We start from the raw sequence: 137,795 nt of genomic DNA on the forward strand, positions 1-137,795 counted from the left end.
GAGCCTATCCAGGGGCAGCGAGAGGTCGTACTTGTACACGTAGCCGTCCCGGCTCAGGGCCTCGGTGATCCTCTCCCTCAGGGCCCACAGCATCTGGAAGTGAGGGGACGGGCATGGTCACCTGCGGCGGGCAGGGCAGCGATGCTGCGTTGCTGCGGGGTGACCGCGGGGTCGCGAGGCGAGGAAACCCTCCGGGTGACAGAAACGTTCTGCGTTGTGACAGGTGTGTGGCTTCTGTCCCAGAGTCCACATGGGACAAGGTCCCCGAATGAGGCCACGGGCTGGCCCCCGGGACCCAGGCACCCAGGGCCCCTCTCGGGACAATCAGAACAGATCCTGTGATCCCCATGACAGGGCCCCAAGCGAGGGTCGGGGGAGAGCAGGTGCGGGAGGACCATGGCAGACAGGGGGACATCCCAGGCCTGGGCTGGGGGACACGGGGAAGGACTGAGGGAGCAGAGAGGCAGGGCGGCCTCATCATGGTCATGCTGTCCTTCGCGAGAACGCCTTCCCTGTCGCGTGAGAGAACAGAGGGCCTGGGAATGCCCGTCCCACTTGGGCCTCATCCCTGCCCCGCCCTAAACCCCCTACTCCCCATTTCAGGAAACCTCCTGGCAAACCAACCTCCTCGGCAAGGCAAAAACTCCTTTCTCTTGCTTTTTTAACATACCCCCAGTGCAATGATCACCCCTGAAAAAATAACAATAATTCCTCGCCACCGCGGAATATCCAGGCAGCGTCCGGATCTCCCCAGCTCTCTCACAGACTTCTACAGCAGAGGGCCACTCAGCACCCGCCGCCCGCACACACCCGGAGTCCAGCCACATCCCTGCACGGCCGGTCCCGCCTGTCCCCTGTGCCCAGAGGCTCCTCGAGCCCCACTCACGTCCACCACGCCCTGGTGCAGCCCCAGGTCCTGCTGCCCCCTTGTCTGCCCCCCCCTCACCGTGCTCCAATCCCACCCTCTCCAGAAAGTTCTGTCTGGAACACGGCAGGCACCAGCCCCTCAGTGCCTTTGTGCACCTGCACAGGTAACTCACTCCCCACCCCACATCCATCTGTGCTCAAAATGTCCCTTCAGGGACGTCCTCCTGACCCCTCACCCACCCAGGAAGGATGCTGGCCCAGCCCCCTCCTGTGTCACCCAGCTGGGCCCCTGGCACTGACGTTTGAGAACGGGGCTGTGGAGCCAGCAGCCCAGACAGGGCAGGACCAGAAGGGGCACCGAGACAGGTGGCACCACCCCCCAGGGATGGGGCACCCAGCCCAGACAGATGGCCCAGCTGGGGACACATGCTCACGCTCAGCCACAACCCACAATCTAACTTCAGACGTCATGGGAAGGACGAGGGCCACAGCCTTCACACACCTTGATCCTCCTCTGATCGGTGGCCAGGGTCCCGTCGGTCACCAGCCCCGAGCCCAGCACCTGCTCCAGGAAGCCGCTCAGCTTCTCCGCGTCGTGCCCCGCCCCAGAGCCCGAGGTCTCGATGAGGATGTAGAACGGACTTTCTGGAGGGGGCAGAGGGAAAGCGGAGGGGAAGGCGGTCGGCCAAGAGCTAGGACAGGTCTAGGCCAGCCGCAGCTCTGGTACCCCTGACGGCGCTCATGTTGCCCACAGAGCAGCCGCTGGCTACTCGGGTTGAATTTCAGACAATTTAAAAATAGGTCTTTCACTGTAAGAGAAGCCAGGCCCCCTGGAGACAGCACAAAGCTGTACTTTTGGTGCCTGGATGGGGTGGGGGCGCCCCAGGGACCCCTCTTACCAAACTGTGTGCTAAAGGGGAGGCCCAGCGCTTTGCAATGGCCGATAACACCCCAGGGGCCCTCCAACCATCCAGGGATCTTCTGTCCCTCCAGGGACCCTTCGCTCCCCGCCCCCAGGGACCCTCCGTCTTTCCAACGGTCGTACATGTCTTATTTCTCTACCCTGGACAGGTGGTTTCCTATTTTATACGAAAACAAATGCCTCAGTAAAAACTTAAAGCATAAAGTTCCTTCCACACTTATGACTATTATGGACTGAACTGTGTAACCGCCCACCCCAAATTCCCACGGTGAAGCCCTAATCCACCCCTTATGCGACTGTATTTGGAAATTAGGCCTTTAGGGATGTAATTCAGGTTAAATGAGGTCCTAAGAGTGGGGCCCTGATCTTTCAGGGTTGGTGCCCTCATGGGAATAGGAAGACACTCCAGCGGTCTCTCCCACACACACACAGAAGACGCCCCGTAAGGACTTTCACCAGAACCCAACCCCGATGGAACCCTGGTCTTGGACTTGCAGCCTCCAGAACCAGGGGAAATAAATTTCCTTCTTTAAGGCTGTAGTGTTCTGTTAGGGCAGCCTGGGGTAAGACAACGATCATTTCTTCCGGGTCGATTCCAGAAGTGAAAATACCAAGGTGTACAGCTGCACGGACTTAGCTTTACACAGAGCGCGGACTAAAGACCTGGGCATGACGAGCTCACTGGCAAAGCAGAATGAGCTGGCTGAGCTCCGAGGGCCAGCACTTCATGCAATGACACGTCTCTCAGTGCAGGAGCCGGGGGGGCACCCCTGAGTGTGCATCTGGCTGTTCCAAAGACCCCAGGGCTACGGCACGACCGACAGCATTTGACTGAGCTCCGGGGGCGCACGTAAAACGAACTTCAGGGAGAATTCCGCTCTCAACAGCTACAGGGATGCCGGAACCGTAGCGACGCTCCCTGCCACCTCCTACTTCACGGACAGGACGGAGGCTCCGATCGGCCCACACATCAAACGACACAATAGGGGCGGTGGGCGCTGCCAGTGGGCGGGGACAGTACCTTGCACGGGGCAGGCGAGATGGAGGTGGAGCCCGACCAGCTTCATGCACTCGGCGTCCATGAATTCGAATGCGGACAGGATCTCGCCCAGCATGCCCCTGCAGGTGCAGAAGGTCTGCAAAACCTCAGCAAAGCCAGGACAGCCTGCAACAGACATGGAAAAAGGACAGGCGAGCTGGTCATGCAGAGGCAGGGCCTCACCTACGGGCCCACCTGAGCCCCCTTTCAAGCAGCAAAACCAACCCGTCTCCTGGCAACGGTGCTGCTGAGCTGGGCAGCCTCGTGGAGCGGGACAAGCCACCCGGGTCAGCCACCACGTCGTAGGTCACAGGAATCGAAGAGGAAGAGAAAAGGCTGCCTGAGAGCCCCGACGCTCAGGAAAGCCACTTGGAAAGTCCACAAACACAGGGCCAACAACGGGCCGCCCCGGAAAATGGCTTAGCTGTGCGTCTCTGACAACACCCAGGGCCCAGCAAGTCATTCAAGGCACATGTACTGACCCCCGAGCTCCCCGTGGTGTCCCGGTGCCTGGAGCTGACCACCAAGCGGCCCAAGGCAGAGAGGGGACGTGGATATGTCAGCAGGCGGGGAGGGGTGGGCACACTTGGCCTTTCAGGGCAGGGATGGGAAGGCACTGAGAGGTCGTGTGGAGGTCAGGGAGGAGGGTCTGGAGAGAAGATCCCGCGAGTGAAGCTCAGGGGCTGAGGCCCAAGGAACACGTGCAGGACCCCCGGCTGGACGCAGGGCTGGACATGGCGGGTTTGGCGATACATGAACCCCAGCCGCAGGGAGCGTTAGTGAACTGGATACAGATCAGAAGAAACCTTCCAGAATGCATCACAGAGTGAGACAGGATGGAAACTCGGGTGCAGGTAAGACACAGGGAGGGTGGACAGATTGATAGGCTCTATCGTGCGTCTAATCGCAGTCCTGAGAGGGGAGCAAAACGGGGGCAACCGCTGACGACGGGGGGTGGCAGGAAACTTATGGAAGTGGGAGAACCAAGCCATGGGTTTAAGAAGTTCAGGAAACCCAGAGAGAAAAAGAAACGTACTCTCACACACGACACACCGAGACCCATAAAACGCCAAAGGTAAAGAGAAAATCTTTAAATCGGCCAAAGAAAAAGAGAAAGAGTCCCTCAGAGCAGCGGCAGCAGAGGACGGCTGGCTGGCGTCACCAACAGCCACGGAGCCACGCGGAGTGGCGCCCTCAACAGGACGAAAGGGCACAGATGCCAGCCTGTGCTCGCCAGAGTGTCTTCCAAGAATGGGGTGAAATGGAGATGGTTTTGGACAGACTCAAAGCGAGAACTCAGCAGCAGGCATCCACGACAGGAAATGACGGAGGACGTGTTCACGAGGCACGTGGCCTCTGGAGGAAGGCCTGACGCAGGGGACGAAGAAAATGGCACATGTGGAAAATAACAGTAAAAGGACCACCAGAGACCGGAGACTGATGGGCTCAAGACGAGAGCCCGCGTGTGGTGGGAGCCACTGGGGGCCCTGCGTCCCGCCGCCAGGCAAGGTGCCGGGACCTCCCAGAGATGGGCCTCTGGACCAGCAGAGGAGCGGAGGCTGCAGTTAACCTAACGCAGCTGAACGACGGCGGGAAAGGAGATGCAAACAGGTGATGGAGGGATCGGAACAAAGTAGACGTGAGCCCGTTTTTCAAGCCTGCTCTGAAGGGAAGCAGAGAACGTGAATGGCCGGCGAGGGAAATGTCCCAACGCGTTCGCAGAGACAGGTGGTCTAAGACAGGGGAGGCCAGCGGCTGGCTTACAGAGGGGACTAATTACTGCCCCCCCAACCCTGTGATGAACAGACTCATGCCCTTGATCTCGCGCCAAACCACATCATTTCCCTGTGAATCTTACTGCATAAGCTGCCTAAACAACAAACGCCGGGTGGATAAAACGGGCGAAGCCCCAGTTTTGTTACAGAATAGAGTGTGTGCTCTGCCCAAAGCCCACTGTGGACACCAACAAGGCCAGGTCCCAGACCCTTTGGAAACAGCGAGAAGCCCAGAGAAACAGGAGGGACCGCACACGGCAGCTCAGCCTGAGAACCCGCTCGAGAGGCAGACGGAGGGCACCTACCGAGGAAAGCCACGTTCACAGCGCTGGGCTTGGGCGGACACAAGATGGACACGGCGGTGATGACCCCCAGGGTGCCCTCCGACCCGATGAAAAGCTGCTTCAGGTCATAGCCCGTGTTGTCCTTCCGCAGGGATGTGAGGCAGTTAAGGATGGTGCCGTCGGCCAGCACCTGGGAGGGAGCAGAGACGGGCACTCTTGCAACAGCCCACGGCCCCAACAGACGCCCTGGGGAGGCCGACCCAGCCCAGGGCACCCTGAGAAAGCTGAGCCAGTCATCAGCCCCCCGCCCCACTTTGGTCCAGGAACACAGGGGTCCCTAGGCACCAGGCCTGAAGTCACCCCAACAGGCTGAAAGAGGGGCTTCTCTTCCCCGGATGCAGTGACGATCCCCACCACCGCCACGATCAGGAACCTCAGGGCCCAGTTCTCAAGGGAAGCTGGCCCAAAGCAGGGCACACCTGGGGTGCAGGAGGGCGCACCCGGGGAGGAGTAGAGCAGAGAATGGCAGTGCATCAGGCCCCCCACCCCTGCACTCCTCATCCACAGGCCCCACAGTCATGCTCTGTAAGCCCATCCTGAGTCTTGCTTGGTTCATTTAGTCAGAAGCTTAGCGAAACAGCTTGTGAAAATGAGAAAGTGAGTTACAATAAAAAATAACCGGCGTCCAGAGGACAAAGCTACAGGAACCTCGTGATTTAGCAGATGCAAGTCGTTCCCTCCTTGGGTAAACGGAGGGCCCTTGCTTTAGAAAGCCCTGAGGTGTGCTTCACAGACTCAACAGCCCTAGGGGTGGTGACAGTGGCGCCACGGGGCTCCTCTGAGCAGGAGCTACCAGGAAGCTGGAGGGCGGAATGCTGCTGGTCCGGGAAGCTGCTCGAGCTTCTCACGGCAGCTCCTCACAGGGACAGGAGGGCAGCGGACACGCCATCACCTCGTGGGAAGCCAGAAAGCGGGGTGCTTCGTGTAACCCCCAAGGCCCTGGTGGAACCGAGAGGAGACCGGGGCTGGTACAGTGGGAACCTGGATCTCCAGGCTGGGATGAGGCCCCATCCCCGAGGTGGCCTCGTGCACCTGCGCCACCCGGGGCCCAAGAGGGCAGCCCCCATGCTGGGCCTGCACCACCCCAGGTGTCTGCAGGGAGCAAGGGTGGACCTGACAGGGGGTCTCACCCAGAGACCTCACATGCTGACCACTGGGAAAGCCAGCCACCCTGGGACCGACCTGGGGACCAGAGCGAGCCCAGCCAGGTGTCCCTGGAAGCAGGGCCAGCGCTGAGCCGCGACAGTGTCCCCAGCTCACCACTTCCAGGCCCAGGACCGTCCCTCGCAGCGAGCCGTATCGCAGAAACCGCAGGCCGCCTGCGTTGGTCGCCACGTTCCCCCCGATGTGGCAGCTGCCCTTCGCCCCGAGGTCCAGCGGCACGACAAAGCCCCGTTCCTCCACATACCGGCTCAGCTCCTCCAGGACGCAGCCCGCCTGGCAAACCAGGACCCCTGCCAAGCAACCAGAGTGCCCGCGGGGACTCTCAGCTCAGGACCAGCCGGACCACGCAGGGGGGCCCTGCAGGCGAAAACCCCCAGAAGGGGTGTCCACCCGGAACCCGGGCGAGGAGGAAAAGGGGCGTGTCCCCCATCCCTCCCCAGAAGATGCCTTCATGAGAAAAGAAAAACAACAGTGAGGCAAAATGGAGGAAAAACACCTCACATACACCACACACACCCACACACACACGCTTATTATGCCAGGGAGCCGTAAACGGAGGGCTGCTACAAGGCTGTGGCCCTCAACCGTGGGGGTGATTCTGCCCCTGGGGACACGTGACAATTCTGGAGGCGATCTGGGCTGGAGGGGCCGCTGGCATCGAGTGGGTGGAGGCCAGGGTGCTGCTCGACACCGCCCAGTGTCCAGGTGCCCCTGCCAGACAGCACGATCCACCCGTATGTCCTGCCCGAGGCACCAACTCGCCGTTGCTGAGCCCCGAGCTTCATGAGCACGGAGCCCCTTAGACGCCTTGCACGCCCTGGGAAGGGCCGGCACGGCCAGGAAATGTCAATCTGAAGGGGCCGCAGGAACAGGTCAAGCCCAGGGGGTGAGTCACCCCAGTAACCAACTAACTAACAACCCCCCTCCAGACGCACCCGGGGGCCCGGCTCGGGTGGAGTGGTGGTGGCCTCTGGGCCCTCCCCGGGCCCGGGTTCCCCACGGCCCAGCCCCGCAGCTGAGAGGGATGGTCCTGATGGACAGCTGGCCTTACCAGACACGTTGTGGAAGCTGACGATCTGGTTCATGAGGGCGGTGGACACGATGATCTCATCAAAGACGGGGGTACTGCCCCCCACCATGCCCGTGTTGCCCCCCTGTGGGCTCACGGCCAGGTTCCTCTCGTGACAGTACCTGGGACACGCACAGGACCAGCGTCAGGGCCCCTTTCCCACACCACCAGCCCAGAGGGACATTCTTGGGGCCGTGAGACCCCAAGGCCCTCCTGCCACAGCCTCGAGGGGGTGCCTCCTCGGCCCCCACGCACAATGGGAGTCTGACAGGACAAACGTCCATCGCACAGCCACCCGGGGAGCTGGCGACCAGCATCTTCCCAGATCATGGCTGAGGCCCCGGCTGCCCTGAGACGCCAGTCCTTCAAGTACAGACAGTCCAAGCAACAGCTGCAGCCCTCCCTGTTACCTGAAGAACCGCAGCCCCCAGGCACTCGGGGCTCCCTCCCACCTCCACGCCCCACGTCTCCTCTCTCCTTTAACCTTGGCCGCATGCCCTTCCCTCGCCCACCGCTCTCCAGACCTACGTCAGACGCATCAGTAGCACGTCGTCCCCAGCCAGGCTCCCACTGTGCAAAGGCCTGAAGCGACAAGCGCCCCATTGGGTCAGGATTTGGGCAGCAGGGCACGTGCCCCGAGAGGCAGGCTGCCCACGTGCGTCAAAAAAGCCGCCTGCCGGGCTCCCCTGGTGGCACAGTGGTTGAGAGTCCGCCTGCCGATGCAGGGTACACGGGTTCATGCCCCGGACCGGGAAGATCCCACATGCCATGGAGCGGCTGGGCCCGTGAGCCATGGCCGCTGAGCCTGCGCATCCAGAGCCTGTGCTCCGCAACGGGAGAGGCCACAACAGTGAGAGGCCCGTGTACCGCAAAAAAAAAAAAAAAAAGCCGCCTGCCGCGCAGTCAGCCTCCAGCCGTGGCTCTGACAGAGAAGGCTGGGGTGCCCGCCCACCTGCCAGCTATTCTGAAGCCCTGGACACACCTCAACGTGCCACCGTGGGGGCAAAGCACTCACAGGGCGCACACCTTCCATGCAATGACAGAGGCGTGGAAGAATAATTAGCAACAAGAAATGGGCACGGATATTGCCAAACGGAAGGGAAAAAAGACTCTGACACTGTAGATACAACGTGGTAACATTTAAAAACCCTCACCCCCGCAAGAAAGATGCTGAGCTAACACACCAAAATGTCATCGGTGGTTTTCTTTGGAGGGGAAATTACTGGTTGCTTTTGCATTTTTTTTCTTTATGGTTTTGTACGTTTTCCAATTTTTCTATAATAAACAGGAGAACGTATTGATATAAAACATCAAAGAACACATTTCTCAAGAAAAGGTCCGTCTCCTTCCCTGCCCTGCCCTTCGAGTCTGCAGCCGCTCCCCACCCAAGGCCCAGCTGGTACCCCAAGGGTCCAAGATTCCGGGCTCAGCCCTGCTCAGGCTGGCACTGCCCCCGCCACCTCCCCGGCCCCGGTCACTGTCCACTTCACGGGGTCTGCCTGTTCTGTGTCCTGTGCCTGTGAGGAAACCATGGGTGAGCAACGCAGGAGAGAGAGTGGGCAGGGCGTGTACCTGAGGATGTGCGCCACCTCCTGGGACGTCCGGGGCCTCAGCAGCACCTTGCTGGAGCCTGCAAGACAGAAGCCGCGCGGTCACTCCGCGGCAGGGATGCGTCCCACCTCCTGGCGGAGCTGGCCCACAAACCTCAAGGACCAAAACCCGATGGCAGGAGCGGCCCGTCTCCAGCTGGAGGGGGCAGAGGGCCAGCGGGTGGTGGTCTGTGGTCCTGAGCTGGGCCCTGGGAAGCAGGCTGGCAGGGCCCCAGGGTAGGGGCGTCTGCCCGCCTTCCCCACTGAAGTTTACTGGGTTTCCCTTGTAATTTAATATGGGTCTCGTGCAGAGACACTTGAGGCTACGTCGATACCCTGTCGCCCCGCAAACGGTCGCCTGTGAATCATCCTTACCTGAATCTGTTCTCAGGACAGGCACCAGAGGTGATGTTTCTAAATGCATCCATCCACCCGCACTCGAGGCAACCTTCTGCTGTAAGAAGGGGCCTCCCCTTCCCTCTCATGTATTTGTGTCCTTGGCTATTTAATCACAGCCATGCGGGCTCATGGGTTCTTAGGTTGTTCATTGGTTACAAGTCTTTGCTGCCACGATTTATTCGATGTCCAGCGTGGCCTCGTCTGTCGGCATTGCTGACCCCTGTCTCCAAGACAATCAAGTATCTTCCCACCCTTTCAATTTTGTGGAAAGTATCAGTACTTTAATTGGCTAAGAGGCTGCAGGAGGACAGCAGGACATCCAGCGATTTCATGGAGCTCTGAGACCGGGCTGTGGTTGCGACCTTACCCTTTTTTATTCTGAAAGCCATTTCTCACTTGCTGTTCGTCAAATGGACTGTGCCTGCCCAGGTAGCTGGCTGTTTGGCACCCAGATCCTTCAGGACAGCACAGTCCAGGGACCCTGGTCACCCCCAAGGCTCTGTTGGTTTCACTCACACAGTTTCTCAGCAACACCTGAGCACCCACCCTCTGTGCCCTGTGATGGGCACAGAGAATAAAAACAGACGAGTTCTCCCGCCCCTGGGAAGTTTACTTTCTCATGGGGGAAAGGATAAGAAAACGGTCCAACGTGTTAATAAGGGGAGCCTACAAAGAGAACGGAGCACAGAGCAGAGAATCATCAAAGGCAACTCGGGGGAACCGCCCAGGACTGGAGGGAAGGAGCGTCCAGCCCGGACAGGCCGGGACGCGCAGGCCAGTGAGGGGACAGGTGGAAAGCCCGGCTGCACAGGCTCCGGACACCACCCCGCTGCGGCCTTCCTCCCTCTCAGCACCCTCACAGTGCTCTGGGGGCTGTCCCTGCAGGGGGACCGCCCTGGATCCAGGCTCGCTCACCACCCCGCCCACCACCTGCCAGCAGCATCCCAGCGTTTCCAGGTGCCTCACCCCCAGGAAGCCATCCGCTCTCCTGGCCTCCTGAGCGCCCCGGCCTCCTGGCGCAGCTGCTCCGGCACTCCCGCCTCTTGTCTCTGCTTCCCCTGCAGCCCTAGGGCACTGACCCCTCTCCCTCCCTCAGGATGCCTCCGGGCTTGGGGTGCCAGAGGAGCCCTCCTCCCCTGGGGCCTCGTCCAGGCGCCCTCCTCACGCACACAAACCTGGCGGCGCCCCCGGTTCTCGGTCTCCCAGCCGAGCCCTGGGGATGTCAGTGCCCACCGACCTCAGGGTCAGCACAGCATGCCCGGCTGCCGCCCCCTGCATATGTCGTATGTCGGGGCTGCTTGCACACGGCGGGGCAGAGCTGAGGCCCAGGACCTCCTGCCCGCGCTCTGCAGGAGCCTGCTGGCCGGGCCATGGAGACTGTCAACAGCAGGACTGAGACCTGGCCTCCTGGCGTCCAGTGGCCCGCAGCCCCCTGCTCCAGCATCTGCACAACCCATGGGACTGTGGCCCCCCGACGCTTCCTCGAGGACGTCCCTCCTGCCCCTGTGTCATCCACGTTTCCCTCTCCACCTGGTCATCCCTGATGACACCACAAACCTGCTGAGACGGCGCTCTCATCCTAGAACTAAAGACGAAAAGTCCCTTCGCTTGACCCCCGAGCCCTGCAAGCCTCACCCACTTCTCTGACCCTCCTGGCCCCTCACACCCCAGGACCGGCTCCAGGGGCAGATGCATCCCCTTCACACCACGGAGAACCTCCCACGTGTCCCCAGGGACGCCGACGTGGCCCGTCTCGGCTTGTCCGTGCGGCCGCATCTGACCCCACGACCCCACCTCCCTGCCTTTCTTCCCCCGGCCCCTGGTGCCCCGCCCCTTCGGCGGGCCCCTCGCCCCTCCACTGGACACAGCGGTCATCAGCCTCCTCGGAAGGCCGTTGCTGCCCCGCCCTAGACCTCAGACTAGCTTTGCTCCACGGCCCGACAGGCCCCCTCGCGTGGCCACAGGAGCACGTCCAAACCCAGACTCCTGGCTCTCCCTGCACAGATCCACCCTCCTCCGGTCACTCTCCGCATCAGCTCAGCAGACGGGTCCAGTTTTTGCTACTGCTCAGGCCAAATGTCCCTGCGCGCCTGCCGTCGTTCCCTCACACCCTCATCCAGCCGTCAGCCAACCTCCCTTCCAGACACACCCGAGCCAACAGTTACTCAGCGGCCAGCCCCCCGCCCGGGCACCCGGCCCCTCGCACACCCACTGCGGCCCCCTCCACCGTGGCCCTCCAGCCGCACTCCCCATCAGCGGGCAGGAAAGGTCAGGACACACAGGGCCCTCGAGGCCTCGCTGACCCGCCCCTCCCCGACCTCCCCCCGCCAGCCATCCACTTCGGCCGCTCATGCGGTCTCAGGTCTCATGGCTCCTCCAAGGAGCCCAGTGCAGCCCTGCTCTGAGGCTTTGGCTGGCTGTCCCTGCTCTAGGCACGCCCTTCCAGAGGCCTTCCCAGGTCGGAGAAAACGGCCTGTGCTGGGGGGGCCTCCAGGGCGCTCACGGCCATGTGGAGCGCAGCCCAGCCCCTGCTCCTGCTGCCACCCCCAGGTCAGCCTCCTATCCCTCTGCACATCCAGGGCCCCAGCCTTTCACTCGGTGCAGGCGCAAAGTTTGTGGGGTTCACCCATGAGCAAGTGGTCTAAGTTTTGAAGGAAGAAAGGTTCAATAAGCTTCCATTTCAAATAAAATCTCACTTTTTAAGAAAAATTAAAAGACCCTAATCAGCTTTTGCTAGCTTACATTTTCTACGTAACTCTGAGATTAAAATGATCAAAAATTTAGACAGGCTTTCTCTCCAAAAGAAAGCCACATAAAGGGGTATTTCGACAAAAATTCACCAGGTACCCCAACAGACGCCCACTGAGCAGCCACTGGGCCCTGAGCCCTTGGACTCACAGCTGAGCAGGCCCAGCGCAGCCCCCCGAACTCAAGGAGACAGGAAGCCCGCAGGGGTCCTCCACACGGGCACGCAGGGCAGGCTGCCCGCTGCCCAGCCCCCAGGTAGGTGGCTGACGGGGAGGAGGGCCCCCAGGAAACTGCAGCCGCCGCCCGCTCAGGGCACCCCAGAGCATGGGCACGCGGGCCTCGGGGACGAGCAGGTGGGGCGCCCTGCGTGGGGCTGGGCACTGAGGTCTGTCCGCCCAGACAGTAGCACCAAGGCGGGACCGCGACCGGCCTGGCGGAGCCGGGGCGGGCATCACCCTCTCCGGCCTCCAGGATCACTGCCTGCTGGGCGGGGCCTCTCAGCAGGGCAGTGCCGCCCTTGTGGGCAGGGCGGGGCTGGACGCCCTTCCACTCGAGGGCGCCCCAGCAGAGAAGTAGAGCCGAAGGTTGTCCAGTGTCTCGGGCCTCCCACAGGGGCAGGACCGCCCCGTTATCTGCGCCTCTGCCGCAGTTCCACTCGCTCAAGACTCTGCACTGTGGTTTGGAACCTCACTCGGAGGGTTTCCCGCCAGCCTCACAGCCCTCAGAGTGTCCGAGTCAACAGCACAGCACACCCTCCACTACTCTTTTTCAGTCCCGAGTGCGCTGGATCCAGGCCCAGCCTGAGGACCTGGCCGCCCAGCGTGTCCTGGAATTACAGGTTTAAATATGTCCCCACGTTGTAAATTGCCTGACTTCTAGCTCTCCTTAATATTGTAGCAAGAACATCACGGAAGTAGGTCACGCAATCTCTGAAATCATTTCAGAAGAGAACACAGGGTATTAGGAAATCTCTGTTATCAAGAGGGTGTGCTGGGTCCAGGAGGAGAACCGCTGGTACAGTGGAGGAGAGGAAGCTGCACTGGGGAGAACAGGCCTCCCAGAAGATGCGTCCACCTCCCACCCCTCAGAACCCGCGAATGTGACCGTATTTGGATAAAGCGTCTTTACAGGTGTAATTAAGTTAAGGATCTTTGAGATGAGATCATCCTGATTAGGGTAGGACCTCAATCCAAGGACAGGCATCCTCACAGGAGAATGGAGAGGGGACACAGGGGAGAGGCCATGTGAGGACAGAGGCAGAGACTGGAGTGATGCTGTCACGAGCCGAGGTCTCCTGGAGCCCCCGAGAGCTGGAAGAGGCAGCCTGCACACCCACCGCGGCCAGTCACAGCGCAGGCCCCCTGGAGGGAGCCCTGCCCACGCCTGGATCTCAGACTCTGGCCTTGAGAACAGAGAGGATAAATGTGTCGTTTTGAGCCTGGTTTGTGGTTCTTTGTTACACAGGTGGCCCCGGGAGACTAATGCAGGCACTGAGGGGAAGTGAGCAGTAGTTAACACACACACCCACCTCTGAGCAGCTGGGGGGGGGGCGGGGGGAGGCGCTGTTTCATCTTTTAATGTGTAGACGTCGTGCATGAGAAAAGCGTTATGTGCCGCCACCCAGAGCTCCTCACCGGCCTCACCTCATCTCACGCTGTTTCTCAAGCCCACCCACCCCGCAAAGTGTGAAGCATGAACAGACCCTTACTCACCCCGGACCGTCCTCAGCCAGTCCACATTGGGGGCCTCCAGCTCCTCTGGGTCTGTGATGACCCTGCCAGGGACGATGCGCTCCAGGGCAGCCAGGTCGTCCTCAGACACCACAGAGAAGGGCAGCCGCCGCACGGAGTAGCGCTCCCGGGTCAGCACCACCTCGGGAGCACAGGAGGATGCCGAGGAGCTGCCTCTTCGAACGAGGGGGCTGGTGCCCGTGGCCCCCCAAGGGCCGCCTGGCCCAGGGATCCTGGACGCCCCTGCCCATGTCCTCTGCTGTGCGGAGACTCCCTGAGGGCAGGCCGCCTGCCACCAGAAGAGCCACGCAGGCCACCTGGGCGCCAGACGGGACATCATTGCTCCTGCCCTGAAAAGCAAGTGACTGGACCTGGAACTCTGGAATACTACGGAGCAACGGAAAGGGAAGCACCTGCTGGGGAGAGACCTCGGCAGAGCCCAGGCCCAGGAAAGGTCCAGAAACAGACAACACTTTCCACAGTGGTGGTGGCGGAGTGAGATTGGACCACCCGGGAGATGTGGGCTCGGGGGGGGACAAGGGACACGAGGCCTTCACCCTGACCCAGTGTGGAGTCACCTCCTGACAAGTCACTGAGATGTACGCCCTTGGCTGAGGCCACCCCTGGGTGTCAGCTTTTAACACCTGCAACAACCGTATCTCCCTTTCACCCCCCTTCCTTCAGAACAAACCAGGAGTTAAGGTGCTAAAAGGAAAGGGACAGATACCACTGAATTGTACACTTAAAAATGGTTAATATGATAAATCTTATGTTTCGTGGATATGTTACAAGTTTAAGAACCACGGAATCAAAGAAAGTGGGGGCGGGGGGAAGCTCCTCTGGCTGCCCACGGTGGGAGAGCTGGGATTCGCACAAACGCCACGCAGCCCTGCAGCCCCCTGGAGAGGCGGGAGGGGTGCAGCACCCGTTTTCTGGATACTTCCACGTCACCTGATGCTCAGACAACCTGAGTCGGCACCGGGGGCAGCGTTCGCGCGTGGGTTCACACCCGCTGTGTGACCCTGAGAAAACGAACGAGCCTCTCTGTGCCTTGATGCAGCATGTGCCTCACCGGTGGGGATGAGGATTAAATGAACCACGGACGGTGACCCTCACCGTTAGGGGGTACGCAGTACAGGTGGGCGAAAGGAACTCTCTGGGACCCCCGGCCGAGACCAGGAGCTTGGGGCCACGGCCGTCGGGCCAGCCCACAGGTGACCACCCGGGGCCAGGGGGGGCCGCCCCGGCTGGGAAGCAACGGCTAATCGCGGTGGCCCCGGCGCACCCGGGGTCGCTGAGTCACCCCGGCTCTTCCGGAGGGCCCGGAGCGCGCGGCCTGCGCGATCACATGATGGGACCAGCCCGGGCGGTCGGGCCCAAGGACCCCGCGGGCGCCCGCCGCGCCGCAATTGCGCGCGCCCGCCGCCCCGGACCCGCGCCCCGCAGCCCCGCAGCCCCTCAGCCCGGACCCCGAGCGGCCGCGCGCACGCACTCACGTCCGCGTCCCCGCCGCAGGCCTCGCGCCGCCACAGCCAGAGTGGGCTGGACGGGCGGGACTGCGCCTGCGCCGGAGGCCTCCCGCCCCGCCCCCGCCCCCGGACCCCGTCCCCGCCCCCGGGCCCCGCCCCTGATGCCTCCAGCCCCCTGCGCCCCGGTGCGCGGCTTGATCCAGCTTCCACGTGGGGTCAGCTGGCCTTGACCCGCGTTGGCACCGGCTAGTGGGGGTCCCAGCGCACCCTCCCACCCCTTCCACGAGGACTGGCCCCGGGTGAGAGCGTAACTGCTCACTCCTTCGTCCTACGGGCGGTCCCCAGGGGACTCTGGCTCACCCCCCCCTCCTCTGCCCCAGGGACGCCCTGGCCCCCACTCTGGCAGAAGGGCAGACATCTCTGCAGGTCAGGTACGCACTGCAGGCAGGCCGAACCCGAGGAGCTCCAGAAGCTGCCTGCCCAAGCATTGTTTAGTGATGGGGCCTCAGAGGAGCTGGGCTGGGTTGGTGACCCGGCCGCAGGAAGGCCTGAACCACACCAGGAGGGAAGAAGCCTCTCCGGCCTGCTGCCTCCTCCGGCCCCTTCAGGTTTGCACCTGCCCGGTGCTGGGCTGCCGACTGCAGCTCCAGTGCATCCACCCAAGGGGGACAAAGGGAGGGGGGAAGCTTCCGGGCTGAGGGATGTTCCTCACCCCAGCAGCACGGGTGCCAGTTCCCAGCCGCATCACGTTCCCTCAGGGGTGCCCCAGCTCCATGGGGCACCCCTTCCCGGGGCTCCTGAGGCCCAGGGCCACCCAAGTAACACCTGCTCTAGGTGGCCGTGAGGCCGGCCCTCCTCCGAGCTCTGAATCCTAATCAGCGACCCTCCTCCAAGCAGCCAAACCCAGACTCCAACTTCCTCCCCCTACCCTGCCCCCGCCCCTCGCCGACTTAGGGATGGCAGCTGCTTCCTCCAGTGACTGTTACCTCAGTGCTCCCTTTTTGCTCTTTCAGCCCTGGAATACCCTCAATTACATTGTTACAATAACTAACACAGTCCCTAGTACCCAGAGTAGAGTTCTCTTCCCACCCTCTGGCCCCCACGTGTCCTACCAAGGCATCTCCAGTACGTGTCTGGCTCATCAGTCCCAGAGTTCTTGGTGAGGCACACAGGAGGGATGTTCTGTGGGATGCTAGGATGACAACCCGTGGCCCGGGGACTGCAGAGAGCAAGCGTGTGTACATGGCCGAAGGCAGGGCCGCGACGGTGTGCTGCCAGCTCGACCAAGTATCAACAGAACAAAGATTCCGGTGGTCCCTGCATATTGGCACTGGCCAGATCAACACCTACCTGCCACCTGCCAAGAGCATACGTTCTGCTCTGGTAACCATGCCCTGCCAGGAATAGCAGCTGCAGCGGGGTCTCACCCACATCTTCAGTAAACCATACTCCTTAAGAGCCACCCACTTCTTCCCAGGTAAGTTAATGGGGTGTGCTAGGAACATCACCCCTGACCTTCCCGCGAGGAGACATCCTGCCTTTGGATTATGCCCTGGCAGGGAGAGGACACTCCAGGCCTTCCACCTGGCCCTTCCTACCGTGACGACCCTCACTCCACAGGTCAACGTGGCCATCCTGCCAGCCATTACGTCTATTTCAATGACACACTCAGGCACTGGGAAGGTAACCACAGAGGGGCCTGTGGACCCATCCAGACAAACGTTACCTAACCACCTGATTGCCGTGGGCCCTCACTTTGACCAGACCAATGGCATCCTGGACCTCTGGGAATCAGCAACAGTGCAGATTAGCACCCCACCCCCAAAACAAAGAGCTGGTGCCTCCTTTTCCCAGGCAGGCAGCCCTGGTGTGCGTGGAGCAAGATGGTGCAGGGAGAGGAGTCACAGGCCTTCCTCCAGAGCCGAAGGCTCCCCTCCAGCCAAGGACCCGAGTCTGTGAACCAGGCTTCATCTGGAAAATGGTTGCCTGGCGGTGCTCTCCCAACCCACTGTGACCAGGCTGGGTTTCTGGACCCTGACTGTTAGCACTCGTCAAGGGAACATCCTAAGAGTTGTTTAGTTCCCACAGGGCCTTGGAGCCCAAGCAGGCCTAGAGGGTGAAACTTCTGTTCCAAAGGAAGCGCCTTAAGCCTCTAGAAAGCAACCCACAGCACTCTAACCACTTATCTTTCCTGTGAGCTTGGGGACCAACTTGTGACGCCACAACACAGCTGAGGCCCAAGGCTGTCCACCAAGGTGCGGCCGGGGGTCCTGCCCAGGCCCGTGGCAGTGACACACCCCCTCTGGTCCACTGCACATCCCCTTCAAAATGCCACACAGGATGTACTTCTCATCTCCGGACACGATGAAGTTTTATCGTTTCCCGAAAGGATGCATTCTCAAATGTTCCAAAAAATACTTTATTCATTAAACAATATATCCATAATCTATAACATGATCCAAAAATACAGATATACATCTTTACATTATTTAATAAAAAGATTTACAATATTATCTTTCCTTTACAAAGAGAACATCAATAATAATTCCTTGAAAATACAATGTAACATTCATGTTAAAGCTGCATCATTTTGGATGAGATGTGGTATGATGAACACCACAAATACACACTAGGAAGGAACTTCACAGAACTCTCTCCTGAACGGGAACACTTTTCTTAGATGTCCTATTTTAAAATTCCTCTCGACACAGGTAATGAAGACCAACCACTGTTCACTGAAACTTGAGGAAAACCTGAAACCTTCCACGCCGTGACAAGTGTCCCAGCCCCGCACCAGGGCAGGCCCTGGCTGTGGCTACACGGGGAAGCTGCTCTTCAGACAGCGTTATTGCTCGAAGCGGTCCTCGCCAAGGGCTGCCAGCGATGGGTCAGGAGGCAGGACTGACACGCAGTTCGCCACTGTCCCCACACACCCCTGCAACTCCCTCACATCCACCCCGTCACTGCTGCCTGGGGCTGCGTCCGGCGTCTGCTGCCCTGGGCAGACGGGAAGCCACCCGGCTCACGTGGCCCTGCCAGCACCAGGTTCATGTCCACCTGCTCGGGGGCCCAGCCTCCAGTGGGGACAGTCACACAGGCCTCGGTGTATGCGTCCCAGCCACGAGCCCCACGAGCTTGGCCACAGGGGCGGGGGGCTCAGTTTAACACCTGCTTTTATTGGTGCAGCACGTGTTCTCCTGCAGGAAAACAAGAGGATGTTTCTCCAACTGCCGGCAGATAAGACAGCACTGGAAACAAGGGAACGACTCTGCTTCTCCTCTGCATGAGAAACCTCTTCCCTCACAAGTAAGCCCCACGGCCACAGAGGGCCGGCACTCTCGCTCGCTCAGAAATGCTGCGACGGCCCAGGGCAGCCTCCACCTAGGTGATGGTCGGGTGGGGCTCCAGAGCAGCCTCCAGCATCAGCCCCGGAGCCCGGCGAGCATCCTGATGAAGGCGGCAGGCCTCAGACGACACCGCAAGCGGCGTGGGCTCCAGCCGACCCCTCGGGCCAGGACGTTCCCGACCACATGGCCACCAAGTGTCTTCTGTCATGGGTAGCACTGGTGTTCGGGGAGGCCAGACAATGCTCCAGGGACTCTTTCTACTCTGCTCCTGTTTTCCGTTTTCTCCTAAGCTACGTGCATATTATTTTGGTGATATTATTGTAACCAGCAAAAAGTAAACACTAGAAACATATAAGCACAGAAACTTTAAAAAAAAAAAAAAAGGTCCTCACGTGGGATGTTACACAGTGACAAGCAGGATGGTACCATCGGACTTTAAACAAAAGCTTAAGACAGAGAAGTTGGTCATCCTGCCTGGGAAACGACCGCGGCCTCAGGAAACCAGGTGAGAATCCCAACTGAATCAGCCAGCAACCCACATCCACAAACACCATCGCTTTCCCGCAATAACAGCGGGTGTGAAGTGTTCACAGATGAAGTGCAAATATTAAATTAGCTTCTAAAGAATCACCACAAGCTTACTGTACTTACCTATCTTCTCCACAAAAACTGGTAAAAGGGTGAAGAAAATTTTTTTTTCCACATTTATTCCCCACAATCCTTAAACACCTGTATTAACAAAACCCTAAGTTATTAAATACCAACGCCCCTGGGTTTCCAGCCAATGCTGAGACTGAGGGTGCTGACAGCACTCGTCCGGACACGGCCCCCCTTCTCTGGGGCAGCAGAATGGCATCGGGTCTAGAAAGCCATGTGGCTCCGGGATCCCCCAGGGACAAGCTGCAGCAGCGGCCGACCCCCTACCCCACCCCCGGCCCGAGACTGGACAGGCCACACGTGCTGAACCGACCTGCCCACGGTCATCTTGGATCAAGTGCCACTCCGTCAGCTCCCTCCAGAAAGGACAGAGTCGGACACGGGGCGCAGGCAAAGCCCCACTGGGAAGCTCAGATGCAGACCCCAGCCAGACCCTGCTTTCATCTGCTGAATATTAACTAACTCTGCGGGATGGCCCCGTCTACGACACAGCCTCACAGGTTCCCTTCTGCTTTCTTTCCTCTCCTTGGTGAATATTAGAAAATAGGAGGAGCATCTATAGTAACAAGGCCTCAGGAGGAAGCGGGTGTATCATTCCAGATGGCCTTCCTTATAAAGAAAACAAGGTTCTTCGAAATTGGGAATCTCAGCCCCAAGTCTGTCTCATGGACTTCTGGCCTGAACACAGAAGCAGGTCTCCCCTTCCATAAATGCACGCCGGAGGCTCTCAAGTCCGAGGACACCTGCAGAAGTCACGCTTTCTGGACCATCATGACACACGGAATCAACACACCAAAGGTACGCAACCTCCCCCAACTGTTACCAAAAAGACGGTTCAAAGTCGGTTTGGTGAATGCTGTTTAAAGAGAAAGGACACTCTAGTTTCCTAGCTTCATCCAGAATTGCTATTGTGGCACAAGAAATTCACAAATCACATCACATAATTGTCTCCTTGATCTAAGCTGCTCATCTGCTGTGCAAATGAACAGGTTTCAAATCAGCCCCTAGCGGCTTGGACTCACTCCATATTCACACAGACCACTATCTTCATGCTACCACGATAATTCATCTTCACAGTAAAAATGCCAGGAATTCCCAGGGAAACAGAACATCAGCCCGTCTGCTGGGCCGTCTCTTATCGTTCGCTAATGGAGAGCCGTTTACTCCAGAAAGTAAACCCCTCATGGAGGGAAGTGGGAGTCCAGATGAAAAGGCAGTGCACAGCGAAGCTGAGACCCCTGCCCGCCCCGGGGAGAGCCGGCCCCTCCCAGGCTCGTCACCAGGCTCCACATGCACCGCTCTCAGTGAGGGTCAGAGGCGCCTGCAGTGGTGCCGGGCTCTCGGGGAGCAGCCCCGGGAAACCACAGACAGATGACCAGGGCTCACACCTCCAGCTGCAAAGCGATGGCAGTGTACCAGGCACGCACACCCCTCGAAGTCCTGGGGCCACTCGCTGTGACCGCCATGCTTGGGGCCAGGGGTCTGTACGAAAAGTCATGAGAATGGAGTCACTGTGGTAAGTCCCCTAGGGGCACTCCTCTGGGCAACAGGGCTCAGGTGGCTTCTTGTTTGTTTTAGGAAATATCCAGAATTACAACTGGCCATTGAGTTATTAAATATCATTGGAAACAAGGTCGTTTTAAAATGAAGATAAAATATTGCGACGTGAATGAAGGGATGTATTAACGTGCTCTTCGGGTCCGGGCGTCCGCCTCTTCCTTACTTCTTCTTCCTCCTTTCCTGAACACACCGTGGACAGAACCTGTGATGAGAAAGGCACAGTGAGGGGCCCTTTGCACGTGGGCAGCCAGACCCCATTTCCAGGATGGCTGGACGCTGCTGAAACGGCACCAGGACAGAGACCCACAAACGCAGAGAGCGCAGCCTTCCCATCGGGGAAAAGCCCCCACACGGGCCATTCCATCCAGCATGTCTGTTCTAAAGTCGGTGGATAAGATTCGGGTCGGCGAGCAGCATGGTGCTTACACACGGGCATTCCTCTGGATCAAGCTCACGGGTCCTCCCTGTGCGATGACAGCGCCACTGGGACCAAACTGGAGGCGGGCAGTCGGGCGGGGCCCCTTAACCTGGCAGAGTAGCAGAGCCCCGCCCGCCCCACGGGGCTGAGCGGGCCCTGGTGGCCCTGGGCGAGCAGGTTCCAGAGCCAGAGACACAGGGGGCTGCTCTGGGTCCCTCCTGGGCCCTGGCAGCCCCGTAACAGAAGGGAGGCAGCTGATCCTGTGTGATGCAGCTGCCCCGGCCCCGGCCACCAGCACCTGGTCCAGGCCAGCGAGTGAGCCTGGCCCTGCCGGGCCCTGGGGTGGAGGGCAACGCTGCACCAGCGAGCACGGGGTGCAGACTCCCAGACACGGGCTCAGGTCTCAGACCTAGGCGGGAAGCAGCCTGCTCTCTGCCATCTCCCAGGGGAGCCCAGGGAAGTCGGGAGTTAGACAGCAGCGGGCTGGGGCCGCGGCGCCCTGGCTTCCCGGCCGGCTCTGCGCGTCCCGCCCTGTTCCCAGCAAGTGGTGGGCAGACCCCCTCCTCCCAGAAGGAAATGATTTTCCAGTGCCTACTAGACTCTTCCACCCAGAAGTCCCACAAACAATTCGAACCCACCACGTCCCAGTCAAACTCAAATCGCCCTCCCTGCCTCCTGTTCCCGGGACCTCGCTTCAGCGCAGGTCAGCAAAACCAGATTTCTATGCACACTAAAGCTGCCGCTGCCCACTGAACACAGGACAGGATAGACGGCGCCATGACCCAGGGCACGTCTTCTCGACGGAACGGAAAGCCCGCGGCACTGAGGGTGCCTGGCCTGCGCCCGGCCAAGACCTAGTTAACGTTCTTCGTGTTTCATCAAAGCTCCCCGGGGAAGAACTCCTCATTCTCTGTTTGCATCTGTAATCATCTCTGCCTCACTCAACAGTCAGAATGGCCGTGGCTTGGGGGAACAGGAAGTGCAGGTCACCTTCGATCAAGGCAGGGGTTGAAGCACCGACTCTTTGCACAGTCGACTTACAGTCGGCCGTCCATACCCGCGGTTCCTCCACACCGCAGATCCAACCCACTGGGAATCACGGAGCACAGCAGTATTTACCATTGAAAAATAACTGCATCTAAGCAGTTCAAACCCATGTTGCTCACAGGTCCCTACATTATGCAAACGTAATAAAAGCCGCGACCCCGTGTGAGGCGGGTGGGTGTACCCTGCAGCTCGGCCCCAGGGACCACGACCAGTGGCAGCAGGCAGGCCCCCAGCCCAGCCGCTCACCCAGTTCTTCAGGAAAGCCGGCGCCCATACTGACCATTTTCCTTTGGGCTTCGTGGTCAGGTCCACACAGGCGAAGTGAAACCACTCGATGGGGCACTGCAAGGCGAAGGAGGTGGTGGTCAGCCCCGCGCTCCGGGTGCCACCCGGGCGCCACCCGCCCCGAGGGCGCCACCCCAGGCCTCAGCGAGGCCCCACTCACATCCGGGTTGTCACAGCCAATCATCTCCCCATAGGACACCTGGTGGCACAGGCAGTAGGTAGGCTCGTTTGGGTCCACGGGCATGTCCAGCACGTCAGAGGGATGCACCGACAGGATGGTATCGGTGAACTCCGACCTGCGGGGAAACGACAGCGGTGAGTGGGGGGGTAGAGGGACGAGCTGCCCCGGATGGCGCCAGACAAGGCCGTGCACGAAGGCGTGGGAGGGTGTCGGGGGGAGGCGCTCACCACTCAGCGTCCAGACCAGTCCCCCCAGGGACAGGAACCATGCCCAGCCCGCCCCCCGCCCAATGGGGCCTGCTCCCCAAGCTCCTCCCCCAGCCTGGGTCAGCCCCCGCAGCCTCCCGCGGCCTCTCCCCGGCCGGGGCAGGCACACGCCACCACCACCAGTGGACACCTGGCAATATCCGAGAACCCACCTGAGCCCATCCAGGCAGCCCAGGTGTCTGAGCAGCCCTGGCTCCGCCAGCTCGCCCTGCACCTCCCCTACAAGAAGGGCCACCGCCTCGCCGCGAGAGCCACAGGAGCCCCTGCCCCCCTCGCCCTGCCCTGGCCCTGACCCCCAGGAGCCCACCACCACCCACCTAGCTGCCCACTGTCAGCAGGGCCGCCCTCACCTACCCACGCCAGGGAAGCGGCCTGTCGCCCTGCACTCCCCAGCTGCCCTCTGGGCTCCACCCACAGCCCAGCCAGACCCCTGCACTGTCCACACCGCCCTCCGATCTGCTGCCTGCGGCTCTGCAGCGCACACAGGGAAGGGCTCGTGGAATCGACTCTCATGTGTTTCGTTATTTAAAACAAAAACCGTGACCTCAGGCTGGTGTAGACAAACAGTACGTTCCCACCAGTACAGAAAGAAAACCCTCCCTCCCCCACCCCCACCATCAAAATAAAAAGTACAGGTGCAGATTCAAATGTGTACTTGCTAACCAAACACAGCAAGTCACACGAGGAACACGGCAAAAGGAAAGCTAAGACATGGCGGCCGCCGGGCCATCTGAATATACTGACCGGAGTGAAACGAAGAAAATCTGGTCCCCAAAGGGATTCACTGCTCACGTGCTCCCTGTGCACCAGAGTCTAGAAACGCTGTGCCTTTGCGACCTGCCTCCGGCCCAGCGAGGCGCCCCGGCCGCACACCGTCCCTGACACAAGTATGCTCGGTGCCCGTGCAGCTGCCACCCAGGGCCCTCCCTCTGTGTGGGCTCTGCTCTCCGTCTCTGGGAACGTCATGGAAACGCGTCCCGGCCCCTGTGCTTTCAAACTGCTTCAGGCACAGCCACGAGCAGGCCTTCGGGCTGGGGCGCTGTGTCACCGCCCGCAGGGTCCTGTCCTGCCGCCAGGGGCCTCCCTCCCAGGCGCCCCCCGGGGAATCAGTGCAAACCCCCGCGGCAGCCACCCACCAGCAGACTCAGGCCTCTCCTGCGGTGCTTCCCGCCTCCGGCACAGACCTCGCCTCGTCTGCTTCCGTGCGTTCTGCTTGAGGCTCGACCACGCTGCACAGTTCCAGCTGCCGCGCAACCTGCGCCCATCACCCCGGGTTCAAGGGCACTGGCCGGGTGCGTGGCAGTAGGAGAGGCTGCAGGGCTTGTGGGGACCCCCCAGCGAGGACACCTCCAGCCAGCAAGCAGGCCTGGGACCCCACACCACCGCTCCTCCAGTCTGACCTGGAGGGGGCTCCGGGGTGGGAGGGTGGAGGGAAGCGGCCGGGAGGTCACGGGGGCTGAGCCCACGAGGGCCCTTCTTGCTGGCCGAGCCCATCCCTGGGGCAGGCCAGGGCGACCCCTCAGGCAGCAGTGCTGCCCCTCGCTCCGGACCCCAGGACGTGGTGGGCACCCTTCAGCAGCCACCCCAGGGAGCCCCACACGCTTCGCCCCCCACGCGCGTCCCAGGCGCTTCGGGACACGCCCCCCGACAGGCACGGCTACTCATCCTCAGGAGGAACGGCCCCCGCGTCCGCACGCAGATCCTGCCTGGCTCATGGGCTGTACAGACGGCAAGGACGCACCCGAGGTCTGGCGCTTGCCATTCAGGTGGCCCCCCTGCCTGGCCCCGCAGGGCGACAGGACCTGCCTCTGACCCTGGAACCGCAGCATCACCCCAAGGCAGGCCGTGAAGCCACAGCACCAGCAGACGGGGTACACTGGCCCGCACCCGGCCCGTGGGTGTCCTGTCCTCTCCAGACACCGTCCCGGCCCCGTCCTGCCCAATGGCCCCCGGGGACAGGGCGCCCCCGGTCACACAGCAGAGCGGGCCTTCAGGGCGGGCCTCAGCACCCCTGGCCCCCTCTGTCTGTAAACTGGGGCAGTCACAGCACCACCGCCCAGGGTGGCCGTGGAGAGGAAACGGTTCACGCAGAAGCGCCGGGTCCAGCCTGACTTACCGAGGGCTCTGCCAACGTTGCCACCCCTGACTACCCCTTCTCACCTGCCGCTGCTGCGGCCAGCGCGACGAACAGCAGCCAGCGACATGCACGCCAGCCCCCTCAGTGAGGGGAAGCTGCGGGCCCGGCCGGCTCCAGCGCATCCGCAGAGACGGGGTGAGACACCCGGGTCATCCCCAAGGTCTGAGCCACGGCCAGGCACGCACTCGTCAGGGAGGCTCCCACTGCACCAGGGAGCCAGGGTCTTGTCCCTCCAAGGGGCTCATGGAGAGGAAGGGACACAGGAGAGCACCTGCTCATCCCCAGAGGAGGCCGGCACGCCCCCAAGCCCTAAGCAGGAAGGAGCAGAAAGGCGCGGAACACTGCTGCCACCGCGAGGTGGAAGACAAACCCGACAGACAGTGAGGTCACACTTCAAAGACACTGGACAGCTGCGCAGTGACACAGGCAAGATGCCCTAGGGCTGAGGAAGAGGCAGCAGCCGAGGGAGCAGGCCATCCATCTCCCGTGCTCAGCCGAGGCCTGGAGGCCCACTGGGGACCACACCGACTCTGCAGGACCCCGCACACACGGCCGTGACCCTACAGTCCACTTACTGACCCTGGGGCCATGCAGAGGCTGCAGAGTGACATCCCTGGTCTCTGAGCAGCCAGCCTCCTCCTCCAGGCCGCCGCAGGAAGGAAAGCCAAGCACCACCCACAGACAGCCACTGCAGCAGCAAAACAGACACTCTGGCTTCTCCGTCAGGAGCCGGGAGGCCCCCTGCCACCTTCGCCACCCCGCCCCAAGCCTGCTCCATCTGCCTGGACCAAAGAAGGGCAACCCCTCTCCACGTGCCTCCAAGGCCAGACAACGAGACAAGTACATGACATGAAAAAGCAGGAGTGGTAACCACAGGAAAGTGGGCAGACAGAAGCAGATACAGAGACGACCCAGATGTTAAAATTAGCAGAGAAGGGCTTTAAACACACATTATGAAGAAAACGTAAGTAACAGGGATGCAAATATGGAGACTTTTCAAAAAGGAACTAAAATCCGTAAAAAAGGAATCAAATGGGTGCTCCAGAATGAAGACTACAGTATATGCGGACTTATGGCAGGCCCTTGACCAAGGCGGGCCTGGAGTGCGTGAGCCCACTTACACACAGGTTTTCTTCAGTGAGTACACGCTACAGCGCTACGTGACCCGTGGTCGATGAACCCTCGGATGTGGCACCTCAGACTCAGAGGGCTGCCTGTAAGGTAGTACACGGACTTCCAACTGCATGGAAGCCTGGTGCCCCCAGCCCCACATTGTTCAAGGGTCACCTGTAACGTTTATGGCCTCATCCATCTGCAACGGACACAGCCTAACTGTTCCCACACAGTCAACGAACATCCCCATAAGGCAGATGCTTTCAATCACCTCTGACACAGGTCTCATGGCCCAGCATTAAATGTCCTGCCAGATCTACAAAACCGGCTTCAGAAAGAACACACACAGGCCAGTGCATTCCCCAGGATCCCCCTGCAGAGCAGACAAGAAGGAGACGCACCGTCTAAATGCTCAACAAAGAGGCTCTCGCGAGGGTTCACATCTCATCGGCAACATCCAGACTCTGGAGAACGCTACAAGCCAAACAGCGCAGGTCCTTCAAGAAGGAAAATTATGAAGAAAAGAAAAGGATGGAGAAAAACTTACGCATTAAAGGAACTTTACCTAAACAAAGACCCTGACGAAATAACAGGTACTACACTGCCCTCCTACTATGAACAAGTAGAAAGCTGGACAAGACACCTGAAGTAGGAGTTACCAGACACTACACAGAAGGCAGCACAGGAGAGCGATCCTGAGAAGGTAAACGAGCCAGGTGAGACCTATGACCTTCTCAGCTTTCTGCCCGGAGGCACGTTCCACACGCCAGTCCTTAGAGAGGACCAAAAGCCTGCATGTCTAGAAGGAGGGAAAAACCAAAGCTCAGGGAGGGTGAGGCTGCTGGAACTTGGGGGCAGGGTGCTGGAAAGGAGGAAGCTAGAGAAAGTGCACTCCGGAAATCTGCAAACAGATCCATTTGAGTTTTTAGCTAAAGATTAAGCTGCCCGTGCACGGACTGACAATCCACAAGGCCAGGCAGAGAATACCAGGGACCCATGAGCTGAACCCAGAGCTCACACGCAGCCTGGGCAACATTCAAGTTCCAACCAGCCAGCATGGAGAGACCTCGTCAAACACCAAATACACTCAGAGGAGGACACAGAAGGGTCACACCTTAGCAGGAGGGTTTAACCAACCCTAGAGTAAAGGCTACTCTAACCTAGGGGCTGGCAAAATACAGCCTGCAGTTGGCTGCCTTTTCTACAAATAAAGTGTTAATGAAACACAGTCACATCATTCAACTACATATTTTCTGTGGATGCTTTCAATATTAAACAGCAGAGTTGAGTGGTCACAACAGAGACAATATGGCCTACAAGCCTAAAATATTCACTATCTGGCATATTAAGAAAAAGGCTTTTTTTAACCAACGTTAAAAATGTGCCTACAAAGGATCAAGCTGCTCCACAGGTGATTAAACTAGTGACAAAAATTTAAATGAATTTTTAAAATTCAACACCCATTAAACGAAGACAACAAAATCCTGATATTCAACCACATAACACTGACACTGTCTTAACAATGAGTCAAAACTTACTAGATGGGGGCTTCCCTGGTGTTGCAGTTGTTAAGAATCTGCCTGCCAATGCAGGGGACATGGATTTGAGCCCTGGTCCAGGAAGATCCCACATGCCGCGGAGCAACTAAGCGCGTGCACCACAACTACTGAGGCTGCGCTCTAGAACCTGTGAGCCACAACTACTGAAGCCCGCATGCCTAGTGCCTGTGCTCTGCAACAAGAGAAGCCACCGCAATGAGAAGCCCACGTACCACAACAAAGAGTAGCCCCCGCTCGCAGCAACTAGAGAAAGCCCACACGCAGCAACAAAGACCCAATGCAGCCAAAAATAAAATAAATTAAATAAATAAAATTTTTAAAAAATGCTAGGTGGACTTCCCTGGTGGCACAGTGGTTAAGAATCTGCCTGCCAATGCAGGGGACATGGCTTCAAGCCCTGGTCCGGGAAGATCCCACATGCTGCAGAGCAACTAAGCCCATGCGCCACAACTACTGAGCCTGTGCACCACAACTACTGAAGTCGTGCGCCTAGAGTCCATGCTCCGCAACAAGAGAAGCCGCCACAATGAGAAGCCCGTGCACTGCAACAAAGAGTAGCCCCCGCTCGCCGCGACCAGAGAAAGCCCATGTGCAGCAACGAAGACCCAATGCAGCCAAAAATAAATTAAAAAAAAAATGACTAGACATGTGAAGGAGGAGGAAAATGTGATTTACAACCAGAGAAAAAGCAGTCAACAGAAACAGACCTGCCAAACTCATCAAAATGTATGCATTAAATATATACTGTTCTTTGTATATCAATCATACCTTAATAAAGCAGCTTTAAAACAACAAAAAAAAGAAATAGACCTGGAAATGACAGAATCAGAAGAGAAAGTTTTTTAAAAAGCTGTTGTAAAATGATATATTCAAATATATAAAGGAAAATATATGTGTAATAACAGAAATGGCAAGTATAAAAAAAAAGAAACAGAACTTCCTGATAAGAAAATTTCTTAAATCAAAGATTCACTAAAGGAGATTAAGATTAAATTAGACAACAAGGAAGAAAAGACTTGAAGATAAAGTAATAGAAACTATCCAAATGGAAGCGTAGAAAGAAAATTTCTGACAAAATAATAAGCAGAGCCTCAGTGATCTGTAGGAAAATATCAAGCTAACACACATATATGATTGGAGTCCATAAAAAGAACAAAAGAGAGCAAAAAAAAAATTTGAAAAACTGGCTGAAAAATTACAAATTTGATGCAAACTATAAACTAACAGTTCCCAGAAGCTCAATGAGCTCCAAACAGAAAACACACAAAAAACACACATGAGGACACATAATTAAGTTGTTAAAAATCAAGTTGCTGTGGACTTCCCTGGTGGAGCAGTGGTTGAGAATCTGCCTGCCAATGCAGGGGACACGGGTTCGAGCCCTGGTCCAGGAAGATCCCACATGCCGCAAAGCAACTAAGCCCTGCGCCACAACTACTGAGCCTGCGCTCTGGAGCCTGCGAGCCACAACTACTGAGCCTGTGTGCTGCAACTACTGAAGCCCGTGCACCTAGTGCTCATGCTCCACAACAAGAGAAGCCACCACAGTAATAAGCTGCGTACCGCAACGAAGAGCAGCCCCCGCTCACCACAATTAGAGAAAGCCCGCGTGCGGCAATGAAGACCCAACACAGCCAAAAATAAATAAATTTTTTAAAAAATCAAGTTGCTAAATGGAAACCTTAGAAGCAGCAAAAATAAACAAAGCCACTTATATACAGAAGAACAAAGATAAGAATTACCACTAATTTCTCATCAGAATCAATGCAAGATGGAAAACAACAGGACATCTTTAGTGATGAAAGAAAAAAAGAAGTCAACCTAAAACTTTATATCCAACAAGAATATCCTTCAAAGATGGAAGTGAAATAAAGATATTTTCAAAGAAACAAAAACAGAAAATTCATCACCATCAGCAAACCTGCACTGTAAAAAATGTTAAAGAGGGCTTCCCTGGTGGCACAGTGGTTGCGAGTCTACCTGCCGATGCAGGGGACACGGGTTTATGCCCCGGTCTGGGAAGATCCCACATGCCGTGGAGCGGCTGGGCCCGTGAGCCATGGCCACTGAGCCTGCGCGTCCGGAGCCTGTGCTCCGCAAAGGGAGAGGCCACAACAGTGAGAGGCCCGTGTACCACAAAAAAAAAAAAAAAAAAAAAAAAGTTAAAGAAAGTTCTTCAGGCAGAAGAGAAATGATACCAGATGGAAATCTGCATCTACATATAGTGAAGGGCATTGGAAATGGTAAATATATGGACTAACTATAAAACTTTTTCTCATATTTTAAAATGTTTAAGATAAGCAATGATTTAGACCTAAAACAATAACAACAATATATTCAGAGACTTATGTCATACGTAGAAGTAAAATTTTTGATAATAGCACAAAGGACAGGAGGCAGAAAACAAAAGAATACTCATGTAGGCTCTTACATTAAACATGAAATAGTACAATATTATTTGAAATTCTTTGTGATAAGTTAATGAAACAGGGTATACACACTTGAATAGTCCTTAAAATGGAATACTGAAGAAATTCCCTGGTGGTCCAATGGTTAGGACACAGCACTTTCACTGTCAGGGACCTGGTTAGATCAGGGAACTAAGATCCCACAAGCCATGCTGCGCAGCCAAAAAACAAACAAACAAAAAATAAAAAATAAATAAAATGAAAACTAAGACTTCTTTGAGATACCAGTGACACCCACTTAAAAAAAATGGAATACTGAAAAAATACATGATTAATCCAAAAGAAGACAGGAAAAGAACAGATGGGACAAGGAGACAACTAATAGCAAGATAGTAAATTTAAATCCAACCATATCACTAATTACATTAAATCTGAATAGTCTAAACAGTGCAATGAAAAGAAGGAAATTTTCAGACTAGATAAAAAAGCAACACTCAATTATTTGCTGCTTTCAAGAAACTCACTCTAAATACAAAAACACAAATGTGGTGAAAGTAAAAGAATGAAAAAGGGAAAAAACACACCATGTAAAAACTCACTGTAAGACACTTGGAATGGCTATAGTAATATTAGACAAAACAGACTTCAAAACAAAGAAGGACAACAAAATAAATAATGATAAAGGAGTCAATTATTTTTAAAAAACCTAAATGTGTATGTACCTCCAAATAACAGAGCTTCAAAATATATGAAGCAGAAACTCACAAAGCAGGAGGAGAAATAGACAAATCCATGTCTAGAGTTGGTGATCCCGAATCTCTTCGCTCAGTAATTTATACAAGTAAACAGAGTATCTGTCAGGATACATAAAACTTGAACAGTGCTGTCAACCAAGTTATATAATTGACATCCACCCAACAACAGTAAGATACACATTGCTTTCAAGTATATATGGAACATTCAGAAAAACAGACCATAAACCATAACCTAAAACTTAATCACTTTCAGATAATTTCAATTACAGAAGTTCTCTGATCACAGCAAAATTAAATTAGAAATTGAAATTAGAAAGTTACCTGGAAAATCTCAAATTATTTGGGAGCTGAGAAACATACTTCTACATAAGCTACGGGTCAAAGAAAAATCAGAAAAGAAAATTTTAAATATTCTGAATGGAATAAAAACAAAAACATATCAAAATTTGTGTGACGCAGCTAAAACAGTAATTAGAAGAAAGTTTATAGCTTTAAATATTTATATTAGAAAAGAAGGGAAGTATGAAAATCATACTAAGCTACTAAGCTACTTCTACCATAAAAAGCTGGAAAAAGAAAAGCAAAATAAATCCAGGCTAAGTAGGAGGACAGAAAGAATAAAGATATTAGCAGAAATAAGTGCAATAGAAGACAAACAGTAGAGAAAAAAAATCAATGAAACCAAAAGCTAGTTTTCTGAAAAGATCAAGGCAAAATGAGAGAAGACATAAATCATCAATTTCAGGTCTAAAAGAGTGAGCATCAGTACAGAACCTACAACATCAGAAGAGTAATAAAGTAATATTATGAATAACTTGATGTCAATAAATGTGACAACTTATATGAAACAACAAATTCCTTGAAAGATGTAGATTACCAAAACTGACTCAAGAAGAAATAGAAAGGTTGACTAGTTCTATAACCTTAAAGAAGTTGAATACAGCATCAAACTGTATACTTAAAATGAAAACATTTTATTGTTATGTAAATTATTCCTTAATGAAGTTAATCTAAAAGGTTAAAAAAAAAAAGCAACAAGACTAAACTATAGGGTCCAGGAGTGCACTGTGTCAGGGACAAAACTACAAAGAAAGAATGGAAGTGAACACCCTGTTTGTGTGGGTCGTGTGTGTCTGGAGCTGAGGAAGTGGTGATTCTGAAGGGGCATAGGGAAGGGCCCCCCAGGGAGCGTTAGTCACCGGCCAGGCAATGATTACAAGGAGGTGCCTCTTACAGTAATTCGTTAAACCACACGTTCGTTGTGTGGTCTTCTGCATCTGTGCGTTATTTTACAATACAAAAACACTATTTGGGGTTTCTTTTCTTTTTTAAAGATAAAAGTTTAAACACTAGGTTTAAGAACCAAAACTTTTCTTTTGTCGAAAACTAACTCTTCTGAGCTCTCCCCATAACTGTCAGAATCACCTCCACAGAAGCCACTTGGCATCTTAGCATCTCCTATGAAACAATGTTACACCGTCTTGGAGGATGAAGCATCACATTCATGTTCTATGAAGCTCTCTTGGCGGGGAGGGGGCAGCAAGTGAGAGAGTGCTTTAAATGAAATATTCTGAAGTTCAAGTTAAATGACATGGATATTTAATAAATGCAGTCACACAATTTAAAAATGAATACATCTAAAACATGTATTTATATATAAAATGATCAACAGATGTGTATACAGCTACTAGCAAGTGGCTTAGCTTGAACCGCACCAAACATCACCGTGTCTCTTAAGAGGCAGGGCACGCAGTGGCTAACAGAATGGGATCTGGAGTCAGACCGCCTGGTGCAAACCCAGGAGCTCTGAAGCCTCGGTCTCCACGACTGCAACACTGCTCCCTCAAGTTGCCGTGAGGACCAACTGACCCGACACGGGCAAAGCAGGAAGAGCTGCAGCACACCTGGCACGGGCAAAGCAGGAAGAACTACAGCACACCTGGCACGGGCAAAGCAGGAAGAACTACAGCACACCTGGCACAGGTAAGCACTTCCTCAGCCTTAGCAGCCACCGGTGTCTCCATCCTGAGCGAATGCCAATGGTGTTCTTCAGGGAAAAAGAGAAAAAAGCACCTCTCACCCTCCTTTATGCTTCTTCTTCTTTGGGGTGTCTTCTTCTGAGGTCCTCCTGCCACGACCCCGGGAGCCCCTCTTTTCTTTCTGACCTCGACCTTCTGAAACAATAAAGACCACAACTTTGTTCACAGATTTCACTGAAGCAGGACAAGATTTACCCAAATATGATATTTACCATAATGTTCCTAATACACTTATCAGACAAAATTCTTCAGAACTCCACAGTTAACAATAACAAAATGAAGAAAAATTAACAGACTTGCTTTTTAGCCCCCGTCCTCCAGAGCTTTCGAAGTCGCTGCCCTCCATCTTGTCCTTCAGGTCCGCCTCGAAGCGAGCCAGGTCCGCATCAAGCCTCCGGATGTGCTTATCCACCTACACAGAAGGATGCTCACACATTCCGTTCGAAACTCAGAGCAAAACGCCTCAGGGTCACAAATGCTCCTGACGTCAAGCAGAAAGCACTGTCTGGCCCTTAAATTGAGTCTAGAAGTAACAACACTCTGCTAGAACTAGGCCTGCTATTTCCAACTTGATGCAAGGGTCTTTTTTCCCCACATTCTGTTCCCCATCAACAGAATAAATCCTACTCAGGGAAAAAACCTTGAAGGCAGGCAACAATGAGAAACAGAGCCGTAAGATGCACTGAAGTAAAGGGCTGAGGACCTTGGGTACTAGATCCTGACGTAAAATGTGAAGAGCTATAGGTTCGTCAACAGAAAATGACATTTGAAGATGGAGTTCAGGACGGAGCTGGAAGGAAGGACCGCACAGAACTGCCCGTGACAGAGGGGATGCTCCTGTAGCTAAAAGGACGTCACGAGACACAGCACCAGCTGGCTGGTGACAGCCGTCCAACACCGTCCATCACGGCCCCCGACTGGAAATGAACCACAGTCCTAAGCTTCATTACACGTCAGAGAGAAAACGGACTGTCTTAAGGACGTTGATCACACCTAACTCCTTGGAAGACAGGCTGATTACTCAAAGGATTTAGCACTTTGGAGCATCGAAGTCCCAAACATAGCATTAAGGTCTCCTCCTAGAGGATTCTTTCTCAAACACAACTGATTTCACGCTTTAAAAAAATCACTGTTTAGGGCTTCCCTGGTGGTGCAGTGGTTGAGAGTCCGCCTGCCGATGCAGGGGACACGGGTTCGTGCCCCGGTCCGGGAAGATCCCACATGCCACAGAGCGGCTAGGCACGTGAGCCATGGCCACTGAGCCTGCGCGTCCGGAGCCTGTGCTCCACAACGGCAGAGGCAATGGCAGTGAGAGGCCCGCGTACCGCAAAAATAAATAAATAAATCACTGTTTAGGGCTTCCCTGGTGGTGCAGTGGTTGAGAGTCCGCCTGCCGATGCAGGGGACACGGGCTCGTGCCCCGGTCCGGGAAGATCCCACATGCCGCGGAGTGGCTGGGCCCGTGAGCCATGGCCACTGAGCCTGCGCGTCCGGAGCCTGTGCTCCGCAATGGGAGAGGCCACAACAGTGAGAGGCCCGCGTACCGCAAAAAAACAAAACAAAACACTGTTTTATTGGGGGAGGCAAGGACGGGAGCCTCACTACACGACCTCATGTGCGTCGCAGAACGGCTTTGTGCCACCTTGCAAACCCCAAGAGAAGCGGAATTGAAAGGAAATTGGACAAAACCAATTCTAGGACTTTACCTAAAGCTGACAAAAACAAGCATTAAAAGTACATATAAATGAACAAGCAAAATGGGCACAGGACACAAGACCACAGAAATGGTTCCAGGACGAGGACTCCTCCAACGTGCACCTTCTCTAGCGGCATCGCTCTATCGCAGCCCGGCCTCCACCTCGAGGCCCCGTTTCCCGAGCAGCCTCCCCCTTGCTGCGTGAAAGCAAGGAGCTCGTCCGAGGGGAGGCCCCGCCCCCACCCCGCCCCCCCTCCTCACCATCTCGTAGGTCTGCATGGCCAGCTGCACCTTGTCGTCGCTGTACTCCCTGCACTTGCTGTAGGCGCTCTGGATCCTCTGCAGGTGCTCCACGCGCTGACCCGGAGACAGAGTCTTCACCGTGGAGATATACTCTGCAGCCAGGATGTCGATCTCGGCTTTCTTGTCTGATAGAGTAATGAGCAAAAAGCCAGGACACGCTCACCAGACTGGCAACCAATAAAGTCTGACAACGACAAGTGCCAGCAAAGAAGTGGCTGGCCCAAACTGGCCGCCGGTGGCGGGCACAGCCTTCCCAAACACTTTGGATCAGGGAGACAAGCACACACCCCGACCAGGGCAGTGCGCCCACGACAGTCCCAACGTATGACGCTGCCCCAGCAAGGGTTCATCGTGCCCTCTTGGACTCTCAAGTTTGAAGAGTCCATTTATTATTGTTTGAATAATAAATGATGTGCTCACCTTACCTATGACCCGGCAGGCTACTCTCAGGTACATACCCTAAAGATTTAGAGGCCAGGGTACACACGGGAAAACATTCATAACTGCAGATAACAGAAAACAACCCAAACATTCAATCTACAGTAAAACAGATAAATAAGCTGTGGTCCGTTCACACAACAGAACGCTGCCCAGCAACAAAAAAAACAAACAACATCGGTTAATCCCACAAAAGGTGGCACTGAGCGAGAAAAGCAAAACACAAAGGAAAACACACTGTATGATTCCATTGATGTTAAAGGCAAAGACAGACGCAACTCTTAACTCTTTGGTTTAGAGAGGTGAGAAAACCATTCTTGCAGGTGAAAACTCAGGGTGTACCCCTTGGGGAAGGGGGGCCTGCTCATGAGGATCACACAGGCCCCCAGGCACTAGAGGCTCCATTTCTCCATCTGCAGAGAGGTTCTCCAGGTGCTATTTGCTAAGCAATCTACAAATGTTTATGCTTATTTCTGAATACAAATGCTTTATCTCACCATAAAAGAAATCTCTGCATTCACTAGTCAGGAAGCTGTTCCTTAGTGAAAAACCACAGCTATTCCAATCTTGCAAAACATGTGCCCAGCACAATGAGTGAAAAAGTGCCCATACCCAAGCACACCGCCATGAAATGTAAAACCTCAGGGATAAAGAGAAAAGCCTAAAAGCTTCTAAACAGGAAAGGGAAAAAAAGATCACATATTCAAAGGATGAGAAACCCAAATGACATCAGACTTCTCAACAGCAACACAGAAGCTAGGAGACAATGCAGCAACGCCTGCCACATTCTGGGGGAAATGCCTGTCAATCTGGAATTCTATACCCAGCCAAACCATTCACTGCTGCATTTTCAGACATGCAATGGTGTAAGAAATTTACCCTGCCGTAAATTTCTTTCTGGAAGCTCCCAGAGAAAAGGCTCCTCTGAAACAAACGGGCAAATCAAGAAGTAGTATGTTTACAGCCTAGGAAACAGGGCTCCAAGCCGAAGAGGAGCAAAGGGAGAGCCTAGGAAGACCTAGGGCAAGGCGTGCGCGGCAGGCCCGGAAACTGTCGGCCCGCGAGGCTCCAGGAGAGAGGTCTCCATGGAGAGCACACACAGAATTGGCAGGTAACCTGGTGCAGCAGGCACACTGAAAACGAGGAAAACAAAACCAACAAGAAAAGCAATTAAGAACGCCAAGAAAAAGACAGTTACTCCAAACAGGGCATGTGAGCATAGCATACGGTAAACTACCGACACAGCAGCCCAGGAAAGAAAGAGCATCACTGGACAGCACAGCATCACCACAGTTCAAATTCTAGTCCATTACACCCAGGAGACGGGGGGAGGGAGCTGTGTGCGCATGAACCGAGCAGGGCACAACTGGAGATGTAAATCTTCACTTTTTGTAATAACTGAATAGATAAAGTCTAAAACCAAAAGGAAATAAAGTAAGAAATAGCAGCAAAAATGAACTGTTTAGAAATAGGGAGTTAAATACCAAAAGATCTAAAAGGACTAACTGTTTAAAATAGGTACACAGTTTGAAAATAGAAAATCTTTTAAAGGAAAGAAAAGGTAACAAATATTTTGACTGCGGGAGGGGATGACAATTATAAAGGTGTGACATGGAGACGTGTAGGGACATAAGGGACTAAGTTTACTTTAAAGACCCAGCACTAGGGGCTTCCCTGGTGGTGCAGTGGTTAGGAATCCACCTGCCAGTGCAGGGGACAGGGGTTTGAGTCCTGGTCCAGGAAGATCCCACACGCCACGGAGCAACAAAGCCCACGTGCCACAACTACTAAGCCTGCGCTCTAGAGCCTGCGAGCCACAACTACTGAGCCCACAAGCCACAACTACTGAAGCCCGTGTGCCTAGAGCCCGCGCTCCACAACAAGAGAAGCCACCGCAATGAGAAGCCCACGCACTGCAACGAAGAGCAGCCCCTGCTCTCCACAACTAGAGAGAAGCCCGCGCGCAGCAACGAAGACCCAACGCAGCCAAAAAAAAAAAAGGACTCAGCACTCTCTCTGACACACTACCCAACACCTGTGGCCCAGGCTGGACAGCAGCCCCACTGCCCCAGGTCCCTGGAAGACCAGTACCCACCCCCAGGATCCCGGTGCTCCGCTCCTGGACTTGGGGAGCTGCTCCCCACACCCTGGCTCTTCTGAAAGTTCTGAACCCACCTTCTGTCCTCTGGTCCAGCTCTCGCATCAGCTGGAAGTTCCTCTGAAGCTCACAGGGTAGGTTCTCAATACCTGAAACACAGACACATGCTTCTCAACAGCAGGACAAAACCCCACCTTCCAAGCTTCATACTTCAAGGCTACAAACAATAAGCCCACTCTGGCTTCTGTTTCTCTTAGAGTTTGGAGAGCAGAAGAATCAAGGTATCTTTTTTCAGGGACACGAGCCCAACATTGAAGACAGTGGGGAATCCAGCCCTCCCCTATTTCACACTGGTAATCGGCTGACGCGCTTCAGAACTTGTCAGAAACTCGAGAAGCTAGAGGCGAACAGAGGGCAGAGGGAGGAAGGTGCCTGTGCGACTCTCCCACCGCAGACCCCAGGCCGCTCCTCCCCTGCAGACGCCCCACCACAGAGAACAAGCCCAAACCCCGGGGTCCTCCTTGCCCTCCTCCCACTCTACTCTGAACTCAGGGCCTTGGGCGGTGCCCACCAGGGCTGTGCGGTAGAACTTTATGCCAAGACAAAGCCTCCCGACACAGCGCGCACTGGCCACACGGGGCTACTGAGCACCTGACATGGGGCCAGTACAACTGAGGGACTGAACTTCTCATTTTACTTGAGTTTATTTAAAATCAAACAGACTGTGCGGGACAGCAGAGGTAAGGACCCTGCCCCACACTGCTCTCCTGTCCGCATGGCCAGGCTCCTGGTCCAGGCCAAGCTCCCCACCTGCCCGCAGCCAGGACGGGCCCCCTCCACAGATGACCACTCCAAGAGCTCTGATTGTACAAAGCTGCTGCGTAAGCCCCAGGGCTTCCCAGCTCACACAGAGGGCGGCACAGACCCACCCATGGCCTCCCCGTGGGCTCCCCTGCTGTCCTACCAGGGCTCTCAAGATAGTGCCACCCCTGCACTCTCAGACCTGCTGGGCTCCTTTGTGACCTTTAAACTTTTGTGAACTTTTAAAAACTCTATCTCTTCCATTTGAGAGCCAGTTCCAGGAAAACAGGGATCATGTCTGCTTTCTTGGCACACAGCAGGTGCTCAGGGAGTGAGCAGGGGCCTCCGTCCGCAAGCCTTCACATGGGTGTCCCTCACAGGACAGGAATCGTGTTCCTCAGACCCTCCTCCTGGGGCCCCCTGGGCAGGCACCGGGTCAGAGGAGGGCAAGCCACAGCACCCAGAACAGGTACCTGGGTGTAGGTCTCTCCAGTGACGATGGTGGGGAAGCCCCTCCCTCCACGGTGCTCTCCGGCCCAGGACGCTGTGCTCAGGTTGGGCCATGCCTGGGAGACCCCCTTGGGGAGGGCTGGATCCCCACTGCCTTCCCCGGAGCCGGGGTTCACTCCCTACTCTCAGCAACCTCGGGTGGGGTCTGGCCGCCCAGGCCCGGATGAGTGAAAATCCCCAGTGCAGCACAGGGCTCCAGAGTTACCAGGCAAAATCCCCACCAGCCCGCATCCCCAGGCTATGCCCCCGCCAGGGCCAGACTGGAGTCGGACCGCAGAGCTCAAACGTGGGATCGCCACTCTCCAGTGAGTGACCTTGACAAGCTACTTAGCCTCTGGCGCATCACCCCCGCTGTGAGATGCGGCAAATAACCACTTGCTCAGGAGTCCTCCAGAGGGTGCAACCTGTGGCACGCCTCGGGACGTTGGCCCACTCTCATGACCACTGCCTTGAACACCCTACCCACACGTCTAAGTACCGCCCCCAACCCCCTGCGCAAAGACAGGTGCCCTCAGAGACCCTCCGCGCCATCATGCCTTGCAGATGCACGAACTGAGGCTTGGAAGCGGACTCCCAGGTCACAGCACAAACAGGCACAGAACCCAGAACCCTCAGGCACTGGGCCCCCCAAACCCGGCCCAGAGTCCCAAGGGACTGAGACTCGACCACCTTAGTGGGTCACCGCGGTGGGGGCGGGTCCGGGGATGGGCGGGACGGGACTCGGAGGGGCGGGGCCTAGACAGAGAGGGCGGGGCCAGGGCGGAGAGGGCGGGCCCGACGACGAAGTCGGCGGGGCCTAGTGAATGAGGGGCGGGGCCCAGCCAAGGAAGACGGGTCCTAGGGAGGAGAGAGTGGGGCCTATGGCGAAAGTGGGCGGAGCTGAGCCTGGGAGGGTGGAGCCGAGCCGCGCTGGCCCCGCCCAGCACCCGCCGGCCCCCGCCCCGCCGTGACGCACCTGGAATTGGCGCGGCCGTGACGGCGGGACCCCGCGCCGCACCCCCCGTGCCCCTCCCTCGTGGGCCCTCCCGCCCCGCGCGTGCCTCAGCCGCTCCCGCCGCCTCCGGGCCGTCCCGCCGCCCCCACGTGCCCCGGGGTCCGCACGCGGAGCCTAGTGCGCGGGGCGTGGGGGGGCGCGGCGGGTGCGGCCCGGCCAGGGCGGTGGGCCTAGGGGGCGCGGGGGGCGCTTACTGTCCAGGTAGTGCTCCAAGTACATGGCGGTCGCCATCTTCGTCCGCGGCCGCGCTCTGGGTCTGCGCGGGCGGTGGCCCCGCGAGAGGCGGAGGCGGGGCCGGCGTGGTCACTATTAATGAGCCCTGCGCGCTTATTGGTCGCCTTCAGGGGCGGGGCGCCGTCTGAACCCGCCCCACGGCTTCCGGTCGGGGCCGCGCGAGGTGTCGCGCGGGAGCTGGGCGGTCCCGGCGGGGCGGGCGGAGCAGGTGTCTGGTAGCGGGGAGGTGGAGCGCGTCCCGACCCCGAGGAGGAGCGGCCTCCGGGGCCCCGCGGACCCAGACTCCTGCGATTCCGGGGGTCGGCGGGGGCAGTCGTTCATCACTGAAAATGCACGTTTAAAGGTACACCCTCCTCCGTGAACTCTTCACTAAATCCCGGGCAGATGTTTAAGAGTGGAAACACGTTCATTGTTTTGCCAATTTTATCTTCATTGTAGAAATTCAAACTGTACAGGAATTTACAGTTTCCCAACCTCCCGAAGTTAAAGGACTGTGATTATCTTGCTCACCTTTCAATCTAAATGATAGCAGTTTCGGTGCAACCTTTCTGGCCCCATTTAATGCTTGATGTGAAAATGCACACACGCGCGCTCGCGTACATAATTGCACACTACCCACCTTTTTATTGTTTTAAGTAGATAAGTGTTTTTATTATTAGACTTTAGAGCAGTTTTTGGTTTTCAGAAAAATCGAGAAGCAAATACAGAGTTCTTATACACCCCCTCCACATATACACACGGTTTCCTTTATTATAAACATTTTCCATGGGTGGGGTACATTTATTAAAATTGATGAAGCAATACTGATACATTATTATTAACTAAATTCCATGGTTTACATTACGAATCATTCTGTGTTGTACAATTATGTTAAGTATCCACCATTACAGTATCATACAGGATAGCTGCACTGCCCTAAAAATCGTCTGCTTCTCCTATTCATCCCTCTCCCTGCCCCCGAACCCCTGGCAAATACTGATCTTTTCACTGTCTCTAGTTCTGCATTTTCCAGAATGTCATATAGTTGAAATCATACAGTATGTAGCCCTTTCAGATTGACTTCTTTCACTTAGTAATAGGCATTTTAAGTTTCCTCCATTCCTTTTCGTGGCTGGATGGCTCATTTCTTCTTAACGCTAAAGAATATTTCATTGTCTATGTGTTCCACAATTTATCCATTCACCTATTATTTAGTTACCTATTTTTGGCCATGCCGCGCAGCACACGGGATCTTAGTTCCCCACCCAGGGATTGAACCCGCACCCCCTTCGGTGGAAGCACAGAGTCTTAACCACTGGACCACCAAGGAAGTCCCTCCATTAACCTACTGAAGACATGTTGGTTGCATCCAAGTTTTGTCAATTATGAATAAAGCTGCTATAATCATTCGTGTTTTGGTTTTCGTGTGGACATTTTTTTAAACTCCTTTGGGTAAATACCAAGAACTGTAATTGCTGGGTCACACTGTAAGAAACTGCCAAACTGGGACTTCCCTGGAGGCACAATGGTTAAGAATCCACCTGCCAATGCAGGGGACACGGGTTCGAGCCCTGGTCCAGGAAGATCCCACATGCCGCGGAGCAACTAAGCCCCTGTGCCACAACTACTGAGCCTGCGCTCTAGGGCCCGCGAGCCACAACTACTGAAGCCTGCTCACCTAGAGCCCATGATCCGCAACAAGAGAAGCCACCGCAATGAGAAGCCCGTGCACCACAACAAAGAGTAGCCCCCGCTTGCCACAACTAGAGAAAAGCCCAAGCATAGCAACAAAGACCCAATGCAGCCAAAAATAAATTATTTTAAAAAAAGAAAGAACCCACCAAACTGTCTTCCAGAATGAGCTGTACTATTTTGCATTTCCACCAGCAATGAATAAGAGTTCCTGTTGCTCCACATCCTTGCTCCACATCCTTGCCAGCATTTCGTGTTGTCAGTGTTTTGGATTTTGGCCATGCTAATAGACATGTAGAGGTATCTCATTTTATTTCCAATTCCCTAATGACAAGTGATGTTGGGCACCTTTTCACATGCATATTTGCTACCTGTACATCTCTTTGGTGAGGTGTCTGTTCAGATCTTTTGCCCAGTTTTTAAATTGAGCTGTTGGTTTTCTTAATTGGTGTCACACTATCCACTTTTCTACCATTTACATTTTTAACAATACTCTTCACAATTTCTGGCCATGTTTTACTCAATTTTATGTCATTCTGTTTATTCGATATATTTCACAGTGTTAGTGTACCATACTTTAACAGACTCCTAATAGATGAACAATATTTTGATTGTTCCCAATCTTTCATTACCATAAATAGTGCTCTGGTGAACATTTGTTCACACACCTGTATGTATATGTTCCAGTTATCTACTGCTGCATAATAAAATACCTGAAAACTCTGTGGTTTAAAAGAAGCATTTTATTAGAGCTCACAATTTTTGTAGGTCAGGCATTCTAGCAAGGCTCAGTTAGATGATTCTTCTGTTCTGTGTGATACGGTAGAGATCACTGGTGTGGCTGGAAGGCTGCATTCAACTGGTACCAGGGACCAGAGCACCTACACATTGCCTCTCCAGCCCAGTTGTGCTTCTTATGTGGCTGCTCAGGGCTTCTGGAGATTTCCAGGAGGCCCTGGTGGAAGCTGCCAGACTCTTGTGACCTCACCTTGGTCATCCCAGAACATCACCTCACCACATTCCATTGGTTGAGTCTGGGGCCAACCCAGACTCAAGGGGAGGGGAAAGTAGACCCCCACCTCTCAATTGGAGGAGTAGCGCAGTTGTGGCCATCTTAACCTACCACATTGTCTTATTAGTTCTTTTTTTTTTATATATATTTATTTATTTGGCTGCGCTGGTCTTAGTTGCGGCATGCAGGTTCTTTGTTGCAGCGTGCAGGATCTAGTTTCCTAACCAGGGATTGAACCCGGGACCCCTGCATTGGGAGTGTGGAGTCTTAACCACTGCACCACCAGGAAAGTCCCGTCTTATTAGTTCTTCAAGATAGATTCTTAAAAATTGTATTGCTGGCTCAAAGGGCGTGTTCTAAGTGCTGCTATTTCCAAATGCATTGCCCGAGGGGAAGGTTATACTGACACTCCATTGAGTATGTTTCTACTTTTGTTAACCCTAGATTTCACCAGGCTTTATTATCTTTGCTTAACATGATAGGGGAAAAAAAAAACCTCAGTGTTTTGTGTTTCTTTGATTTCAAGTGAGGCTAAACAGATTTTCACACATTTGTTGGCTGTTTGTAGTTCTTCTATCATTTTATGTCCTTTACTGTTATCTATGGGGAAATTGGTCTTCATGCCTTTCATCTAAAAAAAAAATTCTTTATTTTGAAGGGTAGTGGTCTTCCTGTATCATATAATGAAAATAACTCCTCCCAGATATTGATGAATTCTCTTACAAAGACCGTTTTAGAAACTGCAAAAATGAGAGATGATTCCATAACTATTGTCGACTGAAAAAAAACGCACAAACTAAAAGTTGAGAATTCAGCTTTATTTGTCAGACTTTCTGAGCAGCTGCTCTGAGGAGGTAAGAGAGGAGCCAGGATCTATGAGTTTTTGCAACAAAAACGGCACAGTCGGAACATCAAAAGAGTACTGTTAATTAAAGAAAACAGACACCTCAAGTTAATGGAGTTAACACTTTTCTATGTATGGGAAAATTCAAGAGTCTGGGCTCACTGAAATCATTCCTCTGATGTACACCTTAACTACCTAGGGCCAGGATCCCGCTTCTCTCCCTCCTGAATCCCCTCAGGGTGCACCATCAGGGGTGTCTGCAGTAGCTGCCGGCTTGACAGCTGCAACATCCTTTGTTTACTGATACGGCAGAGTATTTTTCATCCGTGCTTTTTCTTTCAGTATGTTGCAATACTTTAGATAAATCTTTGATAACAAATTTCAACCTTGGGACTACTGACAGTTTGGGACCAATAAGTCTTTGCTGGTGGGGGGCGCCTCTCCTGTGCTTGTAGGATGGCCAGCAACAACCCTGGCCTCCCCCACTAGCTGCTCTTAGACCCCACCCCAAGCTGTGACAGTCAAAATGTCCCCCAGTCAAGAGCCAGTGCTTTGGGGGAAGGCTAAGCTACCCTAACAAAGAAACCCAACCAAAATCCACTAGCACAGAAGGAATTTTATTTCTTATCTAACAGTCCAGGGGCCAGGCAGCCATGCTCCGCGGGGTTACTCAGGGACCCAGATTCCTTCCAGCGTGGCGTCTGCCCCCAAAGGGCCTCGCCATTGTCTTCATGGTCAAGGGTGGATTGCAAGAAGGTGGGGGGGTTGGGGGAGAGGGAGAATGCTCCGCCCACCGTCTGAAGGGGCACACACCACTGCTGCTCACGTCTCATTGGCAGTAACTTAGCCACCTGGCCCCATCTACCTGCAGGGAGGGCTGAGCGATGGCATCTAACAGGGCAGTGATATGCCCAGCACAGTCTTACTCTTCTGGAAGTAGATGAGTGCTATGGACTGAATATCCCCCCCCAAAAGTCATAGGCTGAATCCCTAAACCACAATGTGACTGTATTTGAGAGATCATTAAGAGGAAGAGAAACCAGACCTCTCTCTCTCTGTCCACAGCTGTACAGTGTGAAGGCCATGTGAGGACACAGTGAGAAGGTGGCCACCTGCAACCCAGAGGGAGAACATCAACCCTCCTGGCACCGTGAACTTGGACCTCCAGCCTCCAAAACCGTGAGGAAGATGTTCTGCTGTTTAAGCCACTCAGCCTGTGGCGTTTTGCTCTTGCAACCCAGCTAAAACAGGGAGAAAGTCTTTGATGGATAGTAGCAGAGTCTGACCAATTCCTGTGATGGAAGGTGCAATAGGACAGTAAGAGCTATGGGGCCTCTTTTTTAATGCAAAGTCTCAAACTCACAAAAGCAGAGAGGACCTAACAAACTCCACATCCCATCAGCCAGCTTCAGCAATTCCGGCCAGCTTCTGGCCCTTCCCTCGCCCCAAGCACACTCAGGCCCAGCGCCCTATCTGGCATTTCCTCCGTGAAGCAAATGCCCTTGTGCCCGCTACCAGGCCTCCGTGGCAGGGGAGACTCGCACTGCTCAGGGCAGACTGCAGAGACGGTTCTCAGCGTAGCAAGCACAGAGACGCATGCAAGGACTCTCCTGTACCTGCGTCAGGGATGTGAGGTCACGACTACATGCATGGAGGTGCTGCAGTCACCCTGTGACCACGAGGGACAAGCTATGAGAACTGGTAAGTTGTTGACCCAACATCTGACATCACTGAGTAGCAGAAACAGTTCTTGGCTGCCTAACTCTGGACTTTGTGTTATGTGAGATGATTAGACATCCTGGTGATCTAAGCCAGTTAGGCTGGCATTCTGGTACCTGCAGTCAAAGGCATGTTGGAAGAGGTGGAAGCAAAATTGCTTCCTGTATCTTAATGAGAAATTTCACTGTACTTGTGCCAGTTTAGCAACTTCTGCCATCAAAAGGGCATCCCCTGCATACAAGGACCCAGCAGCCAGGCTCCCCACATTTCCATGGGTGACCAGGAAGGCTGTGCGGTCACAAGCTGATGTATTGCACGTGTTCCTGCCTGTCTGCCTGGTAAGTTCATCCTACAGATGTGGTACAAGGCTGTCCTGGGACTTGCCCAACCCCAGGAGGGTTCTCTTGTGTACTGTAATCCCTAATCCCTTCATCCTTTTGAAGGCAAGGAGATGAAAATTTCAGAACAAGACTCAATTCAAAGGCAGTGTTAAGTACTAGTGTTTGTATCAACGACCTTTCACTAGGTTGTACCGCAGTAACAAAGGACCCCGAAGTCTCGGTGGACTCGGCATCACAACTGTTTATTTCTTGCTGGTGCCACCTATCAGCTGCAATGGCTGTGGCTTGGCTGTGGCTGTTTGTTCATTCCAGGGTCCAGGGTGAAAAAGCAGCCCTAATCGTGCACATGCTGTTCTCACACTGGCGGCAGGAAGGGGAGGGGTGACCCGCACAACAGCTTTTAAAGTTTCTTCCTGAAAGTCAGCTCTTGTTACTTTACAGATGCCCTGGAAGTCACAGGCCAAACTCAACATCAAGGAAGAAAGCCAACAACTGGGAATGATAGAATCTACCACCCTTCCGGAACCCACAACCAAATCAAGCAACGGTCCATCAGGAAAACGGCAAGCGACCATAGGTGTCTGGGGTCACGGGAAATCAGGGGCTTGAACCAAATGAGGTGGGGGAGGAAAGTCAGGCAAACTGTTGCCACGACCTCAGCCCAAGCACCGAGGTGGACGGTCTAGAGCTCGCGGGGGTCCGCTGCCGTCCCCAGCCCTGGAGAGCCCTCGCCCGTCTCTCGTCTGCAGCAGGGGAGCAGGTGCTTCACGAAGCTCCCTGGAGAGCAGTCCTGAAGTTCACGGCCACACTTCCGGCTGCCTCCGGATTTCTCCTCGGCAAACTCGAAAGTTCCAGAGGCAGTTCTGGGAAACGCGGCTCCCAGCTTGGCACGGGCCGAACGCTGGTGTCCGCCCCAACCCCCTAGGTTGAGGTCTGACCCCACCGTGACGGTACCTGGGGACAGGCCTCCGGGGCCACGAGGCCCAGAGGGCGGTACCCTTCGACGAGAAGGCGGCCGACGCGGTCTCACCTGAAACCGCCCCTAAGACGACAGCGGCCAACCTCACTGAGCGCTTCCCGGTGCCAGGGCGCGCGCCCTCAAGGTCCCCGCCGTCGGGGAGTCGGCGGCGGGCGGGCCCCGAGGCCGCAGCCCCGAACTTTAGGAGGTGGGACGACCGCCCGCGCCCACAACAGCGGCCCGCGCGGGACAAGGCGCGCCCGGCTTCCGGCCCGGAAGAGGCGGTGCGACCGAGGCCCCGTCGGGCCAGTCGCGCCGCTTCCGCCGGACTAGTCCCAGCCAATCCGGCTCATCCGAGCCAATCCCGGCGCGCGCCGCGGGCGCCGGCCCATTGCAGCCAATGGGAGGTCCGGGCGGCCCGGCTACGCTGGGGGTGGTGGCGGAGGCGGGAAACGCGGCGATGGCGGGCAGGCGTGGCGCTCTCATCGTGCTGGAGGGTGTGGACCGTGCGGGGAAGAGCACGCAGAGCCGCAAGCTGGTGGACGCGCTGTGCGCCGCGGGCCACTGCGCCGAGCTGCTGCGCTTCCCGGGTGGGCGTGGCGGGCGCGGGGTTCCGGGATGCCGGGGGCCGGGGAGGGGACCCAGGGGCCACGGAGGCCTCGCCGGCTCCTGAGGACGAGAAGCGAAGGCCTCCTGCGCTGAACTCGCCCTCGTTTGTCCGCGGGTCGGAGCGCGGGGACCACCCTTGTGGTCCCCGAGCCTCAGTGGGACGCGTCTGTGGTTCTGTTTTTGCGCAGCTGCCCCGCGGCTGATGTGCAGTAAAGTCACGTGTTTAGTGAGTCTTGACACATGTACACCCAGGAAAGCGTCTTCACGACCAAGAGAATGAGTGTATTTGTGACCCCTAAAAGTTTCCAGGTGCTGCTTTGTAATCCAAGTCTCCGTTTTATCTTGGGTTTCCCGCCCCCCGTCCTTGCATGGCTGTTTACCCTGTGAAGGGTTTTGTGTCATATTTTTAATTTTTTAAGGTAAAACATGGATCTTGAAAACCAGGGGTAGGGAGATGGGGGGGATGCTTTTAAAAATTTTCTTGTTTTTTTTTTCTTTTGGCCACACTGTGTGGCATGTGGAACTTCACTGACCAGGGATTGAACCCGTGCCCCCTGCGAGTCTCAACCACCAGGGAAGTCCGAAAGTGCTTTTTTGAATGTTTATCATTTTAATCTTTAAGCCAGCCAGTCTACAAATCTTATACAGTTGATCCTTGAACAACATGGGTTTGAACTGCAGTGGTCCACTTATATGCATATTTTTTTCGATAAACATACAGTACTATGAAGTCCTGGGTTGGTGGAATGCAAAAATGCAGAACCTCAGATGTGGAGGGCCGACTTTGGGAGCTGAATATCCTTTTGGTATCGAGGTAGCTCCTGGTACCAGTTCCTCTTGGTTGGCAGTTCCTTTGCAGTTGCTGCCTCCTACCTGAGTTCCTTCTTCCTAAAGCATTTTTCATCCCAGTGTGTCTGCACACTGCTGCCCTTTCTCAGGAAAAGGTCTGAACCTGTCTAAAGTTGTTGTAAAATAAAACTCAAAGTTAGACTTGGGTCAGGGCCTGGAAATTTGGCACAAACTACGAATGTAGATGGAGAGCCTGTCCTCACTTTTGTGTGTTGTTCTCTTTTGTTTTAGAAAGATCAACTGAGATTGGCAAGCTTCTGAGTTCCTACTTGGAAAAGAAAAGCGAGGTGGAAGATCACTCGGTGCACCTGCTGTTCTCTGCGAACCGCTGGGAACACGTGTAAACACCCCTGTCCTTCTGCCGCTCCCCCCTGCTTCTGTGCCTCCCCCCGAGGCTGAATGCGGCTCTTGTTTCTGAGTGGTTGAGAGTCATGCTGGAGGCTGTACCTTTACAAGGTTCTTTAGGTCACAGATCCCAAAGAGCACTAGTTAATGCTTTTTTTTCTTCTCCCCACCCCCCGCTCCCAGCTTTTTGTAATTAATAGACTTTAGGTAGTTTTAGGTACACAGAAAAGAGCCCCCCCCCATGCCCCCGTCCCTTCCTCCCCGCCCAGAGATGCTTTTATTTATGTCTTTGATGAACCAGTGTTGACACATCATTAAGTGAAGTTGAGTTTATGTTGGGGTGTGCCCTCTCGCGCCCTCTTTTTGACTTACATCATCTTGGTGGATTCCCTCTTCACCCTGCACAACTGTTGACGAAGTGCCTGTGGGGTACGCTCTCAGGTGCTTCTGTTTCCATTTACACACGTATGTAGGTAACACACATGTCATCGGAGGTGTTTTGTTTTAACGTGAATGAATGGGACCCTACCGTACAGATTACCTCACGGCTGGCTTCCTGAGGCCGCCTCCCGATCTGCACTCTTCCTCTTCTCTCCCGTCCCAGCGGCCTGCTCTCCGGAAAGGCTGCCCCACCTTGGACTGAGGGATGCCAGTGGACGGACGTTCAGGTGGTTGTGCCTTGTTCCCTCTCACAGGCAAGCTGGCACTGCTCTCCTCTGGCTTTGGCTTAGCTGGTGGTCTTGTCTGGAAAGGCCTCCCCCTCCGTGTATTAGATGAAAATGAGGGCAGGTTTACAGTCTTTAACACATCTGGAGTTTATTGACATAAATGTTGTGATTTTCGCTTTTTGTGGATTTCTAGAAAAGTAATGTCAGAGCAACTGAAAATGAGAAACAGTTCTGACTCCATTCCCTAATTGCTGTCTGCTTCCAGGACACAGGCCTACAAGTCTCTGGGCCATTTGTTCTGCCACAGCTCCCCCTTCTGATTATTCCAGCCACTGCCATCAGATTAGGTTTGCTGACACTTGGAAGTCCTTGGCTGACAGGTCGGATGCTGGGCAGCGCTGTGGCCCCTAGTACCCCTCAGGTCTCGTGTGCAGCGTGGGCCTGGGAATGGGTGCTCAGTTAACCTAGGCTGTTTTGAGTTCACCCTGGTGCTTGGAGTACTTTCTGAGAGGACTCTGGTTACTTCCTCAGCCCCTGGTTTTCTGCCCTTTTGCTCTGCTGCGTCTTTACCAGGTCAGTTGCTGGTCGTGGAAGTCATCTCCCCTCCCAGCTGCTGCGCGGTTTCCCTGGCACTGATTGCGGTAACAGCCTCCGCTTCCCTCCCCGGCTGTTTGTCAAAACCTACTGATCCTCTAGGGCCATCCAGGAATTAAATTCCTGGAAATGAGCAATGTCTCTTACTTTCCATAGCAATTTAGCAATGTTCTTCTCTACCTGTTTTTAAACTTTTTATTCTGAAATAGTTGCAATCAGTCAGGAAAGCTGCAGCAAGAATCCCCGGGTGCCCTTCCCCAGGCTTCACCGGTTAGTAACATTTTGCCACATTTGCTTTACCATTTGCTCACTCTTTTTAAAAATCAAGGGCTATTTTATGAAATGCTGGGTTTACCTGATGTTTCCTCACGAGTAGATTTGGGTTTGCATTTTTGGTAGGAAAACCCCAGAAGTGACATTGGGTCCTCTTGAGGGCATCGTGGCGGGATGCGAGGCCACTTGGGTTTCCCCTGATTAGTGAGGGGGCTGCTGGCCAGGCTCTTCCACTAAGTGACTCTCTTTCCTGTTGTAAATAGTCAAAAGGGGAACTCATAAAACCAAAAATACCCCTTTCTATGAAACTCACCTCCTAGTTTGTGTTGGTTAGTCATCCTGCTGGAGTCTGTTATTGTGATTTTCGGATTCTGTCACTTCTGCAACACTGATCAGCTGGCATTCTGTGTAAGGAAGAGCTTTCCTGCCTTCCGCGTCTGTCCATCCGTCCGTCCATCATCAGTGGGTCATAAGCGCTACTGTTAGTCGTTTCGCTGTTCAGATTGTCCCAGCCTCGGCCTGTGGGAACCCATTCAGGCTGGCTCCTTCGTCCCTTGGACGTGTTTCTGGCCTGACAAGGTATTGCGGCTTTCCGTGCCTCCTGCTTTAGCCGGGGCCAGCTGTTCTCTGCTCTTTGTGGAGGGTGGACTTCAGAGACCGACATCTGCTCAGCTTCTGCACGTGTTCACGTCCCCTGCATCTGTCTGACCCCTGCCATCTCATCCAGCACCCGGGCTCATCTGCCCCATCCTGCCCTCCACGGGCTGGTCTTAGGATCACTGCCCCCACCTACGTAAAGCCTGCCTGGGGCTCACGGGTGGTTGCAGCTCTGTCGTTAGAATGGGGGCACACGGTGCTGTGTCCAAACATCTCAGGCACGCCTTTGCCCTTCCACTGTGTTCATTTGGGATACGGGTAGGTTCATTTGACTTTGTATACAATTTTAGGTTTTTCTTTTTTTTCCTCATTCTTGTTGATTTCCGTTTTCGAATATGTAAAACATGAAATGGTTCTAAGAGTCAGAATCATACAGAAAGGTCACTGCCCTGCCCATCCCCTTTCCATCCAAGCCCTGCCTTCCCCTGTCGGTAAGCAGGCGCATTCACTTCTAAACAAAGTCAGCAGATGCCTGTTGTCTTGACTCACCTTCTGTCTGATATAAAGGCAGCCACCTGTGTGCCCAGTGTGCTTTGCTTTGTTAGCAATGTGTCAGGAGGGTGTTTATGGGGCATCTTTCTCGCTCTCAGTACAGTTGCACCTTCTGTGCTCATGCCATATTCTACCAGTGTTCTGTTCACAAGATTAGGTAGTTTTAAGTGTTGATAATTTGCACTTAGGAATGACGCTGTGATGGGAATGGCGTCTCACTGTTGGAGGTGCCCCCCGCTGTGCTGTTCTGCGAGCTTCTCACCGTAACTCTTTTGTTCCCCAAAGTGCAAGCAGTGCTTCTGGCCCATGCCAAGCCTCTGCACCCATCCTGCTAAGGTCTTGGGGCCGGAGGGTGGTGGGGACCTGCTGCCTCCTGCCGGAGGGTGTCCTGGCTCCCAGGTGGATGCAGGAGCATCCTTCATCACCTCCGGGCCACGTCCAGCCTTCCCTCCCGTTGGCCTGGCCCCTCCTCTCCCCGCAGGGCCTGACCCTTCCACTCCCGGACAGCCGAGCTGCCTCTGGACAGCTGCCGACGCCAGTTGTATTTATCCCCTTTAGTGGAGTTGTCTTTTCGTGCTGGGCTTTGCTGGGAGTGAAGATTCAGAGCCTTGGGGGATGAAAGTCAGGCTACAGATTGCTGCCCGCGTGTGATCCCTTCATCATGTTGGCTTCTGAATTGAATTGTGTCCTCAGGGTGATTTGAGCATGAGACTTCAGGGCCTATGAAGCCAGGACCATGGCTCACAGGCATCCTCTTTTTTGTAGGCCGCTAATTAAGGAGAAGCTGAGCCAGGGCATCACCCTGGTCGTGGACAGGTACGCCTTTTCTGGGGTCGCCTTCACCAGCGCCAAGGAGGTGAGTGCAGCTCCGGCCCCAGCGCGTGGTTTGTGCCTGGTGTGGACTCAGTGTGGTCCCCATGGGCACAGAGCAGTCGCAGCACGAGTCTCTTCATGTCACTGCCTCTAGGGCTTTGAGATCCCCGTGTTCGCCAGGTCAATTTGGTCTTTATCGACAAGAAGAGAAACCTTTTTTGTAGCTACAGGTTGTTTTCATAGATACAACTGCATTTTTCATTTGGCCGACACATTTCACATCATACATTTACACATATGGTCCATCGGCAGACCTGTTTCATCCAGCGTCTTGTTTGCGGAAAAGACGGTGAGAGTGTCTGGGGTGCTTTCGTGCTGTGTTCCTGACCCCCTGTTCCAGGGAGCTGCTGTTTCACAGGCATAATGGCAGTGACTACACTGCCCTTTTTTCCTGCTTTTTATTTTAAAATTTTCAAACATATACCAGCAGAGAAAATAAGCCACCCAGCACCGTCACCTGCCTCAGAAGCTTCTGGTCTCTGTGACCCCCAGACACATCATTAGTCCCTTCATAAACATTTTGGTGCACATCCCCAAAGCAGCTTTTCAGAAACCTCGTCTCACCCATTCCAGAGGGTCATCATTCAGTCAGTGTGCAGAGTTCCCAGTGCCCTCAGGAGCCGTTTGATCCGTCTTGTGTTTTTACAGTTCGATTGAATCGGAATCCAGCCAGTTAAGGTCCATTCTTGAAATGTCTCTTGAATCTCTCGATACATAGGTTCCTGCATCTCTTTTCTTCCTTCCGCTAAAATTTTTGAATTTTTTTATTTTTCCAAGTCGCCTATCAAGAGGCACGGCGTGCCTGGTTATCTCCTTTTTGTGGTAACCGTCTTTGATCGTGGCTAATGCACGAAAGGCTGCAAAATGACAGCCTTCTAACCCTGCCAGTCTTCCCGCACGAGCTAGCTGGGTCCTCCTTTAGGGCAGTCCCCCGAGGTACCGGCCACACAGCTCCATCTGTGAAAAGCACGCAGGCTCGGGCAAGGCTGACGGGCTCCCTTCTCCAGTCAGGGTGTCCCGTCAGCACAAGTCTCTGAGCCCACAGCTCGGTTCTAACCCTTTTAAATCTTCAGAGCTGTGTGGCTCTCTCTTCCTCTAGAAGTGGGGACACTATTTTTAGAGTTGCGAGGATGAATGAGAGGGGACATGCAGGAGACAGCACACGGGGCGCTGGCAAGCGTCTCCAGGATTGGGGTCTTCCCCTCTCTGTAGAAGGGAGTGATGCCCTGGCTCGTCTGCTGCCACTGCTTAGCCAGAGGGTGTGGGACGCACGCATGATGCCCTTGGTCCCGGGCCCTGAGTGACGCGTCCTGGGCCCCGGGGTGTTCTGTCCACTATGAACGTATTCACATGTCAAAACACAGGAAGGTGATGTGAGAGAAAGCAAAACGCTGGAGACCTAAAGGACAGAGCTGCTGCTGTGTAAGAACTCTCCCTTCAAACGTCAGCTCGCTTTTCCCCCTTTTCGATGAATTTTGAAACCAGGAATGAGACCGCATTAAGCTGGCTCCGTAACGGTTGGGTTCTTCGTCTCCAGAATTTCTCCCTGGACTGGTGCAAGCAGCCAGATGTGGGCCTCCCCAAACCGGACCTGGTTGTGTTCCTGCAGCTGCAGCTGGCAGAGGCCGCCGCGAGGGGCGAGTTCGGCCGTGAACGCTATGAGAGCAGCCCTTTCCAGCAGCGCGCCCTGCAGTGCTTCCAACAGCTCCTGGGAGACTCCAGTCTGCCCTGGAAGGTGGGCGCGGTGCCTGGGCCCTCCTGCGGGCAGCACTTTCTGGTCCTGGGGTTGGTGCAGGACGTGGGTCGGTGCCCTGATGCTGGCCCAGGGCAGGGCCGCACGGGCAGCGCCTCCAGAGCAGGCGTCCTGCGCGGGGAACCCTGTGCCGAGCCGGCCGTCCAGCGGGCTCCCGTCCCCTGCTGGACATCAGCTGTGCGAGGCCAGCACCCAGAACGCCGAGTCCGTGGGTGTCAGGCAGCGGCACTTTAGCTCCCGTGTAACCGGGTTGAGCGTGGGGCCTTCGTTGACTCCAGGCGCCAGGCGGCCCGCACCCACCACAGCTGCCACCTCCCTGCTCTCCGTCCCCGCGGCCCGGCGCCCGCCCACCTCAGGGCATGTGACCCGGCGCCCCGGTCCATCCTCCCTGCACGTGCCCACCTGGCACGGCCGCTGCTCCTCTTACTGCTGGCAGTGTCCTCGCCACTCGGGCAGGTCCCAGGGTTTGGGTTCTCAGTTCTGGCACCTCATGCTTCTCCCTCGCCCTCCAGCTGTGCCTCCCCGCTGTCCTGCTCTGGCTGGTGCTGGTTTGTGGCCAGGGCCGGGGATCCTCTGTGTGCAGGTCCGAAGTACACCCTTGACCTTTCTGTTTGTCTCCTGTGTGCTTGGGGGTGGAAGGAAGGGCGTGTCTTTCCCCAGATGGAGGCTGCAGCGCAGTGCCTCAGATCCCTGTCATCTCTCTGCTGGCTGGTTCTATCAGCTACTGAATTCCAGAGTTTTCCTCTGGTTCTTCTTTTTTTTTGGCTGTGCCACGTGGCCTGTGTGTGGGATTAGTTCCCCGACCAGGGATCGAACCCCTGCCCCATGCATTGAGAGCACTGGACCGCCAGGGAAGTCCCTCTCTGGTTTTTTTTAACTAGTTCTACATGGTGTAAGTTCCTCTTGATTTATACTACATTTCAGCACCTGCTAGGAACACGACAAGACTTCACAGCATCAGGAACGTGAAAGGGGAAGGCCAGCGGCGCTCTCCTCTCCTTCCTGCACTGACTGTTCGTCTTGTCTCGTTTCCCGCAGCTTTAAGAACTTCCTTTAATGTTCCTGTAGGGCAGGTCTCCTGGCATAGCATTCTCAGCTTTTGTTTATCTGAAAATTTATTTTTCTTAGTATTTTTCAAATTTTTAAAGCAGTCACAAACTTACAGGAAAGTTGTAAGTACGATACAAGGAACTCTTCCCCAGGACCATTTGAGAATAAATTAGTACCTGACACCCCCTCCCTGTCAAAATGGGGCCAGTCACATGGATCCGCTCCTACTGCCTGACCCCCCGGTCCCACTAGTGACCCTTGTAACAGGACGTGGTTCACAGGCACACCTCTCTGGCCTCCAGCCTGTGACTTTCTCAACCTTGACTTTTTTGAAGGTCGCAACAGTCGCTTTGTAGCCGAACCTCAGATTGACTTTGTGATTGGATCAGGTCGTGTGTCCTTGGTGGGCTGTTGCTGCCCCGTCACGGGCTGCGCACCCTTGGTGTGTCGCGCTCCAGCGATGCTCCCCTTGAGCTCTGGGTTAAGCGGTTCACGGTGAAGTCACTCCGCGTCCCGCTGTGAGGTGGTGCTTTGAAACCACGTAAAAACCTCGCTGCTCATAGACTTCCAGTTCGTTTATATGTTTACACTTGCACGGACTCACGTTTGTACCGCGTACTCACCAGCAACCTGTTTTCCTCGCAATTGGAGGTGCAGGTTGGCCCAGGTCTGGCCCCTGGGTGACCCCCACCCCAGCCCCGGGTCCTTCTGATCAGTTCCCCTCACTTCCGGCCCTTCCCGGTCCCGGCCCATTACGATCGACCTCTGGGCTCACCCTGTGCTGTCCCGGCCCAGCGTCCCGAGGTGTCCCTGGTTCCATTTTATGGAGGAAGAGATAGAGGCGGTTATCTGGGCCCCCAGAGGAAGAGGGGTGTCCACGTACGCGTCCACACGGGAGGTGCCACGCATCGCCAGCTGCCTGGGATGGTTCTGTGCCAGAGCTCTGCAGCTGGGCTGTGGCTGGCAAGGTGACCTTCAGGCGGGGCCGGGGGGCCCGTGGGGAGGCGGTATCGCTCCTCATAGACTTCGTGCCGCGGTTACAGCTGTCTGAGCGTGTCTACACCCTGGAGCTTTCCAGAGTCTGCTGCCCCAGAGGCTGCCTAGAGGCTCTTAGTGCCCAGAGCTGAGCCTTGGCTGAGGAGGGGGCTCCCAGGCACGCCTTCCCTCATGTGGCCCGGTATGTGTCCCTCCCTCCGGTGGAGAGTCGCTCCTCTCGTGGGCTGGCCCCCCGGTGACCGAAGAAGGTCCTTGTGTCAGTAAGGTGGGGCAGCCAGCTATCGGGATGAAGCCCATCGTACCAGGGAGAGGAGTCGGACCCAAGTTGGGCTCCCGGCAGAACCTGCGGTACAGGCAGGTCCGGGCGCGGCCGTGGAGGGGCGGGAGTGGGCGCTGCCCTCGCCACCTCTGCTGGCGGCACCGGGGTCCCCTGGAGGTGAGCGTCTGACCGGGGCTGCAGCTGGGGGGCCAGGCGGCTCGGTCCCAAGGGCCCGTCCAGCTCACTGTCCCTAGGCGAGGCCAGGGCCGGGGGTCAAGGACCCCAGAGGAGCGGAAGCTGTGCCCTCCGGAAGCTGCCCCACCCGCTGAGAACATTAACCTGTCTCTCCCCCCTGCCCCGGCCCAGACAGTCGACGCCTCCAGGAGCATCGAGGATGTCCACCGGGAAATCCGTGTGCTGTCTGAGGGTGCCATCCGGGCCGCTGCACACAGGCCGCTGGGGCAGCTGTGGACCTAGAGGGACAGGACCCCCGTCTGCCGCAAGGCAGGAGACGCGTGTGCAGTTTCCGGGGGGGCGAAGCGGGACTCCCCAGGGAGTGGCCTGCGGGGAAGCCTCTCCTGCCCTCACCTGTGCCCCGAAGATACTAATAAATTAGTTATTGTGTTTTGCTTACTGAAGTTTCACAATGACTGTGTCCAGGCAGTTCCATCAGGGTCGCTGATCTCCTCGTGGATGTCTTCAGACACCAGTAAAGATGAAATGAAAACAGTTGTGGGCAGCCCCGGGCCCAGCAGGCATCAGCCGTGCCTGGGCTCTGAGCGCCAGCCTGACGTGCCAACCTCACAAGGCCTGACCAGTCTGTGTCCGAGTGGCAGCGTCCCTGTCTCTGAGCACACCCAGTGCTCGCTTTGCTGTTCCCTCTGTTAAGGTCTGAAATGCAGGTGGCCCTGCAGTGGGCGGTGGGCAGAGCCCCTGTCTGCAAAGGGGCTCAGCGCCCTTCTGTGCGTGCCAGGAGACCGGATTCCGAGCAGAAGAGGATGTGACAGTTTAAAGTGTCACAAGACAGTCTGACTAGGGCTTGGGAAAAACCCGCATGTGGCCAAGCGGGTTCCAGGTCAGCGGTGGCGCACGCTCCCCGCACTGGGCAGGGTCCCTTCTCATCCAGGTTGAATAGATGTGGCTGCCCATCCACAGGTGCTTGGCAGGTGGGGGCAGTCTAGCCCTCAAGGGAGGACAGAGGACACAAGCGCTGGGGGTGGCTGGAGCTGTGCACTCGGATGGCTGTGCTGTCAGTTCACAGCGGGTCCTGCCTGCTGATGGCACCAGGCTGGCCTCGGGCGCCTGTCCGTCTGAAGGGCCTGGCTGTGTCCACCCCGACGTGCAGCATGCACTCGAGGTCAGAACTCGAGGCCCGTGACCCAGTGACAGAAACAGTGGGAACCACTCGCAGAGTCAGACCACTTGTTCTGCAGTCCCAGGGTCACCCGCGGGTGTGGCCTGGCAACCCTCCCATCACCTGCCCTTTGATCTTTCACAGGACCAAGGCCACGTCCTAGGTGAAGAAAACGAAACGTGGGGCGGGGGTCTTGAGAGTACCGGGCCGTCAGGGAGGCTGCGTCGGCTGTGGGCCTGGGTGGGATGCCCGGAGCACGCTTGGGCGGGCCCCTGAGCGGGAGCTGGGCACCAGACGAGAGCTCTCTGTCCCAGGCCAGGAGCGGGGCCACGGAGGCCCCAGCGCAGACCCTCTCAGGGCTCGGCCGTGCAGGCGGCGGGGGCAGGCCGGAGCCCAGGGGAGGAGAGGCCAGAGCTGAGTGGGGCCCACGGGCAGCTGGATGGTGTGAAGACAGAAATGGCCCCAGAGACCACAAAATTAACGGGCCGCTGAAACTTTCTTCAGTAAGCCCAGCACGGGTTTTAAAACATCTTGCCAGGGCTTCCCTGGTGGCGCAGTGGTTGAGAGTCCGCCTGCCGATGCAGGGGACACGGGTTCGTGCCCCGGTCCGGGAAGATCCCACAGGTCGCCGAGTGGCTGGGCCCATGAACCATGGCCGCTGGGCCTGTGGGTCCGGAGCCTGTGCTCCGCAACGGGAGAGGCCACAACAGTGAGAGGCCCGCATACCGCAAAAAAAAAAAAAATCTTGCCGGGGCTGCGTGTCCTGAGGCGCCCTGACCCTCTGGCCTCCCCTAAAGAAGCCTGTTGGGCCCCGTGGCCGGCAGAATGACGGCCCCCAGAGACATCCTCGTCCTGACCCCCGGAACCTGTGAGTAGGGCGCCCACCTGGCCAAAGGAACCAGGAGGTGGGAGGCCACCCTGGATCGCCCGGGAGGCGGGAGGGGCCTGGTCAGAGGAGACGATGCCAGCTCTGCAAGGGGGGCGGGAGTTGATCCAGGGGACGCGGGGGCTCCTAGGAGCCGGAAAGGACAGGTAGCCAGTTCCCTGGGACACAGCCCTGTTGACCTCTGCCCGCCAGGGCCCTGAGAGGTAAGTGTTGTCTCGGGCCCCTGCGTGTGGAGGGCGTCACAGCTCAAGAAGCCAACGTGGCCATTTCTGGAGGCCAGGACTCAGGTTCTGAGCCATGGCGCTTCCTGCTCTCCTCTGGCCTTGGTCCCCTTGCACCCTAACTGGAGGGTGGGTGGGCAGGCGGAAGCGGTGAGCCGAGTGGGCTGGGGTCGCTCCGACTGTCCCACCAGGACTTCCCGGGCAGGGCGAGAGGCCCTTGTTCACATCCTTGGTGACCCGCTCGGGGGTGACCGGCTGAGGCACGGGGCCCCTACAGGGACGCTGCCCAGGGAGCCAACACCCACCCGGCACCGCAGTTGCTCCCTCCCCGTCTATGAAAGAAGGGCGTCTTCCCAAAATCAGGCTCCCCTGCATTTTTTTTTTTTTTTTTGCGGTACACGGGCCTCTCACTGTTGTGGCCTCTCCCGTTGCGGAGCACAGGCTCCAGACGCGCAGGCTCAGCGGCCATGGCTCACGGGCCCAGCCACTCCGTGGCATGTGGGATCTTCCCGGACCGGGGCACGATCCCATGTCCCCTGCATCGGCAGGTGGACTCTCAACCACTGCGCCACCAGGGAAGCCCCTCCCCTGCATTTTTTGCTTTCAACGCAAACCACACGAGTCAGAGAGAGTCGAGAGTCAGCGTCGCGGAACCAGGTCCAAATAGGAGGGTGCCGCTCGCTCAGGTCTGGCAACGAACGAGCTCAGCACGTCCATCCACCAAGTCCTTCCTCAGAACCCTCGTGAGCTTAGAAAACCCTTGTTCTCGTTCTTACCATGTCCAACTACAGCTCCGAAAAATTCTCCGAGAAAATCAAGACACAAACGAACCTTGTTTTCTATTGAAACTGTTATTATTTGCCATTAAGAATCGCGCACTGTACGGCTAAGAGTGAGCGCTCCTCAGTAATCCTCTCCCGACACACGCGAGACACAGCCCCCGCTGCTCAGGGTGGCCCCCACCTCCGCCGTCCGTGCCGCCAGCAGCGGCGCAGCAGAAGGAATGGAAACCTTCTCACCCAACTCGACCTGAAGGATGACGGGGGGATGAGGGGGAGAGAGAATGGGAGACGGAGGGAAGCACTCACGTTGGCAACACCTGGGGGGCCGGGATGCCCTCTGCTCGCTCGCTGGGCTGGTGGGGGCTCTGCAAGGAAGGCCCCCGGGGAGAAGGCTGCCACCTCCTGGGCTCCCAAACCCCCGCCTGCGCTCCCTGGTGAGACGAAAGCCACTGCGTGCGGCGGTGCCCGGGGCCCAGAACACAGGTTGAATGAAGGAGGCGGGTGCTGGCGTCCGTCCAGAAGGTCTCCAGCGGGCACGAGGGGCAGAGGCACAAAGCTGAGGTTTGACCCTCCGGCCCCAAACCATCCGAAGCCTCGCTGACCGGGAGGTGGAGGAAGGCCCCGGGGATGCTGGAGCGACAGGCAAGCAGCAGCTCGGGGGCCCCACGGCCTCACCTGCGGCTCTGGCGGCGCGTCTGTCCTGGTGCCACCTGCACGACGACGTCTTTGGGCCTCACCGCCCCCACCCCTTGCTCCTCTCCTCCCAATGCGAGGAGGCCCGGGCCGTGGTTCCTCAGCCCCTTCTCCCGCCGCGATGGCCCTGGAGGCCGCGTCTTCGGAGCCTGGCTCAGGACACGCCCAACAGAAGCCATGTCCGTCACGAAACTTCAAACAGGACTTTAATTCCAAAGCGAACCCGGGCCTGGAGCCCAGGAGGAAGCGGGGCCGGGCAGGGCTGGCAGTGTGGCGGGAGAGCCCCTCATGGGTGCCTGGCGCTTGGGTCTCCAGCGGCGCGGGCCTCTGTGTGGGCGGCAGGCGGGCGGGCGGCGGCGGGCGGGATGAGATGCGGCGGCCGAGCGCCCCTGCGGGGCCAGTGAGACCGTCCCCCAACTGCAGAATCCTCAAAGGGACAAGATTTCAAAGTCTTCATCTTCTGAGTCAAAGAATCTTTCCAGTCGCTCTACGTCAGAAGAATCTAGAAGGAACACGACAAAACCTCACCAGGTGCCAGGCGTGGCTCAGCCTGGGGTGCGGGCCGAGGAGCAAGGGCCCGTGTGAGCACACCCGCCCCACGAAGGAGCGGTCCTGCCGAGCGCCGGACCGGCCAGGGCGGCCAGGGCGCGGAGGGAGGTCGGAGGGTGCCCGGACCACCCGGCTGAGGCTCCCTCCTCCCGGGCGGGGTGTCCGAGCAGGTAGGAGAGGGGTTCTTGCCCTGTGAGCACAGGGACAAGGGCCTGGGCGGGTGAGGGCATGTGCAGCTGGGGGCAGACACGCCCCTCACCAGAGCCCAGAGGGAAGCAACGGGGGCCAGGAGGGCAAGGGTCCCATCCCAGGAGGGGTGCCCACCCCCTGCACCAGCCAGGTGTGGTGGGGCATCTGTCCTGAGTCTGGCGCTGGCACCCCGACCCCCGCGGTTCCCGTGAGATGTGGTCTGTAGTCCTCCCCAAGGCAGTCCCTATGTGCTCAGGGCCCCCCGGTGGGTCCCCTTTCCCCACGTGCCACGTACTTGATGCACTCTGGGGGAGGCGCCCCCAAGCCCAGAGCCACCGGGCAGTGGGGACGGAGCCACCTATGCCACATCAGCCAGGAAGCCTGGCCTGGTCCGGCTCTCACGACCAGGGGCCACGGGAGGAGCGCGGGAGGGCCCGGGCGGGCTGCGGGTGTGCTGCCCCAAGCGGGTGGGAGGAGGGAGGGCAGCACCAGCAGCGTCCCTGGTCCCACTCACGAGGGGCTGCCGAGGGGCCGCACAGCGTGAAAGGTCAAAGGCAACTGGGACGGGACCTGGGGAGGTGGAGGGCAGGGCAGAAGCATCACGCAGGCAGCAACCCCAGCCTCAAGACAGGGGACGCCCCCGTCCCCACCTGAGACGAGGCCCTGGGGCATCCGGACTCACCTAAGGACAAGTTCAGGACGTCAGGACAGGCCAAGTGGGAAGGCTGCCGCTCCACCAGCTCAAACATTGGCAGCGCGCCTCCAAGGAGGGACAGCTGTCAGCAGGACACAGCGCGTCAGGGGCCCCGTGGGCGGAGGGAGGCGCCGTGCGCAGGCAGGAAGCCCGCCACCCCTCACCACCCAGACTCGGGACTGGAAATCCCAGTGAGCCTCCAGCAGAGTCTGGCCCCCGCGCTTTGATCACAGCAAGGACGCACCTGGCGTCCAAAGACCAGGCAAGGCGCGCAAGACGCGGTGCAGCCGAGCACCAGCGAAGCAGGGGAGGAAGGACCCTCAGACCCGCACGGGGGCGGGGCCCCACCAACCTTTTTCACTTGCTGGCACCAGTCGTTAAAGTCGTCCTCGGTCCCACAGAAAAACCCCTGAAACCAAAGCCAGCAGTAAGCGGAAAGTGGCACACACGTCAAACCCGCTGGCCCCCGTGCGCGTCCTGGACGTGGTGGCCACCGCACACCTGGCCCCCTTCGCCTCTCCAGCCCCTACGCCCCTCTGCGGGCTGCGTCCATGGCTCCACCCTCGCCCTCTGCCTGGACTGACCGGGGAGTGAGCCGGTCACAATGACAAGTCAGGGCAAAGCAGAGAGCTCGCCCCTCCCCGTGCCCCTGGGGCTGGGCCGCGGGCCTTAGTGGCCCACAGCATGCGGCACAACGGGAATAAGCGGACCCCTCCCGAGGGGACACCAGACGTGTGGACCCCGTCCCCCTGGAGCTACCGTCTGCAGGGCTCCAGGGTTGGGATGAGCTACTGGGAATGCTCAACCTGCCACGTGGAGAAAAAGAAGCCGGGGAACCAGAGAGGCACTCGGGGCTCTTCTCAGGGCCCTGGTGTGAGAACACGCGGGATGTGGCTGGAAGACGGAGGCCTGTTTCCCCGGAGCAGCCATCCTCCGCGGACACGTGAGCCAGGATGCGCGCTCCCACCTGACCTGATGTTCACGAGCTCACAGCGGGGGGGGGGGGCCCTCCTGTGACAGCGGAGCCCCCACGCGCCAGCCTGCCGCCACCGACCTCAGGGCGCGACCGAGACCCATGGGCAGTGCGTCTGGGGTCGTCCCTTCTCAGGGCCGAGTGCCTCGTCGTGTCCACAACTCAGTTAATCACTCCCCTAGGGGTGTTATGATTCCTATAGGTGTTTTTGGCCTCCTTCAAACCTATTTTGAGAACAACCAACAATTCCAGCCGTGTAATCAGAAGAGAGCAAGCGAGGAGGTTCATTCCTAGGGACCGCCGTGCAGACTGGGCTACTCTAAAGAGTGAAGACAGACCAAGAAGCCCCGCAGGGGTGCTGCAGGGCAGCGACGCGGGACACTCTCGCGCGCACACGCCTGCCTGGGCTGCACCTGAGGCTGCCATCAGCCCTTCGTGCTCCTTTGAGTTCTAAGCCACGTGAGCATAATACGTATTCCAAAACGCTGAGATTACAGAAACGGGGATGCTTTCCTTCTCATCCTAAAGCAGCAGCAGGACTGGGCACAAATGCCTCGGGACACCCGGGCACAAGCGCGCGCAGCTGGCGACAGCGGGACCAAGTGGGGGACGCACCACGGCGATGGACGGGTCGAGCTCTGCGATGCTCATCCTGCTGGGCGGGTGCTGGCAGTGGAAGCTCTCGTCCGGGATCGGGCAGTGCTCAGCGGCCTGCAGGGCTGGCTGTGTGGTGTGAGGGTCCAGGTAGATGAGTTCCTCACCTGGGCGGGCAGCAGGCAGGTCAGCGGGAGGCGGACAGAGCTGCCTCACCACAGCCACCAGCGCCACGCGGCTGGACGGGAAAAGGGCACACGTCGCACCGGCCAGGTGGGGGCACACTGCCTGTCAAGTGGGGGGGGGGGCTGCCCGAGAGACCACGCCCCTTCCTCCGACATCACTGCAGACCCCACTCACCCACGTAGCCGATGAAGTAGCGGGCACTGTTGGGCTTCCCTCCGATCACGCCCAGGGACTGGGGCATCATGAAGCAGTGCTGCGGGGCGGAAGACAGGCCGGGCCACTGAGTGAGGGGCTTCCCGCTCCCCCTGCAGCGCCAGGCGCGGACAACCGCAGACGAAGACCAGACCCACAGGGTGCGGGTTCCGGACGCCGAGGCTGCAGGTCCTCAGGAAAGCCCCGGGCAGCCGGAAGGGACAAGGGGAGGCTGGGGAGGCGCAGACAGGGTTGGCCCAGCCTGCACACACGCCGGGCGGACAGGCACGGGGAGTGGCCGGCGCACCGCGGGGGCGGGGGGCGGAGATGGAGACGGGAGGCCAGCAGCTCCACGTCAGCAAGAGGGGCAAGGGCTGCGGGAGGTGGCAGCAGGGACGAGTGAGCTGGTGGGGGCCGGGGGCCCACAGGGCGGTCAGAGGGCTGGACCGGGCAAGACAGCGACAGCTGGTGCTTTCGGGAGGACGCGGGGCCTCAGCCCCCCAGTGGGCAGGGAGGACAGGCGGGAGGGCACCGGCCAGCACAGACCCACCTTCAGGGTCTCCGCGTAGGCCGCATTGATGTCCGTGAGCCCCAGGCGCAGCGGGACCAGCAGCACCAGCGGTCTCCATGGCGACGGCCTGCTGGCGACCTCGGGCCCAGCCGGGAGCCCGTTACAGCGCGGCTCGGAACCTGCAGGAAGCGCTGCGGCCCCGGCACAAGGCAGGCTGCTCCCGCACAACCTTCCTGAAAAAGGGACACATGCTTTTATGGGCTAAACGAAGTAGGCAGAAGTTCACCCAAGAGAAACAGTTACAGGATTTACACTGTTAACAGGCAACAAGTATAAAAAAGTCAAGTACTTGAAGTACACCTCGAACTTGGAAAATAAAGTATAACACTAACCCTGCTGCCCAGAGGAAAAAAAATAAATTTGCACATTTTCTATGCGTTTAGCTTAAATTTTTTATTGTGAAATAAAGCATACACACAAAATAACGCAAGAAAACATTTACATGCATCCTAGAAGCAATAATAAAACAAGCACCACAGAGCCACCAGCCTGGTGGACGCAGCACTGACCCAGGGCCCCTCTGGTCCCCCCTCAGCAAGGACAGCATCGAGCGATAACTTTTCTCCTTCCTTATTCTTCTGTCTAAACACACTGGGTAATCCTTCAATAATCGGATTAACTACGGGGTTCAGTGGTAGGAGAGAGCCACTCCAGTACCTCAAGCATACCAGGCACCCCGTCCGTGGATCCTAAACACCTTTCCCCACTAAAAGGAACCAGGGGGAAAATGGCTGATTCCAGGGATGGGGCAGGGAATGTACCAGGTGAGCCTGAGTCTAGTTAATGCCAGAAAGAGAACACTGAACAACAAAAACGACAGGACTCTGTCAAAGAAGCAGCCGAATTTGGGACAAGGAGTAAGTAATGACCATAAGGGATAACACCTTGAATTAAAAACAGAATCCACGAAGCTGCTGGCTCTAAAAACAGGTCTTCCAAATGTAAATAAGGCGAGGGCAGAGGGGAGAACAGAGGGCTCTTCCCAAGAAGAGCGCCAGCAGATAAACTGGAAGGGGTGCACGCACTAGAGAGACCACCGTTTCAGACCCGACGTAGTAAATCCTCAGTGCGTGTAACGTATCCCTTCCAGATCACTCGCGAGCCGCTAGGCACCAGGGGCGCATCCTAAACAGGTGACTGAGGCAGCGCTACTGACAGGGAGCAAGCCGTTTCTGGGTCGCTCTACCGTGGACACCGCCACCAGGCACGCTCCTGGTCAACAGGCCCAATCCAAACCTAAACGGGCCTGTGTCAAGAAGGCTCCATAAACTCCAGAAGGCCCAGGCACATACATCTCCTCCATCGGGCTGCTCCTGAGGTGTGTCCTTAAACACACCTGTGGCCTAGTGAGTGACGTGCTCCTGAATCTCCCAGCCGCTCCAGCAAAGTAACAGAGCCAAGGAGACGGTCGTGGGAACCTCCAACCCATAGCCAGTCTGTCGGAAGCACAGGTGACCACCTGCACTGGCCACTGGGGTCTTAAGTTGGGGGCGGGGGGGCAGTCTGTGGGTCTGATGCCACCTCCAGGTGTGCAGACAGGGCCAGAACTGAGCTGAACTGCAGGATGTCTATTCATCTTCACTTTTTATGATCTGGTCACCAGTATTAAAGGTACGTGTTTTCTCCTGAGTTCAGTACACATCAGATTCTGATATGTAGTCTGTAAACTTGACTCTTTTTGACCCAAAAGCTAAAACAGAAGTTTGACATTTCTAGGTAGTAAGAGTTTGTCCTTTTTTCTATCTACTCTGCATTAGTTTATATAAATGTCCCATGGACATTTTTGAAAAGATATGTTCTGCTACCAGAATCTAGGATTTGACACATGTTCCACTAAACTCTCTTACTGTATTATTCATATCCTTGTAACTTTATTTTTATATATTCGATCTGCCATACTGTCTCTCTTAATTTACTATAAGTTTTGCTTCGCTGATCCTGAGGCTCTTTTGTGATGAGAACATTTTCCTTGCTGACCAGATGGTCACCACTAGCGCGGCCCCTCTGGTGCCTCTGGAACAAGCGCAGGGAAGCAGGGCTGTCGTTGCTGAGCTCGGGGCTCACTGCATCCTCGCGTGGCCTGTCCCATACAAACGCCCTGTTAGTAAGGGGTGGGTTTCTGGCTGCACCAGGCCCCCATTTGTAGTTTTCTAGCCCCATTAGCATTGTCAACATGTCTAAATCCTCTGCTTTCCATCAGTAGACCTCATGAACCCAGGTACTCCTCAGAATTCTAAACACTTCCAGTAGCGCCTGGCATGGCCGGAAGACAAGATGGCCAGGGCCAGTCTGAATCGCCTTCTTCGTGGCGCATCAGGGCACACAGGGCCTTGCAGTCGAACCCAGCACACAGGCGTCAATTATTTGTAACGAAGACACAGAAGCAGCCTGGGCACCAAGTGGCCTTCCGCTCAGCCTGGCCGGCACCGCCCTCAAGGGCCCACGGGCCAGGCAGGGAAGCGAGCTGCCCTGGTCCCGTCCGCCACGACACCGCGCTCTGGCTCACTTACTGATGTCCTCCATCACCACCGTGTTGTCCATCGCTACGTGAACGGCCAGGGCGCTCCACGTGTCGAAGACGGCGAGCTTCCTACCAGAGAGGGCAGAACACACTGATGAGCCTTCACAGCTCGAAGACCTGTGGCCTCTGCGGGCCGCTTCTTCTTGCCCGGGCCCCATGCTTGCCACACCCAGCCGCCACCGTGCAGGGCAGGTCCTGTGCAGGAGCCTGCCGGGGTGCCACTTCCCGATCAGGCTGGACACGGGCAACAACCAGAATGTGAGCCCAGGTCTCGGACGCTGCCTGAGGCAGGCCCAGCCCTGTCGTATCCCCCAAGGCCCCTGAGCCAACAGCCGGCTTGAGTTCTCACAGAGAACCTGCGGGTGACAGAGAGCCCAGCAGGGAGTCACCGTGCTGGGTGGGTCACTGTGGCCGAGGAATATACGGTTCTGAAAGAAGAGTAGATTCCGCGACCGAAGGCACGACGGGAGGGCCTCTGAGCTCACCTTAGGGGCTGTGCAGGGGCTCCCCAGGTGAGAGCGCACCCAGCGCACCTGCGGACACGGGTGGAGGGCGGAGGCCCCTGGTCTCCTGGTGGGAAGGCCAGAGCGGATGCCACGTGCAGGGCTCCACTGGCTATCTCCCTCCCCGCCCTCCCGGGCTCACCGAGGGCCAGGTGGGCCCCCGTGCTGAGAGACACGGACACACAGGAAACCAAGTCCCAGGAGAGGCTGGCGCTCCAGGGGAGCTAAGTGCCTGGGGAAAGCACAGAGCAGGGGCAGAGGGGAGGGCGCTCCTCTGACGCAGGTGCAGGGAGGCCTGGGTGGGAGAGGCCTCGGCGCAGAGGCCCGGGGAGCAACGTGGCAGGCCTTGGGGGGCGCTCCAGGCGAAGGGCACAGCACTGTAGGGGGAGGACAGGGCCGGCACACTGGCCTGTGCCTGCCGCCCTCCCGGGAGCAGCGGGAAACCCCAGGACAGCTGAGAGGAGAGGAACAGATGGCCAGCGTGTTTCTTGAGTATGTGACTCTGCTGCAGTTTGGAGAGAGACGCCAGGATGGTAGAGAGAAGGCGGCGAGGGGGGGCCGGGGGCAGGGGCGGGGGGGCAGAGAGCACTGCTCAGAGCTTGGGCACACGCGGGTGGGCTGTGCTGAAGGGAAGAGGGGTCTGGCGTGACCCCAGCTTTTGGCCTGAGCCCCTGGAAGGGTGGTGCTGCGTTCCTGTAGGAGCAGTGGGCTGCGCTGGAGCAGAGGGCAGGGCCAGCTCTGGGTCTGGGCTATTAGGTCAACATGCCCCTTGGGCATCTGAGGGGCACTGCCGAATAAGCGTCTGGTTGTGAGTCTGGAGTTGGGACAAATCAGGAGCTGCGCGTGCGCAAACAGGAGCTGAAAAGCCGCGACCAAAGGCGCGAGACAAGCCCGCAGGGCTCAGCACTGCCAGCGACCAGATGGACAGAGGAGGACGGCTGAGCAGCCCAGGTTTCCAAGGAGCGCGGCAAGCACCCACACCGGGGGCTGCCTGCAGACAGCTGAGTAAGTCGGGGCTGAAACTCGGCCTTGGGACGTGATGATGGAACTGACTGTGACCTCGACCGGGCTGCTTCAGGGCAGCGGGGCTGGGCCAGGACGCTAAAGGGCAGTGGGGGCTGGAAATCCCAGGGGCTGGGCAAGGAGACACAGACACAGTGGGCTTGGGGATCAGCTGGAAGTTGGACAGGAAGCGAAGCAAGTGTCCTAGACCCCAGGAACTGACCCCAGCAGCAGGTGAGGAGGCTCACGCTGGGCCCAGGGTCAAAGGGAGGCGCCCACGGGGACTCCTGCAGCGCGGGAGCAGGCGGCAGAGGCGCGAGGCGGACGCGCGGGGAGCCAAGGCTGAAGACAGCGGTCTCAAGGCAAGGGGATGGGCGGGAGCAGAGGCAGAGGCCCAAGGCAGCCACAGGCTGCCTGCCTGAGTGCCGTCACCCCACGACCACTTCCCACTTCTCAGGCCACCAGACACCATGGCACAGGAGGGGACGCGAAACACAAGGAGCAAAGGCCCGATCCAGTGGCTGCATCTGGATGAAGGCATTCAGCCTCACTAGAAACGGAAATCCCAATTCGGGAGACCACCGGCACGGTCACCTCTGAGGACCCTCCTGAGGGTCCTGAAAAGAGGACGAGACCCCTTATTTCGTTCAGCAGCAAAGACTGAGGCAAGGCTGAGCACCCCGGACACCCGTGCCGCCCCGCAGGGAGGGCAGGAGCGTGCTCGGCACCTACTTCAGGACCTGGGCGACGGTGTTGGGCCCATACCACTGGCCGATGGACTTGCCCTCGCCGACTCCCATTTGTGCTGCAGGAAACAGAGCCGGTCAGCGGCACACGTGCCCCGCCACCCCCACACCCCTCCCTGCGCCTCACAGAGGCCGATCCCAGCACGTGTGGTGTGAGGCGCGCGTCACAGGAAGCCTGCCTTGGGCACGAGCTCCTGACTGGCACCAGGACGCGTCCTCCCAAAGGGACAGACTCCTCCTCAAGATGTCCCCTCCCCACCGACCTGCACTGGGCAGCAGGACTGGGGACATGACCCAGGCGAGCGAGTTCAGGGCTCTACCCGCACCTCCGTGTACAGGTGGAGACACGACGCTCAGAAGCTGGATTAAGACACAGGAGCGCCCGGACTGCCGGCCGGAGCCCGGGAGGACCAGCCTCCAAAGCCACCAAGTTGGTGTCCAGAGACGGGGCGCCTCACAGCACTTCACCACTGGCCCAGGGCCGTCCCCACCCTGCTGGCCTGTGCCTCACAGCACGCCAGAGCTCTCGGGGACCCGACGCCGCAGCGTCCTGAGGCATGGGCCCGGCGCGCTGCCACCCCCCACCTATCTGGTGGATGGAGTAGCAGCTGTCCTTCCTGTCCAGGAACGCGTGCAGGACGCTGAAGTAGCTGTCCGGCTGCCTCGTCCGCCGCGTCCACCTCCAGTCTACGGGAGACACAGACGAAGTTCAGTTTCACCAAAATACAGGCAAGAAGGTTTCGTTTTTCTAAGGCACTCAAGGCACTCATGGTATCCAAACCTCTCGTGAACCTTTCTAAATTTAAGAACCGAGTTCTCCGGGATTTCAAATACACAGATGCCAACACATCAAGACAAATCCATACAGAAAGGAGAGAATGGCTCAGTAGTTTAAAAATAATTTCTACAAGACAAACGTTTACCAGCATTTCTTTAAAGCCCCTTTCTCTAACCAACGAGAACCACTGGGTCGTCGCTGAAGGAAACCCCAAATCCTAAAGCGTCTCGTGGTGACCCACTCCCGCCGACCTGGCCCCACCACCCTCCTGGCTTCCTGCAGACGTGGCCGCCCCAGGCTGACTCACCTCGGCCCAGGTGCCGGCACACCAGGGCTTGGGCAAAGATCATCTGTCCACACCGCAGCATGCAGCCCCAGCCCGTGTCCGAGGTGGGGCCGGTGCCCCCTGCCGTGGAGGACAGAGAGAGAGAGGCACTCACCGTCAGACCGAGGCCAGGAGCCCACGCACGGGTCACCTCCGCGTCAGGCGACACATGCCACGTGAACCTGCTCACACCAAGGCTGCATTTGCTGGGAAGTGAAACGTCCTAACAACCCCCTCAAAATGGGCCAAGACGTGAACAAGTCACAGAGAGAAAAGAATGTCTGCAAACATGGAAAGATGCTCAGCCTCATGAGTAATGCAGAAAACGCCGTCCACCGGCCAGGGCACAGGGAGACTCTGACGCTGGGCACCGCGGTACCAGGTGTGCGTGAGACAGGCCCTAAGATGACAGGAAACAGCGCTGAGACCACGCGGGCCACCGTGGGGGGGCTGCATCCTTTGCCCGCCCCTCCAGCAGCCCCTCCCGCACACACGCGCAGGGGACAAGGCCCGCCTCCTGGGGCAGCGGCGGGATTGGGGGAGGCAGAGCCAGGTGTGCAGAAACAGCCCCAGCCACCCACCCACGCCCCACACGGTCGGCTCCACGCGGCCAAGGCCGACACAGACCACACGGCCGGGAAAGCCACCACGCTCCACCCGATGGCTTTTCCAAACACAGGGCTGCCCTCCAGCCTGCCCTGCCCCTGTGGGTTCAGACACCTATGGGTTCAGGACGCGGTAGGTCAGGTGTCTGTCCTCCTGACCACACAGTGAGCCTCACAGGCCAGGCGACCCCACCCCTGAGTCCAGGGCCAAGTAGGGGTGAAAGGAGAACTTTTGCTGGATGAACCAACATTTCCCGAGCATGTCTGACAAGCCCTGTCACTAGACACTAACCCTGGTGATAATGGCCACACCCCCTACCTTCCAGTGTTCCCAGACGTCGAGCTCTGGGGGACGGATGGAAGCACATCTAGCAGTGGGACCAATCGAGACAGGCCGCCAAGGCAGGGCCGCCTCCTGGTCCCAAACCTCGGCCTGGGGTTCTCCGACTGGCAGAGGCCAGGCGCGGAGCCAGGCCCCATCTGTCCACCTCCAGGGGTACCGCGAGGAGAATCACTTCAATGGAACATGCTTTCATATCACGTGAAACACGTCACATCCACCTTCAGCTCCCACCACAACTAGGTGTGGGAGATACTAGAAAAGGCAACGGGTACGGAGCAAGGGCATCCCAACATCCTGGACCAACAGCAAGAAGCAGGCTGTACAGCTACGACCCAGGACAACACCAGATGCACAGGCACACGAGCCCCTGGGGAGCAGCAGGCCGCAGCGTGACCATGACGTGCCACACCGCTTCCCGCCCCGTTCTGCTCTACGTTTCCAATGCCGGTCGTGACCCATTATCCAGATTTTAGGCCCCAGTAATAGAGTGTGGCTTACACTCAGAAACAGCACTGCCTCAGCAGAATCAGGGGCCCTGGGTTTGGAATCCAGCTCTGCCACCACCAGGCGCAAGACCTCAGCCGGTTTATTTAACTAGGGTTGCCTCAGGATGACACCAAGTGACAAGTACTTGACACACTGAAGTCAAAGCTAGAAACCTAAGTTTTCCTCTTGAATCACATGCACTTCATCCCACGTTGTAACAGACAGTACTCACCAATGGCCGGGAAGTTCTTCCTGTATGTAAACCAAAGTCTCGACGCCACATCGGCCAAGATCTCGTCCTTTTCTAGAGAGCGTTCGAGAGAAGAAACATGCACACACAGCCGTAAGTTTCCAGGGCACATGTTACAGAGAGACAGCAGATAACTACCACCACCAAACAGTCCTTTCTGCAGACTGAGCACGCAGAGCACAGCAGGCTCCGGCAGGGCTGGTACCTGTGAAGATGCTGTACTTTCTACCCAGGATCCAAAGAGGCTCCGAGGTTTCGGGGAAATCTTCAAACTCAGCAAATCGGAGAGTGTCGTAGGTCAGAGTAGCTATGGAAAGCAAAGACACACTCTGATGACAGTTCTATGATTTCATAAAACAATATCAGAGATAATTTATAGCATCTCCGTACAAAGAGCCCACGTGGAATTCTGTATCTCAGTGCACCAGCCACACCACTACACTGAGAAATCAAACACTCGCGACGTGGCAGCGGCCCTGCACCCACTTCCTGAGCCTCTCAAATTCAAGACAGAGTCATTGTCTGGCAGACCCAAGGATGAGAGACCAGCTGGGGGCCAGGCCCAGGGCACAGAAAGGAGGGGAAAAAAAGGCACCTGATTTAAGCCCTTAACTGGTTTAGATTTAACTCTAAAAAGACAAAAACACAAGAGCCCAAACCTTTATCTCTGTACACGAGGGCGGCCCCAGATGGCACAGAAGGTCGAGCAAGCTCTCCTGGCCGTCCCAGGGCTCCCAGGCCATCCCGACTTCTGGGTTAGGAGCCGTAATGCAGTGAGCAGCAGAGGGGCAGAGCGCTACTCCTGGGAGGGACACTGACCTCCCGAAACTAGTGCAAAGCCCTTCAAGGCCCCGGCTGCCGCGAGGCCTGGAACCTGGGGGGTGTACCCCGACTTCCTAAGGAGGTGCCGTGTGTGCAGCAGCGTCCACCTGCTGTGTGTCCAAGGCCTGAGCGCCTCCTCTGTGAGCACCCCCTTCCGTGTGGCTTCCACAGAGAAGCTCGAGAGGCCGTGTCCCTACCGCCCTGGAGCTCCGGCAGAGGACACCCTCCCTCTGCACACGGCCCCGGAGGCGACAGAGCTCAGCCACTGCCTGCGAGGTGAGGGGCACACAGTGTGTCCCGGGTACCCCATCTCCCCAGCTGCTGCCTCACCAGCTCCACAGTGCTCTCTTACCCTTCACCTGCACCCAACTCTTTGGAAAATCAAAGATATTAAATGCGTTTCCCCCACACCGGAGTTTATTTTTCAACAGCCCTACCTTTCGGTAAAAATGACATATGCTATTTATAAAAAAAAATAAAACCCCCGAAGACTACAAAATGTAAAACATCACCCTCAGCTTCGTGCCCAGCACTGACTCTCCTTCCAGAAGCCTGTATGTGTAGATCCATAAATGAAGCCACGCCGCACCTGTGGTTTCTTCTTCATCCTTTTCCACGTGGTGGTCACAGCACCCCACCCAGATGTCTCAGGGCCTCACAGTGTCCTGCTGCACGCACATCCCTGCCAGCCCACATCCCACAACCTCCCAGCTCTGGCCTTCACAGGCTGGAGGCTCCCGAGCAGGCACTTAGCCTCTTGGTGTGGAAAGCCCCTCACCCATAAGACGGAACATATAACAGGATGCCCTAGCAGCGCAGCGCTGAAGTGTCCCTGAAACCCTTCCCATGAGGGGCTCACGAGGAGGCTGGCAGACAAAAGGCTCCAAGGTCAGCTGGTGTCACTAACATCAAGGACGAAGACAAGCCATTCTACTACATCCGAAAGGATTAACTGGATGCACAGCAAATTCACAGTCACAGGGCTGGGATAGCAGCGCTCACTGAACGAACAAATCCGCTTCAACAGAAGGCCCTGTGTTCACCGCTTCAAGAATGCTCAAACTGGGACTTCCCTGGTGTCCAGTGGTTAAGAATACGCCTTCCAATACAGGGGACGCAGGTTCGATCCCTGGTCGGGGTACTGAGATGCCATATGCCGCGGGGCAACTAAGCCCGCGCACTGCAACTACTGAGCCCGCGAGCTGCAACAAAAGATTCCCCATACTGCAACTAAGACCTGACGCAGCCAAAAATAATTAATTTTTTTAAAAAAAGGGATCCTCCCCCTTGCAAAAAGAAAAAAAAAATAGAATTCTCGAACGTTGGGAACCCAGACCCAGCTCTGCCTTTTTTCTTTTCACCTGAAATCCTACAGGGTCAGAGGAGTCCTGTGCTTCCAGAGCAAGCTCTGCTGCCCAGAGGGCTGGGTGCAAGGCAGGGAACATGTCTTTCCAGACATTCTTTTCTCTCTGATGTGTCTGCTTGTCCACACCTCTCCAGACGATGTCAGCCAGGCCGCTTTGGGATCGGGGTAAATAATTTAATGTCCAAGTTTCTCTCTTCCCTTTTTTACATAAGATTACTTGTTTCTGCAGGTGATTATAAAAACCGAGTTGAGATGAGTTAAAGTTCTACCTTTTCAAGGAGCTGAAAACATCATGTGTCTCTGCTGCCCCTCGAAAGCCACCCCACATCTTCAGAAAGCACAGCCTTCTCTGACCTCGAGGCTTAAACGATACGTACACTCAAAACCCACAAAGATGACTCCAAGAAAAAAGCACGCAAACAAGACCTGATTTCAACTGACAGCACTGTGGGACTGTACCTCTCACCCTGCTAGACCGAGACCCCAGGAGACTGCAGCCTTGAACTGAGGGCAGACATGCCTTCTAAACGCTGGAGGCTCTGAGCGACAGAGGGACGCGGCACACATCAAAGGACTGTTGAGACACTCCTGAGACACCTAGCTTCCCACAGTGAGAAAACTACCACCACGAGGGAGACAAGCAGATAAGGAAGAGAAGGAAACAAGGCTCGTTCTGAAAGCCAGGTGACGACGGCCGGCCGCCCTGCAGTGGAGGGGATTTTTCACCTCCAAAGACACCACATGCAAAGCAGGCACATCTCTCAGGGTAACGAGCCAACTTTATAGGCAACAAAGCCAACTTCAGAGGGAAGGTAGTAACAGGTGTCCTACCTATTAAGTTAGAACACATCACCGAGCTTCCTGCTGTAACTAACAGAATGACGGCTGTGCAGTCTCAGCCTTTAGAGTCCTCACTGCGTGAGGCACCTGAAGGGAAAAAATGGGCAAGGTGGCAGCCGCAGGGCCCGGCAGCTCAGGTGCAGCCGGGAGGTGACAATGCAGGTGGTCCCCGAGTCCCTTGGGCCCACACCTCCCTGCTCCTCCTGATGGCAGGACCATCCGAGGCCTGCCCCCTGTTGGGTGCGGGTCACACCTGCCTCTTGAACCAGCCGCGGACACCCCGCAGGCCCTGCTCCCCTCTCCGGGCCACACGGGGCACCGGGCAGAGCATCCGGCCAGCGCGCGGGGCCAGAAGTCCGTCGCTCCCCCCGTGGGAACCCTCCGCGCCTGTTTCCTCGCTGGTAAAGCAGGAGTGGTGCTGCTTTCCTCGAGGCTCACGGGAGGAAGAAACACGTCAACACACAAGAAGAGCTCCGATCCTCACTGGGTGGCGATGGGCAGCGCACACGGGGCATCGCTGAAGCGGGTAGGAGACCTCGTCTCCAAGGCCCGCGACCACAGGGAGGTGCAACACCCGGGACGACGTCCACCGCCCGAGTGACTTTACCAGACCCGGACCCGGTAACGGAGCCCGATCGCAAGGGCAGGGCCGCCGGCCACTTCCCGGGCTGCTTCACTGTCCTCAGGCTTCCACCCCGGGAAGCAGCACAGAGACGGACCTGCGGCGGCTTCAACCAGAAGAGCGGTGAGCGGAGGGCTTCTCGTTCCCGGGCCGCTGTCAGAAAGTCCCCGCGGGCCTGCGCAGAGGACGGGACCAACCCTCCCTCCTGACACCCACCCGCGAGGCCACGGGCCGGGGCACCTGGACCGGACCCCCAGCTCCCTGACCTTCGGCTCAGCCTGTGTAACGGAGAAATGAAAGACTTTTCCGAATTCCATTCACCTCCAGTGTTCAACTTCCTAATTTGTATTAAGATTTGATTTTGGAGACAGAGAACCCACACGCTAGCTGTATGACACCCGACTCAAATCTCTAAGCCTCAGTTTCCTCACCCACGAAATGGGGAGAAGCTGCCAGCTCTGCCCAGTGGGCTGAGAGCACAGGACGGGTTCCAGCACCGTGGGCAATCCCCAGCCATGGCTCTGAGCACCTCCTGTGCCTCTTCCTCGTGTGATCTCAGACCTCATTACTTACAAGAGGAAACTAAATTACCCCTTCCCTGAACCAAACAACACTTTTGTTTTATCATCGGTATTAATTTAGCCACAAATATGTATTCATGTTTGTGCAGAACAGAAAACATTACAGAACACCAGTCCAGAAAAGACTCCAACAGAAAAACTAATACTTTTCCCTTTTAAAACTAAAGTTCGCAATCACTGAGCTTCACAGAGGCTGACCAACACGAGGAGCCCACCCCTCGAAGGTTCCTCATCGACTGTTCTCAGGCTGACCAGCTCCACTGGGGACTGAGGCCAGCAGCCTCCGCACTCCGCCCAGAGGGCTACCTCGTCTCACACCACAGCCCTGTGATAACCTCAGCACCTTCACATCCGACATCATTTCATTTGAAGTTCACACACCTCCTGAGTTAAAAGGAGCCCAACTTCCCAAAGAATGCCAGTCTCCAGATGCCCAGATAATGATTTTAATTTTTTTAAATCTTTTTTTAATTTAATTTTTTTTGTTATTAATTAATTAATTAATTTTGGGCCACGTTGGGTCTTTGTTGCTGCACACAGACTTTCTCTAGTTGCGGCGAGCTGGGGCTACTCTTCATTGCAGTACACGGGCTTCTTATTACGGTGGCTTCTCTTGTTGCAGAGGACGGGCTCTAGGCACGCGGGCTCAGCAGTTGTAGCTCAGTAGTTGTGGCGCACGGGCTTAGTTGCTCTGCGGCATGTGGGATCTTCCCGGACCAGGGCTTGAACCCGTGTCCCCTGCACTGGCAGGCGGATTCTTAACAACTGCGCCACCAGGGAAGTCCCATGATTTTAATTTGAAATAAGATGACACACAGAAGAAGCAAGACAGGCACCATCCACCTTGAGAAAGAAGCCTTTTAGAAACACCTTTCCCACCTGGTCACCTGGGTCCCAAACGCCTGATTTTCCACCTCTTCCTCCCTAGGGTGTCCCTGATCACACCCAGAAGAGGAAGTGGAAAGCCTTTTAACAGAATGGCAATTCCATTTTTAAAATGTTTCAATTTAATGTTATTAATATGATAGAAAATAGCAAACTGTGCTCCATAAATGTAACCACATGACAGTCCCAATTACATAACTCAACCAGGGAGAACGACAAAAATCATGCACCATTTTTTCTTTTAGAGCTAAGTGTAATGTACCACATTTCAAAGACATTTCCTCAAAATGCTTATGCTTCTGAGAGACTATACTCCGTAAATACATATATTATATATGCTTTATGAATAAAATTAAAACAAAGAATCTTCCTTTCCTTCAGAAAATGCTTATGTTTAAGATAACAGGTTTGCAAATAGTTTTTTCAAATCCCAAATAGTTTATATGAAAACGCTGGTGGTTCAGTTCCGAATGAAAAAAGGAAGGAAGGGAAGGAGAATGGAAGGGAAGAAAAGCTGGAACTTCAGCGGCATGAGAATACTGTACACGCCGCTTCAGTGGCCACGCTGGACAGAACGTCCACAGCGAGCCCTGCTGCCCTGCAGTGAGCTGCCCTCATCAGCCACACTTGACTCCAACACACTGCATTTCCGTTACAGACTCTGCAGCCCAGGAACGTCTACAGGACAGGGATGTGTGCGTTAACACCAATTCAAGTTCTGCTTCTTCAATGGCCAGCCACATACCAGACACAATGTAAAGTACCAGAGATGAAGCACAAGACACCGGCTCTGTCTTCAAGGAACAGACAGCGTGTTGATTTAAGTGCCAACTGGAGCGGGGTGTTTTTGGCTGCGTTGGGTCTTCGTTGCTGCGCGCGGGCCTTCTCTAGTTGTGACGAGCAGGGGTTGCTCTTCGTTGTGGTGCGCGGGCTTCTCATTGCGGTCGCATCTCTTGTTGCGGAGCACGAGCTCTAGGCATGCAGGCTCAGTAGTTGTGGCTCACGGGCTCTAGAGCGCAGGCTCAGTAGTTGTGGCACACAGGCTTCGTTGCTCCGCGGCATGTGGGATCTTCCTGGACCAGGGCTCAAACCTGTGTCCCCTGCGTTGGCAGGCGGATTCCCAACCACTGCACCACCGGAGAAGCCCCTCGAGCGTGTCTGAACGGACAGTGCTTGGGGCCTGCTTGCCACATTCAGACCTCTATGCAGCAGCCCCAGGGCCCCATCCCCAGCTCTGTCTCTCTCCTCCCACACTCAGACCCTCAGTGACCTCATCCAAAGTGGCCCCCCGCACACTTCTACCTCCAGCCCCACCCTCCTCCCTCAGCTCCAGGCCTGCAGACCCAAGGCTCTCTGGACGTCACAACATGGACATCTAGCAGGTACCTCATGGTCACCATGTACAAGACCAAACTCCTAACAGCTCCCCACCAAGCGGGATCTCCCCACGTCTCCCCACCTGAGTTTCTCAGCTCAAGCCATAACCTCACCATCTCCAGCCCCTCCCTCTCCACCCCGCCCTCGCCACGTCCCACTGGTACAGTCCCACTGTCTCAACCTGCAGAGGCAGCCAGAGGTCAACGCCCTCTCCCCACGCTGACCGAGGCCTCCAAGGGTTCGCGCGCAGCGTACTGCAACAGCCTCCTAACTGGTCTCCTGGCCTCGCTGCTGCCCGTCTGCAGGAGAGCAGCCCGAGCAAGTCGCGTTACTCCTCCTCTCAAAGTCTCCGAAGTATCTTCCGCCCGCTCGGACGCCCTCACCACGATCCAACAAGGCCTCACCTGGGCCGCATCGCTGCTCCGCCTTCAGCTCTCTCACCCCCACCCACTGTACCCTGGCCTCACTGGCCACTGGATGCTCCCGGAGCAGGACGCCTGCCCTCCCCTAGCACTGCTTCTGAGTCCTGGTCAAAAGTTACCTCTGTGGTGAGACCTTTCCGGGCCATCCTGGCGACTCCAAACCCCTCCTGTTTGACCCACATCACCCGCCCACGAGCCACACCGTGGGTGTCATGTCTAGCATGTCAGCCAGCACACGGTTTTTATCTATTTTGTTCATTTCTCTAGCCCCAGGGTCTAGAACAATGCCAGACAGAAACCCACACTCAGTAATAAGTATAGTTATTGAACGGATGACTATAAAAACAACCAGGAACTGCATAACATCTGGCAAGGAAGGCAGAATCTGTAAGGACTCCAGGGATCAGGGGAGGCTGGACCATTAATCCTCCTAAAAGGTGGTACAGCACCACAGCAGAAAGAAACTCTCCGCAACACCCTGCAAATGTCATACACGTTTTTATTAGCACCAGGAGAGGCCTTCAAACGTGAACAGCTTTTCTGCTTTGAAGCACTGATCTGTCCCATGAGGTGTCGCCATGTGGCTACTCAACTTTAACGTGATGGTTTTCACGTTTAACATAAAACGACCATCACAAAACTGTGCCTTCCACCCTAACCGAGTCTCCCAATGAATGCTCTTAGGCTCCCGAGCAGTCATAACCTAAAAGAAAGTAGATGACTAAGTAATTCTATTCCTTCCCTGACCCCGGGCCTAGTACTTTTTCTGTTTGGAACAACTTCACAATACTTCTGGTTAACATCATGTTTCGGGAGTCATGGCTACCATTCTGTCCTACTACCTTGTGACTTAAGTGACAAGATGCCACAAGTCACTGAAATATTGGCCATACAGGTCTATATTACAGTTTCCAAACTGAGACTTCACTAAATTTACACTGCAGCTACCAGGAAAAAAAAAAAAAAATGAGGCAAAAACAATGCCATCCAGAATGATAGGTGGAATTAAACCAGAAGAAAGTTTTTACAGATGTGGGGATACTTGAATACAAATCACTCCCTACAAGTTACAAAAGAACTAAAACTGCTGTGGGATGAAAAAGAGGGCCTTTCAAGGTGTAAGAATGCTTTCAAGGATACTGGACAAATATCCAAAATAGCGTGCCAGCAAAAATTAAACAATTCTCCCCCCTGGAGCAGAAACATGATGAAACAGAGCAAAACAGCACATCCACAGATGTACACATACGTACGTATACGCACACACCCTCCCACCCCAGCCCCCACACACTTTGTGTTAGAGAATTAAGACATGATGAGATGGATTCAGTCAATCTTTTCAGTCACGGAAAACGCTTAGATCACCTACTGGTTACTGAATTTGAAAAAAAAAAAATGCGTATGGTTTGAGTGGTGGAGTATGTTGCTCGCCTCCAGCCCACCCCCGTAACTTTATAAGAGTGAAAGTTTCCCCTTCGTAACTCCTAGCGAACGGACAAAAGCTTCCCCACCGCAGTGTCATGGACCGGCTCCGCCCGGCCTCCAGCACTGCTCGGCGTCCCCACCCGCCGTCCCGGACGCCGCGCTGCCCCGATCGTCCGAGCCGGCCGCGGGCCCGGGGGACCGGCCGCCGAGGCGCTGTGGGCAGCCCGGAAAAGCGCGAGACACGCAAACGGGGCTGTCAGACCCGCGCCGGCCTCCCGCGGACGCCGCCCGCGCCCCGCTCCGCCCCAGGGCCCCGCTCCGCCCCGCGCCCAGGCCGCGCCGGCGAAGCCCCGGCCCAGGCCTCGGCGCCAAGCGGCCCGGCGAGCGCCGCCCCGGTCCCCCCGCGCCCCGCCGGCCCTCACCTGCGTCCATCTTCCCTCCAGAGCCGCCGACTGAGCCCGGCGTCGCTCCGACGGTTCCGCAGAGAGACGCGACGGGCCGCCGCCGTGGCCAATCCGGACCGAACGGGTGCGGGCGCGGGCGGGGCCGGAAGTACGCGACGGAAGTGCGCCGCCGCCATCTTGGCGTACGGCGGACCCAGCGCGGAGGCCCGGGCCCGCGCGCTCGGCTCCACGGCGGCCTGCGTCGTGCTTCCGGGAATCCCAGCAGCGACCCACCGGGGCAGCGGAAGCAGGCGCGAGCGGGCAGCAGGGCACCGGGGCGGGCTCGTGAGCCCGTCGTGCCCTCAGGCCCGCCGGCGCGGCCATCTTGCCGTACGGATGCCCCCCATGCGCTATGTCGCCGCAGGGCGCTGCCGGCCCGGAGCGCCCCCGCCCACCCTAGACGCCGCGAGCCGCGGGCTGCGCCCCGCCAGGTGCCGGGTATCCAGGGCGCGCCGAGGACCGGGCCTGGCGGCCGGGCGGCGGGCGGCCGGGCGCCGCCATCTTGCCGTACGGCGGGAGCCGCGGGGCTGGCTCCCACGTCCCGCAGCCGTGTCGCCGCGCGCCCTCCCCTCGGGGCGGTCCCGCCCGGGGCTCGGCGCGGCGAGACGAGGGCCGGAGCCTGGCGGCGGCGCGGCGGCCCGAGGCCCGAGATGGTGATCTGCTGCGCGGCCGCGAACTGCTCCAACCGGCAGGGCAAGGGGGAAAAGCGCGCCGTCTCCTTCCACAGGTAACCGGGCCCCGCCCGCCGCCGCCGGCCCGCCGCCCGCGCGGCCCGCGGGCCACGCCCCCGCCCGGCCCGGCTCGGCCCGGCCCGGCCCGGCCGCGCGGGGAGACTGAGGCCGCGCGGCCCTGTCGGACGCGGGGTCGCTCAGGGCGCGGGCCCCGGGCCGGTCCCGCGAGTGAGTCAGCGCGGCGCTGTGTGACCTTGGCCCGGCCGGCGTCTCTGGGCCGGGCGCCTCGGGCCACCGCGGCCGGCGGCTTCCATCCACGGCCACCCGACCCCCGCGACCCTCGGCCGCCGGTGCGCGCCCCATGCCCACTCGGAGGCCGCCCGGCGCCCACGCCGCGGCCTCGGCAGCCTCTCCACCACCCCGTGGCCACCCTGCGCCCCATGGGTTCAGGTTGGCGCCGCCAGCCTCCAGAAACGGTGTGTTCTGGAAACACGCTTCCTTCGGTCGGTTGTCGTCTTGCGTTTGCTGTGACTTTTCTGCTTTTTTGTCACGGGGGAGCCCGTCTTGATCTCTGCGATCAGGGATGTGGCCGAGCAAATGCGCCTCGTGGATTAACACGCGCTCCAGACGCTGTGTCCTAGAAGGGGCCTCGCGGTCGGCCTCGGGGAAGGTAGCCCTGCCGCGCGGAGGTGAGTCCCGGGAGGTCCCTGACAGCATCCAGCGTGGGGCCGGCCCAGCCCGCTCCTCGCCGGGGCTTAGCTGCGAGTCGTGGAGGGCTCTGTTCCGTGGGCGCCCACTGAAACCGGCCCGAGGCAGGGCAGGGGCTGGCCTTCTCTCTGGCCTGGCCTGCTTCGTGAAGGCTCTGGAATTCAGCTTCTTACAGCGAGTCCTTTTCTACGACCTCCACGCTGGAGGTACCAGAACAGTGAGCAGAAGGAACTTCACCTTAGAAATCTCCTCCCGGATACTTTTCTGTTTCCCTTTTGATGTTGCAGGATGGTGTTCAAGTTTTGCAAACCTGGAGGACATTTGTTCTGTAGTCTTACTGAAAGTTCATGGTGGTTTGCGCTAAGTCTTAGGTCGTTGCAACCTATCAGGATAGTAACAGCAGGTCGTTTCAGCGGTCAGCCAGCATGCTTACTTGAGTTTCCTTCAGAGCCCTTAGTTTTGTGACTGTATTTGAAAACGGAGGCAAAGCATTGCAGAGGAGGCTGCTCTTGGCATTCATAATGGCCAAGGACGTGGGAACTGGGGGGTGGGGGGAGCTTCGGGTAATGGGCTCCCAAAGCAGTGAGGAAATTTAGAGGGTCATGCTGCTTGGAGCTTCATGAGGAGTTGGTGTCCCCATGGTCCTGGTCCCCAGCAGCGTCAGGTGGGTTAGGTGACCTCAGGTGCAGCAGAACAGCCCTCTGGAATGGCCGCTCTACTCCCACCCTCGTATGTGTAGTTTCACCAGAGTTCTCTAAGTAGACGTCTTGCCTGAATGAGGAAAAAATGATCATTAAGTGTCTTTTTCAGTGTGTGCCAGGGACTGGTTGCTTTTCAAAGGGAGCCGCAGAGCAGCGGCTGTTGAGTCTCACCTGCTCTGCGAGTTGGTCTCGCATGCTTAGCCCCTCGAGCCGCAGGCTGGGGCACGGGGGCGGGGGTGTGTGTGTCTGGGACGCTCTCCTGGCCTCTTGCTCCCATCTCTGCTGTCTGACACTTGGCCTGACTTCTAAATGGGGAGGGGCAACCATCTTCCTTTGGGCACCCCAAGTTCTGCATCCCAGGCACACCAGGAGGGTTGGCCAGCTATGAGCTTCTAGGAACTATTTCCAGGGTTTTCTGCAGCCTTTCCGGCTGTCTATCTGGTGCTGTCTCTCCAAGGATTTTGTATCCCTGCAGGGCATTTACCATAGCCTGGGAGGAGGTATCCACCTTCACTCTTTATTCACCCTATGGACTGTAAGCTTCTTAAGGGCAGGCAGTGCCGTCTTTCATCTTTCTATTTCAGTAATAAGTTGCAAGTAGAAGGTATTCCTTAGATCTTTGTTAAGTTTTTAAATGGATAAAGTCAATACAGGTTGGGGTGTTTGCAAATGCACTTGTTCTGCTTTTATAGTTGATAGTAGTAGGGGGAGGCATTTAATTATTTTTTTCTAATTTGTCATTTGTCCTGCAGATTCCCTCTGAAGGACTCAAAACGTCTGATCCAGTGGTTGAAGGCTGTTCAGAGGGATAACTGGACGCCCACTAAGTATTCTTTCCTCTGTAGTGAACATTTCACCAAAGATAGCTTCTCCAAGAGACTGGAGGACCAGCACCGCCTGCTCAAGCCCACGGCCGTGCCGTCCATCTTCCACCTGGCTGAGAAGAAAAGGGGGGCCGGAGGCCATGGCCGCCCCCGGAGAAAGGACACCAGGAAGGCCTCAGGGGGTCTAAGGGCACATGCAAGTGACATTGCCGACGGGAAGGCAGCTGCAGGGTCGTCGTCGTCGTCCTCGAGTGAAGGCCTGATGGCCAAGCCCGAGTCCCGCAAGCTGAAGCGGGGCGCATCACAGGGCAGACCCGCAGCCAGGGCTACCCGGGAGGCCACTGGTCTGCAGCGGGCCCGACAGCCTCCGGAAGGACACGGAGATGACGGTCCGGCCTCCGCCACCGCGTCTGGCGGCCGGGGAGAAGCCAACGCTTGTGCTGTGGATGCCGGTGACGAGAACGCCACCTCCCCGGACGGGGGCCTGGTGGACAGGAGCGGCATTTCCGTGGATGACTTTACCCCCCCGGGGTCGGGGGCCTGCAAGTTCATTGGCTCGCTTCATTCCTACAGTTTCTCCTCCAAGCACGCCCGCGAGAGGCCGGCCGTCCCCCGGGAGCCCGTGGACCGCAAGAGGCCGAAGAGAGACGCCGAGCCCGGCTGCAGCGGGAGCAGCCCGGGGCCCGATAAGGGGCCGGCGCAGAGCCCGCCACGCGCGCCCCCCACGGCGAGCTCATCGCTCACGGCCACGCCGCAGAAGCCCGCGCAGGGCCCCTCGGCGCCTCCAACCGACGTGACCCCAAAGCCGGCTGCCGAGGCCGTGCAGAGCGAGCACAGTGACGCCAGCCCCATGTCCATCAACGAGGTCATCCTGTCGGCGTCAGGAGCCTGCAAGCTTATCGACTCGCTGCACTCCTACTGCTTCTCCTCCCGCCAGAGCAAGAGCCAGGTGTGCTGCCTGCAGGAGCAGGTGGAGAAGAAGAACGGCGAGCTGAGGGCCCTGCGCCAGAGGGTCAGCCGCTCGGACAGCCAGGTGCGCGAGCTGCGGGAGAAGCTGGACCGGCTGCGGCGGCTGAGCCTCCCCCACCTGAGCAGCCTGCTGGCCCCCGGCCGCGGTCAGTACCCGGGCCTGGCGCCCGCGCGGCTGGGGTTCGCGAGCGCGGGGCCTGCGCCGTGCGGTGCCTCCCGAGAAGGGGAGCCAGGCTGGCGAGCTCGCCTCACCGGCTGGGTTCCACGGTGCCTGGGAGGTGGCTGTAGCTGGGAGCTTTAGCCGGTGAGGAGGGAGGGGTGGGAGACCCAGAACCACGGTGGTGGGGCCCGGACAGCTGGTCCTCCACCCCACCGGGGTCCCTTCCTGCCGCAGACCTCACGCAGACAGTAGTTGCTAACGAGTTAGGGTTGAAACGTAAGCTTAGACAGACGCGGTGAGCCATTAGAAAGATCGTAGGAGACTCTTAAAATCATGAGGAGGTTCTTTCCAGTTGGGTTGTGATGAATATCCTGACGTTACGCATTTTGAACGTTAATAATAACTTTTTAAAAGTTTTAAACACCTATTCGAGTAGAGTATGTTCTCTCGTAAGAACACTGCAGAAATACATCGGCTAAGAAGTGGTGAAAATTTCCCTTTCCCACTCACCTCCCCACTTTTATTCCTGGTTGCCATTAAAATTTAGTATGTAGGGCTTCCCTGGTGGCGCGGTGGTTGGGAGTCCTCCTGCCGATGCAGGGGATGAGGGTTTGTGCCCCGGTCTGGGAGGATCGCACATGCTGCAGAGCGGCTGGGCCCGTGAGCCATGGCCGCTGAGCCTGCGCGTCCGGAGCCTGTGCTCCGCAGCGGGAGAGGCCACAACGGTGAGAGGCCCGCGTACTGCAGGAAAAAAAAAAAAAATTAGTGTGTATTCTTAGACTTTTTTTTAATGTTTTATGAAAAATATATTTATTTGGCTGCATCGGGTCTTAGTTGCGGCATATGGGATCTTTGGTTGTGGCATGTGGGCTTCTTAGTTGCAGCATGCCAACTTTTATTTCTTACAGAATCAGTTTTGAGGTTAGTATCTTTTGCCTGTTATGTGTATAAAGGTGGAAACCATTTTCCTACCACATCGTGCATTTAGTCTGAATCAGCGTTTGTTTTTCAGGTTGTAATTACCACTGCAGGTGAGAAAAGGCTCCAGTGTGTGACAGGCTGTTCAGGGCCTACTAGACCCCCAGGTCAACAACCATCAGCACAACCAAAAAAGCAAAACCCAAAGCCATCCTGATGTACTGGTCAGAGTTACACACTACATTCTCCTGTTATTTTTAAGTGGTTTTTGTAGTTTCTCGTACCTGATATTACTTCTTGGTACCTTTTTCTGCTCCTCTTGGTCAGACGCCCCAAAGTTTGTCACTATTGCAGGTCTTTCCAAACAGCCTGCATTGATTAGGTCTCCGTTGTTGTTTCTGCTTCCTTCTTCCTGACTTCTTTTTGCTTTCTTGGGTTTTATAGCTGTTCTGGCTCCTGGAGGGAAGTGCATAACGTCTTTGGGGACAGTTTATGTTTCCCGGTACCTGCAGTTGAGGCTGGATCCCTCCTTCTGTCCCTTTGGCTCCCCGCCACAGACCCGCCTCCTGTCGCTCTCCTTGCCCTTAGTTTCTAAAGAGTTTGTAATTTCAGTCTTGATTCCCTCTTTAACTTGAGTTGTTTAGGAGGGTGTTGTGGTTTTCAAGTGGATGGATTGGGGGAAGGGAGTTAATTTTTTGTGTTATTGTTAAGGTTCAGTGACTTAAAGATCCTTGCTTTATAGAATCTTCTGAGGTTTCATTGTGGCTCAGAATGCTCTTTGTTTGTGACTGTTTCCTTACAGCTTGAGAAGAAGGTGTCCTGTCCATCGATTGGTTACATTGTTCTGTCTGGCTGAGGCTGGATCTAGCTTATTTTACTGGTCAACTGATCTGTTTCCTAACTTATTGTATCCACTGATCTGTTGATTTTTTTTTAAATTTATTTACTTTTGGCTGCGTTGGGTCTTAGTTGCAGCACGTGGGATCTTTCGTTGCAGTGCGAGGGGTTCTCTCTAGTTGTGGAGTGTGGGCTCCAGAGGGCCTGGGCTCAGTAGTTGCAGCACACGGGCTTAGTTGCCCATCAGCATGTGGGATCTTAGTTCCCTGACCAGGGATTGAACCCACGTCCCCTGCATTGTAAGGCGGATTCTTAACCACTGGACCACCAGGGAAGTCCCTGATCTGTTGATTTTTAAGTGGTGAGGTAGGTCTGTCACTGTGATTCCTGAGGTGCTATTGCTTCTTGAATGTCTGTTCAGTTTAACTGTATTTACAGACCATGTTATTAGATACGTGAGTATGCCTCCATGTTACCAAACAGAAAAGCCTATTTTGTCCCATTTAAAGTTTTACTTCTTTGTCTCCTTATTTTCAACCTTTTTATATCCCTTTATTTTGTAGCTATATTTTAGCTCAATCTGAGAGCCTTATATAAAGTAATTTAATCCGTTTACAACTGGGATTATAGATAAATTGAAACTTGAGCCTGACTCTTTATTTTATTTTTTAATTTGTTAGGCTTTCTCGTTGTTTCTTTTTCTATTCTGATGGGTGTCTGTCAGCCTTCATCCTGTCTTCCTGTAAATGCTTGAGTTGAGGGGCTCCTGTGCCCCTTCCCAGCCCCGTCCCTCCCCCCATCCCTCCCCCCTGCGGGTCGTCTCTGATCTGAGCTCCAAATCCTCATCTCCCCAGTAGATGCACGTACACGTGGTATTGGTTACTTTATTCACCATGATTTATTGTTACCAATTTTTCCCTCTTTTGGATAAATAGTTAATGATTTGGGGGGAACTCATATGACAGAGAAACTTTGAGAGGAATCGAGTTTGAGATGCCTCATAGGTGCTGATGCCAGAGAGCCAGCACCCAGCCTCTTGAGGTTGCGTGTGTGTGCCTGCAGAGGGGGGAGAAAAAGGTATTGTAGAAAGGGGGGTGCTTTGCTGGGCTGCCGCAGCTCTGATCAGAATGGAGAAAGGATGGCTGACTCGGCCACATGGGGTCACTGGTGACCACAGCCTCCTTGGAGTGGTGGGAATGGAGCTGGGTGTAGAGCCAGTGAAGGGAGGGGCCGGTGAGGGTGGCTGGGGACCAGGCACTTTAAGAGGTCGAGCTGTGGGGACAGTGGGCAGTAGCCAGAAGGGAACACGGCTCCACGGGAAAGTTGTGTGTGTCAGATGCGGACGAGGGAGCAGGTGTCTGCTGGGGCCCAGATGGACAGGGAGAGCCGTGAGGACAGACAGGAGCGCACTGGGCCCTGAGGAGGGGGTGGGGGTGGGTGCTGCCCCTCTGCTCCTGGGCTCCCTGGGGTGGAGGGAGAGGCTGCAGGAGGAGCTGGGCCAGGGGCAGTGGGAGGGGTGGGAGGGAGAGAGGCCACGCAGGGCCCCGCTCGGAGCCACGGTCCCCGCCTGCGGCTCTCCTTGGCGTCTGCTCCCTCGACCGTTCCCGGTGTGCTTACGACTTCATTCATCGGTGAAGGAACCTTCTGATGATTTTATAGGGTGTGTTGAAGGGACTGTACATATGTTTATTCAGTCCGTGGCCTTCAGCCAGTCCCATTTTTTTGGACAGAATCCCTGAAGCAGAGAAGCCCGGCCAGTGCACCTGCAGGTTCCGGGCTCTGGGAAGTTTGCCCTCCAGAAAGCTGGTGCTGAGTGGCATTCCCACAGGATGGGGTGCTCTGTCCCTGAGCCCGTGCTGAGTCCAGGCGTCATGCCGCACCAGGCCGCGTTGCTGGCCTTTCTGTGAACCAGTGAGGATGAACATCTTTCCGCGTTCATCCCCTCTCTGTCCTTCCCTGACCGTGCCATTCCCGCCTTGCCCACTGACCTGTGAATGTCCCTGATGTGACAAGGATGTCCACTATCAAGTGTGATTCAGCCGTGCCCTCAATTTTAATTTAATACTTGCTTCAAAAATATCTGTTTTCTTCCCGCTCTTTTATTCATTATACAGACAGTTCTTGAGCTAATCTGGAGTTTTAAAAGCTTTTTATTGTGGAAATCTTGAACATGTACAAATTAAACAGAGAAGTATAATAACCCCCTGGTACCTACCCCCTAGCTTCAACATTTATCAGTATTCTGATACTCTTGTTTCATCTATATTTTTACCTACTCCCTACCTTCCATTGATTATTTTCTGATTAATAGTTTTTTTTAGGAAAGTTTGAGATTTACAGAAAAATTCAGCAGATAGTACAGGAAATTCCCCCACAGTTTCCCCTGCTACTAACATCTTGCATTTCCACTTGTGTTAGTGTGGTTCATTCATTACAAGTTATGAACCCATATAGATACGTTGTTATTAACTAAGTCCACAGTTTACATTTAGGTTCCTGTCTTATACTTGGATTTTTTTTTCCACTGACAAACTATTGTTAACAAAACAGAGTACCTTTCAAAGATACAAATCTCAAGAGGATTTTATTTAAGACCAACTCAGTAGAATGAAGTAAAAGATTGGGTGGGTAGAAATTTTGTGATTTCAAACCATTGAAGATGAATCATTGCTGGGCAAGAAAAACATGGTTGGGGAAGGGACAAAAAGAGGAATCTTTCAAACAAGCACAAACACAGGAGCACCGGCCTTGCCCCACTGAAGACCTGGGCAGGAAGGCGACCGCTGCACGCGTCTGAGTCCCGGCCAGGGTCTGTGCGCCCCTGGAAACACTCGGGCAGGTCAGCCCGCAGGACGCCTTATACTTGGGTTTTGACAGGTACATGAGCACATGTATCCTCATTACAATATCATAGAGTAGTTTCGCTGCCCTAAAAACCTCTCTGTCCGCTGTTCGTGCCTTTCCTCCCAATCCTTGGCAGCCACTGATCTTTAGACTGTTTCTGTAGTTTTCCCTTTTCTAGGATGTCGCCTGATTGGGATGTATGGATGCTGTGAACTAGAGCATGCAGCCTTTTCAGGTTGGCTTCTTTCACTTAGTATATATTTAGGGTTCCTCTGTCGTTTTATGGCTTGATAGTTCATTTCTTTTTTGTTGTTCCTTTTCTTATATTGAGTTAAAATACAAATAACACAAAATTTATCTTCTTAACAGTTTGTCAGTGTACAGTTCAGTGGCATTAAATACATTCACGTTGTTGAGCAGCCATCACCACCATCCATGCCCATAACTCATGTAAATCTGAAACTCTATACCAATTAAACAATAACTCTCCCTCTCCCCGCGCCTAGCCATTGGCAGCCACCATTCTACTTTCTGTCTCCATGATTTTGACACATGTAAGTGAAATCATATAGTATTTGTCCATCTGTGATTAGCTGTTTCAGTTAGCCTAGTGCCCACAACGTACATCCATGTTGTAGCATACTGCAGAATTTTCTTCCATTGTATGGATGGACCACAATTTGTTTATCCACTCATCCATCGACGGACATTGGGTTGCTTCCACCCACTGGCTGTTAGGAATCATGCTGCTATGAATGTGGGTGTACAAGTAACTTTTCAAGATCTGACTTTCTGTTCTTTCGGGTGTATACCCAGAAGTGGGATTGCCGGTTCATATGGTAGTACTGTGTTTAATTTTTTGAGGAACTTCCGTACTATTTTCCGTAATGAATACACCACGTTACATTCCTGCTGACAGCGCACAAGAGTTCCAGTTTCTCGGCATCCTTACCAACACATGTTTTCTGTGTTTTTGATAACAGCCATCCTCACGGGTGTGGGGCAGTCTCGTCTCACTGTGGTTTTCGTTTGCATCTCCCTAAGGATCGGTCACACTAAGCATCTTTTCATGTGTATATTGGCCATTCGTATGTCTTCTTTGGAGAAATGTCTGTTCAAGTCCTTTGCCCATTTTTCAATCAGTTATTTGGGGGGTTTTTTGTTGTTTAGTTTTAGGAGTTCTGTATATAGTCTAGATATTGATCTCATATCAGAAATATGATTTGCAAATATTTTCTCCCATTCTGTAGGTTGCCTTTTTACTGTGTGGATATTGCCTTTTGATATACAAATTATAACAATTTTCTTAAAGTCCAGTTTGTCTATTTTTTCTTTTGTTACCTGTACCTTTGTTGTCATATCCCAGAAATCATTGTCAAGTCCAGTGTTGTGAAGCTTTCATCCTATGTTTTCTTCTAAGAGTTTTATTACTTTATATCTTACGTTTAGGTCCTTCATCCATTTTGAGTTAGTTTTTATATATGGTGTTAGGTAGCCGTATACCTAACCAGTTAGAGCCCACCTTCGTTCTTTGGCACGTGGATGTCCAGCTTTCCCAGGACCGTTTGTTGAAAACACTGTCCTTTCTCCACTGAATGGTCTTAGCACTCTTGTCAAAAATCATTTGACCATACATGTGGGGGTTTATTTCTGGATCCTCTGTTCTGTTCCGCTGGTTTATATACGTCTTCATGCCAATATCACACTGTTTTGAATTACTATAGTAAGTTTTGAAATCAGGAAATGTGAGTTCTCCAGTTTTGTTCCTTTTCAGGATCGTTTTGGCTATTCTCAGTCCTTTGAGATTCCATATGAATTTTAGGATGGTTTTTTTTATTTCTGCAAAAAACATTGGTATTTTGAGAGAGATAGCACGGAATTTGTAGATTGCTTTGGTTAATATTGACAGTTTAACAATATGAAGCCTTCCAGTCCGTGAGTATGGGATGTGTGTCCATTAATTTATGTTTTCTTTAATTGCTTTCTGAAGTGTTTTGTAGTTTTCATTGTACAAGTCTTTCACCTCCATGGTTAAGTTAATTTCAAAGTATTTTATTCTTTTTGATGCTATTATAAATGGGATTGTTTCTGTAATCTCCTTTTCAGATTGTTCATGTTTTGTGTATAGAAATGCAACTGATGTTTGTGTGTTGACTTTGGTATCTTGCTAATTTGATGAATTCATTTATTAGATCCAACAGCTTTTTTTTTTTTTCCTTAAAGGATTACCAGATTACTTTAGCCGCCTCACCATGAATCACCATGGGTTTATTGATGTTTTGTTTTGTTTTTAATTGAAGTATAGCTGATTTACAATATTGTGTTAGTTTCAGGTGCAGAGCAAAGTGATTCAGTCTTTTGTTTTTTCAGATTATTTTCCATTATAGGTTGTTACAGGATATTGAATATAGTTCCCTGTGCTATACAATAAATCCTTGTTGCTTATTTATTTTATATGTAGTAGCATATATCTGTTAATCCCATAGTCCTAATTTATCCCTCCTCCCCTCCCTTTCCCCTTTGATAACCAGAAATTTGCTTTCTATGTCTGTGAGTCTGTTTCTTCTTTTTTTTTTTTTTTTTTTTTGGTACGCGGGCCTCTCACTGTTGTGGCCTCTCCCGTTGCGGAGCACAGGCTACGGATGCGCAGGCTCAGCGGCCATGGCTCACGGGCCCAGCTGCTCCGCGGCATGTGGGATCTTCCCAGACCGGGGCATGAACCCACGTCCCCCGCATCGGCAGGCAGACTCTCGACCACTGTGCCACCAGGGAAGCCCTGTTTCTATTTTGTATATAGATTCATTTCTATTATTTTTTAGATTCCACATGTAAGTAATATCACATAATATTTGTCTTTCTTTGTCTGACTTCACTTATTATGTTATTTTCTAGGTCCATCCATGTTGCTGCATATGGCAGTATTTCATTCTTTTTTATGGACAAGTAATATTCCATTGTGTACATATATACCACATTTCTTTTTAAACCGATTGACTGCTGATGGGTACTTGGGTTGTTTCCATGTCTTGGCTATTGTAAATAGGGCTGCTGTGAACATTGGGGTGCATGTATCCTTTTGAATTAGAGTTTTCATCTTTTCCAGATATATGCCAGGGAGTGGGATTGCTGGATCCTATGGTAGCTCTATTTTTAGTTTTTTAAGGAACCTCCATATTGTTTTTCATAGTGGCTACACCAATACGTATTCCCACCGACAGTGCAGGAGGGTTCCCTTTTCTCCCCACAGTCTCCAGCATTTATTATTCACAGACTTTTTGATGATGGCCATTCTGACCAGTGTGAGGTGATACCTCATCGTGGTTTTGATTTGCATTTCTCTAATAATTAGCAGTGTTGAGCACCTTTTCATGTGCCTGTTGGCCATTTGTATGTCTTCTTTGGAGAAACGTCTTTTTAGGTATTCTGCCCATTTTTGGATTGGGCTGTTTGTTTTTTGATATTGAGTTATATGACCTATAATCTAATAGCTTTTTTGTGCAGTGTTTAGGATTTTCTACACATGAGGTCATGTCATCTCAGATAATTTTACTTCTTCCTTTCTAATTTGGATTCCTTTTATTTCTTTTTCTTGCCTAATTGCTCTGGCTAGAACTTCGAGTACTATGTTGAATAGGAGAGGTGAGGTGGGCAGCCTCGCCTTGTTCCTGATCTTCGAGGAAAAGCTTCAGTCTTTCATCATCAAGTATTATGTTTGCTATGGGCTTTTCATATATGGCTTGTATAGTGTTGAGATAGTTTTCTTCTATCCCTATTTTGTTGAGTGTTTTTGTCATGGAAGAGTGTTGAATTTTGTCAAATGTTTTTTCTGCATCGAGATGATCATGTGTTCTTTTCCCTTCATTTTGTTGGTGTGGCATATTACACTGATCGATATTTGTATGTTGAACTATCCTTGCATTCCAGGAATAAATCCCACGTTGTCATGGTATGTAATTCTTTAATATGATGCTAACTTCAGTTTGCTAGTATTTTGTTGAGGATTTTTGCATCAGTGTTCAGAAGGGATATTGGCCTGTAGTTTTCTTTTCTTGGAGTATCTTTGTCTGGCATTGGTATCAGGGTTATTCAGGCCTCAATACAATGAGTTAGAAATGTTTCCTCCTCTTCAATTTTTTTGGAAACGTCTGAGAAGGATTGTTGTTAGTTCTTCTTAAAATGTTCGGTAGAATTCACCAGTGAAGCCATCAGGTCCAGGGCTCATCTTTGTCAGGAGGTTTTTGATTACTGATTCAATCTCCTTACTAGTTGTAGGTGTATTCAGCTTTTCTACTTGTTTGTGATTTAGTCTTAGTAGGTTTTGTGTTTCTAGGGATTTGTCCATTTCATCTAGGTTATCCAGTTTGTTGGCATGCAATTGTCCATAGTCCTTTCATAGTCCTTTTTATTTCTGTAGAATTAGTAGTAATATCCCTACTTTCATTTCTGTTTTTAGTAATTTGAGTCTTCTCTCTTTTTTTCTTCATCCATCTAGCTAGAGGTTTGTTGAATTTGTTCATCTTTTCAAAGATGGTTCTCCTATTTTTTTTTCCTATTTTTAAATGAGGTTGTTTTATTATTGTTTTAAGAGTTCTTTGTGTATTTTGAATACAAGTCCTTTTCTGTTTTACTTCTTTATGTAATAAAATTAAATATTTGAAAATGTATGAGATAGAAATGGTAGGAAAAAAAAACAAACATGGGTTAGGAACATGAATTTTTCTAAAACTAGGGTCCAAAGAAGGAGGCAGGGAAGGAGGCAGGAAGCTTTTAGGCAGGGTGGGGGGCGTTGGAGGGGTTGGTAGGGGGTGGCTAATATAGCCTCCCAGTCTGTAGCTTGTCTTTTTATTCTCTTTTTATTTTATTCTCTTAACAGCATCTTGCAAAACAGAAATTTTTAAGTTTAATGAAGTCCTTATCAGTTTTTTTCTTACATCGATTGTGCTTTTGGTGTTGTATCTAAAAACTCATTGCCAAATAAGGTCATGTAGATTTTCTCCTGTGTCTCTTTAAGAAGTTTTGCACTTTAACGTTTTACATTGAGGCCTGTGATCCATCTTGAGTTAATTTTTGTAAAAGGTGTAAGGTCTGTGTCTAGATGCTTTTTTTCAGTCTAGTCATCCAGTTTCAGCACCGTTTGTTGAACAGACTGTTCCTTCTCCGTTGTATTGCCTTTGCTCCTCTGTAAAAAATCCGTTGCCTCTGTTTGTGGTGGTCTAGTTCTGAACTCTGTTTTGTTCCACTGATTGATGTATCTGTTCTTTTGCCAGTACCACATTTTATTGATGATTGTAGCTCTATAATAGGTTTTGAAATAGGGTACTGTGAGTTCTCCAACTTTGTTCTTTTCCATCAATATTGTGCTGGCTATTCAGGGTCTTCTGCCTCTCCATATGAACTTTAGAATCAGTTTGTCAGTATCCACAAAATGATTGATGAGATTTTGATTGGGATTGTGTTGAATCAGTAGATCAAGTTGGGCAGAATTGACCATCTTAACAATATTGAATCTTCCAATGTAGGAACATAGAATATCCATCCATTTATTTAGATCTTCTTTTATTTCTTTCATCAGTTTTGTAGTTTTCTTCATAAAGCTTTACATATTCTGTTAGATTTGTACTTAAATATTTCCTTCTTTTTTTGGCGCAATTATAAATGTTATTGTTTTTTTAATTTCAAATTCCAGTTGTTTATTGCTAGTATATAGGGAAACAATTGACTTTAGTACATTAGCATTATATCCTGCAACCTTGCTATAATTGCTGATTAACTCCAATAGTTTTTTTGTGGATCCTTTAGGATTTTCTACATAGACGGTCCTGTCATCTGAGAGCAAAGACAGTTTTATTTTTCTGTTTCACTCTGTGTACCTTTTATTTCCTTTTCTTCTCTTGTAGCGTCAACTGGGACTTCCAGTTCATTGTATGAGTGGGGACGGGGCATCCTCGCCTTGTTTCTGATCTTCGTAGGGAAGCTTTGAGTTTCTCACCATGAGTATGGCATTAACTATAGCATTTTTTTGGTTTTGGGGGGGGTTTTTGGCCACGCCATGCAGCTTGCATGATCTTAGTTCTCTGACCAGGGATTGAACCTGCACCCTCCCCTCAGCAGTGAAAGCACGGAGTCCTAACCACTGGACTGCCAGAGAATTCCCGTCTGTAGGGTTTTTTAAATAGATGTTCTTTATCAAGTTGAGGAAGTTCCCCTTGATTCCTAGTTTATTGAGAGTTTTATCATGAAAAGTGATTTTGTCACTTTTTCTGCATCCATTGATATGATCATTTGAGTTTTCTTCTTTAGCCTGTTGATGTGACGGAGTGTATTAACTGATTTTAGAGTGCTGAACCAGCCTTGTATACTGGAATAAACCCACATGATCATGGTGTATAATTTTTTTTTTTTACGTTGTTAGATGCCATTTGCTCGTGTTAAGGAGTTTTGCATCTATGTTGATGAGAGATATTTGTAGTTTTCCTTTCTTGTAATGTCTCTGTCTGGTTTTGGTATTAGGGTGATGCTGGCCTCAATTGAATGACTTAGGAGGTATTCCCTCTGCTTCTGCCTTCCAGAAGAGATTGTAAAGAATAGGTAAAAGTTTTTCCTTAGATGTTCGGTAGAATTCACCAATATTCTAGAAACCCATCTAGGCCTGGTACTTTAATGTTTTACAAGGTTATTAATTATTGATTCAGTTTCTCTAATAGATACAGGCCTATTCAGATTTATCTATTTCTCCTGGTATAAATTTTGCTTGTATGTGTCTCTCAAGGAATTGATCCATTTCACCTAAATTATCAAATTTGTAGGCATAAAGTGTTCATAATATGCCTTTTTAACCTTTTAATGTCCGTGGGATAGTAGTGATGTTCCTCTTTTATTTATAATATTGGTAATTTTTGTCTTCTCTCCTTTTTTCTTTAGTTAACCAGGCTAGAGTTTTATCAGTTTTATTGATCTTTTTGAAAAACCAATCTTGGATTTTGTTGATTTTCTTTTTTTTCCTGTTTTCAATTTCATTAGTTTCTGCTCTAATTTTTTTTTCCTTTTCTTCTGCTTTCAATTTAATTGCTTTTCTTTCTCTACTTTCCTAATGTGAAAACTTAGATTATTAATTTCAGATACTACTTTTCTAATATACATTTCCCTCTAAGTATTGCTTTTTCTGCATCCCACAAATTTTGATAAGTTGTATTTTCATTTCCATTTAGTTTAAGTGTTTTTATTTCTCTTGAGGCTTCCTTCTTGACCCACTTGGTTCTTAGAAGTGTCTTGTTTAATCTCCAAGTATTTTGGAATGTTTCAGGTATCTTGCTGTTACTGATTTAATTCCAGTGGTCTGAGAACGTATTTTGTATGATTTCTGTTCTGTTAAATGTGTTAAGATGTGTTCTGTGGCCCAGAACATGGCCTGTCATGGTGAATGTTTCTTGTGAGCTTGAGCTTGAGCAAAATGTGTGTCCTGCTGTTGTTGATGGAACTAGTAGTCAGGGATCTTTAGAGAAATAGAACCAGTAGTGTGTGTGTGTGTGTGTGTGTGTGTGTGTGTGTGTGTGTGTACACAGAAATTTATTACAGGAATTGGCTCCCACCATTATGTATGGCAAGCTCGAGAACTAGGAAAGCTGGTGGAGTAATTCAGTTCCTGTTCAAAGGCCTGGGAGGGGGTAGGGAAGTCCTGGTCCATCTGAAGGCCCCAGGACAGGAGATGGTGCCCCAGCTCAAACAGAGAGAGCAAGTTTGCCCCTCTTCGGCCTTTTTATTCTGTTGAGGCATTCAAGGCCCACGCACATTGGGAGGGCCATCAGCTTTACTGAGTGCACCAATTCAGATGCTAATCTCTTCTGGAAACACCTTCACAGACACCCCCTGAAATGTTTTACCAGCTAGTTGGGCATCCTCTTAGCCCAGTCAAGTTGACACCTAAAATTAGCCACCATAGTGGTCCATAGAGATCAGTTATATTCAGTTGATTGATGAGTTCATCTGTGTCCTTGCTGATTTTCTGCCGGCTGGATCTGTCCATTCCTTGTAGTATGTTGAAGTCTCCAGCTGTGATGGTGGGTTTGTGTATTTCTCCTTGCAGTTCTGTCAGGCTTTGTCTCACGTATTTTGATGCTCTGTTGTTAGGTACATAAGCATTGAGGATTATTAATCTTCTTGGAGACTTGGCCTCTTGGTTATTATATACTATTGCTGCTCTTCACCCCTGGTAATTTTTCTAGTCCTAATGTCTGCTTTCCAGCTATTCCAGCTGTCTTTTGATTCTTGTCAGCATGATATATCTTTCTACATCCCTTTACTTTTAATCTGTCTTTATATTTAAGGTGGGTCTCTTATAGACAACATGTAGTGGGTCTTTTTTTTTTCAATCTGCTCTAATGGTCTCAATCTTTTGATGGGTGGTCTTAGGCCACTCAAATATAAACTGGTCATTGCTTCAGCTGGATTGATGTCTGTCATGTTTGTGACTGCTTTCCATTTGCTTCTTTTGTTTTCTTCCTCTCCTTTTCAACCTTCTCTGTTTTTAATTGAGCGTTTTATTGGATTTCATTTTCTCTCCTTTCTTAGCATATCAATTAACACTTCTTTTAAAAAAGCTTTTTAGTGGTTGTCCGAAAGTTTGCAATATACATTTTTTTTTTCTTGCAGTACGCAGGCCTCTCACTGCTGTGGCCTCTCCGGTTGCGGAGCACAGGCTCCGGACGCACAGGTCCAGCGGCCACGGCCCACGGGCCCAGCCGCTCCACGGCATGCGGGATCCTCCCGGACCGGGGCACGAACCCGCATCCCCCGCATCGGCAGGCGGACTCCCAACCACTGCGCCACCAGGGAAGCCCTGCAATATACATTTACAACTAATCTATGTCCCCTTTCAAATAACACTACACTGCTTCATGGGTAGTGCAGGTGCCTTTAACAGACTGTCCCTTATGAAATTGCTGTCATTCATTTCACTTATACTTATGCTATAATCACCCTGTTACTACTAAAAATTTGAACAAACCTTTGTCTATTGTGTCAATTAAGAATAAGAAAAAGCATTTTATTTTTACCTTCATTTATTCCTTCTCCAATGCTCTTTTTATATAGATATGAGTTTTCTGACCTATATCATTTTCCTTGTCCCTGAAGAACTTTTAATATTTCATGCAGGGCATGTCTGCTGGCAGTGAATTCTCTCAGTTTTTGTTTGAAAAAGTCTTTATTTCCTCTTTACTTTTGAAGGATACTTTCACTGGATGTAGGACTCTACACTTTTCCTGCTTGCAGGTCTTCTAAAGAGAAGTCCACTTTAATTCTTATTGTTTTAACTCTGTAGATGAGGTTTTTTCCCCTCTGGCCTCTTTCAAGATTCTCTGTCTTTGGTTCTCTACAGTCTGAATATGATATGCCTAGATGTAGATCTTTTTGGTATTTATTTTGCTTGTTATTGTCTGAGCTTCCTGGATCTGTGGTTTGATGTCTGTCATTAATTTTTAAAAATTCTCAGCTCTTTTTACTTCACACATTTCTTTATCTCCTTTCTTTTTCTCTATTCCTATCATGCATATGTATCACTTTTTTATTGTTGCACATTTCCCTGATATTCTGTTCTTGTTCTTTTTTCTTTTTGCATTTCAGTTGGGGAAGTTTCCATGGACATATCTTCAGACTCCCTGACTCTTTCCTCAGCCTTGTCCATCAGTGTTTTTGATTCTTTGTCTGCATTTCCTTTATCCTCCGATGTTACTCATCTCTTCTTGCATGGTGTCTACTTTTTCCATTAGCATCCTTAGTATATTAATCTGATAATTACAGAATTTCTTCCATATCTGAGTCAGGCTCTGTCTCTTCAGACTGTGGGGTTTTTTTTTTTCTTGCTTGTTAGCATGCCATGTAATTTTTTGGAAAGGTGGATATGGTGTATGTATCACAGTGGAAACTGATGTAGATGGGCTCTCGGCTTGAAGTGTCGCCATAACCTGACTAGCGATTGGGCCGCGTCTCATCTCTCCTGCAGCTGCAGCTGTACGTGCCAAGGCTTCAGATTCCTCCAAGTCCTTATTTTTTGTCTCCCCTGTTGTCTTTGGGTTTCTCTGAAGACTGTTTTCTTAGTAGAGTCCGTACCTTGGGGCATTTTTCCCTGTAACCTGTTGTTATGCTGGAACCCTGAGGAGTGGTGTGGGGGAAGGGAAGCATTTTATCATTTTAGGATTAAATTTCAGCCTTTTAGTGGCCTGTATTCCTGGGCTGCGACCTTCACAAGTGTTTCTTCCCCTTCTTTCCCCTCCCTGGGGTAAGACCGGAAGGCCAGAGGGGCCAAGTGGGGAAGAGCCCTTCCCCCAGGTGAGATCAAGCTCTGGTGAAGTCTTTTCACTGCAGAACAGGACTTTGTTTTGGAGAATGCTCTGGGCTTATTTCAACATGGTTCCCTTACCCTACCCCTGCCAGGGACCCAGGTGGTTTTTTTCTTGGCTTTTTGTGATGAGAACTTGGTGGGTTTCTGGAAATGAACCCCATGAAAGTGCGGGGCCTGCAGGACTGTGGCCCCACAGATGCTTACTCTCTCGGTCCTGTGCCCTCAGCCCGGCGTCTGCTCCAGGGTTCCTGCCAGCGTCTGCTCCAGGTGAGCACATTTCTGCAGGTTTGGGGGAAACATCTGTGGCCGCACTTCTCTGATGGGTCCAAGGACAGTCATTAATTTTCAGTTCTTTCAGTGTTTTTCTTGTAAAGACAGGAGTTATGACTTCTAAGCTCTACGTGTCAGAGTGGAAGATGGCCCCTCCCCTGTTGAGTTTAATTTGCGGGAAAGCTGCCCATTTTAGTAACTGCCACCTTAACAAATTCACTTATTAATTCGAATAGTTTCTCAGTTGAGACTTTTGGATTAACTAGATAACCAACCATAACATTTATCCGCAAATAATAATTTGGCCTCTTTTTATGTCTTTTGTATTTTATAGAAAATATGCTCAATTTTCTGTCATTTCCTTTTCCCCCCTGTGTGCATGGGTGCCTTTCCATTTCCTGGGTGATGAGGTGAGGGCCTTGACATCATTTTAAAAGAACAGCTTCCCCTGGGGTGCCTGTTCAGTGGGAACCAGCCGGACCATGTGTGCCGCGTGTATGCCCTCTCTGCCTGGGACAGCCAGCGCCGGCTGGGCCACCTGGGCTCTGCACCCTGTGTGTGTGCAGTTGGCGTCATTTTCTCTGTGCCCTGGCAGGAACGCTGGCATCAACACAAAGCGATGTGGGCGTGAGTGGCACCAGGAAGACGTCCGTCCCTAGGTCCCAATGGACGGGTGTGCTCATTTCCTGCCTTGGGGGTCCTGGGCCTGTCTGCTGACACATTTGCCAGGAGACGCAGAAGGGGACGCGGCAGGAGTTTCCAGAGTGCGTGTTCCAGAAAGAGCCTTTGCTGCGTGCTTGGCCCACGTGCTTTCCCTGTTGAACAGGGCAGTCCCCTCTGGCCGTCAGTGGGAGCAGCAGAGGGTGTAGGCGCCCCTCCTCACTCTGCTCCACGCGGTTCTTCCCTCTGGCCTGTCTGACTTTCATAAATTCACCTTGACCTCCAAAGCCCCTCTCAGCTCTAAGATTTGGTCATCTCTGGTCTGTCCTTGTCTTCCACTTTCTCCTGAGGAATCCCCTTTTATCGTGGAACTACAGTTCCCAGAATGCATCCTTCAGGTTTGGCAGTCACTTCCTGCCGAGCTGCTAACAGCCAGGTGCAAACATTTCCCGTGTATTGGCAGAAAACAACCTTGAAGAACCTTGATGGTGTCCGGAGGGTAGAAAACTTAGGGATGGGTAAGCCTGCTTTCACTGTCTTGAGCCAAAAAAAAATGAAAATTTAAATTTCTTGGAGAAAATTTAAATTTTTGTTTTTGCATTTTGGTTGAGATCTTAATAAAAGAAAAATGAAATCAGGAAAAGAAATGCATAGAAAAGCCTGTCTGGTTTATTTGAAGAGGTTGAAAGGGGCAAGTAGGCTAGATTTCCTATTTATTATACTTCTCATTTGTTTGACTTTTAAATTCATTTTATTTTTGTTTCTCTAACGAAGTATAACTTATATAGAGCTAAATACATAAATCTTAAGGATATAGTTGGATGGATTCTGGCATATGTATAGGCTCATGTCACTTGACATTTGGATTTTAGAAGAATCCTGTTGGTCTTTCTGCCCTGCAACACTTCAGTGCAAACAAGGAGCTGACAGTGGCTCCCCAGCGGTGGCAGCTCGGGGTGGGGGCAGGGCGGGGCAGCCAGCCTTCGGGGACCTGCTCACACCCAGCTGTTGACTGCTGTCCTTGTCCACACTGAAATTCATTACGATTAAGAGCAAGTGGCAGCAAGCCAGGAGGACTGGATCTGAAGTGTTTCTCGGAGCAGGGCCAGGTGTCAGACCTTCTGGGTTGTCACCATGCGCTCGGGCCGCACCAGGAGTCCCCTGACGTTTATTTAACAGCGTGCTCCTTCCTTTCCAAGCAAGCGCTCCGTTTCTACTCACAGTGTTTCTTCTGGCTTTTAAAAGAAGAGTCATCTTAGAATTTTCTAGTCTTTTTAAATATACAGGCTTATAAACACACTGCTGCCCCTTCCACTTTCTTAGTGTGGTGACAGTGTTCATCACATGTGAGCTCCGTGCTCAGTGACAGCCGGCACCTGAGCGAGGGGTTCTGTGTCCCGAGGACTCAAGGAACCTCGGCTCGGGAAGGCTCCGCGTGGCCTCGTGTGCACCACCCGGCCCTGATGAGCACACGTGGGGCTGCGTCTCCTGGAGGCGGGAGCGGGGCCCTCAGCTCTCACCCCACCCCGCCTGCTCTTCCCGAAACACCCTGCCACCCTCTGTCCAGGGGCCTGTGCCCGGCTGAGTGCCTCTTTGGTGCTCCTGACCTGTGCTGGTGGCAGTGTCCACCTTGGCTCGTGTGGCCCACACCGCCGCCCTGATAGTGCCAACCCCCCAGGACGCCGGCCGCACCTGGACTTCTCCCCCGGCCTCCCCCACCTTCTGTCCTCATTCACTCCCTAACCTACGTCGCATCTTAAGCCTCGCTTCCCATTTTCTGGTTTTGGCGACTCTCCTCCAGGTGTCTGACTTCCACCCTCAGTCCCCGTGGCCACCTCCCTGGTCCCCATCCCCGGGACTGGTCAGCCCCACCTTTCGCCTCACCTGGCTGTAGTTTGCACACCCAGCTCCTCCCCTGCCTGAGCCTGGTGGGTGGTAGCCTTCGCTCAGACCTGGCCCGGGGCCGCTACCCCGGAGCGAGGAGGGCAGGCGGGACCAGTTTAGGTGGGCCGCCGGCCAGCCCTGCCATCTTGTCCCACGACCCTGCAGGTGTAAACCGCGTGGTCCAGGCCCGCCTCAGGCCCACCAGCCCAAATCTCCCGGGACCAGCTGGACTCTGCGTATGTCAGCCAGCCGCCACCATGCCCCGTCCTACCCATTTGAGAGCAGCTGGGCTCTTGTCCCTTCAGAGGACCCTCCGTGGAGCCCTTTTCCACCTGTGCTCCTCCTGTCTCGTCTCCAGGTCCCTGAGGCAGTTTCTTCATCTTGCTGGAGTTTCTTATAAAAACATCCTCTCTTGCCTCCTAGCAATCGAGGGTGCAGTGGAGACCCCCCAGGTCCATCTTTAATCCGTCTTTGCTCTGCCTCCCCCCACCTTCCAGGTGCCGGTGTTGCGGCGAGTCCCTGGGCCCCTGGGGGCTGGGGGCCGTGGAGCATCCCTGCAGGTAGACTTCGCAGGCTCTGCAGCCCCGTTCTCCCGCTGGACCGGCTGTGCTCTCCTGCTTGTGGACCGCTACAACCGCGTCCTTACAGGCCTCTCCCAGCAGGTCCTGTGGCTGTTCCTCCTGCACTGTTCAGGCTGCTGGTTTTGCGTTGACATCAGGGCAGTGGGCCTGTCTGTACGTAGGCAGCGTCCCTGTGTCCAGAACAGCTCCCTGTGCATCTCAGACAGTGCAAAAACCTACTTCCTCACTTAGAAACCCAGCTGAGGGCAGCTGCAATGTCCCTTGACACTCTGGAAGCCATTGGTTCAGGTTGCAGGGGGGTCGCTGGTGTCACGAGCCTCTCACTCGGGCTGGAAGAGAGAAGGGACGAGAGGCCGCGAGGGGGGCACGCACGGGCCCTGACCCTGGGGCCAGGGGAGCGCCGGGCCCTCCACAAGCCCTGTGTCGTGAGGACAAGGCTGTGACAGCTCATGGACTGGGACCACTGGGGACGAGGGGCTGGGACTCCCCACAGCCTGGTCTTGTTTTAATTTGAACATGTTTAGAAATCAGGATATTTTACCCCCAAAGTCAACATTTCTGGTTTCTCTTAAAATACCAGAATACCTGCAACGGAGAGCCCGTCGTTGTGGGGCAGCAGTCCCCCTGCAGGGACCCGAGACCCAGGAGGCGAGGCCGCCCCGTGCTGCTGTCGCACAGCCGGCAGGCCAGGGAAAGGCGGGCGTCTCTGCTTTCTTTTTTTCTTTTTTTTTTTTTTTTTTGCGATACGCGGGCCTCTCACTGCTGTGGCCTCTCCTGTCGCGGAGAACAGGCTCCGGATGTGCAGGCTCAGCGGCCATGGCTCGTGGGCCCAGCCGCTCCGCGGCATGTGGGATCTTCCCAGACCGGGGCACGAACCCGTGTCCCCTGCATCGGCAGGCGGACTCTCAACCACTGCGCCACCAGGGAAGCCCTCCGCTTTCTTTTGATGCTTGTTTGTTTCGCGGAAGTTTCAGCTCCTAATGTTTCTACTGAGGTAGCATTTACATGAGTGAGACAGCTTAGGTGTTCCCTGGATGAGGTTTGACGGGTGCAGACCCCTCAGCCAGCACCCTCAGGCTCTTTTGTGCCTTCTGACTCCCCTCCCGTAGATCTGCGGGCCTGATCTAAACGTTCTTACAAGTGGAGTCATGGAATGTGTACGTTTTTGTGTCTGGCATCTCTTTTCGTGGCATGTTTTTAAGGAATATCTGTACTGTTTTAATTTCTAGTCTCACATTGTGATGAGACAGTATGGTGGGAACTCTTTTTAGTTTTTGAAACTTACAGGTTTTCTCTGACCCCTTATAAGGTAAGTCTTCATGAGTTTTTCAGAGGAACTTGAAGGAGTATTCTTTAGTTTTAAGCTACAAAGTTCAGTGTATGTCAGAACCACCTCATTAATTATATTGTATAGGCTTTCTATTTCGTTATTTGAATATTATTCACTTGAACATAGACATGAATGGAGATTTCCTTTAGTTTCTTTCTATCAACATCTGAGTGTCTTCAGTAATTTCTGCTTTATAAACATTGCTGCCATGTTTGGTGCATGCGTATTCACAGATAATCTCCACGGTGACCTGCGCCCTTAGCGTTCTGAGAAGCTGTTCCTTGACTGCTTGAATGCGTCTTGGCTTGAACTTCACTTTACCTGATTTTAGAGTCATGACGCCTGATTTCCTGCTGCTTGCCTTTGCCCCACCTTCTGATGCTTTTCCACATTATTTTAGGTGCATCTCTTGTTTACAGCAAGTGTTGAGGATCTTGCTTTGTGATTCATTCTGAAGAGCTTTTTCTTTTAACATGTGACTTCAGGTGTGTTTGGTGTTAGTTCTGTCTTAGTGCTTTATAGTGTGCCTGCTGGGTTTTGTTTTTAAAGTAAATCTTTCCCACATGGCCTGTTCTTGGTTGGGCAGCCTTGGGGCCACGGACCCTCCGTGAGGGACCAGCAGACCTGCCCTGCTCCCCGGGCTCCCGCTCCGCCCGCGGTTTCTGTGCGCGGCTGGGGCACCCACCGCCCATGCCCAGCGCTCACGTCTGCTGTCCCGTGGAACACGTTCAGGACTTACTGCAACTCCTCTGCCATCATCTCGCATCGCCTTTTGGTGAAGTCTGTCTTCTAGGAACACCCTCAGGGGGAACTCACAGGACAGCATTCCGTGAGTGTTGAAAACTGGCCTTTCCAGTGCTCTCACCAGGAATGTGGCCCGAGTTCCTACCTAATTTTAAATATTCTACTAAACGTATTAAAAAGGTAAAGAGAAACAAGTGAAGTTAACTTTAGTAAATTATTTAACTCAATATTATATAAAACATTATTATTGCTGATTTACGTGAAGTTCCTTTTTTTGGGCTGAGTTTTTGAAATTCAGCGTGTGTCTTACACTTAGAGCGTGTCTCAGCGGACCAGCCACCTTTCACAGGCTCAGTGTGGGACGGCCCGGCCTGTACCTGGACGGCAGGGAGGGCTCTGGTGGCCTCAGGGTCCTCGGATCCGCGTTCCCTCCCCGCGTCCCTGGGGAGCCTGCCACCCGTGTTGCTGTGCAGAACGCTGCTCTGCTTTCTCTGTGGACCTGCCCTTCTGGCATTTCCTACATATCGGATCGTGCACCGAGTGGCCTCCAGCATCCGCCTTCCCTCTCTCCGCATGCGTTTTCAAGGTCGTCCTCATTTAGAGCTTCCCTCCTTTTTGTGTCCAAGTTGCACTCTGTGTCTGCGTGATCTTTTGATCCCCTCGACGTTGGAGGACATTTGGGGTGTCCCAGATAAGCCTCGTGTTCAAGTCTCGAGGGGGCGTGTTTCCGTCTCTCTCGGGTGCTCCGAGGGCAGGATTGCCGCCCGGTCGTGGCTTCCTGCCCTTCCTGCCGCCTCCCTGGCGGCCGCGGGGGCCACCCTCCTCTGCGACCAGCTGCTTCCTGCAGCCAGAGGCCTCAGCCCTTCTGCTCAGACCTGCAGGCTCTGCCCAGAGTCAAGGCCGGAGCCCTTCCAGGGGCTGACACGGTTCTCCCGGCCAGCCCTCCCCAGCCACACTGGCTGCCTGTTCTTGCCCAGCAAGGCCAGCCCGCCTTGTGTCTGCAGCTTGTCCGCCTGGTCCGCCCTCCCGAGCAGCCGCCGGCTCCGGTCCCCAGCGCGGGCTCTGCTCCCCGCCCACCAGGGTCCAAACTTGCCCCGCTTAGTAAGATTGCAGAAGGTCCCCACAGCCCCCAAGTCCCTTTCTGGCTCATCACCTAGTGTCTGGGAGGTTCTGCCCCTTCTACTTATTCTTGTGTCCAGCCGGCTCCCCTCGCCGGGACGAGTGTCTGTCTCCCGTCCGCTGGCTGCTGGGCCCCTCTCCCTGGACGATCGTGTGGCACGTGGCACAGATGAATGAATGAGCCACGCATCCCCGAGAGTCAGCAGCAGCAGGGTCTGCTGGAGCCCAGACTGGATTCTGAAGCTCTATTCTTTACTTCCATCAAAGATTGTAACTAGCAGCCTGATTTCGATTTCTCTTGCTGTCTAATGATGAAGGTTTGATCAGTCAAAGCTCCAGTGTTGCCATCCTCGCTTTCTAACTTTCCACCGGCAGTTTGAAAAGGAAGTACCGGAAGAGATAGCCAGGTTGGAAAAGAAAGGGAGCTTCACCCCGCCCCACCCCCCAAAGCCTGCCCATTTTATGCCTCATGAGGCTCAGAAGTCAGAGGTGTGAGTCCCTGTTCCCCACCCTCTGGTTCGCGCTGCGTGCCCAGGCCTGGCCGGGAGCTTGGCCCTCCTCTGTGGTCCCCAGCGCTTCTTAGATGCTGTCTGTTGCTTCTCCACCACCAGAGCCCTTCGAGCTCCTTTTCCCCTGGGTGTCATACTCCCAGACTGCTTTCAATCTAGTCGAAGGTTGTGTGATTTTAGAGGCCGAGATGCTTCCGGAACTCCCGTCCCCTTGGTGTGTGTGACTAGGGAGCGGGTTCCTTTGCTCTGGCATTTTGGAGCTTGTTGATAGAACCCAGAAATCAGTAGTGTGGCCTTGGGAATTCCCTGACGGTCCAGTGGTTAGGACTCCGTGCTTCCACTGCCGGGGACCTGGGTTCGACTCCTGGTAGGGAAACGAAGATTCCCCCAAGCCCCATCATGCAGCCAAGAAAAAAAAGTAGTGTAGCCTCCCACGCGGCTCAGCTGACACCGGCCTCTCTCCTCTTCTGCTTTTGCTTAGTATCACTTGCACTGCCTGCCTGAAAGCACTTGGGTTTGAGGCGTGACAAGGCGTGGGAAGCAGGCGTACCGGGATGAGCATTTTGGCTGCATCTGGGACCCAGACCACCTGTCCCTGTGCCCCCGGCGGGCCAGGTGCGGGCTCCAACCCCGCCTTCCCGTGGTCTCAGGGCGAGTCCACCGAACACGGCGGGCGTGAGGATCGCGTGAGCCCATTTCTGAAAAGCCGCTCAGCAGCACGTGGTCCTTAGCCAGGCTCCATCCCCTGACTGCTGGCGGGTAGGAGTGGGGCGTGGGGCTGGGCTAGAGCTGCCTGGGAGCCGCTGGCAGTGGGCGCGGCCACGGTCCTGTCGCTGGGGCCTTTCCACCTGGCTCCTCCCCATTCAAGGCCTTGCTGTCGTCCCTCTTCAGTGACGGTGGGTCCTTTTGAGGGTCCTTTCCCTCTGGGTAATGGTCTAAAGGAGGCCCACGGGAGCTGCTGGTGCAGACCCGCGGCTTCTCCCGGGAAGCTGAGTCCACAGTCGCGTCTCGCCCGCAGGGTGCGCTCTTCACGTCTCACTGGCCCCAAAGCCCTCCGCTCCGCTCCCCACGAGCTTCCTTCTGCCCTTTACCTCCATCGCCAGGCCGCCGTGCCCGGGCACGCTCACCTGGCGTGGGGCCTGGCGTTGCCGCTTCCCCAGCCCTCCTCGGAGGCCCCGCGGCCTCTGGCCTCTCCTTGCCCTCCGGGCCCTCTCCTTCTCTTCTCTGTCGAGGTGCTGCCGGGCTCCAGAGCTGCATCTGGCAAGATGACGTTTGCTAATTGCTTGGCCTTTTTCTCCCCCTCTTGACAGGTGGCTGGTGGCGTGTTCAGGGCCCCGCAGGGTGAGCTGTAGTGACTGGGGCCTGCCCAGTGCGGAGTGTGAGTCTCCGCACAAAGCCCCGCAGGGACTGCTGGCAGCAGCCGCTGACGCTCTCTCCTTCTGTCCTCAGAGGCCCCCAGAATGAACCCTGTGCTGGAGCCGCTGTCCTGGATGCTGGGCACATGGCTGTCAGACCCGCCGGGAGCTGGGACCTTCCCGACCCTGCAGCCCTTCCAGTACCTGGAGGAGGTGCACATCTCGCACGTGGGCCAGCCCATGCTGAACTTCTCGTGAGTCCGCCCGCTGCTCTGCTCTCTGAGATGAGACAGGTGAACGCCAGGTGGGAAGGTACAGAGGGCACCTGGTGGTCTGTTTCAGAAAGGTGCCCTCTTCCTGCCCTGGCACCTGAGACGCACACTGGGTGGAAATGGTACCTTCTTGTGTTTTAGACAATGTGAAGGTGACCACAGAATCTCAGGCTCGGTCATCCAAACATGGAGATAAGTGTGTGTGTTCAATTAAATCCTTCATCTCCTGCAGTATTCCTGTGTGGAAATCAGTCACCCCAAGATTACTGAAGATAGGGGGCCCGGCTTTCATTTAGTCCTACCCCTGAGCCAGCCGAGGGCTCAGAGAAGCTGGTGTCTCGTGGTTCTCAGATTCGTAGCGTGCAGCAAAGCGCTTCCCTGCCACTCCTGAGGAAGCAGGTCGCAGTGCAGGGCGGCTAGGTGGGGAGCACCCCGGGCCGTGGGTTGGTAGGGAGGGGGCGGAGGATATATTGTCTCGTACCGTTTTGCATGATTCTGGACTGAATGGGTGAAGGGAAAGAATATCCTGCACATAAACAAAAGGTGGAAATTCTGGGTCATGCAGAATAACCCCTAATAGAAAGCAGTCTTTTTAAACTATGAGCTGTAACCCATTAGAGACATTTATGACTAGCATTAATTAATTTTCTTTTAATGCTGGTCACTCAGTTTTGCGACTAACGTTAAAGAAAAATGAGAGTAGAAAATACGTATTTTGGTCAATGTCGTGGTCTATGTGTATGTAGTAGATGGTATTTCTCAGTGAGGGCTTGTGGTCTCAAGAGGGTGTGTGAGCCGTAGCCACAACACCAGCCTGTCAGAAGTTCATCCGTGGTAGCAGTAGATCCCCACACGTCCTGCTGGTGAGGCTGTAAGCGTTGGTGTTGAAGTCGTGAGTCGGTGCTCTCAGGTCAAGGTGCAGCTCTTACTCAGCACCGTGAATCTGCAGTGGTGGCGGCGTGATGAGACGCTGACTGCTCGCCTGCTCTGCTCTCCACCCTGTGAATTAACTGGACCCCTAAGCAAGATAGTAGCTCAGAAGAGGGGGCCTGGCACTGGGTGGGCTCTACTTCGTTGCTGGAGGGCTTAGGCTGAGAAGTGTGTGCGGTGCTGGGGCTGAAAAGGCCTCGGTGGGAGGACGGGTAGGGAGGAGAGACGGGGGAGCGGGGGTGCCCACGCCTGTCGTCTCCCGTGTCTCCGCATGGCATCCTTCACACGTGACTGTGTTTCCAGGTAGTGCTTCACGTTCAGTGGGTGGGACGCTTGCCAAGTGAGGAGGGGGCGGGCCACAAAGTCTGGCATGTGCTCTGGTGGGCACTGGGTACCTGGGCTTCACCTGTCACATTACCCGTCCAGGTTCAACGCCTTCCATCCGGACACCCACAAGCCCATGCACAGGGAGTGTGGCTTCATCCGCCTGGAGCCCGACACCAACAAGGTGGCCTTCGTCAGCGCCCAGAACACAGGTACTCCCCTTGCCGGCCTGCCTTGCACCCACGCGCCCTGCGTGCTGCAAGCAGGTGGGGTGACATCTGCCCCCCGATTTCTGTGTGACCGCAGACGTGGCCCCATGGGTGCGTTTCACGGTGGACAGTGTCGGGCCTTTGGACGGCTCAGGGGGAGCTGGAGAGTGGGGGGCCGGCAGGCGGGGGGCTGCGGGCGTGGCTCTGTGGGAACAGGCCGGCTTCATCTCCGGCCCTCTGCGCTCACATCTGTGCTGTCGCTCAGCTTCCCATGCAGGTGGGGTGCTGGGGGTACCTAGACCAGGGAGCAAAAGCTATGTCTAGAAGTTTGCTTTGCCCCCAGGGGGAATTCATCCTAAAATAGTTAACCAGGTTCATGAATTCGAAATTACTCAACACCCACCTACGTGACCCTTAACCTCGCTCACTGGCTCAAGTGCGCGCTCACTTCCTGGCAGCAGGTGGACAGTCCCTCCTGTCAGATCGCTGGGGGGAGTGGGAAGGACCCCCATAGGTCACCTGCCCCAGCTGCAGGAGGAGTTGTGTCTTCTCCCTCTTGATACCTGGGGGGCCATCGCAGGTGACTGGGCAGTTATTGCCTCGATGGCCGCGACGCTCAGATTGGTTGCGCCCTTGATTGCAGAGGAGGGTGGTGAGTGCAGGGCAGCCGGGAGCCCCAGGCAGGCTGCGTGGGCTGACGGTGTCCCTTGCAGGCATCGTGGAGGTGGAGGAGGGCGAGGTGAACGGGCAAGAGCTGTGCATCGCGTCCCACTCCATTGCCAGGACCTCCTTCGCCAAGGAGCCCCACGTGGAGCAGGTGAGCCCGGGTGGGACCGCACGGCACCCCTGCCTTTGCACTCCATCCTGGAGGCCTGGCTGTCTCCGATCACCCGCTTCTTTCTCGCGCTCACACAGGCCGTGACGTGATTATCTGTCCCTGCTCATGCGCGGTTGGCTGTCCTCGGGTTTATTCAACAAGTATGTCCCCACCAGCATTGCACGGTGGGGACCTTGTTCCCTGCTCCTTGACCAGTGCGGTGTGTTTTCAGGATTTCTGATTTTTTTAATCTGATAGATAAAAGGTGGTATCTCATTGGTGTTTTAAAGTTAACTTATGAGTGAGGGGGCATTCTTCGCGCTCACTGGTGGTTTGTATTTCTTGTTCCGATACTTGATGTTCAAAGTCATTGCCTGTTTTTCTGCGAGGTGTCATTTTCTTGTTGATTTCTGGGAGATTTTTTATGTTCTATGGATATTAATCTGTCGTCTGCTGTATTTGTGACAACACCCCCATCCGGTGGCTTAGGTTAGCCTGATTCATGATGTCTTCTGCCCACAGGCTGTGCATCTTTCTCTAGTTGCCTCTCGGGGTCTCATCCTAAACGCCGTCTGAATTTGGGCTCTGGCTCAGGAAGATGTCTTCTGCTCCAAAAGGATAAAATTATTCTTCCATTTTCTTGTACTCTTACAGCTTTCCTTTTTTACGTGTAGACCGTTAGTCTCTCTTCCTTTTTGTTTTCATGTGATGGGCTCCAGAGACCCCGCAGGTAGCCGTGCACAGCAGCGTGGGGGTGCACTGCAGGGATTTCGGACCTTGTTCGGTGTATTTCAGTAGATAACCAAAGTTGGTTTCTTTATGGTGTCGACCATAGAGGCCTTGGACACTCCATGGTGAAGTCTTAAGTGCTTTACGGTTCTTGATGCCGCTCTGTACCCCTGCCCTGCAGCAGCGCACAGAGGGCCAGCTGCCCCACACCCTTTCCCGGGCTGGGCCTTGAACTTAGGCCGTCTTGGTGGCTACCAAGTGGCATTGCAGTGTGGTGTTAATTACATTTTCCCAGTGACTAATGATGTGGCTCATCCTTGCAACGTGCTTATTTGCCGTTGTATTCTTTGTTTCATGACGTGAGCATTCAAATCCTTTGTCCTTTTTCTCCAGCAGCTTGTTTGCCTTATCTTTGAGCTGTAAGAGTTTGTTACATATTCTGGACACAAGTCCTTTATCAGGTAGATGTGTTGATAAAACTGTGCTCTCAACTTAAAACTTACCATTTCATTTCTTTAACAAAATGTTTTACTTTTGATGAAGTTCTGTTATCAGTTTTTTCTCTTACAGTTAGTGCTTTTTGTGCCCTGTCTTAACATTTTTTGCCTAACACACACTTTCACCTGCATTTTCTTCAAGAATTTTTACAGTGTCTCCTTTTACTTTAAGATTTATTATTTGGGAATTTATATTTTTGTATGGTGTGAAGTAGGAGTCAAGATGCTTTCATTTTTTCCTAGATAGATATCCAGTTGTTCCAGCACTATTTTCTTTCTTTCTTTCTTTTTTTTTTTTTTTTTACAATTTTATTTATTTTTGGCTGCGTTGGGTCTTCGTTGCTGCTCGTGGGCTTTCTCTAGTTGTTGCGAGCGGGGGCTACTCTTCGTTGCGGTACGCAGACTTCTCCTTGCAGTGGGTTCTCTTGTTGTGGAGCACGGGCTCTAGGTGCAGGGGCTTTAGTAGTTGCGGCACGTGGGCTCAGTAGCTGTGGCTCGCGGGCTCTAGAGTGCAGGCTCAGTAGTTGTGGCGCACGGGCTTAGTTGCTCTGCGGCATGTGGGATCTTCCCGGACCAGGGATTAAACCCGTGTCCCCTGCATTGGCAGGCGGATTCTTAACCACTGCACCACCAGGGAAGTCCTTAACCCATTTTTATTATTTTTATCCTCGCTCAAAATATTTTATTTCTTCAATGGTTTTGTTTCCTTGAACAGGATTATTTAGAAGAATGTTACTTATTTTCCAACTCTTGGAGGATTTTCTTGCTATGATTTCTAATTCAGTTCTATAAAACCCAGAGAACGTGGTCTGTTTGAAAGTTATTTTGTGCCCCGTATATGATCTAACTTGGTGAATGTTTCATATGCACTCAGAATGAATAAGTATTTGACAGTTGTTGGCTGTAGTGGACTGAAAATACCAGTTAGGTCAAGCTGATTGATAATGTCATCAGATTTTCTGTATACTAGCGTGTTTGGGGGCGGGGGGTTCTTGGTTGTATCTAATTACTGAGCGGTATTAAAATCTCCAGTTATGACTGAAGGTATTTCAGTTCCTTTCTTTGGTTCCATCTTTGCTTCATAACTTTGAAGCTGTGTAATTTAGATGCATACAGATGATATATGTATTATATTTATGAAATGTCCTTTATAGCTTGTAATACTATACCTGGAAGTCTGCTTTGTCTGATACTAATGTAACCGCACCTGCTTTCTTATGCTATCATTTGTACAGTATATCTTTTTTCCTACCCTTTTCACATTCAAATTGTGTCTTTATACTTACAGTACATTTCTTATAGAGTCTTGCTTTTTTTCTCTAGTCAGAAAACTCCTTATTTTAATTGGAGTATTTAGTTCATTTACGTTTAACGTAAGTATTTGTAAGGGTGGCTGTACGTCCACCATCTTGATTTGTCTGCTTTACTTCTTTCTTGGCTTTGTTCCTCTTTTGTTCCTTTAGTATGTTTTCTTGGGTTAATTAAGTATTTTTAGCATTCTGTTTTATTTCTTCTATTAGCTTAACTGTATCCTTTTTTTTAAATAGTTGATTTAAGGCTAACAATATGCATTCTAAATTTATCAAAGTCTGTTTATAATCAGTGATATACTGTTACATTTCCCACTTCACATGTGTGTTAATCTTACAGCTGTGTAGAATTGCATTTATCCTCCTTTTGTGCTGGTGTCATCATACCTTTTACATATAAAAAGTATCCACATTATAAACCTTCACACTAGGATTTTTGCTTTACATAATCGGTTGACTTTCAAAGAAATTACAGTGGGGGGGGCAGGGGAGTAATCGCTTATAGTTACCCACTTAGTTTCTCTTTGTGTTGCTCTTTTCTCCTTCTATAGAGTTTCCTGTGGTATCATTTCCCTTCATTCTGAACTTGTGTTAGTGGCATTTCTTGTAGTATAGGTCTGGCAATATTTCTTTGGAGTTTATTTCACCCCCAACTTTTTTTTCTTCTTCAGTATTTTTTATTGTGGAAAAATAGATACATAAAAGTTAATTATCTTAACCATTTTTAAGGGTACACTTAAATATATTCACATTGTTAATCATCTCCAGAACAGGTTCACCTTGCAGAACTGAAACTCAGGCCCACTAAGCAGTAGCTCCCTGTCCTCTCCTCCCCTGACCCTGGCAGCCACTTCTCTACTTTCCATCTCTCCGATTTTGACTACTTAGGTACCTCATATCAGTGGAATCATACAGTTATTTTTCTTTTTGCATCTGGCTTACTTCACTGAGCACAATGTCCTCAAGGTTCATCCATGTTGTAGCCTGTGTCAGAATTTCCCTCCTTTTTAAGGCTCAGCAATATTCCAGTGTGTGGATGACCCCACATTTGCTTTTCCATTCATCCATCAATGGATACCTGAGTTGCTTCCACCTTTTAGCTATTGTGAATGATGCTGCTGTGAGCATGGGTGTACAGATACCTCTTCAAGACCTGCTTTCAGTTCTTTGGGGTGTATACCCAGAAGAGGAATTGCTGGATCACGTGGTTAATTTTATTTTTAATTTTTTGAGGACCCGCCATAGCTTCCCACTTTACCTGCACCATTTTACATTCCCATCAGCAGTGCACAGGGGTTCCGGTTTCTCTGCATTCTCATCATTTGTTGTTTCCTGGTTTTTTTGATATCACTCATCCTAATGGGTGTGAGGTGGTATCTCATTGTAGTTTTGATTTGCATTTCCCTAAACGATAGCAATATTGAGCAACTTTTCATGTGCTTCTTGGCCATTCGTATATCGTTTTTGTAAAAATGTCTATTCAAATCCTTTGCCCATTTTTGAATTGGGTTGTTTGTTTTTGCTGTTGTTGAATTTTAGGAGTTCTCTGTTATTCTGTTTATGAATCCCTTATCAGATATATGATTTGCAAATATTTCTCTTATTCTGTGGGTTGTATTTTTCTCTGTAAATAGTATCTTTTGATGCACAAAGGTTTTTAATTTTCATGAATTACAGTTTGTCTGCTTTTTCTTCATTGGCTGTAAATTGGTATCCAGAAGTCATTGCCAAATCCAATGTCATTACACTTGCCCTATGTTTTCTTCTAAGAGTTTTTATAGTTTTAGCTCTTACCTTCAAGGCTGTGATTCATTTTGAGGGTTTTTTTTGTTCATTCATTTTTTGTACTAATGTTAGGTAAGGGTACGGTTTTATTCTTTTGCGAGGGGATATCCAGTTTTCCCAGCACCATTTATTGAAAAGGCCGTCCTTTCCTCATTGAATGGTCTTGGCAACCTGGTCGAAAATCATTTGATAACATATGCAAGGATTTATTTCTGGGCTCTCAGAACTGTTCCATTGGTCTGTATATCTGTTTTTATGCCAGTGTCACACTGTTTTGGTCACTGTCATTCTGTAGTAAGTTTTGAAATCTGTTGAGAGTCCCTTGAGATTCCATATGAATTTTAGGATGGATTTTTCTATTTCTACAAAACGCATCATTGGCATTTTGATTTGAATTTTGTTAATTCTGTAGGTCTCTTTGGGTAGTATTTGTTTCTTAATGATATTAAGTCTTCCAATCCATGAACATGGGATGTGTTTCCATTCATTTATGTCTTCTTTAATTTCTTTCTGGAGTGTTTTGTATTGGGTTGGCCAAAAGTTTCGTTCATTTTTTTCCTTAAGAGGGCTCTACTAGCACTTAGTTGTCTTTAACTTCATTCAAAACAATTTTGTTAGATTGTGTGTGACAGCTGTCATACCAGCGTGCATTTATAGAAAGACTTATTGTGACTTCCCTAGTGGCGCAGTGGTTAAGAATCCGCCTGCCAATGCAGGGGACACAGGTTCGAGCCCTGGCCTGGGAAGATCCACATGCCGCGGAGCAACTAAGCCCGTGCGCCACAACTACTGAGCCTGCGCTCTAGAGCCCGCGAGCCACAACTACTGAGCCCGCGTACCACAACTACTGAAGCCTGCGTGCCTAGAGCCCGTGCTCTGCAACAAGAGAAGCCACCGCAATGAGAAGCCCACGCACCGCAACGAAGAGTAGCCCCTGCTCACCGCAACTAGAGGAAAGCCCGAGCGCAGCAACAAAGACCCAACACAGCCAAATAAATAAGTAAGTAAATACTTATCAAAATTGGTGAATTTTTGTATAGCCATTTTAATATCGAAGATGGAAGAAAAAAGCAACATTTTGAGCATATTATGCTTTATTATTTCAAGAAAGGTAAAAATGCAACCGAAATGCAAAAAAAAGGATTTGTACCATATATGGAGAAGGTGATGTGACTGATCAAACGTGTCAAAAGTGATTTGCAAAGTTTCATGCTGGAGATTTCTCGCTGCCCGATGCTCCACGGTCAGGTAGACCAGTTGAAGTTGATAGCCATCAAATTGAGACGTCAGTTGAGAACAATCAACGTTATACCATGTGGGAGATAGCCGACATACTCAAAATATCCAAATCAAGAGTTGAAAATCATTTGCACCAGCTTGGTTATGTTAAATCACTTTGATGTTTGGGTTCCACATAAGTTAAGCAAAAAAAACCTTCTTGACCGTGTTTCGACGTGTGATTCTCTACTTAAATGTAATGAAAGTGTTCCGTTTTTAAAACAAATTGTGACAGGTGATGAAAAGTGGATACTGTACAATAATGTGGAATGGAAGAGATCGTGGGGCAAGCGAAATAAACCACCACCAACCACACCAAAGGCTGGTCTGAAGGTGATGTTGTGTATATGGTGGTACTGGAAGGGAGTCCTCTATTATGAGCTCCTGGAAAACCAGACGATTCATTCCAACAAGTACTACTGCCAATTAGATCAACTGAAAGCAGCACTCAACAAAAAGTGTCCACAATTAGTCAACAGAAAGCGCATAATCTTCCATCAGGATGATGCAAAACGGCATGTTTCTTTGATGACCAGGCAGAAACTGTTACATCTTGGCTGGGAAGTTCTGATCCATCCATCGTATTCACCAGACATTGTACCTTCGGATTTCCATTTATTTAGGTCTTCACAAAATTCTCTTAATGGAAAAAATTTCAGTTCCCTTGAAGACTGTAAAAGGCCCCTGGAACAGTTCTTTGCTCAAAAAGGTAAAAAGTTTGGGAAGATGGGATTATGAAGGTGCCTGAAAAATGGCAGAAGGTAGTGGAACAAAAGGGTGAAAACGTCGTTCAATAGAGTTCTTGGTGAAAATGAAAAATGTGTCTTTTATTTTTATGTGAACACCGAAGGCACTTTTTGGCCAACCCAATATATGTGAAATTTAAAAAAAAAGAAAGAAAACTCACAGAAACAGAGAGAATGCTGGTTACGGGGGGCTCAGGTGGGGGAAATGGGCAGATGTTGCCCAGTGGGTATGAACGTCCAGGTATAAGATGGACAGCGCGGCACTAGAGTTGACAGGGCGGCACTAGAGTTGACAGTGCTCTGTTATATTAGTGAAATTTGCTAAGAGGAAAAAGATGTAACTGTGAGGTGATGGATGTATTAACTGACCTTATTGTGGTAAACATTTCACCATATACACATGTATCAAATCATCATGTTTCAACTTAAACCTATACAGTGTTACATGTCAGTTATATCTCAATAAAGCAGGGTGCAAAGGAGGGGAAAGGAGCCAGTACTGGCAGCAAGCAGACTGCATCTGTTCTAATTCTTCTTTTTTTTTTAAATTGGAGTAGAGTTGCTTTACCATGTTGTGTTAGTTTCTGCTGTACAGTGAAGTGAATCAGCTGTACATGTACATACATCCCCTCCCTCTTGCAAGTCAGTGAGAGAAACGTGAGGCCTGCACTGTCTGTAGTTCTCCAACAGTGTCCTGATGTCCTTGTTTATCAAACTCAGCCCCTTTCTTCGTGACTCAGCCCCCTCCTTGATGCCTCAAATGTTGTATGGGGTGGCTTCTTGGTTTTTTTATTTTAGGACCTAAAACAAAGTCAAATCCATCTAACTCTCTCTCCTGGCCTTTCCTTCTCCACCTTTTCCCTACTGGACAAGACATAACAGGAACAAGAAATCATTAAAACATCAAGAAGTTCTCACATTGAGTTTCTCTCTACCGTAATATTTCTCTTTGGTCTGTGCAGTCGAGGAAAAGTGAGCACACTTGGCTAAAGTAAGAACTCGTGTCGTTGTCAAGATGGCCTCTGTCCCTGTGTTTAGAGGCTCCTTGGAGTTTGCCTTTGCCATCGGAGTTGGGCCCCAGCTATGCAGGCTTCTCTCCAGAATGTGGCTCCCGCAGGCTTCTGCTTTACCCAGTGGCCCCAACAGGCTCCACTTTGAGGGTTTAAAGGCAAACAGTTGCTTCCAGCCCCACCTTGTTTAAACTTGTTTAAACGAGGGTCAGTCTGCAGCTCAGGTGGATTCTCATCCTGAGGGTGGACTTGGCATGACCTCAGGATCATCGTCGGCAGAGGCCGTGGGCGCCGCAGGAGATCTGGTTCTGAGCCTGAGCGATGTCATCTACGACCTGCCTCAACTTTAAATTCTGCCAAATAATTTTCATTTGAAGAGAAAAAGAGCATGAGAAATTTCATCCAAGAGGCCACCAAGCCCAGAGGAACCTAACATGTGATTCCCGGGCACGGGGACACGCTGCAGTAGCAGTGTCGTCGCTGAGGGCACCACGGTGAACACAGCCCCGAGAGTGTGCTCCGGCGGCCGGGCAGCCCTCACACACCCTCTCGCTGGGACCTGGGGAGGTCGTGGGGGACCAGCGTCTCCGCCATGGGGTCTCTCCCGTGACTGTCTCCCTCCTTTTGCTGCCCTGCGTCTTGCTGCCCGGTGGCTGTTACCGGATGTTCACAGACTTCGGCACACAGAAGCAGAGCCGAAGGCCGAGGGAGCGGCCGCCCTCGGGTCAGCACACGGTGAAATGGGCTGTGTCCTCGCGGCGTGGCCCGCAGCCCCTGCGGCATCGCGGAGGCGGGATGGGGGATGCAGGGCCGCGCGAGAAGCCAGGTAGTCCTCAGGTGCTGGTTTTCGGGTGTGACCGCAGCCTCGGCCCGTCGGGCGGGCTCCGTGTGAGAGACACGCAATGTCTTCCCTTTAACGTGGAAAGGTTCACGGGGGGCGGGGGGCCCACCTTCCGTTCCCCGGGGAGGCATTTCCTTTGCCCCCGCCTGCGCTCCCCCTGCACGTGTGGCGCTGGGCGTCTGGCATGAGGGCGAGAGCCAGTGTCCTGCATCGGTGGTGGGGCGTCGGGGCAACAGGTGCCCCGCAGGCCGTGGGCTCTGAGGACAGGCGGCCGCTGTCCTGTGGAAGCTGAGCGCATGGCCCGTGGTGTGCGGAACACGGGCTTTGTTTCTCTCCACTGCACTTGTTTCCTCTGCAGAGTGGTTTCAAGGGTAAGAGCCTTGACTGTTCTTTTTGTTTTTTGCGGTACGCGGGCCTTTCACTGTTGTGGCCTCTCCCGTTGCGGGGCACAGGCTCCGGACGTGCAGGCTCAGCGGCCATGGCTCACGGGCCCAGCCACTCCGCGGCATGTGGGATCTTCCCGGACCGGGGCACGAACCCGTGTCCCCTGCATCGGCAGGCGGACTCTCAACCACTGCACCACCAGAGAAGCCCCGACTGTTTGTTTTTCAATTAAATTCCAGAGCAAAGGCTGTGGAGTTGAAGAAGCAAGTCCCGTGTGAGAATGTCGGCCCGCCACCCGTCTGCTTTCTATCTGTCTGTCCACCTCATCTGGGGCTATGCCCTCCCGTCCTGCCCTCTGCAGCCCTCTCCTGTCCTCAGCCATTACCGTGGCGAGGACAGCGCATTGACCTTTGACACCTGTGGACGGTGGCAAGGACCTTAGGACAGGGCTGCTCAGACCACCACGCGGTGTGGTCGCTGGGGCTCAGGGTAGCAATTCTGAGGCACCGGGTCTGGGGCGGAGCCTGAGACTCTGCATTTCCAGCAGCCGCTCAGGTGGGGCTGGTACCTGGAGCCCACCGAGTAGCAGGGACGTAGGACACTGACTCTGTGTCCTCCTCCCACCTCTGCTTCTGCTGTCACGTGTTGTAAGTACGCACGCACACTAGACCCCACAGGGTTGTATAAATGCCAGTTAGCCCTCATCGCAGCATCTGGGTGACGCACGGTTTTCCATACGTTTACCCTTGCTGTTGCTCTTCCTTTGTTCCTGCGTCTCTGCTTCCACCATTTTCCTTAACACCTGAAGAACTTCCTCTAGTGTTTTGTGTAAAGAAGCGGGGGGGTCCTGCTGGTGGTGAATTCTCTGTGGGTTTTTTGTCTAAAAATGTCTTTATTTTGCCTTCACTTCTGAAGGGTGTTTTCACTGCATCCAGAATGCCAGGCGGACAGTTATTCTCATTGTTTTGAAGATGCCCTTCCTTGGTCTTCTAGTTTCCATCCCTTCTGTTGGATTTCTTGAATTCTAGACATCGCGCGTGAAAACCGTGGGTGACTTGAGGCCTGTTTGATGTTGTCTCCCACCAAAGGGCACTTCTTGCGCTTCTGGTGGTTTGTCCAGGAAGGGCAGATCCTGTCCACAGAGATAGCACTACTCTGAAACCGGACTTCCCAGTCTGTTTCTGGGGAACTCTTACTCCTGGGGTGCGGCCCTAAGGGGGTCCTGACCAACAGCCGGGCGGTTTTCCAGAGGGTGGCCCGTGCAGCGCAGCCCCGTGGGTTGGGGCGCACCCACCCGGCTCCCCAGCCTCTGGGTGGCCTCTGAGAGTCAGCACCGGCCTTGGGGGGACGGCTGCTCTGAGCTGGGTCTCTCCCCTGCACGCCCTTCCCCCTGAGGCCTTGGCCTTGTAGCCTGGTTGCTTTAAACAGGCTCTGCAATCTGGCTTTCCTCTCTTTTCTGCCCAACGGTCGCTGGGGCCTGGCCAGCACGGGTTCTGACACGCGTGGGCCCCCACCCCCGCCAGTTCTGGCGCCAGGTAGCCACCCCTGGAGGCGGCTTCCACAGTCCTCGGGCTTTCACCCTCTGCCCACAGACATTCCAGGCAAACCCATTTTCTCATCGGGGGCTCGGGTGCTGCAGGTCTGTGTTGCTGTTAGAAACAGCTGCTGTAATTGGCCCTGATGAATCGGGGGCTCCAGAAGTGCTGGTACCGAGTTTTCTGAGAACACGTTTGGCATCATTTCAAGCTGTGTAGGGAGGGACGCGCTGGACAGTTGGCCCCTAGGCAGACGGCGAGGCGGACGCCCGCGCTCACCTCCGGACGTTTGGGAACAGCTGAGCAGCAGGGAGACGGCACGGGCCAGGGGTCCGGACGCCCATCACAGCTGCCGGCTGAGTGTCTGTCACCCACTGGCGGGGACTCTGCCTGCCTCACAAGCCCCTGACACTGAGGTGAAATGTTGCAGCTGCCACGGGAGTGTCTGGCCTGTGGTGGCACCTCAGCGGTTGTTGAATCTTTGGAAGGTAAAATTAAGGTGTTTTGTATTTGTTTTGTTCTGCTCAGATTACCCGAAAATTCAGGCTGAATTCCGAAGGCAAACTCGAACAGACGGTCTCCATGGCAACCACTACGCAGCCCATGACTCAGCATCTGCATGTCACCTACAAGAAGGTGACCCCGTGACCCCGGTGCGGCTGGCCTGCGTGGTGACTCTTCAGCTTCTCAGCAGACACCACAGCAGGTGTGGGTGTGGCCACAGGTCACCGTGGGCTCAGGGGTGTTGCCACGTGTTCCTGTAGTGGCACAGAAAAACCAAATAAAAGGCCTTTATTTTTATGGCTAAGCATTTTGAATATTATCACTTGCGTAGCCTGCGTTTCTTTCTTCTGCTGGTGACTATTTGTTTTCAGAGTCGTTTCCCTAAAAAATTAAAAAGGGGTGACTCTTTCTCCTCTCCTTCCTGCAGTTTTGGCAAGATCTGAAAATGTTTATACATCTACAGTAGTCAGCAACAAGGTGAAGAGAAAGGTAGGACAAAAAGGATTGCAGTGAATTTTCCTTTACTTTTAAAGAGCTGAGAGTATAACGACCCCATTTCCATGTGGACGAAGGGCATTCCCAAGGCGAGAGGGTGGTAATGAATTTATCATCATTCTGTAAATTTGATTTAGTCTCGGCAATATAATATTACCTTCATTTGTTTGTTTACGATGGAAGTTTCCAGACATACACTGACCCGCTGGACCTCACCCCATTCCAGCTCCTGCCAGCATGTCCCCACACCGATGGTTCCGTCTGCTCTTCCCCCCTTTTTGTGGCTGGAGCATCTTAAAGCGAATTCCACACACAGTGTCACTTCTCTCGAACACTTCAGCATGTGTGTAAAAGCAAAACAGAGCCTTTCTCTTTTCCTGAACACAGCACAGTATCAGGGACCTCACCGGGAACATAGACACGGGGTGAAAGGAGGCCGCGCTCAAGAGCAGGGGTCAGTGTCTGCAGCCACACACCCCCTTGTCACACACCCTGGGGACAAAAGGCACCACCGGGGTGGGGGGGTTGTCAGTACCTGGGAGCGCAGAGGAGGGACCGGGGCTGGTGCTGAGCCCTCAGAGGAGCGTGGCCGGAGTGTGAGGAAGGCGGCCGGCCCCCTGCGTGCAGGGTGGACGTGGTGGCTGGGCTGGGCTCGCCGAGAGCGTCAGGTCAGCAGAGACTCAGGCACAGTTCGTCCCTCCAGCTGTGAACCTGGGAAACCAGACAAGTTATTGGCCTCCGAAAGTCAACGACGGGAGAGGAATGGATGGACACTCCCTTTCCAAAAGGGAGAAATAGGAAAGAAGAAGGCGTGACAGGTCCTGAGCAAGTCCCAAACCTTAAGGCTTAAGAGGAATGATCCTCTGTGGCTCAGTGTCTGTCCTCCGGGCCCCCCTGGGGTGGTCCTGCCCCCCACCCCCAGCTTTGCCAGGTGCAGCGCTCACCACGGTTCTCAGGGGTTGGAGTCGTGTGCCTGTGGCTCTCCCCAGGTTCTGCCCACCCCGGGGTCGCCCTAGCGGGGGCTCTGCACCCCTTGTGGGGTGTGGGTCTCTGCCTGGGTCATGAGCCTGAGGCTCCAGGTGGCTCCATCCTTCAAAATTGAGGGAAGGTAGCAAGGCCCCCAGAGGTCTGCATTCTGCGTGCTGGCAGAGATGGTACCTTGTGGAAGCCAAACACCGATTCCAGCCAAGTTTGCAGCTGTGCCCTCCAGTGGGGCAGCCACGTCTGCTGTGGCCCAGGAATGTGGGGAGCAGAGCCTTATCCTCTGGGCCTGGGATGGAAGGGTCACCCCCACAATCTCTGAAATGCCTCTGAAGACATTTTTCCGTTGTCTGGACTTTAGGCTTCTGTTGAGGTGGCTGCCTGGTCTCCCATCATGTGGGTAACTAGCTCGTAACTGGTGAGCACTAACCTCCGTGTCAAGTCCTCCCAAGCGTCATGATCTGTCTCAACAAGCTTTCTTACTACTTTCAATATCAGTAGGCTGAGGATTTTCCACATTTTTAAGGTCTGCTTCCTTTTTGGTTAACAATTCTGTCCTTAAGTCTTCTTGCATTTTACTCTTAAGTATTCAAGAGAAACAAGGCCCCTCATGCTTCAACACTTTCACTTTGCTTGGAAATTTCCAGGCACATAACCAATTTCATTGCTCACAAGTTCTACCTTCCACAAAACTAGGACACATAGTTTAGCCAAGCTCTCTGTCCCATCTTAACAAAGGTTGCCTTTCCTCCAGTTTCCAATGACCTCCATTTCCATCTGAGATCTCAGCAGACTGGCCTTTACACCTGTGAAAATTAGTAAAGGGAAACCTCGCAGAACTGGAGTGGGGAAGGAATTCCCTGGTGGTCCAGTGGTTAGGACTCTGAGGTCTCACTGCCAAGGGCCTGAGTTCAATCCCTGGTCGAGGAACTAAGATCCCACAAGCCACGCAGCACGGCCAAAAACAAAAAACAAAAAAAAAATAAAGGAGTGGGGAGGCCACAAGGGGGAGCGCTCACCAGCTCCACTGGATGTCAGCACAGATCCTGACAGGAGGAGGCCACCTGGCCTCTTAGGCCAGAAGCCCTTTACCACCCTCAGGAGGAAGGAAGATTTTCTCCCCGTCAGGCAACAGCCCAGCCAATGAGAAACTGTCACAGCTCAGCCAATGAAAAGCCACCACACTTAAGACCCCCATTTTCCTCCAATGGACTTTTTTGCTTATAACAGCCCCTCCCACCTTACCTTTTCCTCTATAAAAGAATTTCCTTTCCTTTGACCTACTGGACTTGCCTGTGGACTTGTGCCACGGTTACCTGTCCCGAAACACAAATCTTTGCTGCTCCTTAATAAACCCATTTTGTTGATAAAAACTGGCTGTTTTATTGTTTCAGATGAACACATCCCATATATCTACCAACATTCCGTTCAGGATTACTTAGGTGTTGTCTGAGAACGCTGAGGCTTTCTCCACAGCTCTCCTCTTTTCTTCCTGGGTCACCAGAATTGCCCTGAACAGTCCGTTCACAGCAGTGGAGGCTTTTGCTAACATTCATCTTAAAACTCTTCCAACCTCTAATTTCCAAAGCCACTTCCACGTTTTTAGATACTTGTTGTTTCTTGGTAACAACTTTCTGACTTAGTTCAGGCTGCTATAACGAAAATAACCATCCACTGGGTGGCTTGTAAACAACCGAAATTTACTTGTCCCGGTTCTAGAGGCTGGAAGCCCAAGGTCAGGTTGCTGGCTGATTAGGTGGCGAGGGCTACTTGCTCATGGACGGCGTCTCCACTGTGACCTCACACGCAGAAAGGCTGAGCTAGCTCTGTGGAGTCTGTGTTATGCAGGCACTCGTTCCAGTCGTGAGGGTGGAGCCTTTATGACCTAGTCACCTCCCAAAGGCCCCACCTTCTCCTACCATCACTTTGGGGGTTAGGATTTCAACATACGAATTTGAGGGAAAACGGACATTCAGACCATAGCTCCAAGGAAGCCTGGAGGATGGGACCAGAGCTGTCTCTGCTGCTGGAATGATGCTGAGAGGAGCTGGGAGCAGCAAGGAAGCCCCACTCTCTCCCTCCTGCATCCCAGGCTTGCTGCCTGCTCACAGCTGGAAGGGGGCTAGGAGGGCAGCACCCAGACCGGAGCAGGAAGGGTGGGGCTGAGAGCCGAGAGATGAAAAGCAAATAACTGACATGGTCACCTGGTCCTCTTCCTCCCCCCGCCCCCCGTGCTTCTTGTTGGGAAACTGGAACCCAGTCTGGATCCTGGGTTCCCCTGGGTTCCTCGCGGTGTCTGAATTGTTCCTCTAAGCTCTCTGTTTGCTGTAGTCTGGAGGTTGGATCACACTTCCTAAGGGCTGTCCGGGTCTTCCTGTGCGCCGTCTGCCTGTCTCACGTGGCTGATGCTAACGTAACAGGCCCAGACGGTGCAGCCTGCCCTCCTTATTCTCAGCGTCTGTCAATCGGCCCGCCCGTGGGTGACCCCTGCCTGAGCCAGCTCCCCCATCAGAGCTGCCGAAGGGCCATCTTCCAACCCTGTCCTTCTACATTCAGTGGCGGAATTCTCCGAAGAGCTTCCATCCATCCAATTAGGCTCAGTTTGGTGCCTCTGAAATAAGTTCACACCAGAAGGCCAGCGGAAACGCTTCTCTCTTCCCCTTTGATCACCGGGTTTTAGAACAGGTGTGCCAGGGACAACGGTGCTGGCCGCCCGACCAGCCTTCTCACACCACAACCCCCCCCCCACACACCCCTCCTGCTTCTGTTATGAACCCAGTACTTTTTGTATGTTCGATGTGAGCTAGGCAAGTCCAGTCTTTTTCTTTGACAGACGGGAGGGGCCCACATGATGTGATAGTTGGCTGCATGGAGGCCTTCAAGCCCCTGATGGCCTCTGTTCCCACTTCCTGCCTCAGAACCTCTCTTCTCTCCAGTGGGGGTGGGACTGAGAGGCCCCGGGCAGAAATGGAAAATCCCTTTATAAATTATTTTCTCACTTATTTCCACTTTACTACTTGAGAGCTCATTGCAGAGATCACAACCCTTCACTCTCAACTACTTTAGCATGGGATACAGGCATTTTTTAAGAAAAGTAGTGCATCCACACTTAGGTTTCCAATTCAAATTTTAAGATTATAAAATTTTTTACTTAAATTCTTTGATTTTACCTCTTTTAAGATGAAAATCCTGTTTATCATTATTTGCTTTCTCCTACAGGATACGTATGATTATTTGAGAATAATAATATTGTTATTAATAAGACTACTGATTGAAGTTTCCTTTTTCTTTTTGCGGTACGTGAGCCCCTCACTGCTGTGGCCTCTCCCGTTGCGGAGCACAGGCTCCGGACGCGCAGGCTCAGCGGCCATGGCTCACGGGCCCAGCCACTCCGCGGCACGCGGGATCCTCCCGGACCGGGGCACGAACCCGCGTCCCCCGCATCGGCAGGCGGACTCTCAACCACTGCGCCACCAGGGAAGCCCTGAAGTTTCCTTTTTTGCTGTTGTTTTTACAGCTTTTTCATTGAAGATGTAAAGTTAAAATATAGTTGGAATAATTGATTGCTCTGGGTGCTTGTGTCACCAACTTGATAGAGAAACTCATTTGTTTAATTTTTTAAAGTTGACTGTTTTCTTAAGTTAGCTTTGCTTATGCAGAACATCCTACGTGACCCTATTGTCAAAAGTGTAAAACAAGGGACTTCCCTGGTGGCGCAGTGGTTAAGAATCCGCCTGCCAGTGCAGGGGATGTGGGTTCCAGCCCTGGTCAGGGAAGATCCCACATGCCGTGGAGCAACTAAGCCCGTGCACCACAACTACTGAGCCTGCGCTCTAGAGCCCGCGAGCCACAACTACTGAGCTCACGTGCCACAACTACTGAAGCCCGTGCACCTAGAGCCCGTGCTCCGCAACAAGAGAAGCCACCGCAATGAGAAGCCCGCACACCTCAACAAAGAGTAGCCCCTGCTCACTGCAACTAGAGAAAGCCCGCGTGCAGCAACGAAGACCCAACCCAGCCAAAAATAAATGAATAAACATAAATAAATAATTTATTTTTTGAAAGTGTAAAACAAGATAAATTTTGTTTCACGTGGGTGTATAGCCCAGCTGCTGAGTGCCCCACCAGGCAGCCCTGCCATGGTTTATCCAGCAGACACCCTGGTGCTGGGCATCTGGGTTGTTTCCAGTCTTTTGCTGATCAAATAATGTCACAGTGAATAACTTTATGTACATGGCATTTTGGACTTTGGCCAGCGTAGCTCTGGGATAGTCCAGAGGTAGCCAGTCCGAGGGTAAATGCATCTATGACTTGTCCAAGTGTTGCCCCTCCCCCAGGGACTGTGCCATTTTGCTTCCCAGCAGTTGTGTGAGGGGACTTGCCTCCACCAACAAGAGTCTGTTGTCAGATTTGGATCTGGGCCAACCTGATCGGCGAGAAATGAGATCCTGCACGCATTTCTTTTTTTTGGTTGCGCCACACCGCATGTGGGATCTTAGTTCCCCAACCAGGGATTGAACCCACACCCCATGCAGTGGAAGAAGCGTGGAGTGTTAACCACCGGACCACCAGGGAAGTCCCTGCATTTCTCTTTTTTTGTCTTTTTCTTCTCGACTTTCGAAGCTTTTAAGTTCTTGTGAATTATAAACATTAATCCTAGTATTCCTGATTTTCAATGACCACCTTTCATGGAGGTGAAATGCACGGTTACAGCATGAACTTCACTCTTCCACAGTGTCCACAGGTGTACAGTTGAGTGGTATGTAGTACATTCTCAGTGTCATGCAACCATCTACCCTGTCTACTTCCAGGACACTTCTGTCACCCCAAGGAGAAACCCGTACCCATTAAGCCACTCCCAGTCTCTCCCCCCACCCCGCCCTTGCTTCCTGTCTCAAGTCGCAGATACTTTTGAAAATGTTAAATGTTATTGTTTTTTTCCCAGAAAGTATTTTGTCTTTTCTTGCTCCTGGATTTTAAATCATGTTGAGGAAGACTCTGCTCACTCCCCAGTTAGGAAGAAATTCACCCATTGTTTCTAGAACTTGTTTCATTTTTCATGCTTGGCTGTTGGATCCGTTTGGAATTTGTTTTGTGTCTAATGTGACATACGCATTCGATTTGGTCTCTGAGTGTTAACTGGTTTGTCACATTTGCTCACAAGCCCGGCTCTTCCCACCTCATCATGGACTTGGTTCTCCAGGCACAGGGGGTCTGTCTCTGGGGGTCCCGTGACCCTGCGCCTGCCTGTCTACATGCATTTGGCCTGGGGCCTGGTGGTCCAACAGCAGACTCAGAGGCAGAGGCCTAGACCCTCCTCATTTCTCTTCTTTGAAGGGTTTTCCCGGCTGTTTTTGCCCTTCACCCCCACCCCCACCCCCACCCCCACCCTCACCCCACCTCATAGGAACTTTTTTTTTTTTTTTTTTTTGCGGTACGCGGGCCTCTCACTGTTGTGCTCTCCCGTTGCGGAGCACAGGCTCCGGACATGCAGGCCCAGCAGCCATGGCTCACGGGCCCAGCCGCTCCGCGGCATGTGGGATCTTCCCGGATCGGGGGCACGAACCCGCGTCCCCTGCATCGGCAGGCGGACTCTCAACTACTGCGCCACCAGGGAAGCCCTATATGAACTTTATAATTAGCTTGTTTAGATCCAGAGGGGGAAAAACATTCTGATACTTTCATAAGGATTACGTTAAATTTACAAAGCTACTTATAGAGAACTGTCTTCTTTATGAGATCGTTTTCCTCTGGAACATGGGATTTCTTCTGTCCTTCCAAGTCCAGGGTGTCTCTGAGGTACCTTCAGAGTTTGCCTCACATAGGGTTTCGCATTTCTCACTCCGTTTATACCCCGGAATGTCATCTTCTGTTGTTGTTGGAAACGGGGTGTCTCCTCTACTGCAGCCTCTAACCCAATGTCCACGCAGATGCCTGGTCTCTCTGAGTGACCTTAAATCTGTGGCTTCCCTGACTCAGCGTCTGTAACATCACTTTCCCAGGCTGGAAACGTACCAAGGGATCCATCCTAGTGACGGAAGCAGGGTGGCAAAGGGACCTTCCTCTCCTCCCGCCCGCTTCCTTCCCTCTCGTCATCTGCCAGACTTCCCACTGCGAGCGCCCCTGGGTCCCATGCAGACAGAGCAGGCAGAGCTTGGAGAGGTGATGGGCTTGCAGGGGCGGCCGCCCCCTGGGAGGAAGCTGAGGAGAGGGGTCCTGTGGGGGGCCGTGGGGCCAGGAGGTGGGCGATGGGGGAAGGGGGGCAGCCCCCCTTGTGCACGGCAACCTCGCCTTTGGGCTCTTCCCCAGGAGGCTGGATGGGGAAGGGAAGACCCTAGCGGCCGTCTGGTCCACCCTGAGTCGTACGGAAAGGGAACCGGGGCTGAGAGAGGCCGCGTCCAACACCGTGTGCCTGCTGCCAGGCCAGAGGCGGGGGGCGGCGGGGGAGGGGGACTGAGGAACGTGGGGCGCAGCTGCTGGTGCACGCACGGTGGCAGCACGTGCAGGCGTGTATGCACGCAGGCCCAGTGTGGCACAGGGCAGCACAAGTTGGCCTTGGTGAGGGAAGACGTGTGCCTGTGCTCCATCACGTCGGGCCGGCCTGCCATCTGTCGGGTCCCTGGCAGTCGCAGGACAGGTACCAGGAGCAGACGGGGTCACCCTCCACGGCTGCGGAACTTTATTGGGATCGGACAAACACACCATCCTTCTCGGTCGTGGGCTCCCGCGTCCACAGGACCCTGCCACACAGAGACCCACCCCGGTGCGCGGGGGACACGCCCTCCCTCTAGAAACAGGTTCAGTAACCACCACACGAGCCTTAGGCCCCACGTGCAGAGTCAGTAACACTCCACAGCTCCTCCGGCCTCGAGAGTCACCTTCAGGCCCAGAGTCCAGGCCCCCTGCCCAGGAGGACCGAGGCCAGCTCATGTCCTGACGTGGGAACCGCACACAGATGGGGCCCAGCTCCCTTCCTTCAGGGCCTGGGACGTGACCCTGACTTTCTGGCTCTAGAAAGAAGGGGACCAGCGGGGGTTCCGGGGGAGGGGGAACAATGGGGAAGGGCCCCTGTCGGCCCTGAAGCCCAGCTCCAGGGCCAGGAAGCCCCCCTCTTCCCTGTCCAGAGGGCCTGGGTCTGTGGAGGAGGGGCTCAGGGCAGGGCTTCCAGCTTCGACGCGGGGCTCCGAGGGTCTTCCTGGCTTGGGTGGGGCGGAGGGTGATGCTTTCGGGGGCCGAGGGCCTCCCACGTAAAGGGGCCGGGCTGCGGCCCCTGCCCAAGCCAGCAGCTCATCTCTCCGGCAGCAGCATGAAGAACGCAGCCTTCAGGAAGCGGCCACAGCTGCAGAGCGCGGCCACGAGCCAGTGGGAGCGGAGGCCGGGGTCGGTGCTGACCACGCACTTGAGCACATCCGTCTGGGAGGGAAGAGGGGGCAGTTAGAGAGTGGAGCGGAGAGGGTGCGGCCTGTGCCCCCCGCCCCCCGCCCGGTGTCAGCCAGGTCGCCTGAGGGAATGCTCGAGGCCGTTTGGGAAGGCTTGTGGTCCAGCTGGATGGAAGGCTCCAGCATGGGACCCGACCCAACAGGTGGATTCAGATGGTGAGAGGGGAGGGAGGGGAGACTGCTGGGCCCCCAGCCATGGGCCCAGCTACCAGCTCGGCCACCTGCTGACATCCCAGTGGCCTTCCACAGATGCTGTGGAGCCTGGGGTGCCAGGGAAGGACAAATCCCTTAGAACAGGAGCCCGAACTGAGCTTTCCAGAAGCCCAGTAAATGGCCACTCCTTACTTCCTTATTTCTTTCTAGTCCTGCTAAGAAATGAGGTACTATCCCTACAGCTTAACCTTTGGCCGTGGTGTCAATCAGCGTCCTGGCTGCCTGGTGCCCAGCCTCAGCCGGGCTCCAGGACAGGACGGCAGGATGGGACAGCGGGAGGCCCACAGCCACGTGACTCATCCAGGAGGTGACGCCCTCCCCGCCCAGTGCCGCCTTCAGATGAGATCACAGCCCCAGCGGCCCCTCACCACACCCCCTGTGGCTCCAATCCCAGCAGAGGCTGAGCTCCGTCCCCTCGGCCAGTGTGCTTTGCACACTTTTGCCCACCATCCATTTTACAGAGGAGAAAACAGCTCTCCTACGGGTGGGGCTGCCCCGCAGTCCCCGAGGCCTGGCCAGGTGATCGGGGACATGGAGACTCTGACACCATCCCTGGGGGCGGGCAGCGGGTTTTAGCTCTGGAGTCGGGGGTGGTCAGATCCAGAGGGCCCACACTGGAGCTGGGCCGCAGGAGCCGTCCTGGGCTGGGCAGCCCCGGCCTCGCCCCTCCTCCAGCCCCGATCACCCCTGCCACTGCCGGCACTCAGGCGTTCAACCACCGCCCCCTTCCTGGCACCGCCATATTCCCTCACCCATCCACCGCGTCTCCGCAGCCAGGTCGCCAGGGTCTTGCGCACGAACTCCCCGAGGCAGTCAACGAGGGCGTGGACCAGGGCGGGCTGGGCCTGTCGCACGCAGTCCACGGCCAGCCCCGCAGCCACTGAGTACAGGGACACAACCTTGCCCCAGGTGATTCCTGCAGGGAGAGAGATGGGTGCTGGTCACCAAAGGCCACCAAGACCCAGCTTGAGGCCAGCCCGCAGGGTCACGTGAGGGGGCTGAGCCTTTCTGAGCCACACCCCTGCCATTCCGCTGGTGACTGGGGTCGACACCCGGGGCAGCCTCAACCCACAGCTCCCACCAGACGGGGAGCTCGGTCAGCTGGCGGCTGTGCGAGTCCCAGCCACCGTCTGCTGCAGATCAGTCCTGCCACCGTCACACGTCGTTCTCAGGCGGGGATGTCTCGAGCCTGCATTACACACCTGCACACCTGGGCCAGGGCCTGGCGATGACCCTGCACAGCCCAGTATCTGCTGGAGGAGGTGATGGAGCAGAAAGGCAAAGAGGAGGCTGAGCAGGTCAAGGGGGCTCAGTGACTCGGCACTGGATGTGATAAACAGGAAGCAGCTTCCATCTGTGCCTGCCCCCAGCACAGCCCTGCGAGGACAGAGGATGTTCTCCATGTAAAGAAGCTGAGGCCCCGGGAGGAATGGCCTTGCCCAGACCACCAAGCTACTGGGGGCAGAACTGAGATGGAGCCCACCTGGGAGGAAAGACAGACGAATGACAGTCTGGGGAACAGTGCTTGCCAGTTGTATAAGGTTCCTTAATATAGGAAGAGATTTTATAAATCAATGAGAAAAAGAGAGAAACCTTTCAAAAGAAATACGAACAGAATACAAACAGCTGATTCACAAAAGAAGAAGTATTAACAGTACACCAGACACATGAAAGATGCTCACCCTCACCGATACACAAAGAAGTAAGTGTACATTAGAACGAGATGTAAATTACAGTCTATCAGACAAAATTCCAAGTGGCAATGTGAGGATCCATGTAACTCTGCAGCCTGGTAACTGTGATGAGAAAGACAGCTGGAGGGCACCAGCACCACCTGTGAAAGGACACAAACATGGGTGCCCCGCCTGAGTCCTAGAAGGAAGCAGCACAGGCAGGGAGGAAGCATGCCCCTCAACCCATGTTCACACCACAGCTGGGACAGTCTGTCATAAGAGCACAAGTCAGTGCGAATGAATCCCTGTTCACAGTCGCCAAAAGGTGGAAATGACAAAACATAAATAAGCAGTGAGTGGAAAAGCACAATGTGGTCCAGCCACACAGCAGAATGATACTTGGCCTCAAAGTGGAAGGAAGCACTGACAGGGCCACAACCTGATGAACCTTGAAAACATCGCGCTCAGTGAAAGAAGCAGACTTGAAAGGCCACACATATCGTATGAGTCCATTCCTATGAAATGTGCAGGACTGTCAGATCCGTGGAGACAGAAAGCAGACCAGTGGTCCCTGGGGGCTGCAGGAGGGGGCCAGGCAGTGACAGCCTAATGGGAATGGGTGTTCTTCCCACTGGCAAAGAACTTGGAGAGGACGCGGTTGCACGATACTGTGCATGCATTCAGCGCCACTGAATCACACACTTTAAAATGGTTAACTGGGACTTCCCTGGCCGTCTAGTGGCTAGGACACTGTGCTTCCACTGCAGGGTGAATGGGTTCAATCCTTGGTCGGGGAACTAAGATCCCACATGCCGCGTGGTGTAGCCAATAAATAATAAATAAATAAAATGGTTAATTGTACGTCATGTGAATTTCACCTCAACAAAAATTTTAAAACCCCATAAATCAGGCCAGGCCACTCCCCAACCCTCCTGTTACTGTCCCTTCCCATCTCCTTCAAAGTAAATCCAAGTCTGAAGTCCCACCTGAGCTGGCTGCTGGCCCCTCTGAGGCCCCCTTGTCCTGCGACCTGGCCTCATGCATGCTATCCCAGCCTCACCGCTGCCTGCAGGGCTTCCTCACCCCCAGGCCTCTGCCCAAGGTCCTCCCTCTAAGGGCCACGCAGACCGTGATGGCATCAGGTCCTGGTGACGCTGCCGTCACACCACGCTCCCCATTGACCAACTGCTCGTGGGTGCCAGCCCTGGCGGGCTCTGTGCTGCTCACAGCTGTGCCCTTGACACCCCCAGGCTTGGCGTCCCACAGGTACCCACCACCACCAGGGGACAGGTGAAGGGTCAGCATGGCAGGGCGGGGATCAAGAGAATGAACACGCGTTCTGCGGTGCTGTGTGGAGAGGTGAGCTCCACGTGATGGCCACGTTTTACCTGGAGAGGAAAGCCCTGGTCCGGAAGGTGCCGGCAGGGTGGTCTCTGGGAGGTGGGGCTCAGGTATGTCCTATTTTCTTTGAGGTCTTTGTGTTCATTTTTACGGAGATATAATCTCACTAGCGTAAATTCATCCTTTTAAAGTGTGAGATCCAGTGTTTTTAGCATATTGACTATGTTGTACAACCATCACCACTATCGAATTCCAGACATTTTCACTCCAAATCACTGTCCCCAGGAGCATCATGCCCCTGTCACCCCAGCCCTGGTAACCTCTAATCTACTTTGTCTCTGTGGATTACCTGTTCTGGACGTTTCACGAACGCAGTCACACAGTATGTCCCACTTTGTGTCTGACTCCGTTCACTGAGCAAAATGTTTTCAAGGTTCCTCCGTGCTGTCCTGGTGTGGGCACCTCATTCCTTTTTACGGCCGAATAATGTTCCATCCAGTGGATGGACCACCCATCAGGAAACGAACACGTGGGCTGTTGGCCCCTCCGGCTGTGGGGATACGCGGCTCTGAACACTCGTGTGCAAGCCCTTGTGTGGACATGTGGCTTCCTTTCTCAGGGGTCAAAACCGAGGAGCAGAACTGCCAGGTCAGGGGGTGACCCCGTCAGAGTTACCATTGGAGAAGCTGCCAGACCACTTCACGCCCTGACTCTTCACAGCCTCACCCGTGCTGGGTTCTCTGAAGTTTTGCCTTGAGTGCCCCAGTGGGCGCGAGGTGGCATCTTTTTGTGGTTTGATGGGTGTTTCCCTGGTGACTGATGATACTGAGCAACTTCTCATGCACGTACTGGCTGTTCATACATCTTCCTTGAAGAGATGTCCATTCAGACCCTTTGCTCTTTTTAAAGTGAGGTGGTCTTTTTAGTACTGATTTCTGAGAGTTTTTTATCTCATGTGTTTTCTGATCTTTCCGTGGTGAAATATTTTGCTCTTGTAATGAGAAGAAAAAAATGAAAACACTTGCCAACTTTCAGTTTTTCCACTGAAGGGAACCAAGAAGCGCCTGCAGCCAAGACGCAGCCTGGAACAGCGCCCCCTGCCTCTGCCTTCGCGGGGGCTCAGCCACGTGGGGAGGCCACCTGGAACCCTGCCCTGCAGTCCTCGAGCCGTCCACGTCACCGGCTACAGCCAGAGCAGGTGAGGGGCCGGCCGGGACGACGAGGGGGAGGAATATCCAGCCCGGGGGGTCAGCGCGTGCAAGACCCAGCTGCTTGGGAGAGGCTGCGGGCAGAGATGGGCAGGGCTGGCAAGCATCTGATGGCTGGAGCTTGCCTGGTGGCAAGAGGGCCTGAGGACCGGGAAGGCTAGGATGAACAAGGGGTGAAGGGAGACCTCGGGTGGGTGGGAAGCGGGAGGGTGCGTGGGGCAGCCACGGGCTGGTCGGGGGGTGGGCTGAGAGCCCGTCGGCAGCACAAGGGGCGGCCCGCAGCCCTGTGCTCCACGGAGCCTGTCCCTGCTCCCCTTTCAGGTGGCTCTGAGGTCCACAGAGGTTAAGAACCACTTGCAGGTCACAGAGCCCATGAGGGGCTGGGCGCCCCAAAGCACCAGAGGGGCAGGTGGCGGTGTGGAGGCCACCACGAGAAAAGGGTAGGGCCAGCTGGGTGGGGCGGGGATGCTTGATCGCAGAGAAGTACATCCTGCTCTGGTTTCAAGCGAAAAATCACGGGCTTTAAACTGAACTCCCCAAGTGAAAGAAGCCAGCCGCTGGTGCCCTGTGCCCATTCATCACGGCCACACCTTCCTCCCCGCCCCTCCCCCTCCCCGCCCTGCCCCAGCCCCCGCCTCGTCCTTCCAGAACCCAGAGCCCTTCTGGGCACATCTCCGGCCCCTCCCGCACTGAGCAGGCGGGGCAGGCAGGGGTGGGTGCTTCGTCCCGGCTGCCCGCCCTCTGTCCCTGTCCACACACCAGCCACCCTCCCCGGGGCCCAGCCGCCCCGCCCCCCAGTCCCAAACACCAGCCGCCGCAGCCGCGCTCTCAGAGCTGACCTTCCTGTTAGAGCAGCCCTTGCTCTAAGCAGCCGCCCGCCCGCGGAGACAGACACCGGCGGCCACCCACGCGCCAGCGTCAGGCCTGACGGGAGCCCAGGGAGGGCCCAGGGCGGCTGTCAGCTCCCTTCCCTGGCCTGCCCAGGTCACCGCGAGGGCACCCGGGTCAGGACTGCCAGACCTCCTGGGCATCCCACGCCTCTCACCAGCCCCCTCCCTCCCAGGCACCCCCCCCCCCGTGAAGTCCTGGCCACCCAGTGACGCCCTGGAGGCTGGGTCCTGCAGCCGGGGGTCCCGTGTCCCTGCCACGCCGGCCTGCCCACCAGGGGTCGGAGGAGCCTCCCCGAGAGGGGACAGTGCAGGGCAACACCCAGAGGGTGCGGTCAGCGGGCTGGGGGCCCTCTGATGGGATGCGGCAGCCCCAGCCCCTCCACCGGCCTCCTTTCTTCTGCCGGTGGGCGGAGGTCCCCCATGGGGTGGGACTGTGGCTCCCGGTGCCCTCTGCCCCAAAGCCCTGCTGCCGTCCCAACCATCCGACGGCTAAGGAACGGCAAGGGGTGTTCCAAGGTCACGCCGCTGGTCGACGACAGACCCAAAGCCGCCTCGCAGAAGGGGCCCGTCCTCCCCAAAGCCCTTCCCACCCTCGATACCACGTGGCCACTCACACCCCCACTCCACCAGGATGCGCCCCGGGAACACTCTGGCTCTGGGGCCCCCAAGCCCCCCTCCTTGAGGGCTGGGACTGGCCATCCCGTCCATCACAGGGGTCCCCAGGCCCAGGGCAGCGCCAGACAGTGCTGGGGAAACCTCGGTGGGATCGGCTGACTGGGCAGGTGCTGCACTGGGCTGGGGGCTTTGGTCACCTGATGGCCAGCAGCGCCTGGCGCCTGCTACGTACCAGGACACAGGACCGAGGTGGAAACGCAGGGCAGGGGCGCCAGAACAGGGCACGAGGTCACGGGTGGGGAGACAAGGTCTGTGGACCTCAGGGAGCCCAGCAGGTCCCAGGAGGCGGCGTGGGAACGAGAGGCGGTTTTGGGGGATGAGTCCTAGAGTTTCCTGGGAGCCTGGAGGCAGGTGTGCAGACCGGAAGCAGCACGAGCTGAACTCAGGGCGAGGGCACACGGAGAAGGGGCAGACGTCACCTGCTCCTAGGGCCCAGGTGGAGGCTCCGGGAGATCCACAGGTGACTGCGGGCCACCCGGGTGAGACAGGTGTGTCAACATTCTCCAAATGTGTCCCGGTGAGCCGCTCCACCAGGGACTCCCACCCTAGTGCACCCCTCCCACTATGGGGGCTGTTCTGCGACTTGCCTCTGACCAACAGACTCAGGCTCAGTGACACGGTGACTTCTTACGTCAAAAGAGCCTGGCGGCGCCCACTTGGGCTGCTTGGGACCTGCGGCCACGCCGTGAGAAGCCCAAGCCCCACAGGACATGTACAGGCCACATGCAGAACAGCCCCGCCCCACTCCAGCCAACAGTCAGCACCAACTGGCAGCCTGGGACATGCAGCCCAGACAGGGCTTCCGGTCACAGCCCCAGGACCGCACAAGAGGCCCACTGTCCTTGGACCCAGGGAGGCTCCCCTGAGAGCCCACCCAGCGCTGCAGCCCCGGCCCTGACCCACAGACCCTGGGCCATGCCAGCAGTGTGGGCCCCCTGGACACACAGGCCTACCTGCAGAAAAGATCTGGGCTGCCACAGCCAGGAAGGCGTCGGTCACCACGGTCTCGGACTGCAGGGGGATGTTCAGCTGGCGGGCCACGTTGCGGTAGACGCTGGGCCGGATCAGCTCCAGCTCGTCCGCTGCGGTCACACAGGCGGGTAAGAGGTGGTCACACCCACGGGGTGTGGGGCCCACGCGGGCCTGGGGCCAGCCCACTCCTCAGCCTGTGGCCACAGCTGGGGACCCTGATCCCAGCCCTATTCCTGACCCCTCGACCTGTCACATTCCCACCCACGAGACACCACCCCTAGAACCCCCGGGGACAAGACCAGGGAGGTGCGGTGGGCACCCCCAGACCTGCCTCTGGGGCCTGTCCCCTCTGCCGAGCCAGCCACGCCCACCCTCCCCCCAGGGCAGAGCCGGCTGGGCCAGTGGGGCGGGCACCCTAGCAGTGCCTGATCAGTGACTCACAGCCCACAGCCAGCTGCATGGGAGGGCGGTAGTCTGACAAGCAAGCAGCCAGCCCAACATGGGTGTGGACTGTTCCAGCGACCCCACACCGGTGGGGAGCCCGGCTGCTGCCTCACAGGGGTGTCCTTGCTCAGGCGCCAGCACCATTCAGTGAACCAAGAAAAGGAGCCACTACCCGGGGCCGCCAGCACCACACAGGGTCAGACCTGGGCTCCTGGGGCCAAGCAGGGGTATCTGGATGGGGCGGCCACACGTGGCAGCGGGAGGCCCTGTCAAGGGCACTGCCTGCACGTGTGCCCGCTGCAGCGCCCCTGGCAGTCACGTGCCAGGAATCCCACACAGCCCTCGGACTGGGCGTCCCCCAACCCAGCCGCCTCTCCGCCAAAGCAAACAGGAAAATGCTTCCTACTGGAAGTCCAGGCGATAAGGGCTCCGAGTCACCCATGGGGCCAGATGCACTCCATCTAATTAATTAAGATCTGGAACCAGAGGAGGACTGCGGGGAGGCTGGCAGAACGATGCGGGAGGGAGCATGGAAACTCCCAGGGCTGGCCTGGCTGTTCCCACATACAGACCCCGGGGTCTACCGGGGACTGACCCCAACTCGACCCGGGCCTCTTCCTGTTTGCTGCTGCTCCAGGAGCGGGGCGTCTGTGCTCGGGAGGAACTGGGGGTACGCTGGGGACAGGGAGACAGCTCCAGACCATGACTGGTGGGGAAGGG

General features: G+C 54.2%; 6 protein-coding genes across 27 annotated transcripts in view; 2 read left to right on the forward strand and 4 right to left on the reverse strand.

The window, feature by feature from the left end:
• Positions 1-15,195, reverse strand: part of D2HGDH (D-2-hydroxyglutarate dehydrogenase) — a 21,787-nt gene extending 6,592 nt beyond the window's left edge. The window contains exons 1-10 of one of the 4 annotated variants that reach the window (XM_089916084.1): positions 15,143-15,195; positions 13,629-13,996; positions 8,753-8,810; positions 7,709-7,762; positions 7,163-7,302; positions 6,208-6,401; positions 4,909-5,077; positions 2,811-2,954; positions 1,370-1,512; positions 1-93 (exon numbers count right to left, since the gene is read on the reverse strand). The exon at positions 1-93 is cut by the window's left edge and continues 73 nt beyond it. In XM_089916084.1, coding sequence (XP_089772210.1) covers positions 1-93; positions 1,370-1,512; positions 2,811-2,954; positions 4,909-5,077; positions 6,208-6,401; positions 7,163-7,302; positions 7,709-7,762; positions 8,753-8,810; positions 13,629-13,986 — 1,353 coding nt within the window. In that variant the 5' untranslated portion in view covers positions 13,987-13,996; positions 15,143-15,195. Of the gene's footprint in view, positions 94-1,369; positions 1,513-2,810; positions 2,955-4,908; positions 5,078-6,207; positions 6,402-7,162; positions 7,303-7,708; positions 7,763-8,752; positions 8,811-13,628; positions 15,112-15,142 lie in introns of those variants that run through there. The other 3 variants (XM_089916085.1, XM_089916087.1, XM_089916086.1) reach the window with 3 other exon arrangements.
• Positions 15,196-20,692: 5,497 nt separating this feature from the next.
• ING5 (inhibitor of growth family member 5) lies at positions 20,693-40,022 on the reverse strand. Its single transcript, XM_022568243.2, has 8 exons — positions 39,922-40,022; positions 37,500-37,571; positions 34,845-35,011; positions 33,188-33,299; positions 32,929-33,022; positions 22,590-22,725; positions 22,425-22,486; positions 20,693-20,881 (listed from the first exon to the last, which is right to left on the reverse strand). Exons 1-8 carry the CDS (start codon positions 39,956-39,958, stop codon positions 20,839-20,841), a joined length of 723 nt encoding a protein of 240 aa, XP_022423951.1. The 5' UTR covers positions 39,959-40,022; the 3' UTR covers positions 20,693-20,838.
• Positions 40,023-46,889: 6,867 nt separating this feature from the next.
• On the forward strand, positions 46,890-56,557 carry DTYMK (deoxythymidylate kinase). Of its 11 annotated transcripts, none has more exons than XM_022568231.2 (6): positions 46,890-47,096; positions 48,196-48,304; positions 48,846-49,004; positions 51,759-51,849; positions 53,476-53,601; positions 56,295-56,557. In XM_022568231.2, the coding sequence occupies exons 1-6, from the start codon at positions 46,907-46,909 to the stop codon at positions 56,538-56,540; spliced, it is 921 nt and encodes a 306-aa protein (XP_022423939.2). In that variant the 5' UTR covers positions 46,890-46,906; the 3' UTR covers positions 56,541-56,557. The 11 variants fall into 11 exon arrangements, with proteins under 11 accessions (XP_022423939.2, XP_022423940.1, XP_022423936.1 ...); XM_022568232.2 differs by having other exon boundaries at positions 46,913-47,096; positions 48,846-48,977; XM_022568228.2 differs by having other exon boundaries at positions 46,918-47,096; positions 53,404-53,601.
• Positions 56,558-59,203: 2,646 nt separating this feature from the next.
• On the reverse strand, positions 59,204-80,861 carry ATG4B (autophagy related 4B cysteine peptidase). Of its 3 annotated transcripts, XR_004022478.2 has the most exons (14): positions 80,130-80,861; positions 71,573-71,674; positions 71,350-71,421; positions 69,666-69,764; positions 69,166-69,267; positions 68,567-68,639; positions 66,319-66,398; positions 63,788-63,981; positions 63,220-63,298; positions 62,881-63,026; positions 61,645-61,701; positions 61,281-61,374; positions 60,894-61,168; positions 59,204-60,362 (listed from the first exon to the last, which is right to left on the reverse strand). XR_004022478.2 is itself a non-coding variant. In XM_022568225.3 (13 exons), exons 1-13 carry the CDS (start codon positions 80,137-80,139, stop codon positions 60,289-60,291), a joined length of 1,182 nt encoding a protein of 393 aa, XP_022423933.1. In that variant the 5' UTR covers positions 80,140-80,855; the 3' UTR covers positions 59,207-60,288. The 3 variants fall into 3 exon arrangements, 2 of the variants coding, with proteins under 2 accessions (XP_022423933.1, XP_089772221.1); XM_022568225.3 differs by lacking the exon at positions 60,894-61,168 and having other exon boundaries at positions 59,207-60,362; positions 80,130-80,855; XM_089916095.1 differs by lacking the exons at positions 59,204-60,362; positions 60,894-61,168; positions 61,281-61,374; positions 61,645-61,701 and adding an exon at positions 61,708-62,489 and having other exon boundaries at positions 80,130-80,856.
• THAP4 (THAP domain containing 4) lies at positions 80,277-121,063 on the forward strand. Of its 4 annotated transcripts, XM_022568221.3 has the most exons (6): positions 80,286-80,877; positions 82,983-84,169; positions 107,668-107,827; positions 109,202-109,311; positions 110,022-110,125; positions 120,769-121,063. In XM_022568221.3, the coding sequence occupies exons 1-6, from the start codon at positions 80,801-80,803 to the stop codon at positions 120,886-120,888; spliced, it is 1,758 nt and encodes a 585-aa protein (XP_022423929.1). In that variant the 5' UTR covers positions 80,286-80,800; the 3' UTR covers positions 120,889-121,063. The 4 variants fall into 4 exon arrangements, with proteins under 4 accessions (XP_089772218.1, XP_089772219.1, XP_089772217.1 ...); XM_089916091.1 differs by lacking the exon at positions 110,022-110,125 and having other exon boundaries at positions 80,283-80,877; XM_089916092.1 differs by lacking the exons at positions 107,668-107,827; positions 109,202-109,311; positions 110,022-110,125; positions 120,769-121,063 and adding an exon at positions 97,432-107,661 and having other exon boundaries at positions 80,277-80,877.
• Positions 121,064-128,876: 7,813 nt separating this feature from the next.
• The window catches only part of BOK (BCL2 family apoptosis regulator BOK), an 11,684-nt gene continuing 2,765 nt past the window's right edge, over positions 128,877-137,795 (reverse strand). For 2 of the 4 annotated variants that reach the window (XM_022568219.3, XM_022568220.3), the window contains exons 3-5: positions 136,613-136,741; positions 130,625-130,788; positions 128,877-129,633 (exon numbers count right to left, since the gene is read on the reverse strand). In XM_022568219.3, the coding sequence (XP_022423927.2) occupies positions 129,508-129,633; positions 130,625-130,788; positions 136,613-136,741 (419 nt within the window). In that variant the 3' untranslated portion in view covers positions 128,877-129,507. Of the gene's footprint in view, positions 129,634-130,624; positions 130,789-133,235; positions 134,252-136,612; positions 136,742-137,795 lie in introns of those variants that run through there. The other 2 variants (XR_016394001.1, XM_089916101.1) reach the window with 2 other exon arrangements.

This window comes from Delphinapterus leucas, chromosome 8, assembly GCF_059928025.1.
Source record: "Delphinapterus leucas isolate spDelLeu-1000000601 "Yukka" chromosome 8, BTC_Dleu_Yukka2, whole genome shotgun sequence".
NCBI classification, from domain to species: Eukaryota; Metazoa; Chordata; class Mammalia; order Artiodactyla; family Monodontidae; genus Delphinapterus; species Delphinapterus leucas.

Excerpts from the sequence above, each read along its gene's own strand:
- ATG4B (XM_022568225.3), bottom strand. Across the intron at positions 68,640-69,165 it reads CTACTCCATCCACCAGATAG|CACAAATGGGAGTCGGCGAG; the intron begins GTGGGGGGTGGC and ends TGTTTCCTGCAG. Across the intron at positions 61,375-61,644 it reads GGTGCCAGCAAGTGAAAAAG|CTGTCCCTCCTTGGAGGCGC; the intron begins GTTGGTGGGGCC and ends TCCTGCTGACAG.
- DTYMK (XM_022568228.2), top strand. The coding sequence starts at position 46,967 with ATGGCGGGCAGGCGTGGCGCTCTCATCGTGCTGGAGGGTGTGGACCGT. Across the intron at positions 49,005-51,758 it reads TGCCTTGTTCCCTCTCACAG|GCCGCTAATTAAGGAGAAGC; the intron begins GCAAGCTGGCAC and ends TCTTTTTTGTAG. Across the intron at positions 51,850-53,403 it reads CCTTCACCAGCGCCAAGGAG|AATTTCTCCCTGGACTGGTG; the intron begins GTGAGTGCAGCT and ends CTTCGTCTCCAG.
- THAP4 (XM_089916091.1), top strand. The coding sequence starts at position 80,801 with ATGGTGATCTGCTGCGCGGCCGCGAACTGCTCCAACCGGCAGGGCAAG. Across the intron at positions 84,170-107,667 it reads CCTGCTGGCCCCCGGCCGCG|AGGCCCCCAGAATGAACCCT; the intron begins GTCAGTACCCGG and ends TTCTGTCCTCAG. Across the intron at positions 109,312-120,768 it reads CGTCAGCGCCCAGAACACAG|ATTACCCGAAAATTCAGGCT; the intron begins GTACTCCCCTTG and ends TGTTCTGCTCAG.
- ING5 (XM_022568243.2), bottom strand. The coding sequence starts at position 39,958 with ATGGCGACCGCCATGTACTTGGAGCACTACCTGGACA. Across the intron at positions 37,572-39,921 it reads CTTGGAGCACTACCTGGACA|GTATTGAGAACCTACCCTGT; the intron begins GTAAGCGCCCCC and ends TCTGTGTTTCAG. Across the intron at positions 22,726-32,928 it reads AAGAAGAAGCATAAAGGAGG|GTCGGAGTTCACCGATACCA; the intron begins GTGAGAGGTGCT and ends GTTTCCCCGCAG.